The following is a 133,142-nucleotide window of genomic DNA, read 5'->3' on the forward strand; positions in this document are numbered from 1 at the left end:
TCACCCAGGGCAGCACATTATGAGTCAATGCGCAATGCTGCTTATGGTTTTTTATCACTATCTCTATGGAACAATCTACCCCAATCCGGACGTATCGGAACCCTACTCTACAGCATATTTATTTACTAATATTGACTTTACTACGGTTATCCTTGTATAGTATGTTATATATTTATATTAACACCTTATCATCCTGAGCAAATCACTTAACCCTCCAGTGCAAGGTTCTAAACTTTAGATTGTGAGCCTATATTAATGACAGAGAAAGTACATGCATATATTTAACAAAAATGTATTTAAAAACCCGCTTTGATTATATCACAGAAAGGTTATATCAAATCCATGCCCGCTTATTCTCTGGCCTCTGCGGTGGCTCGTAGTCGTTATTATTATCATCACAATCATAAAACAGATCAATTACTACAGCACAGTGGGTGGTGACGCCAGAATGAGGCTTGAAACGCACAAAGATTATTAGAGCGCCAGAATGAGGCATGGTATACATGGAAACAGGTTACTGGAGCACCAGAATGAGGTTTGGAGTGGCTAGAGCACCAGCTTGAGGCTTGAAACGCTCGTTAGTTGGACAGTGAATACCACCCAAAACACCGCGCACACGATAAGAAAGTAGCCTAAACACCTACAACTGCAACAAAAAACACCGCAACTGATCTTCAAAAAGTAACCTAACATGGCAGGAAAACCCGCAACTCTGCTGGGTTCAGCTTCAGACTGTAATGGGAGAAACTACTACTGTACTCTCATTGACCCTGGGGACCATCTGGAAGTTGAAGCCGGATGTGACGTTAAGAGGCGGTTTCGGTCGTGTGATGAAGAAAAGGGGTGAGCACAGGAGCGGAGGTGAGTAGGGGGCGCTGAGGTTCCTGTGGGAGAAGTTGAGGGTAACCGCGCGCGAAGGGACGGGTTATACAATTAGTCATCAAGGGGCGTGGAACAGCTCTTCTTGCACTGTGGGATTTTTAACCCTAGATTTGTATTTGGCTAGGGAAAGAAAAAAAAAAAAACTACAAGTCCCAGCATACAAGCACAAGTGTAAGGTTAAAACCATGTTCGAAGCGAGAGAGGGGTATACGGATTGCAGGTGCAGTCTGGGACTTGAATGGAAAGCCAAATTACAGCTTCCAGAGTGAACCATAAGACGCAAAGACGTGTGAGCTGTTCCCAGTGCATTATGGGACGTGTAGGCTTGTAATTAATGGGATAAATAGTTCCTGCATACCTTTTAAGATTAAAGGCTGAGCCAGACATAAGAAAATGAAAACTGGTGCATTTTGGGCCTACCAGCAATTATGTAAAGAATTACAATCCCCTCTAACCATTAAGGTTGACCCAGGGTTATGGGGTATTTACCTGCTTGTAATTGCATTCCCATTTTGACAAGGCAGCAGATAAGAAACCTAAGAATGTTTTGAGGGATTTAGATTAAATGTGAACTCATAGGATAGACATATGAGTATATCATCTTTCTAAGTTAAATCACATCAGGCTTTGTGCTTTATACATAGTTCCTAATGTGATATAGCCAAGGAAAATGAGAAACTATAACGCTGTAGGTGCAATGGAGATTATTAGACCAGGGCTGGTTTAATCTGCCCTTAATGGCATAGTACTGTGTATTTATATTGTTTTATGATTCCAGATCAGTTACCCCAATGGCGTAGAATGATAGCTATAGAATTGAAAATGCAATTATAAGAACATAAGAACTGCCATCTCCGGATCAGACCCATGGTCCATCGAGTCCGGCGATCCGCACACACGGAGGCCCAGTCAGGTATACACCTGATGTAGTTTTAATTACCCATTATCCCTCTATGCCTCTCGTAAGGAGATGTGCATCTAATTTGCCTTTGAATCCTAGCACAGTGGATTCCTTAATAACCTCCTTTGGAAGAGCATTCCAGGCGTTCACCACTCGCTGCGTGAAGCAGAACTTCCTGACATTTGTCATGGACTTGTCCTCCCTTAGCTTCAAACCATGTCCTCTTGTCCGTGTCTCACGTTGGACAATGTAAATAATTTGTTTTTGTGCTCTATTTTATCGATGTCTTTCAGTATTTTGAACGTCTCTATTATGTCCCCTCGCAGCCTCCTCTTCTCAAGGGAGAACAGTCCCAGTTTCTTGAGTCGTTCCTCATATTTCAAGTTCTCCATACCTCTTATTAGCTTCGTTGCTCGTCTCTGCACCCTCTCCAGCAGTTTTATATCCTTCTTTAGGTTGGGAGACCAATGTTGGACACAGTATTCCAAGTGTGGTCTGACCATTGCTCTATAAAGCGGCATTATGACTTTCTCCGATCTACTCGTGATTCCTTTCATTATCATGCCTAACATTCTGTTTGCTTTCTTTGCCGCTGCCGCACATTGTGCCGACGGCTTCAGGGTCCTTTCTATCAGTACACCCAGGTCCTTTTCTTGTTCGCTCTTACCCAGAGTTGCGCCTGACATTCTATACTCGTGTTCCTTATTCTTACTACCTAAATGCATTACTTTGCATTTCTCCACGTTGAACTTCATCTGCCATTGCTCTGCCCATTTCTCTAACTGATACAAGTCGCTCTGGAGTTCCTCGCTATCCTCCTGCGATCTGATTGCCCGGCATAGCTTTGTGTCGTCTGCAAACTTAATGATCTCACTGGATATTCCGTCTTCCAGGTCATTGATATAAATATTAAATAGGATCGGCCCAAGTACCGAGCCCTGGGGCACACCACTAGTCACTTTCTCCCAGTCTGAGAACTTCCCATTTATGCCCACTCTCTGCTTCCTGTTTTCCAGCCATTTGCCTATCCACCTTTGTATATCTCCCTCTATTCCATGGCTTTGTAGTTTCCTGAGCAGTCTTTCATGTGGAACTTTGTCGAATGCTTTCTGGAAGTCCAAATATATTATGTCCACCGGCATTCCACTATCAATTTGCTTGTTCACGGTCTCAAAAAATTGAAGTAAATTCATTAAACATGATTTCCCTTTCCTGAACCCATGTTGACTGGGTTTCAGCAAGTCGTGTGTATCTAAGTGCCGGACTATGCTATCCTTGATCAGTGCTTCAACCATCTTTCCAGGGACAGACGTAAGGCTCACAGGTCTGTAGTTGCCCGGTTCTCCTCTCGATCCTTTTTTGAAAATTGGCGTGACGTTCGCTATCTTCCAATCATCTGGTATCTGTCCAGTTCTGATTGTCAGATTGGTGAGTTTTTGCAATAACTCTCCGATTTCAACCTTCAATTCCTTTAAGACTCTCGGGTGAATTCCATCCGGTCCAGGGGATTTGTCAGTTTTAAGTTTGTCGATCTGGTAGTATATCTGGTCTAACTCCACTTCAACTGTGGTGAGGCTGTCTTCTATTACTCCATTAAACACTTTCACTGCTTCTGGTATTTTTGCGGTATCCTCCTCCGTAAAGAGGGACGCAAAGAAGGAATTTAGTTTGTCCGCAATTTATCTTCCTTAATGTACCCTTTTCTTCCCTGGTCATCCAGGGGTCCCACCGCCTCTTTTGCGGGTTTTTTCCCTTTCACGTATCTAAAGAAGGGCTTGAAGTTTTTGGCCTCTTGCGCTATTTTTTCCTCATAGTCTTTTTTGGCATCCCTCACCGCCTTGTGACATTTCTTCTGATCATCTTTATGTTTTTTCCATGCTTCGGTTGTTTTCATGTGTTTCCATTTTTTGAAAGAGTCCTTCTTTTCTTTTATGGCTTCCCTCACCTGTCTGGTAAGCCATGCCGGTTCTCCCTTACCTTTTGTTCTCCCTTCTTTGGAGATCCTCAGAATGTGGAGATTTTGTGCTTCTGTGATAGTATTTTTCAGTAGGGACCATGCCTGGTCTACTGTTTCAAGTTTGTCCACCTTTTTCTTGAGTCGTTGTTTCACCATGGCTCTCATGCGATCGTATTTGCCCTTTTTAAAGTTAAAGGTTTTGGTTAAGGTTTTGGCACTATTTCTATTCCCGATGTCAAGCTTAAAGTTGATCGCATTGTGATCGCTCGTCCCCAGCGGTACCGTAACTTCTACTTCTTTTGTCGGTCCCGTGAGGCCATTTAGCACCAAGTCCAGGGTGGCGTTGCCTCTTGTCGGCTCTTTTACCATTTGTTCCAGGAAGCTCGTCTGGTTAAAATAACTAAATACATATTTTAAAAGGAAGAAAATTACACATCTTATAATGTTCTGGGAGTAGCTTACACGATGAAAACCTGACTCGTTCATTCTAGGAACTGGTTTACCTTCTTATTGAAAGGCAGGACTTAGGTACCAGACTGCACTAACAATCTGTTACACTGCCTCCCCCACCCAAATCTGGTTTAATGCATAGTTCAATATGTGCTGGGAATGTTTAGACCAGGGGTGTCCAACCTTCTGGCTTCCCTGGGCTGCATTGGCTGAAAAAAAAGTTTCTGGGACTGCGCAAACGCTGCAGCAAGACAGAGGAAGGAGCCGGCAAGACGGTAAACACCCAGGGGAGCAGAGGAAAACACTGCAACGCCCTCGACCGGGGCCGCACAAAATACTTCACTGGGCCGTAGAGGACACCCCTGGTTTAGACCTTTGTACTCCACTCCAGAAATAGTCCATACTCCAAGTATTAAGTACAGTGGTACCTTGGTTTACAAGCATAATTTGTTCCAGAAGCATGCTCGTAATCCAAAGTACTCGTATATCAAAGCACATGTCCCCATAGGCCACAATGTAAATTGAAACAATTCGTTCCACAACCAAGGTTTACTATGGTGGCCAGGGGTGGGTACCTGCCTGTGGGTGCTGCAGCCCTTGCAGCGTGGTGATTTTCTTTCCCCGGGGTCCTCGTGCAGCTCTCCTCCCTCTTCGGCCTCTGCCATCCACCAGCGCCTCCCGGCTTCCAATTCAAGCCGGCCGCCATCCTCCAGACGCATATGCTGGACCTCTGAACTCCCCCGTCAAGCCAGTGCCACTCCAACAACATGCGCACCACGTACAAGCATGCAGGACGTCCTGCATGCTTGTACGTGGTGCGCATGTTGTTGGAGCGGCGCCGGCTTGAGGGGGGAGTTCAGAGGTCCTGTGCATGCGTCTGGAGGATGGCTGGCTTGAATCGGAAGCTGGGAGGAGCTAGTGGACGATGAGGGAGGAGTAGGGATGGGTGGGGATGGGGGATTCCTCGCGGGGACGGGTGGGGACGGAGGGATTCCTCGTGGGGACGGGTGGGATTCCTCACAGGGACGGGTGGGGACAGGTGGGACTTTGGCGGGGATGGGTGGGATTTCTGTCCCCGCGCAACTCTCTAGAAAGAACGAGGGGGAGTTGAGGATGACTTGTGCTTTGAGAGCCTGGACAGTGAGGACCGAGGCCCAGGGAGCCCGCCTCGGAGAGCCCCGGGAAGAAGACGGCCTGTCGACGAGGGAGGGAGGCGGGAGTCTTAGACCTCGGGGCTCCTCGGTCCGGGGACCAAGACAGCACAGGAGAGCGGAGAAGACTAGGGTCAGACAGTACGAGGTCTGACGGCTTGATGGAACCCATAGTGCGAGGGCCTGGTGACCTGCCCCGCTTCGGGAAAGAATCCCTGGGACACTTGGCAGACCTCCGCCTCGAGGAAGAAGTATGTCTCGATCGGCGCTTTGAACGAGGCCGGGCAGCGGGAGAAGTCTGCCTCGAGGGAACAGGCGAGAAGTCACTCGAGCCCTCCAAAACCCAATTGTATACCACATCAATAGCCCTTATGCCTGCAGCTGACATCTATATATGGGTACAGTGGGATTAAAATGGGGTTTGGAAGGCTCAAAAATTCCATCCTAAATGTAGTGGTTAGAGTGAAGTATGGACGTGAGTCCCTATCTCTATGGTTCACTATACCGCCCACCAGGCTACTTCAGCAACCTTCTTGCTGTGGTACTAGGACTGGCCATAATATCTGAAGCTGTCATACTGGCAGGTATCTTTGGGGGGATGGGAGAGGGTCAGTGACTTCTGGGGGAATGTGAGGGGGTCATGTTTACATACCTCCAGTGGTCATTGGTAGTTTGGGCACCTTTGTGGCACTTATTCATTGTTAAAACAGGTCAAGCCCCAGATGTCCAAATTACTACAGTACTACAAATTGTGCCCTGGACCTATTCTTAAATGTACAATTATGGCAGAAAAAAAAAGTCCAAGTCATAAGCCTGCCCTAATCTTGCCCATACCACACCTCTAATATGCCCCCTTGAGATTTAGATTAGATGAACAGCTTGAGAGAGAGAGAAATCTATCTAGAAAATAGGTTTTGAAAATAGCAAATCGGAAGGGTTTGGCAAGAAAAGCATCCATCTGCTTCATTATGCCACTTTTTGGGTGTTTTTCTTTTTTCTTCAGTGATCTAAGAACATGAGAGGGAGCATAGAGAATAATAAAATCAGAAAGATAAACTCATGTATCAGTATGTGCAAAGCTTTACATGCAACTGATGTTTCTTGTGATCTTGGGCAAGTCACTTAACCTTCCATTGCCTCAGCTACAAACATAAGAATGAAAGCCAGAGTTTCCCAAACTGTGAGACCAAATGGGGTCACAAAACCTGGTTTTGGGATCATGATATAGGTGAGCTCTCCATAAGTGCATCATTATTCTGCACTTCCAGGGGATTCACACAATTTTATTTGGCTGTAATCACAAGGTCACAGACAGAAAGATTGGGAAGCACTATTGTAAGCCATCCAGGGGACAGGAAAATACCTACACTGAGCTACCAATGAGGAATGCGAGACAATGTCTCTAAAATGCTAAGACATTTATAGTAACTGATCTTATTCTACCCGTCTTTCATTACCAGAAGGCCGTTCTCTGCATGTAAGGCAGGACCTTGGAGAAATGCAAATGTTTCATGGCAGCCCGAAGATCTCAGGGAAAGATGAAATCACAGACACAGCGTCACCAGAGGCAAAACAAGAGCCTGTGGAGTTTAAGATGAAGCAAGGAGAGAAAGAATTCTGCCAACTGGAATATATGCAGGTTAAAATCATTCCAGACCATGAGCGTGTACAGATCAAAGAAGAGCCTCTGTCAGATGAAGAATTCTATCCCTGCTTAGACAGCAGAACCCTGAGCCTGGGTGCTGAACTTCAAGGTGAGTCAATTGGAGCAGAGCTGTCAGATCACATCATTGCTTCACTGCAGGCCAGCTAACCTAGGAATTGCCATGCTGGGTCATACCACTGGTCCATCAAAGCCAGTATTCTGTCCTCACAGTGGCCAGTTCAGGTCACCTGGAGTGCTCCTGAGACCCCAGGTGGGAAAATCCATTCCTTGCTGTTTATTCCTGGAAGTGGAAGGTAGCTAGAAACTTCCAGCCCTTTTTGTACACTACTAAATCAGACCACATTTTCTGCTGTGTTCAATAATGTTCTAATCTAATGGAAGTGTAGCTTCATGGATAGAGTAACAGGCTGAGAATCAGGACAACCAGAGTTTAAATCCTGCTGATGCTGCTTGTGGACCTAGAATAAGCCACTCCATCCTCCAGTGCTTTAATTACAAACTTGGCAGATCGGTTGACCCCTAAGGATTGTAATCTAAACTATTCAGTTCCAGGAAGGGGACTTTTTGGCCAGTCCTGGTTGTAAACGTTAGCTTACTGTTCTGCACAAATGGATTATCCCTTCCTACCAGCAAGGGGAGGTGAAATTCAGTCTTTTCTCTACCTCCTCCTGTTGGTAGGAAGGGATAACTCATTTAAGCAGAACAGTTTTACTAATTAAAGAAAAGACAATTATCAGGTAAGGCATAATTTCTCCATATTAAAGCAGTATAATACTTGAGGACCTTGATTCTACTCATTGAAATCAGTGCTGCAGGTCCCATAATGTGTCAGGATGAGACATGCAGAAATCCGGGCAGGCTTAAAATCTCCTTCCTGGAACTGGGTAACTTGGCAGCTCTGTGACACAGACCTACTGAACCTGAATGTAATTAACCTTGAGCTACTAATGAAAAGAGTGATGTTAAAATCCCAAATAAATAATCTTCCTGCTCTCACTCTCCATATGATCATGGCACAAGTTACTGTATGACTCTGGGCCTCAGTTGTAATCATCAGCTCTGGTGTACATTCTCTGCATGCCCTTGAGCCAGTTGCTTTATTTCGCCATGTGGAAATCTGTAATCATGCTGTTGGCTTCATTTTATGTACTCTCCTGCTTGGAAACAGCTATGTATTCACAAAGTGAGAACATGAGTTGCCATACTGGGACAGAACAAAATCCAGCAAGCCCAGTTTCCTATTTCCAATAGTGACCAACCCAGGTCACAAGTACCTGGCAAGATCCCAAAGAGTAAAAAAGATTTTCTGCTATTTATCCTAGGAATAAGCAGTAGATTTCCCCAAGTCCCATCTTAATAATGGTTTATGGATTTTTTAAGGAAGTTATCCAAACCTTTTTTAAACCCTGATATGCTAACTGCTTTAAGCACTTTCTCTAGCAACAAATTCCAGAGTTTAGTTACATGTTGAGTGAAGAAATATTTTCTCTGGTTTGTTTTAAATCTACCACTTAGTAGCTTCATTCTATGCCCTCTAGTCCTAGTATTTTGGAAAGAGTAAACAAGTAATTCACATCTACCTATTCCACTCCACACAGTATTTTATAAACCTCTATCGTATCTCCCTTGAGCTGTCTCTTCTGCAGACTTAAGAGCCCTAGCTGCTTTAGCCTTTCGTCATAGGGAAGTTGTCCCATCCCTTTTAATCATTGTCACCCTTCTCTGTACTTTTTCTAATTCCGCTATATCTTTTTTGAGATGCAGTGACCAAAACTGCATACAGTATTCAAGGTGTGGTTGCACCATGGAGCAATATAAGGGCATTATAACATTTTCATCTTTTGTTTTCCATTCCTTTCCTGATAATTCCTAACATTCTATTTGCTCTCTTAGCCACCGTTGCACACTGAACTGAGGGTTTCAACATATCCTCAACCTAGATCCTTTTCCTGGGCAGTTAACTCCTAATGTGGAACCCTGCATCATGTAGCTATATTTTGGATTACCTTTTCCCACATGAATCACTTTGCACTTGCTCACATTAAATGTCATCTGCCATTTTGATGCCCAGTTTTCCTAGGTCCTCTTGCAATTTTTCACAAGTAACAAATTTGAACACTTAGCCAGACTATTCAACTCAGACAGCTGACTAACTAGCTCTCAATGCAGAATACTTTGAGATCCTGTTCAGAAGAAAAAGCACAGCAGATACTGTATTCTAATTACTGTATTAAAAACAGTGTATACTAAATGATCATCTTAAATTATAAGCTGAAATGAAATATAAAATGGTGAAAAAAGAACTCTCCTTAGAGGCTAATTATTTGATGCGTTGCCTTTTTAGGCCAGGTGCCCAGTTTATTACCGCTGGACGGGAGCCCCTCTCTCTCCTTTTCCTCCCCTGGGGACACTTCAGAAGAGGAGGAGGAAACGCATAGGAAAGAGAGCCATGAGGAGAAGCGCAAACCTAACTTCACGCCAGATGAGGTGGACCTGATAATCCGGGAGGTACGACGGAACTTAGGAGCTCTTTTTGGCCGTGGCAGAGAAAGACTGGGCAAGGAGGCCAAGATGAGGATCTGGGGGCGTATTGCAGGCAAGGTGCGGGGCCTGGGTCATAGCTGGCGTACTGGTGGTGATGTCCGCAAGAAGTGGTATGACCTGCAACGCTGGGCCCGAAAGAGGAGTGTACAGTGGCATGAGAAGCCTGGCAGAGGTCCAAGGTCCAACATACCCCTCTCTGTGGAGGAGAGGAGAGTGTCAGAGCTGCTAGAACCTTCCATTGAATCTCTCTCCTGCACTTGTAAGTCCTGTGGGAATGCCTTTGCACTATAGTGTAACTAACCTCCCCCCCCCTAATTCCCCCTAGTTGCATCACTGCAGTTATCAATTGATTGGTGCCCTGTTCCTCCCCATAGCATGCCTTTGTATTGCTTGCTGTCATATGTCCTGTAGTACTAGCACATTATAAATTGAAGGTTTAGTAGGTTGTGAAATAAGAACATAAGAATTGCCGCTGCTGGGTCAGACCAGTGGTCCACTCACGCGGCATCCCTTAAGTCAAAGACCAGTGCCCTATTTGAGTCTAGCCTTACCTGCATACATTCTGGTTCAGCAGGAACTTGTCTAACCTTGTCTTACCATGTCATGAATCCTTGGAGGGTGCTTTCCCCTATAAGAACTGACCAAATAAAATGTTGTGGTGCGATGTAGTGGCATAGTATCTGGGAATGCCTGGAGTAGGTGGTCGGCCCAGATTTTCCCACCCACCAAATGTTAAAAATTAGTATCTTGCCGTGCGGGAACCACATGCCCCACCAGTTGAAGACCTCCTTCACCAGAACTCTTGGATCCTCTAAACCAAGACTGTCCAAGTCCCGTCCTTGAGATCTACAGGCAAGCCAGATTTTCTGGATATCCAGAATGAATATGCATAAGAGAGATTTGCCTGCACTGCCTTCCTGATATGCAAATCTCTCATGCATGTTCATTGTGGATATCCAAAAAACCTGGCCTGCCAGTAGATCTTGAGGACCGGACTTGGGCAGCCCTGCTCTAAACATTTTACCAGTGCTCGCATCCCACAAATTCTCATTCTTGTATACAGTGGCTGGGAGTGTGTTCAGATGGCCCAGGAGGTGTCAGCTGGTGGGGCTTGAGGGATTCCTGTCAGCTGTATAGATAAATGTGGATTTCATCCCAGAGTAGGTAGGTCCTTGCCAAACCAGGCCCACTGGTGGCTACATTTATTTATGTTTCTATCCTGTTCTGCCAGAAGCTCAGAACATGTTACAAGTAGACAGTCACATGACTGGTGTGAGGGAATTTGAGACCTTGCAACTTCTGTGTTGACCATAAAAGGTATCAAAACCTCAATCCAGCAACTGAAGAAGAGATAGGCTTCTGATTTTAGGTTTTAATCCACTGTTCTTTGCAAAGTCTTGGGCCAATGGTGATCCCCAACAGCCATAGGTATGGTTCCCTGCTTCATCCCAACATGATGCCTAAACTTCTGAGTGAGCAGTGTGAGAGATTGGGCACTAGGCAACTCAAAGTTTCTGAGAGTCATGTGATGCCAAGAATAGCTGTTCAGGATTAAAAGAAAGAGTGAATCAGCTTGAAGGGGTCAGAAATGGAGACAGGATGGTGAAGGCTAATGGATAGGGACTGGGCCAAGCTGGGATGGAGTTGAACTGTAAGTTGAGGAGAGGAGCTAGGAAACAGGGATTGAAAATGTATGGGGTGGCGGAGGGGGGAATGAGCTTACAGAAAACATGTGCAGGGGTGGACTACTTTTAGTTACACAAATTACTGTGAGGGCACATGAGCAGCCAAGCTGACCATATCAGAAGGAAATGTCTCAGGACAGCTGTACCATAGCAGGAAGACACCCCCCCACCCCCCCAATGATGCCTGCATTATCTGGTAATGATTTTGACTTTATCATCAAAGTTGTTTTTGTCAACATAGCCCCCCTAGAAAAATAATTAAAAGTACTGTTTAATAAATACTTATACAAAATTAAAATAAACATTTATTACATAAATGTTGGAAGGCCATTTTCATCAGTTCTGCCCTGCCTTGGATCCTCCTGTCTGCTCAAGAATGACATGGGGACAAAGTTTGTCCCTATCATCGCAGGCTCTGTCCTCATTTGCACACGCCTCAAACACTTATGATTTTATATTTAAATCTTTTATTAAAAGTATAAAAAGGAACAATATTCTGTACAACTAATTAAATCACAAATAGAGCCTTCCATTTTCATAGAGTTTTGACACAACTTTCCCAAAGATTCAGTTGCCTATGTTTTTACATCATCTGAGAAGATAATTCAGACATGGGTGTAGAAGAGAGCCTAAACTATGTAGGGGTTGAACAGGAAAATAAGTGTCTATTAAATGTTGGAAATGCTCCTTGATGCTAACAATGATAGATGAATCTGTTGCAGTAAGATGCTTGAGCAACTGGGTACATGTTACACAATCAGCACCCACCACCTTAACTCTACCCTCCGGTGCGATGCTAAAAGTTGAAAAGACCTCCAAAGTGCTTGGAATCCTACTTGACTCCACACTGTCCTATGTACCCCAAATATACAAATCTCGGGGAAAAATTTCTGCAGCCCAAAGCAGCTGAGACTGATCAAACCATATTTCTACACCAACCACTTTGCAATCTTGGTTCAAATGCTGGTCCTAACTGAACCTGACTATTGTAACTCTCAGCAAATAACCCACCTGTTTTCCTTCTTCGCCTCAACCAGAATAAATAACTCCCACCAACTGATCATCCGTTCATCCAAGGGAATGAAGTACAAGCAAATCTTCAATACCCTGGAACTTCCTCCCACCTTCCATAAGAACAGAACCAATCAATCTCAACGTCCGGAAAAGACTGAAAGCTTACCTATTTCACAAATTCCTACCGACTTAAGTCTCTGCACTCTCGCCTTGACAGTGCAATAGTTCACTACAATGTAATTTAGTTGTTCCCTTCCCACAACTATGTAAACCTTGTAACATGTTGTATCTCTCCCTCTGAAACATTGCTTTTCTTCTCTGTCTTTGTAAGTACAGTGGAACCTTGGTTTGCGAGCATAATTTGTTCCAGAAGCATGCTTGTAAACCAAAGTGCTTGTATATCAAAGAGAGTTTCCTCATAGAAAGTAAGGGAAACTCGCTTGATTCGTTCCACATCCACCCCCCCCCTCATGAGGCCACCGGCGCTGCTCGCTTCCATCCCACCCCATCCCATCCCAAAAAGACCCCCCCCCCCGAGGCCACTGGCATGCTTCCACCCCATCTCCGAGAACTGGCATCACTCCCCACCCCGACAACCGACATCGTCCGCCCAAAACCTTACCGTGATTTAGCACCGGCATGCAGCACCAATCCACAGGACATGCTGGTGCCGGAAGAGCCTGCTGCTTATTTCTGCTGGGCTGGGCCTTGAGCATCCCCCGCTCTCCAAGAATCTGTGGGTTCGTGCCGGAGCCAGATCGCAGTTTGAGTTTGGGGAGGGGGGCTCGCAAATTGAGTCAACGCTCGATGTGCGAGGCACAATTTGCAAGAGTGTTTTGCTCATCTTGCAAAACACTCACAAATCGCATTACTCGCAAGGTTTGACTGTATTCTCCCATGCTACTACATGGGCCTCTTAACGTGTAAATCGCCTTGAACCTGTATTGTAAAAGTGTGATCAAGAAGTCCTGATTACATTAGATGATGGAAAGATGTTGTAGATGGTAGGAGTCTGGTCAGCAGACCAGACTCTTGTTGCCATATCAAAGGCAGACAATTCAGAAATGATGTCATTTAACAGTAGTTCATTTAAAACCAAAGCAACTTCAGTCCTGTCCATCTTATTCAATTGTCTCCCTCATGCACTAAATGCATTCCTTTCACCCAGGGCTACATGTCAATTATCAATTTTAATCACACAATTCAGTTGCCTCCCTCATGCACTAAATGCATTCCTTTCACCCAGGGCTACATGTCAATTATCAATTTTAATCACACAATTCAGTTGCCAATTGTCTTAAGATGTGTTAAATTTTTATATATTGATAATAGTTTAGAGAACAACATGGGGACAAAGTTTGTCCCTGTCACCATCCTGCGGTTAACTGTGGGTACCCATCCGCATGTCATTCGCTACTGTCTGCTTTGGGTCATTTTCTGTGTTGACAATTCTTTAGCTGCACAAATATATTTCACGGTACTGCGGTATATAAACTGTTATTCTTTAGCACTCTCCAGACCAGTAGAGGTTAACTTTACGAATGGGTATATATCTAATCATGACCAGCAGGTGGAGACTGAAAACAAAACTTTGGGACAGTATATACTATCCTCCCTTCTCTATTTCCCTCAGTCTTCTTTCAGTCTCCAGCAGGTGTTGAGTGATCTGTACCCATCTCTCTTGGTAGGGCTGTTGGAATTTGTTTAGGGGTTTATTGTCCCTGTTTTTGGCCGGACGGAGCTTGGTCGGGCCCTGTTTGGGGGTTCGTCCGACCTCGGGGGTGTCAAACCCGGCGGGTCACGAGCGGGGTCCCTCCCCCCACTTCCTCCACCTCCCCACATTTTTTTAGAGGAGCCTCAGCAGTAAGCCTTGCCCCCTAAGTCAAGCAAGGCATATTGCTTCGAGAGCCTGTGGAGTCTGTTCTGTAAAAAAAAAAAAAAAAAATCCTGAGGTAGTGCTGGTCTGAAGGGTTGTTTCCCTTTAAGAAAACTGTAGTTTACTGTATTTTTTCATGTAACCGGCACTTTTTTATAGCTAGGTCGCGTATGGAGCAATTGTGCTCTTCTCCGGGGGAGTAGGACACAATTGAGTCCAGCCGCGAGGCACTCGCGGCCGGCCTGAACTCGGCGGTTTGGGTCGGTGAGGTGGTGGAGCTCCGTCGGCAGCGGCTGCAGGCGCCCAGAGCTCCCCGCCGATGGTGCCTCGCGAGTCGGCTTGGAGCAGTGGGGAAGCCCGGTCTTCCACAACCGCCCACGGAGGGATTCCCCGAAGGATTCCCTCTCAGCTGATTTTTTGACAGCTGATGCCAACTTGCCTGTCTTAGCGGCTGAGACTGTTCAGTCTTCTCATCCGCTAAAGGCCATGGAGGGAGCATTTTTGGCGGGAACTTCGCCATTTTCTTTGTCTGGCCCCTCCATTTTGTCTGCAACCTCAGGTGACCTTCCCCCTGTATGGCGAACACAGGGGCAGGTTTCAGCATGGACCCCTGCTGGGGCAGGGAGTCCCTGGGGACCCCCAGGGGTTTTTTGCCCCCAATTTATTTTCTTTCTTTGTGCGGACTTTTGGGGGTCCCACGTGCGCCTGGGGGGTTTCGGGGGGGGGGGGGGGTTTCCCTCCACGCCCCCTATGGCTTTGCCTCCCTCTTTTCGTTTGGCGTCCCCTCTTCCTCCTCCCTCATCCAAGCGCCCGCGGGGGGGCTTGGATTGCGAATTGGTGGGCGGAGGAGCGTGTTGGCCTGGTTGAGGACCTGGCTGCTTTGGCGGGCTTCCAGGATCCTCTGGAGGGGACGCCTGTTGGCAGCGGGGCGGCGGGTTTCCCGTCTTCCAGAGCAGATGCGTCCGTGGTGCGCTTTTTATTCAGAGGGATGAGCTTTTAGACCTGTGTAGCAGGTCTCCTTGGTGCGGCATTTTTGCAGTGTCGCCGCCGGAGACCCCGCCCCGGGACCCCTCTGCTTCAGGGGGTCTGTCCTGTTTCCCGCTTTTTTCCTGTGCGTCAGGATTTGCGGGATTTTGTGTTGGCGCAGTGGCCTATGGGCGCAGTTTCGTTTGGTGTGCGCCTTGGCTCTTGGGTATCCCGTCCCGGAGGGAGGTAGGGCTACCTTAATTTCGCCAATGGGGAACGCGGTGGTCTCGGCACTTCCTAAGCGGCATACCGTGCTTGTTATGGACGGTTCTGCTCTTAGGGTCTCGGAGGAGCGTGCGTTAGAGACACTTCTTAAGTATGATTTTGATGTCTCTGCCTTTGGGGTCCAGGCGGCTATTTGTGGGGAGCTAGTCGCTCGCGCCGTGTTTCGGTGGGCTGAGCGTGTCCTGGATCGGGAGTCTGATGACTGGTCTAGTGGATCAGGAGGTAGCGAAGATTGCGATGGCTGCCTCGTTCCTCTCAGCTGCTCTTTATGACTTGGTGCGGATTTCGGCTAAGTCTATGGCGTGGCCGCGTGGCGTATTTTGTGGCTGCGCGCTTGGGCGGCGTATTCTGCGTCCAAAGCTAAGTTTACTAAAGTTCCCTTTAGGGGGTCTTTTTGTTTGGAGAGGAATTAGATGAGTTGATTCAGACTCTGACGGACTCGAAGGTGCCCCGTCTGCCTGAGGACCGTGCCCGCCCTGCGTCTAGGTGTGGGGCTGCCCGGGGGCGTTTGCGGGAATTTCGCAAGTAACGCCCGGGGCGTGGGGCTGCTTCTTTCCCAGCTCAGGGTTTTTCCCGGGGTCGGTTCTTCCAGCGCATGCAGCCCTTTCGGGGGGCCCGTCGGGGGGCAGGGAATCCCTCCGCCGGTTCCCCCGCTTCCCGTCCTGCGCAATGACTCCTTGCCGGCGCCCCCTTTGGTTCCGGTGGGGGCCCGGCTGCGCAATTTTTTCCCCAAATGGGCTGAGATCGCGTCCGATCAGTGGGTCCTTGAGGTGGTGCGGGACGGTTACGCTCTGGAGTTTACCCGCTCTCTGCCGGACCTTTTCCTCGCTTCTCCATGTCAGACTCCATGGAAGACGCAGGCTTTTCGTCAGACCCTTCAGCGTTTGCTAGATCTCGAGGCAGTGGTGCTGGTGCCCCCTACGGAGTGGGGCACCGGCAGGTACTCCATTTACTTTGTGGTGGCCATAAAGGAGGGGACCTTTCGGCCCATCCTGGATTTGAAAGGGGTCAACAGAGCTCTCAAGATTCCGTCTTTCCGCATGGAAACGCTGCGGTCGGTCTTTCTGGCGGTTCAGCCGGGGGAGTTTCTTACGTCTCTCGATCTGACGGAGGCCTACTTGCAGGTTCCAATTCGGGCCTCTCATCAGCGCTTCCTTCGCTTTGCGATCTTGGGGCGGCACTTTCAGTTCTGTGCGCTTCCCTTTGGTCTGGCCACGGCTCCTCGGACGCTCACCACGGTAATGGTGGTCGTTGCGGCAGCCTTGCGGTCGGTGGGCATCCTGGTTCACCCCTACCTGGACGACTGGTTGATTCGGGCAAAGTCGTTGCAGGAGAGCTCCCGGGTTACGGCTCGGGTGGTGGTGTTTCTCCGGTCGCTGGGCTGGGTGGTCAACCTTTCCAAGAGTCGGTTGGTCCCGGCTCAGCGTCTGGAGTGCCTTGGGGTTATGTTCGACACCTCCTTGGGGAAGGTCTTCCTTCCAGAGGCCCGGGTGAGCAAATTGCAATCTCAGATTCGCCTGCTTTTGGCGTCCCGGGGTTCTCGGGCGCGAGATTTCCTCCAAGTCCTGGGGTCAATGGCGGCGTCCCTGGACGTGGTGAGGTGGGCGCGGGCCCACATGCGTCCTCTTCAGTATGCTCTGCTCCGGCGGTGGTCTCCCCGGAGGCAAGATTTGGATGTTCCGGTTCCCCTGCGAGGCTTGGCGCGCTGCAGTCTGCGCTGGTGGCTCCGGACCCCTCACCTGGTTCAGGGGGTGGGTCTGGATCTCCCGCAGTGGACGGTGCTCCTTACGGATGCGAGTCTCCTCGGTTGGGGGGCTCAGTTTATGGGCCACTCAGCTCGGGGCACCTGGTCCGCGGAGGAGGCCTCCTGGTCGATCAACGTGTTGGAGACCAGAGCGGTCAGGCTGGCGCTGTTAGCTTTCCACTCCCTTTTGCTGGGCAAGTCGGTCAGAGTCCTGTCGGACATTGCCACGGCGGTGGCTTATGTCAATCGTCAGGGGGGCACCAAGAGCACTCCTGTGGCGCAGGAGGCGGCTCGGCTCATGGTTTGGGCGGAGTCCCATCTTCTGGACCTCTCGGCTTCTCATATAGCCGGGGTAGAAAATGTTCAGGCAGACTTCCTCAGTCGTCACTTCCTGGATCCAGGAGAGTGGTTTCTCGGCACCGGAGCGTTTCGGTTGATAGTGCAAGCTTGGGGGCAGCCCCTGATGGACCTGATGCCCACGAGTGGCAACGCCAAAGTGCCCCGCTTCTTCAGTCGTCGCAGGGACGGGCTGGCCGAGGGTCTGGATGCTCTGGTCCAGCCGTGGCCAACGGAGGGGCTGTTGTATGTGTTCCCTCCTTGGCCGCTGGTGGGCAGAGTGCTTCTTCGCATTGTTCACCATCCGGGTTTGGTGGTGCTGGTGGCTCCAGATTGGCCTCGACGTCCGTGGTATGCGGATCTGGGGAGGCACCTGGTGGCGGTTCCTCTTCCTCTGCCTCTCTCGGACGACCTTCTGATGCAGGGTCCCATTCCCATGTTCGACCCGTCTCCCTTCTGTCTTACGGCGTGGCTCTTGAAAGGGGTCGCCTTAGCAAGAAGGGATATTCAGACAAGGTGATCTCTACACTTTTGGGGTCCCGGAGGCTTTCTACCTCTCGGGCTTATGTGCGGGTTTGGTGTCTCTTTGAGGAATGGTGTCGGGCGCGGGGAGTGACCTCTTTTCGCGCTTCTCTGCCTAACATTCTAGAGTTCTTGCAGGATGGCCTGGATAGAGGCCTGGCTTGGTCTTCTCTCCGTGTTCATCTTGCGGCCCTGTCGGCCTTTCGAGGGTTGGTGTCAGGTCAGCGTTTATCGGCTCTTCCTGATGTGATTCGGTTTCTGCGGGCGGCCAAGTTGCTTAGGCCTCCCCTACGGCCCTCGGTTCCCTCTTGGGATCTTAATCGGGTTCTCTCTGTTTTGGTGCGCCCGCCTTTCGAGCCCTTGGACGACTGTTCTTTGAAGGACCTTACTTTGAAGGCGGTCTTTTTGGTGGCCATTACTTCTGCTAGGCGTGTTTCTGAGCTGCAGGCTTTCTCTTGTAGGGCTTCCTTCTTGGAGTTTTCTAGGGAGCGGGTCGTCTTGCGGCCTGTTCCTTCCTTTCTGCCGAAGGTTGTTTCTCCTTTTCATGTCAATCAATCGGTGGTTCTCCCGGTCTTGGGTGGTCGGGAGGGCTCTTCTGAGCAACGGCAGCTGCGCAAGTTGGATGTCGGTCGGGTCCTTCGCTCTTATGTGCAGCGGACCCAGGAATTCCGGAAGTCCGATCATCTCTTTGTCCTCCTGGCTGGTCCTCGTCGGGGAGCTGGCGCTTCTAAGGCTACTATTGCGCGCTGGATCAAGGAGACGATTGCTTCCGCTTATCTTCTGAAACAGCAGCCTGTTCCAGAGTTTCTCAAGGCTCATTCCACTCGGGGTCAGGCGGCTTCTTGGGCTGAGTCGTCGCTCGTGCCTCCGGTGGATATTTGTAAGGCTGCGGTTTGGTCCTCCTTGCATTCATTTGTTAGACATTATCGGGTAGATGTTCAGGTGCGTCGGGACGCGGTGTTCGGTGAGCGTGTTCTGGTATCGGCCCTTCGGGGGTCCCGCCCGTGAGAGGGACTGCTTTGGTACGTCCCATTCGTAAAGTTAACCTCTACTGGTCTGGAGAGTGCTAAAGAAGGAGAAATTAGGTTCTTACCTGCTAATTTACTTTCTTTTAGCTTCTCCAGACCAGTAGAGGTTTGTTGGGGCTGTTTTCGCGGGCAGTTTTTGTTTTTTGCTGCAGGTTCTAGTATTTTTCTAGGGCCGGGGAGAATTAAAGAACAGCGGCTGTGGCTCGGCTGGCGAGCTGTGGGGACATTTTCCTTCGGGTATTTCTCCTCTGCATTTTCCAACAGCATTTGGGTATGTTATTTGTTACTCCTGTTTGGAGTATTGTTTTCTTCCTGTTTTCCAGTTCTTGGTTCTGCTTGGCTATTCGGCAGACTGAGGGAAATAGAGAAGGGAGGATAGTATATACTGTCCCAAAGTTTTGTTTTCAGTCTCCACCTGCTGGTCATGATTAGATATATACCCATTCGTAAAGTTAACCTCTACTGGTCTGGAGAAGCTAAAAGAAAGTAAATTAGCAGGTAAGAACCTAATTTCTCCTTATTATTTGATTCTAACCAAAACGAAACACAACAACAACAGCAGTTATACTGTGAAAAACCCCTAATTTTTTTGTATTCTCAAACCTTAATGTAGCTGGAAAAAAATATTTATATTTCCAATTCATAAATCCAGAAACCCAAATCATACATGAATATGCAGCTAGAGTCCCAGTAGCTCATCTTACTGGAAAGAGGGTACTAACTGCCTTTCAGTGTTCCAAGATTCATGAATTGTCCACAATATCTGCTTTGTTCCAAACAAGACCTAACAACCCCCCCCCCCAACAAAAAACAAAAAAAAAAAAGCCAATCATCATTTTAAAAAGCTATTTTGTACTTCAGTAAGACCAGTACGGTCTTGTATTGGGATAGCTGTTGCTCAACAAGACTTTTTGGGATCAGTGGTTGGTCTCCATGTAATTCTTGGTTTTATATTGCTTTGTTACAGCTGTCTGTACAGATGCCGAGGATGATGAAGACAGCATAAAGCTGAAGATCCTTCAAAGTCACAGTAGGAGCAATCAGGAAACAGAAGTCAACAGCTTCCAGCAAACACCACTCTCACACCTGCAGCCACTGAACCCCCTCCAGGCCCACAGACAAAGTGCTGTTACAATGTCATACCTGGAGTCTCTGGTGGAGAGGTTGAGTAGCTCCATGGGGGTGGTTGAGCAGGCCCTGGGGGCACTGAACACACGTGTTCATGACATTGGCATATATGTGTCCCAGCTTGACCAGAGTGTGCAGAAGCTCAGCAACAGAGTGGGAGAGCTGGGCAGTGAGATGAGGTGCCTCAGTGCCCAGGCACTCCAACTACATCGGAACCAGCTGGCCGTCAACCAGAACATTGCTGCCACCCTCAGCTTGCTGGCTACCCGTGGACTGCCCAATGGGCTCATCTTACCACCATCATCCTCTGATGCTCCCTGCCATGCAGATTCTGCCTTCATATCATCACCCCTCTCGCATATGACACATTTCATGCACCTAGAGGTTCCCACAGCAGAACACCAGCCCAACCCAACCTTTTGCACCTCCTCCCTGGGACCTCAGGGATCCAAACAGTCCCAAAACAGCAAGTGAAGTGAGTGAGCAGTAGCCAGTGACTGAAAATGACATCAGACATGATAGATGCACATAAGACCATACTACTGCAGCTCTGCCTCAACCAATAACATTATTCCTCTTACACCAGCCAGCATGTCCTTCTTCATCCAGGAGAAAATGATTTCTCAGCAGGCTCCTGTGATTAGTAGTCCCAGTGCTACTGGAGCCGCTGGTCCCTCAGGCTGTTTTTCAATCCCTGAGACGTCACAGGGTCAGTAGACACTCACTAATAGGATAGATCCCACTCCTTAAATATTAAATTGCTTTTCCACAGGGCAAAGACTTTCTAAAAATAATATAAAGCAGCATCCCACCTCTACTCAGAGGAACGACAGAAAAGCTAAGAGTCTGCTCTGATATGTTTGCAGAATTCTTTTCATTTTCAGTCATGGTGGCAGGTGAGATTTCTAATAAAATGACTTTCACGCTGTCATTTGGTATTTATTTGTGCAATTAACCGATTATACGAATGTGGTACCCTGAGTAGGCTGATGTCCCAGTAGTGTATCTACATATTAAGGCAAAAATACATTAGTAGCACATTAAACATTCAACAGGTAGTTTAAACAAAAACATTTGATTCTGTGTTTCAAGAGAGTAAAAAATTTTAAAAAACAATTTTATGCTGCGCTTATGTGTCTAAGTAAAGTGGGGGTGTTGAAGATGGTATCTGATGACGACGACAAGAGCACACCTAGATTATGAATTATACTCTTATCTGTAAGATCTTTACGTGGCATTATTGTTCCCCTTCTACTGCATAGTATTAAATTACTATAGATCTCCTCTGCAGTGCTATGTCTATAGACTATCTAGATTGCTCTCTGTCTTGCCATGCATACGTCCATGCTATAGGTTTCCTCTGGCATGTTGTATGTAGTGTTCATGAAGCTCTGCCTCCTGGGGGAACTTTTCCCCACACTCCGTACACCTGTATTGCCCTTTGTCCACAAGCACTAGCTGACGCTTTGTGATACACTCATGAATTGCCTCTTCCATGTGAATCTGCCGATGCCGGCGGAAATCGGAAGACTGGACGAAGCAGGTCCCACATTGTGGGCACTGGTAGGGCCTTTTCCCCCAATCTGAGCATCTGAGTGGTCTCTTTCCCAAGTGCACTAGCTGATGCATCTGTAACCTGGCCAGCTGATGGAAGCCTCTGCCACACTGCTCACACTGGAAGTTGCTGCTCTTTGCCTTTGGCTCCTTCCTAGACTCTGCATGAGTGCGTTGATGTGCAGTAAGTAAGCTGGATGTGAGGAAGGACTTACTACACATGAAGCAGACAAATAGTGCCCCTCGCAGTTTCTCTTGCACAAAGTCTGTTGGGTGTTCCCGCTTCATGTGCCGCTCTTTGAACTTTGCATCAGGGAAAGTGATGAGGCAGTGGAAGCACTGAGTGGATTCCAAGGGATCTGATGAAGAAAGAAGTGAAAGAAGGGAACTAGGACTTTTAATTTTACATAATTTATTGTTCACACACGCTGCTTTAGCTTTTAATTTTTACTTCCATCTACATCTTCATATTTGCTGGTTTGGGCATGTATACAAAATTTAATGCCCTTCCTTAAAAACAAATGCTGTTTCTTTTACAATTTATATTTTCTGGTTTTCACCTTCTCTCCTTCAGTTCCACATTTAGTGTATCTATTTTTACCTGCTATTTCAATCCTGTCTGACATATGCAAGAATCCTTCATTTTGGGAACCCTAAACCTAACCGGGAAAAAAAGGTACAGTGATCACTGTTAACTCGCAAAGCCCCTTTTCATCATTTAAATGCTATACAATATACTAGCTTTATGAAAGAAACATTCTATATCAGCATTAAAAAATTTTTTATCCTTCTAAAATTTTCTGAGTAACAGACCTGTCCATCTTATTCAATTGTCTCTCTCATGCACTAAATGCATTCCTTTCACCCAGGGCTACATGTCAATTATAAATTTTAATCACACAATTAAAGAAAGGCATAGTCAGCAGTCCATGGGGGGAGGGCACATTTCTTCTCCCTCCTCCTCACATTAGATATCATACCTTTGCTAGTGCGGATACCAAAGCCCCACTAGTCAAAAGAAATCCAATGCCAAAGCCACCTCCTGCCTCCTTATGCTGCCTCAAGAGCGAGGAAGGCAGTGGGGTACCTCCAACCACCAATACCAGCACTCCCTAAGCATGCATGAATGAAATGAGCATGCTTGGGGAGTGCAAATGTTTGTTGCTGGAGGCATACCATTGACTTTCAAGCTCCTGGGGCAATATGAGGAGAAAGGGAGCAATTCAGGCAACAGATTTCTTTGGCTGACAGTGTTTCAGCTACCCCACGAAACACTGAAGAGGTACTATAGCTTTGGAGGGTACCTGAGCATACAGGAAGGGTGCCAGGCCTCAAGGCTCCCCTACATATCTTCCTTTCTCCTACACCCTAGGTCCATCTCTCCCCGCTCTCTTGCCCCCTTCCAGTTCCAATTTCTCCTCTCCCTCCCAGGTCCAACACTATCCTCCCTGCCCAGTCTAATTCTCTTCCCCCAGTCAAATTTTCCCCTCCCTTCAGGTCCAATTCTCTCCCCCTCCTTCCTCCTCCCTCCCAGGTGCAACCCTCTCTCTCCTCCCTTCTCACCCCAGGTTCAACTTTCTCCTTCTTCCTCTCGCCTAGGTCCAACTCTCCATCCCTCTTCCCCCCTAGGTCCAACTGTCCCTGCCCATCTCAAGCTATTAGGTCTAATTCTCCCCACCCCCCCTCAATCCAACATGGCTGCTGTCCCTTTCACACACACCCTGAGACCCAATTCGGCTGCTTTCCTCTCAACCCTTCACCCCAAACTCAACATGGCCATCTTCGTTTCACCCTCCCCAGACCCAACACTGCTGCCTCTTCTCCAAACCCCCCCCCCCCCCACTGAACTAACACTTGCCTCCCCCCCCCCCAAACACTGTTTGGTCTACCTTTAAATCTAGTGTTCATTCCTGCAGGCCAGCATAGTCTTACAGAAGTCCAAGTCAGAAATGGCTGTCATAAAGGAGGATGCAGCCATATTGCTCCCTTCAAAAATCTTGCTACATCAAGATGTGAAGCCAACAAAACTTTCTCCACTTAAGCCCTAAAGCAAGAGATGCCTGGCACCTGTAATTTGAGGGAACCAACTGACAGGCCCTTCTCTAGCCCCTCCTGAAAAAATACAAGTATAGTATGTCAGGTGCGACTGAGAAGAACCGAAAAGGAAAAGGACCTGGGCCTATTAATTGATAGGACCCTGAAGCCGTTGGTCAATGTGCAGCAGCAGCGAAGAATGCAAACAGAATGCTAGGCATGATAAAGAAGGGAATCACGAGTAGATCGGAAAAAGTAATAATGCTGCTTTATAGAGCAATGGTCAGACCACACTTGGAATACTGTGTCCAACATTGGTCTCCATACCTAAAGGATATAAAAATACTCGAGAGGGTGCAGAGACGAGCAACGAAGCTAATAAAGGGCATGGAGAACTTGAAATATGAGGAACGACTCAAGAGACTGGGATTGTTCTCCCTCGAGAAGAGGAGACTGCGAGGGGATATGATCGAGACTTTCAAAATACTTAAAGGAATCAACAAAATAGAGCAGGAAAAAAAATTATTTACAATGTCTAATGTGACACGGATAAGAGGACATGGACAGAAGCTAAGGGGGGGACAAGTTCAGGACAAATATCAAGAAGTTCTGCTTCACGCAACGAGTGGTGGACACCTGGAATGCTGTCCCATAAGAGGTAATTGCGGAATCCACCATTCTATGATTTAAGGGTAAGTTAGATGTGCATCTCTTTATGAGTGGCATAAAGTGACATGGGTAAGGGTAAGCTAGACACACATCTCCTTACGAAAAGCTTAGAGTGATATGAGGTCTAAAACTATGCCAGGGTACACCTGGCGGGGCCTCCGCATGTGCGGATCGCCAGACTTGATGGACCTAGGGTCTGTTCCGGAGATGGCACTTCTTATGTTCTTATGTGCTAAGGCTGCGCGCTCAAGAGCTATACTGTAAGCCCAAAGCATTTCAGATCCCCCAGGACTACTGAACCCTGTGAAGTGGCAGTTTGAGACATTGGTCCCTCTGTAGATGGAGCAGATCCTTGTATCATGGCCCATGTGGCCAATCTAGGGCAACTAAGATTACCAACCCTGGCTGGGTTGCTATTTTTCAAATGGCCCAGCCTATCATGGGCTAAGGGGGAAATACATACATCAGCCCCTTCTCTAGCCAAGATTGTACTACAGCGTCCATGCCGGCACTTCCTGGCTGGAATCTTCGGCTGAAGAAGCGAGAGACTTTTTTGTTAGCTCCTGACCCCCAAGCTATCTTAAGTGTTAGTACAGGCTAGCTAGGTAGGTGCCCCTGTAAAAGGAAAAATTGAGATGGGGACTGTCCACTGACACAAGGAGGAAGAGCCAGAAATTTGTGGGTAGAGGTGAATAACCCACTGGTCAAGATTCATACTCCTTTTGCACTGGAAATAGGAATATGCAAGTAAGCCTCAATCAAATCCAGCAAAGCTAGAAATTCCCCCAGTGCCACTGAAATAATGACCAAATGGTCTCCATCCAGAATGTCAACACAATAATTTGAGGAGTTACCATTAGATATTCTGTGATGATATATGATAAGTCTCTAATATCACGCTTTAAATAATTTAAATAAATAAATAAGTAAAGTGCTCAGACCCTACAACCAAATCTGTTCAGGATAAGCAACATTTATCCTTTTTGGATGTTGAAGTGTTTAAATCAGGTAGCTGCATCTCCACCAGTCTACACAGAAAGCTGTCAAGATAGAAATTCTCTGCTTCAGTATCAAAGTTTTCATCCCAGAGCGCTGAGAAACAGTATTCCCATTGGGTAATTCCTTCGTTTGAGACAGATCTGTTCAGACAAAAATGACTTTAACAATCAAGCTAGCATTATGAGTCAGAAATTCAGGGAAAGGGGTTATCTGAGAAAAATAATCAAGAGAGCTTGGAAGAGGGCCAGACACTGTCAACGTCAGTGGCTAATATATTCACAAACTCAACGTTCTATAGAAAGTTTAGCATGCGTTTTACCTTATACTAGTAACAGTAATCACATTAAAAAGATTATACAAAAGCAGTCCTAAATTTGCATTTTCAAGATCGCGTAATTTGGGCAAATTACTCAAACATAAAAATATACAGCAATCCAATGATAGGGCTGCGCCGCACACTGGCTGCGAGAGATGCAGTCAGTATCGGTATGTTTTACAGGAAAATTCACTGATAATTCCTTATAGTGGAGGGAAATGCTTTTACCTCACCACGAGAATGGATTGTAACTCATGTGGGGTGGTTTATTGTATAGTTTGTCTGTGTAGCCAATATTGTCCGTGTGTCCTCCTCTTTCCATATTATCAGCCAAATTTTTTTGGTAGTAATATTACATTGAAAATCAAAGATTAAATAAATAGGAGAAAAAAATCTTTTATAAATTAATTCACCTAATAAATAATATAACACTAAATGTGAATCAAAATATTTAAAGTATATATTAAATTATTTAAAAAAATAAATAATTTATAGAGTGCTCTATAAATTATTTATTTTTTTAAATAATTTAATATATACTTTAAATATTTTGATTCACATTTAGTAATATTACATTGCCACACTGTTAGGAAGATCAAAACTCGTATCACAGAACATCTCAGTAATATACGTAGGAGTCGAGTTACAGTGCCACTGGCGTCTCATTAGCTAGATAAGGAACATACCATTGATGCTTTATGGTATACGGTCCTGTTCCAAGCTTCAGATTTTTCAGGCGATGTAGCAAATTTTTTATCCCTAAGGGAACCCAAGTTTATTTTTAACTGGCACACTTTGGTTCCTTATGGACTAAATGCCGAAATAGATTGGTTCCAATTGTGATTCATATGGGTTGCTTTACCTTCAGGAAGTTTAGTGATGACGCTCCCAGTTGCCCAAGAGGAGGGATTTAAAAGGGCAGTTCTAGTAAGTGTTCTCAGTTTTGCCTGGCCCAGTTGCCTTCCGGGCGAGAATCAGCCAAGAGACAGTAGGCTAGCATTATATATTAAGTATTCATAACATATTTGAATGGCATGCATAAGTGTGTAATTCTGTTTTAGTGAGACAAAGACCATTTATATAGTTTTAAGGTTATGTTTTACAGAACACTATGTTCGTGTATTTTCTTATCAGTGACCCCTCCTGAGGAAGAGTGCAAAACTCGAGTCGGGGGGCCGGGTTTCACAAGAATGGCTTTTAACTGTTTTCATTTAGAGCACTAGCACTTTAATATTTTGGTTTATGGCTGCTGTTATTAAGACCAAGGAGCCTCCTGTCAGATATCAGATAAGTTGATCTTCTTTATATTTATTTTACATTTATGTTTAGTGTAAAACATTATGACAACAACAGGAAGAGATGGGACAGTAAAGGCAATGATTGTCCCAGTGGTAACCATAGTTTAGTGATTTCACTGAACAGATTTGTTGTAGGGTCTGAGCACTTTATTTATTTAAAGCTGTAATATTAGAGAATTCTCCATCCAGAATGACCACCAGTTGTCTTTCTTGAGCACAATAAAATAAATGGAGTACAGTACAGGGGTTCAAGGAAGGTTTAGATAGGTTCCTAAAAGATAAGGGGATTGAGGGGTACAGATAGAAGCAGAGGTAGGTTATAGAAATGGTCAGGAACCACTTCACAGGTCATGGACCTGATGGGCCGCTGCGGGAGCGGACCGCTGGGCGCGATGGACCTCTGGTCTGACCCAGTGGAGGCAACTTCTTATGTTCTTATCTTCCTCGGTTGAGATGGGTTCTACAGATTGAATATCCAGGAGCCATTTCACTGTTGCTTGGACACTTATCGTTTTTTCTGGCCATCCAGCCAGAGAATTCATAAATATAGAATTCCAACTTGTAGCCCTCTCAAGTGATCTGTGGTCCGTGCAAATCCTTGCCAAGTCTTCCCAATAAGCCAACAACCTCCCTCCTATCCATGGAAGTTCAATTACTGGCCTGGCGTCATTGTGACTTCTTAGAGGCCAATGCAGGATGTGAACCTGATGGTTGAGCTCGCTTGGAGCCTCTAAGCCTCTGTTGAGAATCCTGAAATGATCTATGAGCAGAGGACCCCCGCTAAGTACCAACAAAACCATCAAGAACCACAAAAAGCACCACAACCATCCCCCCCAAAGGCACGTGGTCTACTGTCTGGCAAAGATTTAGGGCGACGATCTGCCATACTGGTTATAAGATCATCCAACCCCTTGCCAAAGAGCACTTCTGGTCTTGTGCATCCTTTAGACTTACTCCACCTTCACTTCATAGAGAAATACGTTTGGTAACCTGAGCTATCAATGAATCCACTTTCGGTGGGACAAACAGCTCTTGGAAAATAGGAGCCAGCGGATACAACTTTAGTAATCCATAAGGGACCTTCTAGAGCCTCCCAGTGCTCCATTAACATCATTGTAATGTCTGGATGTGAAAGAAAAAAGATGGTCCGAGGCTTAGAGCTGCTCATGACAGAACACTGAGCAGCAGAGGTCTGTGGGGGTTCAAGCTTCAATACCCACAAGAATTCTATGATGGGCAGTACTCACAGTTCTGCTGGTGCTGTGCCTGCTTCAACTAAAACAGCAGCTGGAAAATGGGGAAGACTCCTGCCTCAGACAAGCATATAAAAATATTCCAGATGCTTGTTCCTTCAGGCTGCCAGTCAGCCTGTGTTAAAGCCTGAGACCCCAGACCCTCACAGCTCCTCGTGCATCTTCAAGGGGGTGGAGGGAGGGACAACACAGCTGGCACTGATAAAGTCCTCAGGAATGACATGGATGCCACACAGCCTGTGCTCAAGTATTGTGATATTGTGATAAGCGATTCATCAAATGCCAATAAACTTGAAACTTAATGACCAGGAACAAGCTTCGCTACCAGGGGCATGGTCCCTAAGTCACCAAAAGTATTACTGCACACTGGCTAGGTAGGTGCCCTGAAAAAAGGGTTTGCTTTCCCAGCTACAGACCTCCAACAGTGAGAATCTGTGCCTTCCCCCAGGGAACCTGGAGACCTTTGTAGCACCAATAAGCCTCTAAAAGTGAGGCCAAAAAGCCCATAAACAAACTGAAAGCAGAGCAGATCAGAAAGACATCTTCAACTTATGAGTAGAAGGAAAAACTAAGGAGCAAAAACATAGTGCATAAATAGGGGAGGCGGAGCCAAAAAATATAGATGATTCCTTCTACACAAACTTGCAAGTAGATATGAATAACCCACTGCTTTAAGACTCGTATGCCTTTTGCACTAGAAATGTCATTGTAACCCATCCTTCCCTGTAATGCCCAAAACCCCCTTCTGCAGCTTGTTTCTGAGCTAAACTTTCCAGCAACTACTTAATTGTAAAATAAATACCTCCTAGTATTACATGAACTCTTTGCTCCCCTCCATAACTCCCCATTTCTAAACAATACTCACACCCTGCAGGGCTGTGGAGTGTTTCATCCTTAACATGCAGACACTCTGATGTTGCAATATCTTCAGTACTACTGAATTTCTCATGCTCCTGCTGAGCATCTATAGTCTTTGCTGGTGAGACATCACCTCTCATGCAGCAGATATCTCTCTCCAACACCTTTTGCCCGGAACAGCCCAGTAGGTTGTATTCAGCATCTGCAATTTCAGACATTATCCCTGAAATGGTTAAAAAAAAATATGACTCGTGTCATCATGAAGCAGCAAGTTTGTTAATTAATTTAAGAGAGAAATCAATTTTTTATAAAGAAGTCAGCGATATAGTGGAACCCTGTCCTCCACTAGCCAACATTATGTAGAGACTCTTATCAGGAAACCAGAAATCATTTCTTCACAGCAGGCGCATAGCTAGAAGTCCATTTGTGGGGGGTTCCCAAAAAATGGGCTTGGGAGGTCCCGATAGTCTCACCCTGTCCTAAAACAGTAACACAGTACCTTTCCTGGCAGGTATGCTAAGACCTGTCAGTCAAAGACATCTTCCACAGTGGCACTTATTTCACTCTGGCACACTTTGGCAGTTAATGCCAGCTCAGACCTGAACTGAGTACAAGTGAGAAAGCCAGCATTGGCAGCCAAAGTGCACCTGAGTGAATTAAATGCCACTGCAGGCCTGATCCTTGTCAGCCATGAAAGTTGAGGGGTAAGTGGGTACTCTGCTCATGTGGCTACACCAGTGCTTCACAGAAGGGATGGTATCTGCATAAAGCAACCTCCCAAGTGGATAGGAGGAAGACAAAACTGTATCAGAACACAAAATATTGGAGGCAGGCACACAGAAGAGTGGGAGAGTGTGGAGCAGTGGTTAAAGTTAGAGCAGTGTCCTGCAAACTTTCTCAAGCTATGGCACAAGCTAGTGGCCACAGTTTGAGGCACCCGGAAATGTGCGGGCATTGCCATGATGACATCATGCGCATGTGCGACATCATCACGTTGATGTCCATGCATGTGCAAAGGTCCTTCAGATGGGCCCCGAGACACCAGTGGGGGTGCCAGCAGGGAAGAGGGCTGGAAAGGAGAGGCACTGACGCCTATTGACTGCCTACAGGACGTGCCTCTCACCGTGAGAGGCATGATTTGTAGTCAGTCAGTAGGCGTCAGCGCCTCTCCTCCCCAGTGTGCCGTGGCACACCTGAAATCTCAGGAGGCACAGTTTGCGATACACTGAGCTAGAGCCTCAACACCCTGAGGTTGTGGATTCAAACCCACACTGCTCCTTGTGACCCTGGGCAAGTCACTAACTCCCTCCATTGTCCCAGGTACATTACATCAATGTTTCTCAAGCAGTATGGCGCTGGTGCTATATGTCTCCCAACTTCCTTTGCATCTATGCAATGCTGTGTATCTCCTTTCCTCCTGTCGTCGCATATATGCAGCACCGGCGCTGTATATCTCCCTTCCTCCTACCATCGCATATCACCCTCCTTCCCCGAACAGTAGCAGTTCACTATGTGACCTTTGCTAGGCCAGCCCGCCTCCGATGAAAAAGAAAGTTGCATCATCGGAGGCGAGCTGGACTAGCAAAGGCCCTGAGGCTGCCTGATGGAATCGCTGGCTCAGCAGTACCTCTCCTCTCCCTAGCGGCCGCTCACTTTGTGCTTTTAACTTCCCAACACAGCTGCCGCTAGTGTTAGTTTAGCTGCGGTTCCATCAAGCAGCCTCAGGGCCTTTCCTAGGCTGGATCACCTCCGACAAAAGAGGAAGTTGCATCATTGGGGGCGAATCGGTCTAGCAAAGGCTAACTAATGTTAGCGGCAGCTGCGTAGGGAAGTTAAAAGCACACAGTAAGCTGTCACTAGGGAGGGGAGAGGTACTGCTGGACCTGGCAAAAGGGAAAGGTGCTGCTGGACTTAAAGGAGAAGAGAAAGGAAAGATGCTGCACGCTGGAGGGGAGGGTGTGATGGTGGGAGAGAGCATATTAGTTGTGAGTGAAAATGAGGGGGAGGGACAGAAGGAAGGAAAATTGTTGCAGGATGAGTGAGAGTGATGAGAGAGGAAGAAGTGGACATGGTGTGGAGGAGAGGAAGAAATGGGGCATAGAGAGAAAGCATGTTGGGAGTGGGGTTGGGGAGAGATGGACTTGGGGTGGAAAGGAGGGATGTCGCACTTGAGGGAAGGGGCGAGGAGAAAGAGAAAGTGTGCAGGAGGCAGAAAGTGTTGGTCTCGAGAGACTATGGGAACTCAAGGCAGCCATTTGCTATGAGTGATCTGCACAGGGCAGGAGCGTAGGAAGATCACTCCTGCCCCGAAAGGCCGCTATACCACCAGGTAAGGTCTGGGATGCCGGGAGGGAGGTGGGAAGGTCTGGAATGAGGCAGGGGTGGGTCAGAGCCAGCCGAAAACTTACTCACGATTTTTCACACTTCACGGTACAGCTCTGCACCCAACCCCTGTGAATACCAAGGGAGAAGTATACTTCCCATTTTACCAGGCGTAATCACTGAATATAAGTCTATCGATACCGGAAGATTGGGATAAATAAATATCGGGCAACACATGTAATCAGCTAGTAAGATTATATTGTGTGTATATGAAAAAAATGGATAGAAGAAATTGCATTACAACTATTATTATGGGGGTGGGGAGTACTCAGTTGATATTTGTTAGACTTAGGGGGTACTTGGCTTGAAGAAGTTGAGAAACACTGCATTAGACAGGTTGTGAGCTTGATGGGACAGACAGGAAAAAATGCTAGAGTACCTGAATAAATTCATGCACTGTAAACCGTTCTGAGCTCCCTGGATGAAATAAAAAAAACTAGATTAGATTAGATAGTCTGAGATTTTAACGGTGTTTTCCAGAGGTCCAGGAAAACCACAAATCCAGATTTTCCCCCCTCTGTCCATTTCTCGGTAGGTTAAAGTAAGTTTATTCAGGTCACAGGTGCAGCAGGAATTTTCCTGTTCTCCAAAGAGCTTACAATTTGAACCTATACACTTGAAACAATGAAGGATTTCAATGAGTTGCCCAAGATCACAAGGAGGTGCGGTGAAATCTGAACACTGGAAAGCCCAGCCTTAGAAGCTATGGTGACCAGTAGAGAAAGCCAGCAATAGGTGTAAGAAGTCAGCATGAAATCGCTGCCTTCAGACATATTGTCTTACGTTTCTTTGGGAAATGTGAATCACAGCTCTGTAGCACACCCTAGCCTGGTCTGTCGTTTACAGACGTACTAACTTGCCTCAGATGCCGAACACTCCTCTTCACACGCGTTGGGGGGTGATGGAGGGGAACCCCTCTCTACCACCTCGCGCTCTCCACGGTCCGGCATAGCCTCCCCTCCCCCAAGATCCTACCTCCAAACTTGCGTCGGAAGTAATCTGCAACTAGCCCCACAAGCTTTTCTTCTCCTGCACCCCGCCCCCCTCTTGCGTAACTTCCCTCCCTCGGCTATGTCCCGCCCCACCGAAAACAGGAAATAGCGTTAGAGGGGGCGGAGCATTGGAGAAAGAACGTTGTAGGAGCGGCAGTGGGCGGTCGTCTCAGACACGAGTTCGAAGTAGGAGGTGGGGCTTGGTATTGTGGGTGAGATGCCGGATTACGGAGACGGGCAGTGAGATGGTAGAAAGATTGAACGGTGGGATGCAGGAGCCAGGAGTTTGAAAGATGCTGGAGAAAGACGGAGGAGGAGGACGAGTGTCCGCTTTTTTCATTTATTTCTCACTGTACAAAGACGGGCGCAAAAGTGCATAACGTAAAAGGAATACAGGAACATAGTAAAGCGAAGTTCAAGAAGTCATATGCAAATTATTTGTGCGCCTAACGTGTGCTAACAAATGAAAATTGAAGGGAGGATAGTGCCTAGCCAGATGCGCACAAAGATTTTGGATAAGCAGAGCTCTTGTGCGGGTGCCCAGATAAATCTGTAAATCATTCAAAATTCTGCTCACAAAATGAGCAAATTCTGCAAGCTTGTCAAAAGCTAAACAATATTTTTGCCATTAACCATATTCCATTTAAAACATCCAAATAAAGGCCCTCTTATAAAAATGAGTAACAGGTAGGGATTTTTTTATTGCCAGCCACTGCAGTAAAAGCTCTGACACTCATAGAATTCCTCAGGGACTGTTTTCTTACTCTTTATGGCTTTGTACAGCGCTGCCTGGGTCTGGTAGCACTATATAAATAACTAGCTGATGCCCCGGCGTTGCACGGGTATTTAATTATAGCAATAACACTGTAAATGGATTCAAATAAAGATACTTTATAGTGGTGAATGAAAATATTTTTTTACAGCTTTATAAAAAGTACAATAATCAAATTATAATGTGAAATATTTGACAAAATGAATACAATACAACTAACACAAAACTTGATTATAAACAACATTTTTAGTTTCACCTCCAGGAGCAAGAACATATACATTCTTGGGTGAACCCACCCTTCCCACGTGTGCAGGTGGGCCGCGAGACCCCCAGAACATATCACCCCAGGTAGTGAGGGATCTGCATACCAAGTTTCGTTCAAATCGGTCCCTCAGCTTCTTACATTTTTTCCATTGACTTGAATGGGTGAAATCTGATGTTCTATTTGTAGCTCCGCCCACGTGTGCAGGTGGCCCGCAAGACCCCCAGAACATATCACCCCAGGTAGTAAGGGATCTGCATACCAAGTTTCGTTCAAATCGGTCCCACAGCTTTTTACATTTTTTCCATTGACTTGAATGGGTGAAATCTGATTTTCTGTTTGTAGCTCCGCCCACGTGTGCAGGTGGGCCGCGAGACCCCCAGAACATATCACCCCAGGTAGTGAGGGATCTGCATACCAATTTACGTTCAAAGCGGTCCCACAGCTTTTTACATTTTTTCCATTGACTTGAATGGGTGAAATCTGATTTTCTGTTTGCAGCTCCGCCCACGTGTGCAGGTGGGCCGCGAGACCCCCAGAACATATCACCCCAGGTAGTGAGGGATCTGCATACCAAGTTTCGTTCAAATCGGTCCCACAGCTTTTTACATTTTTTCCATTGACTTGAATGGGTGAAATCTGATGTTCTATTTGTAGCTCTGCCCACGTGTGCATGTGGGCCGCGAGACCCCCAGAACATATCACCCCAGGTAGTGAGGGATCTGCATACCAATTTTCGTTCAAATCGGTCCCACAGCTTTTTACATTTTTTCCATTGACATGAATGGGTGAAATCCGATTTTCTGTTTGTAGCTCCGCCCATGTGTGCAGGTGGGCCGCGAGACCCCCAGAACATATCACCCCAGGTAGTGAGGGATCTGCATACCAAGTTTCGTTCAAATCGGTCAAGCCGTTTTTGAATTACTGTGAGAATGGCAGCTTTTTACATTTTTTCCATTGACATGAATGGGTGAAATCTGATTTTCTGTTTGTAGCTCCGCCCATGTGTGCAGGTGGGCCGCGAGACCCCCAGAACATATCATCCCAGGTAGTGAGGGAACTGCATACCAAGTTTCGTTCAAATCGGGCAAGCCGTTTTTGCGTTGGCAGCTGTTTTACATTTTTTCCATTGACATGAATGGGTGAAATCTGATTTTATGTTTGTAGCTCCGCCCACATGTGCAGATGGGCCGTGAGACCCCCAGAACATATCACCCCAGGTAGTGAGGGATCGGCATACCAAGTTTCGTTCAAATCGGGCAAGCCGTTTTTGCGTTGGCAGCTCTTTACATTTTTTCCATTGACATGAATGGGTGAAATCCGATTATCTGTTTGTAGCTCCGCCCACGTGTGCAGGTGGGCCGCGAGACCCCCAGAACATATCATCCCGGGTAGTGAGGGATCTGCATACCAAGTTTCGTTCAAATCGGTCAAGCCGTTTTTGCGTGATCGCGGCACATACATACATACATCCGATTTTATATATATAGATTAGTAGTAATAGCTTTTACCTCAGTGGCAGGCAATAAAATGCCCTAACACAGTTTGATAAAAGGGGGTCGAAATGGTTTTATTCTGCATTTGTTGTCTAGATGTTTTATTTTTCCATCATCTTGCTTCAAGTTTCTCTTTTCTGCTTTCCTGTCTGCTGTCTATTAATTCACCTTCAAATAGTTGCTATCCATTTGTCTTTTCTTCTCTCTCCTGTTTCCTCACTACACCTGCCTCTGGTATATTGATTATTCCTTTTTAGCTCTTTTCAGCCTTCGCCTCTTTTTAGCTCTTTTACCCTTCTCTCTTTTTTTTTTTTTTAACTTTTCAGCTACCTATCTGAGGGGGCCTTTTATTAAGGTGCGCTAACCAATTTAGCATACGCTAAATACTAAGGCATCCATTATATCCTATGGGCATCTTAACACTTTAATAAAAGAACCCCCTAAGTTTCCATCTCCCATTCCCATAAGAACTGGCTACTGGGCTTGATGGACCATTGGTCTGACCCAGTAAGGCTATTCTTATGTTCTTATCTTATTCCTTCCTCAGCCTTCTATTCCTTTTCAACTTCAGCATATTCCCCATGTCCACATTTCTATGCTCTGTAATAACTATGTGCATCACTGCTTTAACCACATATAGTCATCTTTGGAGGAAGGGAGGGGGGGGAGACTGTCCCTGAGATACTTCATGTACTTTGTATTTTCACATGCTTTACAGCAGTGTTTTTCAACCTTTTTACACCCGTGGACTGGCAGAAATAAAAACACTGTCCACATTTATCATAAAAGGACCTTTTGTGATAAATATGGACAATGTTTTTATTCTTATCAAGAATTTATTAAATAAATTATAACTGAAGGTCTGATTGTTTGAGATAAGTTTAATAAGAGAATACTTATCACTGTTTCCATTTTTTTGAGAATATTGAAGATTGCACAAGAGAGGTATTTTTTGCAAGTCACTTAATCCCCTAGTGCCCCAGGTACATTAGATAGAGTGTAAGTCCGCCAGGACAGAAAGGGAAGAAAGTTTGAGTACCTGAACAATTTGTAATCCACATAGAATTGTAGGATATGAGGAATATAAGTAAATAAAATCTAGTGCCTTACACCCAAATCAGACTTGATTATGCTCCATGTATTCAAAGCACAAACTGTCTTTATTCAAAGAGCTTTATATGTAGTGGTGGCAGTATGATTCTATCTCATGCTACCAAAAGCTCATTGATTACATTTGTCCTCCAACCAGCATATATTCTCTCAGAGGCCAATCTTTTTTTGTCCAATGTTCATGTTTGGCTCTACAATCCCAAAGATATATCTACTATCCCATAAGCATATCTAAGAAACTAGAGCTGATGCAGTCTATCCTATGCAATTTTCTGAATCAGTACCCCAAATAACCCCAGGAACAGGTCAAAAACCCAAGGCACCGAGAATATTTTTTTTTTAGGCCTTTGTAATTCATTAAAGTACACCCGAATGACTACATTACAACAAGGTGGAATATCTGGAATCAAGGATAGTTTGATTATTCATTGGACTTTGGAGGAGTTGGAAAATCAATCTAGGGCCTGCAGTTTAAGGCTTCTGAATTTTCTGCAATGCCAATTGCTTTCTGCGGAGATACTTTTAAGAAAATATATCAAGGAAGTACTGTCTCTTTCTAACGTTGATTCTACATATTACTAAGTGTTATTATTTATCCTAGAAAGTTTTGAAGTGTGAACGGGGGTGGGGGGAGGAGTCGGTGGATATATTAACTGATAGAGAAAATGCTTAAAAAATTTGACAAGTATTTAGACTACTAAGGATGATATATCTTCTCTTTCCACTCTTTTGGTCTCCTTCTCTACTGAACAAGATAAAATGGCTATTTTGAAATGCTACTTGTCGTACCAATTTCCAGGTCGTTTATAAATACGTTGAAGAGCACGGGTCCAAGTAGTTTTACAACAGTAGTTCTTTGTTACAAATCAGACTATTCAATAAATAAAAAGATGTGCAGGTATTTTAAAAATATGATTAGCCACTCTCTTCCAAAAGCATTGCACTACATGACATGTCCTAAACTTACCCTGTTTTCTGCATATTTAAGACACTGACTAGTTTGGGCTATGCCTTTTTTTTCTGAAGGGGGGTACAAAGTGGGAAGATATATATATATATTAGTCTTATAGCCCGTTACATTAACGGGTGCTAGAATATATGTGTGTGTGTCTGTCTTTATTTTTTTCTCTCTCTCCTTAGCCGCTTTCTGTACTTCTATCTGTTTTTTTGGTTTTTTTTCCTTGGCTGTCCACTACCACCCCTTGCCTTCTCCCCCTGTCCATTCTCCCTTCCTTTTACCTCCCCTGTGTTCTCCACCACCCTATCACTGCTCACCTTATCCAGCAGAAGCCCTTCTCCCTTTGTTTTACCTCCCCCTGTCCATCATCACCTCCTTCCTGTTTCCCTTGTTCCCCTTCTTCATTTTTCTGCCCCCTCCCTGTTAATCAGCACCTGTTCCCCTGTCCATCAACCCCTTTTCTGCCCCTCCATTTCCGTGTGTTGCAGCATTTCCCTCCCACCCCACTTCCCTGTGCAGTATTTTCCTCCCCTCCCATACCTTCCTGCTGAACTCCATGGCCCACTTATGTTAACGGCCTGCAGCCGCCAGCAGCCGCGGCGGCCAACATCCGACTCAGGCCGCTGCGGTCGACATCCGCCTGGGGGGGAGGGGAGGAAGAGAGAGAGAGAGCTTCGGGCGGCCAGCAGCCACCGCGGCCGACAGCAACTTGTCTTGCCTTGTGAGGCCAGACCATAAGCCGCGCACGTGCACTTCCTATGTGTGCTACAGCTCACGGAAAACGGACGCACGCATAGGAAGTGCGCATGCGCGGCTTACCATTTTATTATATTAGATATATATATATATATATATATATAATTTTGTTCTTTGAGACCTACATTGATCAACCATGCAAGAAGCTTGACGATCAGTCTATCTGACATATTTGCCTTGATGTCTGGACCATCCCTCTGACAATGTGTTTAAGTCCAATGGAGAGAAATCTGCCTGCAGGATTTATCCACAAAACTCTCCATCTCTTATCACCCTCAAAAGAAAGATCTCTTTAAGCTGTTCCACCATATCTTCTGTGTGGAGTTGCACCAGTAGGGAATGGTGCAGATAGGCAAAATATGCCCAAGCTAAATAATATTTGTTTTTCAGCTGTTGATATTTAATGGGGATGGCAATTGTTAAAGTATGTCAGTCTAAGACCTTTTGAAACCCATAGCTCTCAAATTCTCATAAGACTATCTTTAGACTCATCAATGGAGTTTGTAAGAAAGCCCCTCCATTCACTTCTGGCCTCCCCCCCCCCCCCCCCTCCCAGTATTACATTTCTTTTTACCCAAGGTAGTCACTTCTGTTCATCTCAGTCAGGCAATGGGTTTGCCAGCTTTTGAGCAGAGCAATGATACTGATTAGAGAATGACACGGGGACAAATTTTTCCACGTCTCCACGGGAACTAATTTTCCTGTCCCATCCCAGCGAGTTCTTTTCCCATCCCTGCAAGCTCCATCCTCATCTGCATAAGCCTCAAACACTTTAAAATCATGTGTTCAAGGCTTGTGTAGTTAAGGTAGAGCTTACAGGAATGGGACAGGGACAGCGACAAAACTTACGGGGATAGGATGGGGAAATTGAGTTCTTGCGGGAACAGGGGCAAATTTGTTCCCATGTCATTCTCTAATCCTGACTCCTTCCACAAGGTTCATATGCGAGATGTGTGGAGGAGGGTATTAGGCTATTTGAAGGTGATCGATTCCTTTCAAAATTCCAACAAGCTCTTTTTCCTGTTTTAGGGGCTGTGCAAGGGAAAGGTGGCATCCAAGACCTCCACAGAGTGCTGAATTAAACTGGCCATTGAGGCAGGCTACACAGTGAGACATAAGGTTGTGTGGTGGGGCTGCAAGCTCACTTAACCTGAGCCCAGGCCATTCCACCAGAAGCTTTATGAAGGTTTGCAAGAAGATAGATGTCCTAGCCAAACAGGATGTGGTCTTTGTCAGAGCAGTCTTAAAAACATATTTTTATCCCAATATTTTGGTGATCTATGAGTATGGAATGATTCTGATGTCAAGTCAGAAGTTTTCTGATCTGATTTGTTTGAAGGGTATTGTGGAGACTGTTTATGTATTGTATGTGAGCAAAATTGAGGAAACACTGAGTTTTTCAAGATTGCACAACTTTATTCAACTATTGTTCCAGTTACTTATTTAATCATGCAATATATGACATGTATAAACATTCTTTGATTGTTTATAAACATTACTGGTAATGTTTGTGTAGTATTTTGTGGTTTTGTCCTTTCAAAGATAGATTACTGTAATGCCCTGTTCAAAGGTATAGCACAAAAGGAAATAAAACGCTTACAGATAATACAAAATACATCCATCAAACTTATCTATAAAGCAAAAAAATTTGATCACGTAACGCCGCTCCTTAAGGAAGCCCATTGGCTTCCGGTGGGTCATCGAATAATATATAAACTCTGCTTGCTCACCTTTAAATCACTTCTCTATAAAACTCCGGCTTTCATTCACAAACTGCTTATCCCTTATACAGCTAATAGAACTTTAAGATCTGCCGCACAGCATCTTCTAACGATTCCATCGCTAAAAATAATAAATACGCGTCGTCAGTTTATTTTTTCAGTCACTGCACCCCAGACATGGAATTCTCTACCGAGCTTTATAAGGGAAGAATCTAATTTAGGAAAATTTAAATGTAAACTAAAAACATTCCTGTTTAATGACGCATTCATAAACTAACTATGCTTCTAAGTGTCTTTTTAAATAATCATGAGAATCTCATAAAGTTTTCTTTCAAGTCTCATTTCCAATTTTACTCTCCTACTAAATTTTATCTTTTTAAAATTATTATCACTATCCCTCCCTTATGTGCTTTCCCTTTATGTTTATTCTTTTTTATTTAAAATGTAACTTCTTCCCCATATTTTCCTCTTGTCTCCAGTTTCGTCAAATTTGTTTTTTAACCTTGTTAGTATTATCTTCTATGATTCTGTTTTTACATTGTAATTTTATTATATTGTACATCGCTTCGAATTTAGATGAAGCGATTAATCAAAAACATATTAAACTTGAAACTTGAAAACTTTTAGTGATTTGACATCAAAAAGGTAAGCAATCGCAACCATTGTATGGCGGCAGTGTTCAAGCCCAGTTAAAAGCCCACCTCTTTTAGAGTGCTTTCAACTCGGGTTCTGCATCCCCCAACCCTATATGTCTGACCAAGTTAGATTGTAAGCTCTTCCGAGCAGGGACTGTTTATAAATGTCAAAATATGCAGTGCTGCATACACCTTTCAGCGTTTTATAAGTGACTAGTATTTTAGCCCGTTACATTAACGGGTGCTAGAATATATGTCTATGTGTCTTTATTTCTGTCTCTCTCTCCCTGGCCCCCTTTGTCTGTCTGTCTTTCTGTGTCGCTCCCTGCCCCTGTCTTTCTTCTTTTCTTTCTATCTATCTGTCTCTCTCCCTGCCTCCTATGCAGCAGTATTTCTCTCCCACCACTTCCCTGTGTAACAGCCACAGCAGCATAACAGAGCAACAGCCATAACCTTAAACAAAGAAGGCTATAGTTACTGAGATTGCAGCCAGAATTGGTCAAGGTGTGTCACTGGCTGGGATAAAGAAACTCTGCAAGCACTATGAAGACACCAGAAGCATCAAAAACAAGGCTGGAAGGTTGGAGAAAGGTTACAATACCTCAGACTGACAGAAGGATAGTGAGAATGGCTCTACAGAATCAGAAATTAACTGCCACCAACATCAAGAATTCACTGGCCAAAATAGGGGTGTTGGTGTCAGGCCAAACAGTTCACCGGAGACTGGTGAAAGCAGGCCTGCAAGCAAGAATTCCCAGGAAAAAAGCCCTTCCTCAACGCAGTTCAGCGTCATAAACATTTGAACTTGGCTGAAGAGCATGCCAGCTGAACCACAGAGCAGTGGAGGGTGATGTGTGGAGCGATGAGACCCAAATCTCCATATTTGGCAGTGATGGTGTTTGCCATGTTCATTGGCGACCAGGCAAGGACTGCTTGCCACAGTTGACTACTGCCACTATGAAGCGTCTTCTGAGTGTGATGGTGTGGGGCTTCAAGTCTAGAGATGATGTGGGTCGATTGCAGATGCTTGACGGAATGATAAATGCTGACAAATACATTAAGGAGGTCCTTCAGCCTTAGGTCCTGCCCTCAGCCAGAGACATCTTTGGTTCCAGTTGACCATTCATTTTTCAACAGGATAGCGCTCCATGCCACACAGCCAATAAATGCCTCACCTGGTTCAAACAGAACAAGGTTGAGTTACTGGTCTGGTCAGGAAACAGCCCAGATCTCAACCCCTTTAAGAACCTCTGGGCCAGCTTAAAGAGAGCAATAGTGGCAAAGCAACCGTCTGACAAACATGAGCTGATAAAAGCAATAATCAACTCCTGGTTCCACATAATAACACCTATTGATCTCCAAAGACTTGTGGACAGAATGCCAAGAAGGTGAGAGGCATTAATCAAGGCTAAGGGATATCAAACACGCTACTAGTGAGACTGATGTAGTCATCAGATAACTGGGCAAAATCATTATTAGCTTGAGTAGCTTATGAATGGCTTATTTTTGTGAAATGTGCCATATATTATGCTGGTCATTAAGTGATTACAGAGTTTCTGTTATTAGTTAAACATTTATGCATTAAAAGTTCTTGCTCATTTGGAATGCTTACTTGCAGTCCCTACCTCTGAGGGGACATAGCTTAATTTTGAATGTGTTAGGCCCCATGGGCCGCATGTGGCCCCCCCAGGGACTATTTTGCGGCCCGCAATCTGTCCTCTCCACTTCACAAGTTTTCCGATTGTGGAGAGGACAATCGCGTACAGACCGCGACTGCTGTAATTGGACTTGCAGAAGTCTCTCTGGAGGGAATGTCGGCAAATGGTTCGCGGCTCGCCTAAAGCAGGGGTCCCAAATCTGCTTCCCTTCCCGTCTCACTGCCCTCCCCCAAGCCACCGCAATCGGGGAACAGGCCAGCACCAAGGTTTTAGCTCTCCCTGCTTATCTTCCCCAGCTCGGAGCCGACCAATTCTCGCCACCTGACGTCAATTCTAATGTCGGGGAAGAAGTTCCGGGCCAGCCACTCGCTGCCTGGCTGGCCTGGAACTTCCTCTCCGACATTAGAATTGATGTCGGGTGGCGAAAATTGGTCGGTCCTGCGCTGGGGAAGATAAGCAGGGAGAGCTAAGACCTTGACGCTGGCCTGTTCCCCGATTGCGGCAGTGGCGGCCTGTTCCCCAGTGGTGGTGGCTTGGGGGAGGGCAGGGAGAAATAAAGAAAGAAAGTGGGGGGGACAGGGAGACGGGACACAAACAGAAAGGGGCATGGAGAGAGAAAGAAAAAAGAAAGGGGGCACGGAGAGAGAGAGAAAAATAGACATAGAAAGAAAGGGGGAATGGAGAGAAAGAAAAAGAAAGAAGGGGGCAAGGTGAAAGAAATAAAAAGTTGGGGGAGGGAAGGAGACAGATGCCAGACCAGGGGAAAGGAAGGAAGGAAGGAGGGAGGGAGAGAAAGGAAAGAAAGAGATGTCAAACCATGGAAATAGGGCCGGAAGAAGAGATAGAAGGGAAGGTAAGACATGGAAACGTAGATTTTGAAAAGCAGAAAAATTGAATATTAAGTTAATGCCAAAGATGGATGCAAGGTAGAAAGTGAAGACGGAGAGAAAAACAGTCAAAGGACAAGAAGGCCCTGGAAACATAGTTAAAAGCAGAGAAAAATAAAGTCACCAGCCAACAAAGATAGGGAAAATGATTTTATTTTCAATATAGTGATTGAAATGTCAGTTTGAGAAAGAAAAGATATTAAATTTTAAATGTGAAGGCTGCAGAAAAAATAGGGTACTTGGAGGGCCGCAGAAAAAATAGTTAATGACAATTTTGCATAAGGTAAAACTCTTTATAGTTTATAAATCTTTCCTTTAATTGTTAAAGGAAAGATTTATAAACTATAAAGAGTTTTACCTCATGCAAAGTTGTCATTTCTTTAATAAGCCATTAACTATTTTTTTTGTGGCCCTCCAAGTACCTACAAATCCAAAATGTGGCCCCAGTAAGGGTTTGAGACCACTGTGTTAGGCTGATATTTGTTGACTGGAGCTGAGTGCTTGCCTCAGTGTATATATTCTTCTCCAGGGCATGTGTGGGTGAGACATTTGTTGCTATCTGGGGGGGGAGAGCATAAGAGCTCAGGCCCTCTAGATTTATTCTTGGGACTATCAGTCTCAATGTGCCCGCCTATACTCTTCTGGATTGTTTTTTGAGTTGGGGGAGGGGGGATTGGAGAGAGGGAGGAGGGAGTTAGGGGATGGGCCTATTGGGGGAGGGGGGATTATACTGTGTTCTTATTCAAAAGATCGATGATTTGACTCGTTGGTTTTGATTTTTGTATCTGGCTATTGTTGCTGCTGTATACCAATTGTTGTTCTGATGTTGTCATCAATAAAAATTGTTTAAACATAAATAAAATTATGATGTTATAGCCATGGTTTTTTTAAACCATAATGCCTAAAATGCTAGGTGTTTCCACAATTTTGGCCACCAGTGAATGTTGTAATCCACTTAGAATATTTTAAATAATAAATTGCAGATGTGAGGACTTTGTTCTCAAGTACACAGTAGTGTATAGTATACAGGCAGTTTCTGGGGATGTGTACAAAATCGTTGCACGTCATTACATCCCTTTCTTCACCAAACTGATGGAAGACCTGATCAACACTGCCCTAACAAACTATCTGGATAAATTCTCTACACTACACGAATGCCAATTGGGATTCCACAAACACCACAGCACTGAAACTGCATTAGCCTCCATCATGGATCACATTTATCACATACTTAGTGCAGGGAGCCAAGCACTAATTCTCCAATTTGACCTGAGTAGTGCCTTTGACTTGGTGGACCATGAAAGCCTACTTAACTGTCTGGATGCTAGCGGAATTAGGGGCAAAGTTCTAAACTGGTTCGAGGGCTTCCTGAAAAACAGATCTTATCAAGTCATCAGTGACCAATCTTACTCACAATCATGGGTCAACACCTGTGGCATCCCACAAGGTTCCCCTCTCTCCTCCACTCTTCAACATATATATGTCCTCTCTAGGCCAAGCACTGTCAAAGCTGAACATCAAATCTTACATTTTTCACAAATGACATCACAATCATCATCCCCCATCTCTACCCTAACAACCGAAACCAGATCCTTCATCTCTTAAGTCATCAACCAGGTATCCCAATGGACAAAAAAACTTCGAACTTAAACCAAACCCAGATAAAACCATCGACTCTTCAATCAACCTAAATGGCAGCATCTTCCCAATCCATCCTACCATAAAAATCCTTGGTGTCACCATCAACCAACAACTCACCCTTGATGCCCATACCAACATCCTGATCAATAAATGCTTTGGCCTACTATGGAAATTATGCACGCTAAAACCTTACTTTGACTTCACTGCGTTTAGGCTACTAGTCCAATCTCTAATCCCAAGCTCACTGGACTACTGCAACATTATCTACTTAGGATCCCACGAAAAACCATTAAGAAACTAAGAGTGATCCAAAACACAGCAGTAATAGTGATCTTCGGCCTAAAAAAATCCAACCACATCTCTCCATACTTCAGAAAACTGCACTGGTTACCCCTTGAAGCCAGAATCATCTTCAACTTCGGCTGCCTCTGTTACAAGACACTTTTCAGCACCTCGCCCACCTACCTCATGAAGCACTTCATTTTCAGGACCATCCCACCCCTCCCGCAATACTCTTCTGTTCTCATTCCCTACCCCTCCAAGGGATGTCAATACAAAAAAATTCCTTGATAGGACACTATTCTTCCATGCAGGCATCTGGAACAACATATTAAGCGCTCTCCTCTTGAATTCTCCATCATACCAATCCTTCAAAAAAATCTCTGAAATCTCATTTATTCAACAAGTTTATCTGATCCTTTGAAACCCATCCATCCCACCTACATTCCCAATATGCACCCCCTCCTACCTGTGCACCCTCCCTACTTTCTCCCCCCCCCAAACCAATGCTGTAATCTTCATTTGCCACGATACCTGCGGTATCCATACTGTATTTATACTATACTGTATACCGTCTTGAACTGAATAGGTATGACGGGATATAAATAAAGCTATTATTATTAATATCCAACAAAGTTTATTGTAAAGGATAAAATAATAAAATCAACTTTTAATATTCTAATGTCTTCACCACATTCAACTCTAGTAAAAAAGACACTGCATCACAATATCCTTTATTTTCTATTAGTTCTAGCTATTGTCTGCTTAACCCCATCCTGCTCTCTAGCAATTCCTGTATTGCTGTTTATCACCCCTGTGCGCCCCTGCCTGATCTCTCTCCTAAATAGTTACTGTATCTACATTTTGTAGTGTTTCTATCTCAGCACGTTTTTGCCCCTGACTACAACTCCATGCATGCCACTGGCCAAAACCAGAACTGGATCCCCTATTTTCAAGGGGTGAGGTGACAACCCCAGCTGACTGTTAACAGTTTACCCCCATCTCTCTCAACAGTTGATAACTGAAAGGAATGAGATTTGCCTTTCTGTGGTTACAATCAAAATGGTTTAAATATTATATACAGGTTCTTATTTTCTGCCTGGGGCAATGGAAGGTTAAGTGACTTAGCCAAATTCATGAGGAGGTGCACTGGGAATCAAACCTAGTTTCCCTGGTTCTCAGAACCATTAATCTATTCCATCAGCCAGAAATGAATTAACCTTTTTTGGCATCTTTTTCTTCTACAAAATAATTTAGGCCCGACCTCCTTTATGCTTTGACAATGTGTTACTGAAATGCACAGAGAAGAGCATTAACAAAAGCTATTTGAGCCCTGCACTTCTAGCCCCATAATTCCTTCTTTTCTTAAGCGACAATGAATTACATGTCAACAGTCTAGACCTGGATCATTCTGCTATTGCTATCCTGGAGTCATCCAATTTCCCTTAGGAGCTGAAATCCCAGGAAGGTCCTGGCGAAGATATGTCAGATTGACTGAACATGACATATGGTTTTGTTGTTGCAGTTAAATGAGGCAACCACAAGAAGGATATGCTGGACAGAAATGGAAACAGGGCAACAATGACAACAGATATCTAGAACTCTGGAAAGAGGTGGTTTGTGTCAGGGTTAACAGTTGCAGCACGACAAACAGTGAAGCACATGCTAGAGAACACTGGATATGGCCTGCCATCTCCTACACAAACTACCACAAGAACAAAGGATCAAGCCAGCCAGGCAACAAATGTGGGTTCACAGGAGGTCTGGGTTTCTCTTCTCCAGCTCCCAATTTCACAATAGATGCTTTGGTAGTTTGATTTGGGAGAGGTTTAGTTCACTAAGGGATCCTTTTTCTTAGTTGCAACAAAAACTGGCCTTAGTGCACCCTTACACAGGTTTTTCCCATGCACTAGGACCATTTTTATCACTGCAATAAAATGGCTGATTTTCCATTTTTTAAAAATTAATAGCCATGTGCTGTTACCAATTGTACAGGGCCATTTTAAAAAAATTACCATGTGAGCATTTACAGATACCTATTTTGTAGGTGATAAGGACTCATGCTAATCCTGCTCTGAACAGTTAGCATGCGGTAATGTAGCTGCGCTGATTAAGCAGGGATATCTGTTTTCTTCCCCCCCCCCACTCCAATACACCCCTCCAACAAAAATTAAAATATATATTTTTAGTGCACACTGATTATGAAATTACCACAGGACAACTGCGTGTGTTCCACAATAAGCCTTTTTAAGTAAGGGCACCGTAGTGCTTACTGCAGCTTAGTGAAAGACAGGACATTTACCAGATAAGACAGTTTGGTAATTCATGTCCAAGTCATTCCATAAATTCACTCAGTCCACAGATGATTCATACTATTAGAATATAGTGTATTACGTTACAGCAGCTTCTGAAATGCAAGTCAAAATTACTATAGGAAAATGTCACATCACCAAGCTGAACACCCTACGAGATCATAAAGGGGATGTGCCACAGACCTCACTTAGCAGGACGGCTATGGTTTGGGTCTATATCAGTGAAATTGCCTCACTCTCACTCAGTGGTCTCCTTGTGCAAGTTCTCAGCATATGCCTTTAGCAGCACCCGCTCGGTATCCTCTGCCAGGTCCCACACTGCACCCTTCAGCAAACTGTAAGTGGCCTCAAAAGACATTTCAGGACTGTTGGACTGCCCCCAGTATGGAACATATGTCCAAACCAAGGCAGTGAGGGGTACAGATTTGCAAACTTGCTTCAAAACATCATCCTCCTTGATTTCCTTTGCCAGTGGACACTGGATCTCATTCTTCAGCTCCTCAACTGGTGTGCCAGTGGTTTCTGCTATCTGCTGAATGGACTCCTGATCCAAGCCAAGCTCTATGCAGTATGCGGAGAGGATGGAGGTCAGACTGCACACAGCTTCCTTGCAGTTGATCTCAATGGAGTGCAAACATGTCTGCAGGGCCTTACCATAGACATTCTTCATCAGCTCCTTCCTCCTCTTCCTCACAACAGTAGTGATGAGGGCTGGGATTGCTCTTAGCAAAGCTTCCTTCTTCAATCCTGGAACTTGCTGAGCCAGAGTTTTCCTGACTTCCTGCATGTCAAACTCTTCAGGTGCCAGGCTAGATACTAGGAAGACATTCGGCTGGGCTACACCCTCTTTCCTTAGAGCATCTATGCAGTCCTGTTTGATCCTGCTCTGGCGCTTTTCTGCCTCTATCAGGGGCAGAGGGGCTTCTTGTTTATGGCCAGTTCCCATGTCTGCATCAATCTTGTTTCGGATATAGAAGAACCGTTTTCCCAGTGCAACAATGGCTTTCACCAGCACACTGTGTGCATGCTTGTAGCGTTCAGATGCAATCACAATGAAGAAATCATAACGGTCCAGCTGCATGTTTTCAAGGTACTGCTCCATTGGCAGATCTGGAGCCCCAAACCCTGGCAGATCCCAAACATGGATGTTTGGTGCACCTAGGTATGGGAAGGCAGCTGCTATCTTTGTGGTGGCAGTTACACCTGTCTCAGCCTCCTCTCCCCCAAATGCTGTCACATTTCTCAGAGCATTTACAAAGGATGATTTGCCAGAGCCAGTCTCCCCTATGACAGCGATGTCCAGAAGTATGTTAATGGGTGCACTGAAGACAGAGCTGATAATGACAGGGAAGCATGCCAGTGGACTGGTCTCACAGACCTCACAGATCTGCTGCATCTTCTCCTGGCTCCTGCATTTTAAACCTTCTGCACTGGCCTCAAACTTCCTGAGAAAACACAGACAAAAGGGAAAAGTTTCAGCCTGTTATTCATTTGGATCTCTTATTTTTTTCTGCATTTACTATGTCTTTATTACCTTTTCTTTTGCCTCAGTTGTCATCTTTCTATTTCCTCTCTTTGCATTTTCTCTTCTCACCCATTACTGTAACTCAGTGGTTTTCATTAATTTTTTAAACAGGGGCCACTTTGGATTCTAAACAGCTGAAGGAGAACCACCAAATATTTTCCAGGGTAGGGCCTGACACTACTGACCAGTGTGTCCATTCTTACCAGCCCACCTTCAACCTTCATGGGAGGTATAGCCTCAAGGTTGATCTAGTGGCCTCTTTAGGGACAAGAACAACCCCACTCATTCCTATCTGAAGCTGCTGCTCAGTCAAATGGCTGCCAAGACTGCTGCTGGAAGACCCGGAAGCCATTTTGATCTGGAATTGGTCATTCACAGGCACGAGTGGGAACATTCCTGGGAATGTTCCTGTGCCCATTACCCACCAACAAGGTAGGCCCGGGGGTGGGGCAGGGGGCAAGGTTGTGGGGGCTATTGGGGGGAAAACTTCATTTTCATTTTCTGCTGAAATTGAGCGGCCGGTTTCAGTCATAGATTCAGTTTCAGCAGAAACAGAGGATCCTGTTCCAGTCAGGCTCTACTCTGAAGTTCTCCCTCTCCTCGCTGGTGATTAAGGGCACCAAAATCTCCATTCTATTTAGGCCCCCAGCTTCTTTCTTTCCCCCCACCACAGTTCATCTCCCCCCTCTCTCTATCTACCCTCCACAATCTAAATCAAACTCCAAGGGGGTGCTAATAGCAGCAGTGACTTACATATGCTATCTGCAGCCAGCACTAAGCCTTCCCTCTGCTATGTACAGCTCCGCTGGAACCAGGATGTTACAGCAGAGAGAAGGTTCTGGGCTGGCCCTAAGTAGCATATGTGACTCCTGACACTGCTGGTGCCCTCTAGAAATTTGAAGATAGATTGCTGAGGGGAGAATTTGTGAGAGAGGGTGGTTGTCAGACCATGGGTGGGGGAGGGAAGAGTGAGGAAGAAAGGCCAGATCATGGGGGCCTAGAGGGAACAGTGATTCTGGTACCCTTTATCACTGTGTCTCATCTTGTCTATAGGTTGAGCCAACCCCGACTATAGATCTAATTATGTGAAAGCCAGAACCCCCTCTCCCCCCCAACAAAAGAAAAATGCAGTTTCTAACCGTTTCAGGCTGAGGATATCTTTCTCCAGATTATCCTCTAGTTGGGTAAAGTCATATTTTGCAGGTTCCAGCCCAGACACCAGAAAGAATCGATCTGCATCGAGTCCCTCCTTGCTCAGTTTTTCTGTGCATCCCTTTTTCAGAGTCTGTAGATTGGTCTTTAGTGTGAAGAGGGATCCCAGGATCCTCTTGGATGTGTGTACCTCCAGATCCACCTTGGTGCAGACCACTTGAAATAACTTTTTCTTCTGTTTAATAGTTTTGAGTAGTTTGACATGGGTGTCTGTAAGGCAACCAACCACAACCAACACGAAGATATCATAGTTGAGGTCAATGCTCTTCAGGCACTGGGCCAGTGAAGCTTCAGCATCATAACCTGGAAGTTCCCACAGCATGACATTGGGGTATGTGGGGAATGGATAACTAATGGGCACCCTGGTCTTCTCTGTGTTTTTGAAGAACAAAGGGATGTGACTTTCATCATAGCATTCTTGGTGGCCACGCAGGGCATTAACCAATGTGGACTTCCCAGAGCTTTCTTCTCCAATAACTGCCACACTCAGCTTCAGAGATTTGACTGCATTCAGCAAAGCTTGGATCTTAGTAGCACAGGCCTTGTTGCCCGTCATCTCATACTGCTCTAGCACACCTTTCAGCACTTCATCAGTTGCTGTGGCATCTGCCATATTTCTTTTATAGTCTACAAGAAAACAAGAATATATGCATTTAGCAAACACACATCTGTCCTTCTGAATTTCAGGTGATTATTTACTGTCGATATGTCTCTTCCAGTTTTCTGTGCAATGAAAATAGATTGGAAAGATATGTTGTTCAGCTAGTAGAATGCTTGGTCACTGCTTGATGGACTTTTGGATTGAGAGGAGGGACAGGGGTCATTTATGTCATCATATGCCCTTGTGACCTTATTTATGTTGGACATGTCTCGCCGATTTAAGACGAGGCTTTTGGAGCACAAACCATGTTTAAATACCAGACGCTTGGGAGAGCCTCTGGTATCTCATTGTCTTGAGGCTAAACATGAGTTTGGATCCCTACGCTGTGCTGTATTAGAACACTGCTTCTATATTGCTAGACGTGGGGATTGGCACCGCCTTCTAAGACAGAAAGAACAAAGATAGATTTTTTGTTACGTCTGTCCACCCTGCTGGTCTGAATGCCCGTATTGAGTGGGCAGCATTTTACTAATTATGCCTTCTTCCTATTGGATGGCTAGAAAAGAGGGGCGGAGTCCATGTATGTTTAACGGTTGAACTGGGTCAGAGCTCTCAACGCTGTGATTTTCATCATTCAGTGCTATATACTCTAACTCTCCTACTTTATTTTTTAGGCTTCTAGCATTTGTATACAGATACTTCAAATTGTGGGTTTTTTCCTTGTAACTACAAGCTGCTGAGAAGACAGAGAAAATCTGAATCTTTTACTGTGCCTTCATCTTAAACCCTCCTGGCTCACTTTCACCATTATTGAAACCTTTCTACTGGGACTCCCTACATATCCTTTCACTAGTATCCTTCAAGGTTACTTCACATGAATGTCGAGAAGCGTTATTGGTGTCATGGCCAAAAGTAGGAACATATTTGTTAGCTCTCCTTCACCCCTTCTAGACCCAAAACAGCCCTCGCTTAAAAATTAGCAAAGACCACTGTATTAGTGGGTTGAGAGAAAGGTTACATCTCAAGCCCTCAGCATGACCTCTGTATTAGGGCTGGATGTACAATACAATAGGGGTACTTATTGTCAGTGGGGGGGAGGGGGCAGTCCACGGCCACACCTGTGTACCATTTCCCTTTCCTCATAACATTCCTGGCACAGCAGCAACCCCCAACCTGGTGTCGCGCCTGCATCAGCTCTACTTCTGACGTCACTTCCTAGGCCAAGGCCTCCAAAAACAGCAAAATCAGTGACCACTGCCGCCACTGCTGTTTTTAGAGGCCTCGGAGCTGTGGTATGTCAGTCTCACGGTGGGAGGATCGGTAGGGTTCTGCTTCACAAGGGGATGGGATGGAGGGATAGAAAGATGCTGTACAAAGGGGATGGGTGAGAGGGTCCCTGGGGTTCTGCTGCACAGGGGGATGTGAGGGAGGGAAGGAAAGATGCTGCACATGGGGGGGGGGGGAGTTGAAAGGAAAGAGGAAAAATTGGGGTGGAGACGATGAAGGGAGAGATGATTGTTATAGATGGAAAAAATGACATCCTCGAAAATAAGACGGTGTCATATTAATTTTGGCTCCAAAAAATGCACTAGGGCTTATTTTCGGGGAAACACGGTAAGCGGGAAATCTCAGAAAACCAACTTTCTTATACTCATGAGGGCGACAATAGCAGTCCCCTACAGGAGAGCCACAGTGTGGGGAGGGGACTAGAAAGCAAGGGTGGGCATATTAGGCCAGAGTGCACTTGGTGCTTTCAAACATTTGACAATCTACGCAGTTACCTATTTCTCCTCCTGGACCGCACCCTACCCAATGACCCTTCGAACTCATATGAAGACAACTCCCCCCCCCCCCTCAAATAAGGACAACTGTAATGATTCCCCCCCCCTTCCGACTGTTTTCCGAGGGTAGGCAAGAGGAATCATCTTGTCAGAGGAGGTTGGGGCAGAGGCACGCAGCAAAACACAACGGAACCGGCTGATTACCAATAAAACAGGATTTGCACCGGCGCTGTTTCCTCTCAGGCGCCTACCTGACTAGGCCCAAAGCCGGGCTCTGGCTGCTGTCTGTCTGTCCCGGGTGGGGAGGGCTCTGGCTGCGTTCTGGAGGAAGGATTGATGTTCAGGTCCTGCTTTTTGCAGACACCACAATGACATCCGAGAAACGAAACTCGGCAATCTTCAACCCCTAATCAGACTCCTCCTCCCGTCGCCGCTGCCTGTACACCGCACCGAGGGGAGCTACCGTGAAACGCCACCCTGATCTCCGGAGAGAGTGGATCCCGATCTCGGCACCGAGAGGGCAGACGCTTCGTCAATCCCGACCTGCGACCCTTTGCTCGGGTGGGGAGAGGTTATTTATCTCGATCTATCCCAGGTTCGCTCTGTCCTTCAGGTTCTTATGGCCGGGGCGGACTCTCGATCTGGGGCCGTTTATTTTCTTCTCTCATTTCTAGCATTGGCAGCTCAGCAGCCAATATTCAAATGGCGGACGCCAGTGTGTTTTCCAAACGCTGACCGCCCGGGTAGAATTTAGGCTCTCCAGGCCGCCACTCTTATGTGAATCCCGACGGCACCGCCTAAAGACACTGTGCACCCCGTCCCCCAACAATCTCTGTTCATTCTTCCCCCATCCCTATGTCCCCTGTGATCCTGTGGGGCAGTGGTGGCAGGAGCCAGTGGGGTTCCCTCCTGCCCCCCCTGAGCCACTAGGAACTAAAGTAGGTCCTAGGGGACCTGTTTTAAGTGGGAGGTGGGCGGCCTGCTGTGGTAGGGTATATATGAGATTATGTCCAGGTATTGCTTGTGTGGAGGGGAAATCTTCAATTCATAGAAACCAGACTCCACATGGTCATGTTTGGGCCTATGGACCTGCATCAGTGATTGCATGATTTACAGAGAAACCTTAACCTGGAATTGGTGGTCTGTAGATAACCAGAAAATGCAACATTCAATTTTGATGTGTCAAGGCGCACAAATGTAATCGGACACACTTTACACAAAAGATGTCACTACATAAAACGTGCATGTAAACAAAGCAAAGCTCCAGAGCAGTGTCACTGCCACCCATGGGAGGGAGTCACTGCTTGTGTCAGAGGGTTGTGAATAGGCTCAGTACTTCTGTGGAGTGGGAAGGGATCTGAGGTTGTGATGGGGAGGATGGGAGGGGGCAATTGCTTGTGCTGGGCAGTGAGAGTCTGAGACTAAGGAGGGAGTGGAAGACATGTAAAAGGATCTGCAAAAGTTAGAGGAATGGTGTAATTTCTGGCAACTAAAATTCAATGCAAAGAAGTGCAGAATAATGCATTTGGGGATTAGAAATCAGAAGAATCCTTATGTGTTGGGAGGTGAGATGCTGATATGCATGGATGGGGAGAGGGACCTTGGGGTGATAGTGCTGAAGGTCTAAAGGCAAAGAAACAATGTGACAAGGTGAGGGATATTGCCAGAAGGATGCTAGGCTGTATAGAGAGAGGCATAATCAGTAGAAGAAGGTGTTGATGCCCCTCTTTTCAAATACAGTCAAACCTCGGTTTACGAGTGCCGTGGTTGGCGAGTGTTTTGCAAGACAAACAAAACATTTACAAAATCTGCGCCTCGGAAACCAAGCTTGACTTGATTTACGAGCTCCCCCCCCCCCCCGCGATCCGGCATCCCCCACTCACCCATCCACCCACCCAAACACATTCTCTCCGAGAGAGCGAAAACTAGAAGGCCTTGAGCATGCACAGATGCTCAAGGCCCAGCACAAGGAAGAGGGAATATTTCCGAGCACCGGCATGTCCTGTGCGTTGGTGCCGGTGCCAGATAGGGGTAAGAGAAAGTGTGTGGGTGGGTGGGTGAGTGGGGGATGCCAGATTGCAGCGGAGGGGGGCTGCGATGCGAGCGGTGGGGATGTTGGATCACGGGGGGGGGGATGCCGGATCGCGGGGGGGGTTGTGGAGCAGCGCCGGTGGCCTCGGGGGGGGGGGGGGGGGGGTAAGGTGGAGCAGCGCCAGTGGCCACGGGAAGGGGGGAGGAGGTGGAACGAATCAAGCGAGTTTCCCTTACATCCTATGGGGAACTCGCTTTGATATACGAGTAAATTGGTTTACGAGCATGCTTCTGGAACAAATTATGCTCGTAAACCAAAGTTCCACTGTACTTGAAAGGTATTAATGTAGAACAAAATCTTTTCCATAGGACATAATTTGAGGTTGAGGGGTGGTAGACTCAAGAGTAATGTTAGGAAAATGGCTATTCATTTAAGGATGGGTGGGGGAGAATTTGACAGCTGGGATGGTTTAGATGGGCTGAAGTGAGCTTTGACGGAGACTCTCGTGGATGGAACCTAAGCACAGCATTTTATTTATTTCAGTTTTCTATTCTGGTCTCCCAGGGGAGCTCAGAAAGGGTTACATTATTATTTATTTATTTTTATTATATATAGTCAGGTAGTCAAGCATTTTTCCCTGTCTGTCTCAGCGGCAGAGCTCTGGGTTTCTGGCCTAGAAATATCTAAGAAAAAGAACAATTTAAATTAAATCATTAATTTATAGAGAGTGTATGGTTGGGCAGACTGTCTGCCATCATTTACTATGTTACTATATGTTACTGAGGTTGTTTGTGGGTGGGAGGTGATCAGAGCTTGTGTTGGAGATGGGGGGCAAGTTCTTGTGTCAGGGTTTGGATGGGGGGAGGGGTCAGTGATGAAAATTAGGAAGGATGCAAAGGGGGGAAATGCACATTCAATTTATACGGGTCCCAGCCAATATTCAACAGAGATCCACATAAATGTCTTATACAGGTCCCAGCTAAATGTTGGATGGGACCCGCATAAGAGCTGGTGGCCTGATAAGAGTTTGGTCAGATGCTAATATTCACAGTTGATGCCTAGACACAGCCTGGCATTGAATACTGGAGTCTAATTCTGCTTGAAACGGTCAGTGTTTTTTTAAAAAATAAAACATACAAACATTGACCGCCACCAGTTAAGTATTTATGCTCCTTAAAATGTTTCTAGGATGTTTACCAGCATGTTCCAGTGTCAAAAGGACTATTTCCTTTTGATATGAGACAAGCTGCAGATGTATTCTGGGAGTTCTCACTATCGTATGAACCTGAGATAGATGAGACCAAGACTCAAACATTCACCCCCATACTCAGTGGCATACCTAGGGTATGTGGCACCCGGGGCCCATCATTTTTTGACACCCCCCCCATGTAAAAAAATATTTTTTGTAATGACCATGAAACGGAATAAATGGTCAGAATAGAAACAGGCAGTGAAAATTTTCATATATTCCAGACATAATAAATTATGTCTGAATTGTCATGACATCAGAAGTACATATAGAGTAGTTGCAGGTGATACTTGGGACAGTTCTGATTGTGTTAGTTCGGTTTTATGTGTTTTTTGAATAGAAGTGTTTTTATTTCTTTTTTGAAGGTTTTGTAGTTTGTGGTCGAGGTCAATAGGTTGTAGAGTTGGGGGTCGAGTGTTGCAGCTCGAATGGCTAGGAGGTTGTTGAACTGTTTTTTTCTTTTGACGATTTTGGTTGGAGGGTGTGTGAATGGTGCGTGAGTTCTCCTATGTCTGGTTGAGGTGGATTGAATTATTTAGCTGAAGAAATTAGTTACCCCCCCCATTCCACACACATTAATTCTCTTCCATTTTTGTTCCCATTATAAAAAACACTGATAAGTTCTCAGAAAAAAAAAATACATTAAAATAAGAAGTGAAAACAAAGGCCCCTACAGATGAGAACATAACATAAGAATAGCCTAACTGGGTCAGACCAATGGTCCATCATGCCCAGTAGCCCATTCTCATGGTAGCCAATCCAGGATACTAATACCTGGTCAAAACCCAAAGAGTAGCAACATTCCATGCTACCGATCCAGGGCAAGCAGACACTTCCCCCATGTCTTAATAACAGATTATGGACTTTTCCTCCAGGAATTTGTCCAAATCTTTCTTAAAACCAGCTACACTATCTGCTTTTACCATAACTTCTGGCCACTTCATTTTTAAGTTTAGATCTTTCCTTTCAAACAGAGACCTTGCTAGATGTCAAATACAGCACAAGGTAACTTCACATGGACTTAGCTGTGCATGAAATGTGAATCTCCTCATACACCCACCATATAGTGCAAAAATGTGCAAAGGTCTGTTTTTTTTCTTTCGATCACTACATAGCCTAATGCCACACAAGCAGCGTTGTTACAAACATATTCTGTAGGTCAATGCTAAGGATAACAAAGTTTCCTTCCTTGGACCAGAAGGAGATACTGATAAACCACTGGAAGAGATCCCAAAACAACACCCAAAGACCAACTCAGTGTGTGAACCAGTTGAGTGGAGTGGACTAACTGGGGGGTGGAAATGGGCCCGGAGTTTGCTCAGCAGAATTTCCCAGACCACCTCTTCCTCTCAACACATTGACACGCTGCTGCCACCACCACCACTAGGAACACCTCACTGGGTAGGCCAGCTATGCTATAAACTTTATAAAACACATTATTATATTTTCTTATAAAGCACATATTTTAACTGAACTCTCTGACATCCTCAGCCTTTCCATTCACAAAAATAGAAGGAAGAAAAGTTCCCATTTCCTGCTGTCTCATGTCCCCGGCCTATACAATATTTTTTTTCTGCAGACCCTTCAAAAGTCTGACCAAATCCTCGTTTCACTTGCATTATAAAGTACTGAGGATGCCATCTCTCCCCAATCCCAGGTCCTAAAGTCTAAGACAGTAGCGCAAACTAATGCTGCCAGATTCAGGAAAAAAAAATTTCAATTCGATTCAGCCTATTGAATTGGTTTTTCAATTCGATTTCACTGCCCAGTTGGGCAGTGAAAATTCCTGGTGGGTTTTATAGCTTTTTCACCCCCTTTGGCTTCTCCTAACCACACTGGCGCTGTGGTGTAAATAAAATAAAGAAACAAAAAGGACTTTTCCTCTCTCTGTTAAATCCTAGCTCACGTTTGCAGTCCAACACCAGCTCTGGCAGTATACACATTTCAAATCTGACATATTATAATCACAAAACAGAAAATAAAATTAATTTTTCTACCTTTTGTTGTCTGGTTATATTTCAAATCTTGTTGGTCCAAGGCTCTGGTTTTCTTCTGATAACTTGCTTGCCAGGGTCTCCTTCTTTCTGCATGCTAACCATCCATCTGCCAACTCTGTCCTCCCTTTCCATTTCCCTTCCCTTCCCAGGAAGTCTGGTATCTTTCCTTTTTTTCATCTCCCTCCACAGATCCACCTTTTCTTAACTACCCTTTCATCCGGCATCTCTCCCTCTTTCCCCACCACCCCAGAGTCCACCATCTCTCCCTTTCTTTTCCCAATTACACTCCTATCCAGTATCTTTATCCCTCCTCCACACCATCCCTTGTATCCAATTTCTCTCCCTTTCTGTTCCTTCCCTCCCTCCCTAAATCCCATGGTCCATCATCTCTCTCCCTCTCCTCTATTTTCAGACCCATTATTTCTTCATCCCCCCCCCCAAAGTTTGGCATATGCACATCTCTTTGAACACCCCCTTCCCTCCGTGTACTTCTAAACCAGGGTCCCCCCCAAAGGCCTGTCCCCCCTTAAAGGTCTGCCTGTCCTCCCTTGAAGGCCTGTCCCACCCCCTTGTAGGCCTGTCCCCCCCCTTGTAGGCCTGTCCCCCCCTTGAAGGCCTGTCCCACCCCCTTGTAGGCCTGTCCCCCCTTGAAGGCCTGTCCCCCCCCCCTTGAAGGCCTGCACCCCCCCAAGGCCTGTCCCACCCCTTGAAGGCCTGCATCCCCCTTTGAAGGCCTGCCTGCCTGTCCCCCCCCTCCCCCTTGAAAGCCTGCCTGCCTGCCCACCCGCCCCACCCTGAAGGTCTGATGCCCCGACCCACCCCGAAGGACCGTTCACCCCCCTGGCCTCCCCGCACCACCTATGAAGCAGCTGCAGCAGGATCACGACGTCTGCGATCCCTGGGCTGCTTAGGCGTTGCTTCCTGCGCCGCGGTTCCACCCCTCCTCTGACGTCAGAGGAGGGGCGAGACCGCGGCGCAGGAAGCAGCGCCCAAGCAGCTCAGGGATCTCTGACGTTGCGATCCTGCTGCGAGTTGCTTCATAGGTGGTGCAGGAAGGTCAGTGGGGCGAGCGGTCCTTCGGGGGCGGGGGGGGACTGAACGGCAAGGCCGGGAGCACCCCCTTAGGGCTGACTTCCTGGAGCTTTTCAAAATCCTGCAGAGAGAACTGTCTTCCTGTTCCAGGTAACTATGATTTTCTCCTGACTCAGATCAAACATTTAAAGATGATGACTCTTAAAACTATAAAGCAAAAAAACAATTTTCTTGTTTGTTTTTAAAGGCCATGTCATTGGGGGAGGGGGAGCGGATAGGAGAATGGTATTAGGCACTGGCCAACCTTGAATTGGATTTCATGGGCTTACTCTTCCTAATCAGCAAATGTTTCTGGCCAGTTAAATATCAAGGGACAAGAATCAAAATAAATATGGGAAATACCAGAAAATATATCTGCACTGTCCTAGAGAGAACTCTCCTAGTAAAACGTGGTTTACATGCCCATCACTTGTATTTCTAGGGTATCCATATCTTTTGACAGCACACTTGAATTTCTAGCATTCTGTCACACATCCACCTGCTGTTTATCATCTCCTTTGCTTCTCTCCACACTTTTTCTCTGTCTTGCTCTTCAGAGCTCTTGGCAGTCTATATGGTGTGCATTATTCAGCATTCAAACTGTGACTGCATATCTGTTGATTAGAAACATCTTAATCTTTTGCACTGATAGAGCTATAGTTCATTCAGGGTTTCACGTTTTAAAAAAAATTTAATTGAATCAGGTTGGGCAGACTGGATGGACCATTCGGGTCTTTATCTGCCATCATCTACTATGTTACTATGTTATGGTGCTGATACTGTAAAAGTTTCCTTGTGTTGGTAGGATGGAGACGCCTGTGAGTACTGAGTCCAGCACCCCCTCTGGGGAGAAAGGTGATGTTTCTGTTATGGTTGCTGGAGAAGCTGGGGTTGGGAAGACTTCCTTCATAAATGCTCTCCTGGGTCTGACTGATGGAGAGCACAGAGAGACAGTGAAGCCCCAAATGTGCACTAAGGGCCCTGTCCTCCAAATGCAGCCTGCCCACCCTAACTTCTTCCTGTGGGAGCTGCATGTCGACAACAAAGATCCTACCAGCCATCCAGAGAACTGGATGGCCGAAGCAGACATCCTAGTATTAATTACTGCCAGCCACTTCTGCGAGTGGCATACAGCCCAAGCCAAGAGAGTCCAGGAATTGAGCAAGATAGTATATTTTGTCCGCAGCAAGGTGGACCTGGACCTTCATACTGTCAAACGTAAAATGAAGGCAAACTATGAGGAGCAAAAGATTCTGCAGGTGATGAAGAGCATCGAGATGGACTTTCTCCAGAGCCAGGGCCTGCAGAACTCCCAGATCTTTTTGGTGTCCAATTATGAACCCTATAAGCTGGATTGTCCACTGCTACAGCAAATCCTCAAGGAAGATGTGCGAACATATGAACGGTTTGTGTCTAATGCGATAAAAATTTTCACCCTATACAGGCAGTCCTAGGGTTAAGAACATCCAACTTATGTTGGATTCTTACTTATGAACTAAGCTCTGCTTTTCCCTTCCTGTGCCAACACACCCCTCTTCCTCCGTTCCTGTCCCAACATGACCCTCTTCCTCCCGTGTCCCAACACATCTCTCTTCATCCTTCCTCTGTGCTGTGTCCCAAATTTGTGCCTCCTTCACTCCTATGGGTGTTTACCTCTTCTGGCTGGCTTCCTCTTCCCAGCAACACTTGTCTTCACAAAGCCATGAGCAGCGGCTCCTGCACACTGCCCGCAGCTGACAGGAAAGACTTCTAGGTCAGCCACGGGCCTCATGCAGGAACCGCAGTTTTGTGATGACTAGTGTAGCTGGGAGGAGGGAGCTGGCCAGAAGAGGTAAACATCCATGGGAGGGAGGCATGAATTTGTTGGGGGGGTGCGTTGGGACATGGAAGGGAGGAATAGGGTCATGCTGGAACAGGAAGGAAGAAGCAGGGTCGTGTTGGGACATAGAAGAAAGGAAGTGAGCACAAACTTCGGACAAAGGATGGAAGGAAGAAAGGGAGGGAGCATGAACTTGAGACATAGGATGGATGAATGGAGGGAGTGAGGGAAAGAGATGCTGAGGTGGGGAGGGAGTAACATGGGAGAATTGTTGGACAAGGGTGTCTCAGTGAGAGCGAAAGAGATGGTGCACATGAGGGAATGAAAGAGAATTGTGGAGCATAAGGAGGGAGAGAGAAATATTGGACATGGTGGTGGGAGAGGCGTGAGATACAGATGGGGAAGAGAGAGATGAGTGGGAATAATGGGACAGATGAAGAACAAAAGTAAGTGTAAACCTCCTATCTTTTCTTTCTATTTAAACTACAGTACTTTATTTTGAGGACTGTTTCTTTAATGCTTAATGTTTTTATAGACTATGTACTGTACAGGATCTGAGTTAGATACAAATTCATCTTAAAAACCATTTAAAAAAATGGAACTCGTTCTTAACCCAGGGACTGCCTGTACTGATAAAGTCCTTATTTCCCCTTGAGAAACAGAAAAATTGAGGGACATTTTTGTTCTCTCAAGGAATTTTTACCAGAAATACCTTCCCTGGAGCTATGTGTACATAGTCATGCATACTGTTCTTGAGCTTGAGGTGTGCATGTTGGGTGAGATTGCCTTCTAAAAGAACAACCAACACCAAACAAGAACAAGTCACGCTCAGCCCAAGCAAACAACACTGGAGATGACGACCATAGCCCATAGCAGATAATTAAAAATCCTTTTATTGACTCATCACAGACTGTTTTGGCTAAGGTGCCTGCATCAGGAGTCTGAAGATGTCGTATCAAAATGAAAAATTGCAGGAAGATGTCATAAATTCCAATGGCTTATGTGCACAATCCTATTATTTGAGCCAAGTGAAATTGCGGTTAAAGCTTGCTGAAATATTATTTATTTATTTATGTTATTTATATCACTGGAGGCTGTCTAAGCATTCAGGTAATCAATTTTCCCTATCTACCCCAGCGGGCTCACAATCTATCTAATGTACCTGAGATAATGGAGGATTAAATGACTTACCCAGGGTCACAAGGAGCAGTGAGAAAGAGAGCAGAGTGTTATTGCCACAATATTTTGGCAAGCTTTAACTGTGATTTCACTTGGTTCAAATAATAGGATTGTGGATATAAGCCATTTCATTTCAACATGCCATATTCAGATTCCTGATGCAGGCACCTTAGCCGAAACACGACTCATGTCGAATCAATAAAGGATTTTTAGACATCTGTTGTGAGCTACTGTCATCGTAGCCACAGTGTTGTTTACTTCTAGAAGAACATATGTATACAGTGTATAGCACATTTCTTTACCACTGGTATAGCAGTGTGTGATAGAGCTGCTGAGTCATTTATATCTATCTATATGCATGATCATGATAAGTGCAAGCTGTTGGTTACTGTGGGATGCATCGCATGTGGGCACTGGTTTATTTATGTATTGGAGTTGCATATATGTCTATGCATCATTAAAGCATCATCTTATGTCTTCCCCCATAGTTCACACAAAGCCTCAAATCAGGAGTATTACATCATTGATGTGAAGGAGATTGAAGAAATCAGGGCAGCCTATGAAAGTGGAGGTGTGCCTGCAGTGGTAGCCCGTATCCAGCATAGCCTAGACATCATTCTCAACACCAAGTTGGACATTGCTATCACAGGAGAATCTGGCGCCGGAAAGTCTAGCTTTGTCAATGCGCTGCTGGGACTTAAAGATGATGATCCAGGGGCAGCAGAAGTTGGTGTTGTAGAATGTACCCGTGTTCCCCAAGAGTACATTCACTCCAAGTACTCCAATGTCAAGATCTGGGACCTTCCTGGTATTGGCACGCCAATGTTCAAAGCAGTGGATTACTTGGAGCGTGTGAACTTTCACATCTATGACTTCTTCATTCTCCTTGCCTCAGAGCGCTTCAAGGAGAACCACATCAAACTGGCAAAAGATATAGGCAAGCAGGGTAAAAACTTCTACTTTGTTCGCACCAAGGTGGACAATGATGTATTTTCAATGAAAAGAGGCAGAAGACAGCCTGTAGATGAGGAAGCCATTTTGGAAACAATCAGAGAGAATTGCCAGAAAAACCTAGAGCAAGAAGGTCTGGAGAATGTGAAGGTTTTTCTTTTGTCCAGCCATGAACTAGAGAAATATGACTTCCAGAAGTTTCAGGAGACCATGGAGCAGGAGCTCCCAGGACATAAGAAAAGAGCCTTCCTCCTGTCCCTCCCCAACCTCTCCGAGAACATCATCCAAAAGAAAAAGCAGCTCCTGGGCCAGGAAATCTTTAAATTAGCTATGATCTCATGCTTGGTGGCTGCAGTGCCTATCCCAGGTATTGCCTTTGTCTGTGACATTTCCATGTTGCTAGCAAGGTTGTCCACCTACCGTAAGGATTTTGACTTGGATGAAGAATCCCTGGCCAAATTGTCAGAAAAGTCTGGAAAGCCTGTGGAAGTACTGAAATCTGTGATCCAGAGTCCTCTGGGAAAAGCCATAAATCAAGACCTAGTGGTGCACATGCTTTCCAAGGCTACAGGCACAGGGCTTGTGGTAGCAAATCTCTTCTTCCACAGAATTCCTGTCTTTGGCTCGGTGGCATCAGGAGGCATTGCCTTCAGAGCTACTTATGCAATGCTGACCCAAGCCCTTGAAGATCTTGCTTCAGACTCCCAGAGAGTCTTGGTGAAGGCCTTTGAGGCAGAAGTCTAACGAGGCAGAATGAAGGATGTCCTGTGATAGCAGCAGTAACCATTGCAAGCACTTTAGATGATTCATAGTTTTGTAAAATATGTCAGTTCAGCTCTATCTCAGTCTAACAGTTGAAATCATTTTTCCACCAGTTAACAATTCCTACACCATCAATGATGACAGAATACAAAGCTCCAGCTTTGTTCCTTATATTTTATTGGATTGAAGGTGTCAAGTCTCATGCTTTTGCCTTGGTTGAATAGTACAGAGCAGCTTATGAGTTTATACTGAATGGCTGTGATCTGTGGGAAAGAGGCACAGGAGTTCATAGTTCAAAGTTCATAGTTTTCTTGTAAGACAAGCATGTTTCTACTTTCCCTGCATTTTCCCCACAAATCACATCCCAACTTTCAAAAGGAGAAAAGTTTGATATACAAAGATCTATCTCCACACAAACTTTGGTGTAGCCAAAGTTAAGTCATTCCAAAAATACAGAGGGACGGGAGAACACTTAAAAACATAAACTGCATCACACACAGGCTTATTTATTTATTAAAAAATATTTATTACCCATTCAATCCACAGTTCTAAGTAGGGTACAATAAAACATACATAATATATAAAAGCAAACATTAAACCAAAAATAAATAAATTTAGTATAACAATATACAAATAAACATCAACTAAATAAGCTGCATCAGTAATAAAAAAAATTAACCAAATACCTTCTGAAATAACAATTTTTTCACCTGCTTTTGAAGGGTATAATAATTCATCTGGGACCTGACCTCACTTGTAAGTTGGTTTCATTGAAAGAGTCCAGCAATAGAAAATGATCTATTACGAATTCAACTAACCAATAAGAATTTGAAACAAGTACTCATAAAAACATGTCATTACCAGAGTGAGGCTGCCTCATTGAACAATAAAATTTTATAGTACAGTAGAATCCTGATTATACGGTACTCAAGCAATCGGCACTCTTGCTCAACCGTCAAAAAAAAAAAAAGTTGTCCTCCTTCCAGCCCCTGAAGCAGCAGCGGTCCTGATCTGACAACCCCCCTCCAACCCCCACTCCATCCCGCCCTCTGGCAACAGCAGCGATCATGACCTGCCAACCACTCTCCCTCCCTCACCGATCTGAAATGACAGCCAATTAGCAGAGGCAGTGCTGTAAACAGGTTACTCAGGGCCAGCTGACTTTTTTTGCTGCATTGCTTCCGACGAGGCAGAGGAAAGGCCCTGCCGTGGCTGACCGCGAGCAGCCTTTTCTCAGTGCTATCTCTGCTATCTAGCTGCTGCATTGGGTAAGTGAGGGGAGTCCAAGAGGCCAGATCTGGGGGGGAAGGTACACTAGAAGTGTGGGTGGGGGAGAGTCCAAGGGTGAAGGGTAGGGACCCATAAGTGTGGTGCTGGAGGAGAGATAAAGTGACTCAGACCACAGCTGCTGGACCTACAAGAGGAGGTGGGGGGATGATAGAGGAAGAGGGTGGGAAGGGAGACAAAACTACAGTTATCTGGCATCTACCAATCCCCATGGGTACCAGATAACAGCATCTACTGTACTAGTAAAATAAAAAGGGGTTTCTCCTCCTAATGCCTTGAAAATCAAAGTACCTTAAACTTCACATGCTAGTCAACTAACAACCAATGTGAGACAAAGCAATAGTGTTTCATGATCTAAATGAGATATCCCTCAAGTAGCTGTGTTTCTGAATTCTGTACTGATTGTAAAACATTAAGTTTAGATAAAGAATTGCAACAATCCAGCTGAACAAGGATTAAAGGTTGAAGAACAGTTCAAAAATCTGTAACTGAGAAAGGGCCCCTTTTTCAAAGTTGTGGTAAGGATTCTCCTGCGACAAATACACCAAAGCCTAAAATTTAAACCCAAACTCTTAATTTGGTTGCAAAGAGGAATAAACCCTTGACCTACCTCTAATACTGCAGCAACTCTGATAAAGTTGCTCTGTCTTCACCAAATTAATCGCTAATCGATTAGAGATCATCCAGTTATGAATATGTAACTAGCACATGTAAATTATCTTTACTCAGAAAAAAGAAAAGGCCCTTAGTGCACAGTGGCAACATATTGATGTTAAACAAAATAGCTGAAAGGATCCTTGAGGCAACCTAGTCATGACAGAAATAAAGGGCTCCTTTTACTAAGGTGCGCTAGCATTTTTAGCACACGCAGCAGATTAGTACGCGCTAACCCCGTGCTACGCGGCTTGAACTAACGCCAGCTCAATCCGCCCCAAAACCACTAACGAACCAGGAAGCCCATGGCCGGATCACCCCAGCCCAGAGCTTTGCTAAAAAAGGAAAAAAAACGCCAAATGGCCTGAGAATGGCTCTCTTTTTTGTGTATGTGTCCCTCATAACATTGAGATGGGTGGATTTAGCTCTATCTGATATTGTGTAGACACAAGCCCTTGTAGAGAAACATCAGATCTTTCTACTTTTCATAGGAGAGGCATGGTTAGCCCCATGGTAAAAGAAATACAAGGGGTATTGAACTGAAGCTGTTCCTGTTTGGTATCAAGCTAGATTTTCTGACTGCTGTTCCTGCTTGGCTTTATACACAGAAAATTTGCAGATAATGCTGAACTGATAATAGCAATTTCATCCGCAAGAGAATAAGACAGAGAAAGGTGTACGACTATCACAATTCAACTCTGTATTACATTGTCACTATACTTAAATAGGTGTAGTAAACATATAATATATTACCTGCTTAGAATGAAGTACATTGGATGGTTGTCAAAGATATTTGTTTAGGTAATAAATGATTTATACCTGTAAGCTGGCTGAATGTAAATTTTTCTCCCATTTTTTTTAGTTACAGTTAGGAGAATTTTGGGTGTGATCAGTAAATAATAGGTATAGATTTTATTTTCATTTCTACACCCATTATTTTCCATAGCAGATTAGCCTGTTTAGAAATTTTGTGCAAGTTTCAGAATGAAAGTACACACATAGGGTCATATTCTATATATGGCACGGCGCCATTGTCAACTGTCACTTTAAAAATTTATTTATTTATTTAAAAATTTATATACCGCATTCAACTATGCGTTTTCCATATCACATACATAAAATCTTGTTTCCCTGTGATTACCACATATAACATAAACATGTCTAAACAACATCATTAATCGTCCCTGTTATAAACGGGGATAGAACACAAATTCAGTCAATTCAGAAATACAATCAAGCTTTAAATCATACATTGCTGTCAAAAGAGTTCTAAAAGGCCACCGATTGCGTGTCAATCATGTGACGGTGGCAGTTAGAGAATCGCGCTTCTGGCAAAAGTAGGCGTGAGAAATGTAGGCCAGGCTTTTCCAGGCCTATATTTCTGGTGCCAACCTATGATGTGAATTGCACCTCTGTAGGCGCTTTAGGCCGCCTAACTTCATTTCTGGCATTAGCCACGCCTACAGTGGCGTTAAGTGGCTTAAAGCACCTATGGAGGCGTGATTCTGGTGCTCATAGGTGCCTTGAAGCTCAATTAAAAACATTTAAATGGCATTTTTTTACTGAGCTTGGGTGCCTAAAAAACTGGCACTATTAGAATCCGAGCCAAGGTGAGCATATTTTTTATAGAATCGCATAACTTAGGCCTATATGCCTGCACCTAAGTTGTGCACTCATTGGGCGTATTCTATAACAATATGCCTAACGTTTAGGAATGCCCCCAATCTGCACCTGGCTTTGCCTCCTTTGCAAATTCACGCACTGCTACTGGCACGTACCTTTTACAGAATCATGCTTTCTGAGTTAATTGCCAATTATTGTCACCAGTTGGAGCAATTGATCAATTAAGTTGTGCACATACATAAGCTACACAACTTTAGGTACCATATATAGAATGGGGGGGGATAGGGAGTAATTCTGTCCCAGTGTGCCTATAATGTATGTGTCCAGAGACACTTATACATTATGTAATTGGCACATATTTTCTAAAGCAACATGATCAAGAAAAGAGAGCAACTACTCCATCAGCTAGTCAAAACTATATAAAAATTAACAGAGAAAGGTCTAGAGAAGAGCGACTAAGATGGTTAAGGGGTTGGAGGAGCAGTCGTAAAGCGAAAGATTAGAGAAACTGGGCCTCTTCCCCCTCGAACAGAGGAGACTGAGAGGGGACATGATCAAAACATTCAAGGTACTGAAGGGGATAGACTTAGTAGATAAGGACAGGTTATTCACACTCTCCAAGGTAGGGAGAACGAGAGGGCACTCTTTAAAGTTGAAAAGGGATAGATTCCGTACAAACGTAAGGAAGTTCTTCTTCACCCAGAGAGTGGTGGAAAACTGGAATGCTCTTCCGGAGTCTGTCATAGGGGAAAGCACCCTCAAGGGATTCAAGACAAAGTTAGACAAGTTCCTGCTGAACCGGAACGTACTCAGGTAGGGCTAGTCTCAGTTATGGTGCTGGTCTTTGACCAGAGGGCCGCCGCGTGAGCGGACTGCTGGGCATGATGGACCACTGGTCTGACCCAGCAGTGGCACTTCTTATGTTCTTAAAACATAGGAAACTCTGAAAAAGAAATAATGGTAGCCAAAGAGAGAAAAAAACAGGAAGACTATAAAGCACACACAGCAATTGCAGTACATTCAAATTGCTACCTCTATAAAAAAAACAACAACCATATGAGGTACACAGTTTTGATTCTCTCCCCTTCCCTTGGAAATTTCCATCTTTCAAGCTAAATAGGGTGCCATATCACTGCAGGGATGTGAAACTGCATTCCAGGAGGATCCCCAAATGAATATGTATAAAGTGTATTTGCCTGTACTGCCTCCACTGTATGCAAATATATCTCATGAATATGCATTAGGGATATTCTGAAAGCCTGAGTATTTTGCAGTCTTTCAAGACTGTCCCCTTTGTTTTGGATAGTAGACAATTTAAGAGTATCGGGGGCTGAGGAACTGTTAAACTCTTCTTCCTCACGGAGGTAAAAGATTTTGTAAATGCTAGCTGCTGAGGGTAAATAAGTCCTGATAATTCAGCGAGAGTATCTGGATTGTGGCAGCTGCTGAATTATATTTGAAGTTAGCACTGACTGGTTCTACTGTCTGGTTAGTGGGTATATTCAGATGCCTAACCAGATAAATATCTGGATAAAGAACAGCCCTTTTCTTTAGCACTCTCCTGACCGGTGTAGGTTAATCTTACAAGCAGGTATATAGCTCATCATGACCAGCAGGTGGAGACTGAAAGAAGACCTATACCAGTCTGGAGAAGCTACAAGAAAGTAAATTAGCAGGTAAGAACCTAATTTCTCCTTGCTCTGCCCATGGGCTGCCCTGACATTATCTGGGTAGCACCGAGGCGGTCAGAGAAAATATGCAGCAGCACTATTGGTTAGTGCTGAGGAATATCCTTACCAGCACTTATTCAAGTAGGAGCAGCTCCTATCGATTCCTTACTGCTTTTGCCTCCATTATCTGTGTCCAACAGGAGCCCGTTTCATGCATTGTCCACTTCTCACATCACCAACCTTTGATGCTCCAATGCAGTTTTACTTGTTTCTCACATCACCTCACCTTAGATACTGCAATACCGTCTCCCTTCTTTACATCACTGGCCTCAAGGAAGCACTCTGAGAACTGTCACAGATGCATTCAAAGGCTGTCTCCTGAGTCAACACCAACTCTGCTCACCTTGAAGAATGTAAGACCACATTTAGCCAGTTGCATGAGGGAACTCCGGGAGTGTCAGTTCCGGGTGTTACATCATGCTTATTTTCCGCGAGTCCAACTATTTCACTCGGGTTTAGCAGAGTCACCGCAATGTGAGAAATGTACCAGTGCTCCTAAGTCCTTTTTCCATGCTTTTTGGAGCTGTTCTGTGGTCTGGAGACGGGTGATTCGTTACTTGGAGCTTCTGTTGGGCCGTTCTATACCTCTTACTCCGGCGGGGTTTTTGTTAGATAAATATGAGGCGTTTTGTTTTCCCCCGGGTATAGGTCGGTTATTTTTGCGGAAGGCTGGCTTAGTGGCTAAGAAGATTATTTGGGGGGAATAGGTTTCAGATCGGGCTCCTTATTGGGCTTGGCGTAACCGTTTGCATGCTCTGATGCTGCTTGAGAGGGGTCGAGTGTGTCATTCTTTGCGTCAATTGAAGTTTTTTTTGCAGGTCTGGGGTCCTTATATTTACTCTGTCTCCTCAAGCCTGCAGTTTGATTCTTAATACTTTGCCTATTTGATTTTCCTGAGTGATGAGAGGTTTGCGGCCTTGGGGTGGCCTCTTCCCGGCTTTTCTCCGCTTTTTTTCTTTTTCTTTTTCTCCCCTTTTCATTTTTCTCTTTCTTCCTTGGGAGGTCCACTTTCTGATTTGGGGGGGCTTATCAGAGTCCAGGGCCCTGGGGGGGGAGGTTCTTCTTCTTTTGGTTATTGTTGTTTGGCGGTGGGAGTGGGGGGTTGGGTTCTGGGGCTTGGGATATAATTGCTGGATGGCTTTTGATGCACCTGTGTGTTCTTTGTTGTATTCCTTGCCTTTTTCTTTGCCTCTGCTGTGCTCAATAAAAAAAATTGTTTCTAGCCAGTTGCATGAGGAAACAGAGGCACTGTGAGTGTGTATATGTATGAGTAAGCTGATGTGAGTCTTTGTGTATGTGCGTATATGTTTATGTCTGGGGAGGGACAGGATGTTTCAGGTTTGTGGGATGCAAAAAGTATCATCATCATTATATCTAGCCTAGATGTATCTGATATTATGATACCTTCAGTAACCCAAATCCTAATTGTTTTGGGCAAGTTCCAACAAGCCTTGGTGGGAACTGGGTCTCACCCAGTTCAGCTTGTATTGGTCTGGTTTTGGGAATACTCTCAGTTACAGAGCAGGTTTCTTCATATTTGCTGCCAAACCAATTCCTGCAAAACCCGTCCATACCAGTGTTATACTCTTTATCTACCTTTGTTTCCCTCAACCTGGGCCAGTAGCATCTCTGCAGCAGTCAAAGCACGGGTGAACATAGGGAAGAAAGCTGCTTCTAGATCTGCCAGCTGCTAGACGATTCCTTCCAGAAAGATATAGGCAGAACAATAGCACCATGAAGACACTGATGGGAATGGTATTCATGTCCATCCTGTTGCCCTCAGGTAAGAAGTGAAAGAACACACACACAGCTTGATACACATAGAGATGGATTCACACACACACATAAGTGAAAGAACACACACAACTTGATACACTTAGAAATGGATTCACACACATAAGTGAAAGAACATACACAACTTGATACACATAGAGATGGATTCACACACACATAAGTGAAAGAACACACAGCTTGATACACATAGAGATGGATTCACACACACACATAAGTGAAAGAACACACAACTTGATACACATAGAAATGGATTCACACACACACATAAGTGAAAGAACACACACAACTTGATACACATAGAAATGGATTCACACACATAAGTGAAAGAACACACACAACTTGATACACATAGAAATGGATTCACACACACAAGTGAAAGAACACACACACACAACTTGATACACATTGAGATGGATTCACACACACAAGTGAAAGAACACACACACAACTGGATACACATAGAGATGGATTCACACACACATAAGTGAAAGAACACACACACACAGCTTGATACACATAGAGATGGATTCACACACACATTTATACATCATAAGAGCAACAGGTGAGATGTACTAATTCTGGGAGAATGGAAAATAGAGAGAAAATGAAATAATGACCAGCAGAATACTAGGGAACAGTGTGGAAGAAAGTGAATGAGAAAGAGAATCTTAGAATCATTTGAAATAAGTACAAAAAATGTAACATTATTTCTCCTTAAAATACATTTCAACATACAGCTGGGAAGCACTAATGCAGTCTCTCAGTCTGAACCATCTATTCGAAACTGGGAAAAAGAATTGATTAGGGACCTGGAATTTACCATGTTGGACTTCTGTGTTTTTTCCCAATAGGGTCAAATTGAAAAATGCTACAAATTCTATGCATGGAAAAATGTTTTAATTTTCCTGAGGTGTTTTTTTTTAACTACAAAGGGGGTACTATTTAACCCACGTGGTCAGTGTTTTTGCTAAACAAAGGGTCCCCAAACCCCTGCTTTGTTTTCAGAGTTTCTACAATGAATATTTAAGGAAAGGGATTTGATGATATACCACTCAATCAATGAAAGGGGTTTACATATAGTATATGCAGGTACTTTCTCTGTCCCTAGTGGGTTCACAATCTAGATTTTGTATCTGGGGCGATGGAGGGTTTGGTGACATACCCAGGGTCACATGAAACTGCAGTAGGACTCAAACTCAGTTTCCCTGGTTCTCATACCATTAGTCTGCACTCCATACTGCTTCCCTTGTATGCAAATGGATTTCATGAATTTTCATTGCAGAAATCTTGAAAATCTGAAAGGATGGGAGCTCTCGAGGACTGAGCTTGGGGACCCCTGTTCTAAGCGCTGACTGCCATAGGTACTTTATACCTGACTATTAAACACTGGGTGTTATTCGAATCTCAGCACCAAATATCCAGGTATTTGGTGCCAAGTGGAAGTTATCTGGGTACAATAGTTGTCCTAACTTGCCTGAATAACTATCCAGGTACCAGAGCAGAATATCAGCAATATCCAGACAACTTCTGGCTCCACCTAAGCTCTGTCCTAAACTAAACTAAACCTTAAGTTTGTATACCGCATCATCTCCATAAAGATAGAGCTCAGCATGGTTTACAGGTAAATTCAATAAATGAGGGAAGGACATAATAAGAAATTAGAGGTTATGAAGAGGATAGCTAGCTTTACATTTTAAATAGAGAGCTTTACTTTTTGGAGAAAAGCCAGGTTTTAAGATGCTTTCGGAATAATTGAAATAAGCCTAGGTTCAGCAGCAGGGCAGGGAGGTTATTTCAAAGCTCAGTGAATTTGAAGAAAAGGGATTTCCTTAATTTACCTGCATACATGACGCCTTTTAACATCCTGGCGGTGTTAAGGCGGTCAGACCTGGTATTCAGCTGCATTATCCAGGTAATGCCATTGAATATCACTGCCTGGCGAGCACTTGTTAACCAGCTAACAAGTGCTGATCCCAAAGTGTCTTGGGCTATTTGGACTGAGCCCACTGGAACTCACAGCTGACTGGCCTTACAACCCGCAATTGACTGATGTGGGAGATTGTACACACTGCACACAACCCTGAAGGAAAAGCAGGATTAGAAACAACTGAACCAAGCAATGAGAGAACAAAATAAGAGCTTGAAATTAAGGCCCAATTCTGTAACCGGCGCCTAAAGTTAGGCACCTAGTTCGGAGGCGCCCAACTAGTTAAGCGCCTATCTAAATTGAAGAACAAGCTCAATTAAGCTTTTTAATCAGCACTGATTGAAACATAGGCGCCTATCATTAAAGCGTGATTCTGTAATAAGGCGCCTCTAAAAATATAGGCGGCCTTCAAAAAAAATAGGCACTATGCATGTTAGGTGTGGGCGTGGCGACGTGTTAGGCTCTTAAGTGTGTTTAAGCGCTCGCATGGGCTCTTAACTTTTCATTGTGCCTAGATCCGGCCTATTTACTGGGCACCTCCAAAATAGCTGCCGCTCAGCGTGATTCACTAAACAGCACCCAATTGTGCTTGAATTGCGCTGAACGGTGCCTATATCGGCTTCTAACTTTTGGCCGCTTCATATAGAATTTGCCCCTAAGTGCTGGCGTGTCTTAAGAGCAATGGTTTTCCAGAACAAGAAATTACTGATCCAGGTCTACGTTTCTCATGATATTTCCACGAACAATGGATAGGCTTTGCTTTAGCAGCCATGACAGGTATGTTGCCTACATTAAAGATATTCAAAATTTGAAGATAGGGGGGCAATTCTATGAACTGGTGCTTCAGTCTAGGTGCCTGATGCTGTGCAGTTAGCGCCAATTCTAGAACAGCTTCTTGGCACCAAAATTCCATTCTAGAATACTAGCCTAAGGTTGGCACTGGCACACCCATGCATAGGTGCGCCTTCTAAAAGACTTCGTGATGTTATAAGCTGCTAAGCTGTGCAGCTGAGAGCCAGTTAAGAGAAAAAGAAACTGATAGGACTGTTTGCATTTTTCCTCGAAGATGCTGAAATATTTTTTTGTTCCTTTACAAACCTGACCTTGCTTACCATTTGTTTATGGAAGTTCTGAGACTATTTCAATTTAGAAAAAGTTACTGCTTTTTAGTTACCAAGTTAAGCTATCACAGAGCCTAGGAATTCTCAGTACTCACCTGCAGTGCAGGTAGCCATGATTTCCAGTTTCAAAGTGAAAAGGATTTGTTTGCTTGAAGAAGAAATCCCTATGCTTTTATGAAGTGCAAGGATCCACGAAACACTGCTCTGGTGAATTGTACTTACCCTGCTTGGTCTAAGAAGACCGGGGCAATAAAGCCTCAGTGTACATTGCATGAACCAACAGAAGGAAAAGTGTATTTTTGTTTGTACCATTGCTTTCTTGGAATTTAAACATCCTGAACAGAGTCCAGTTCAAAGACAGAATAAAAGTTGTTTTTTTCTGCTACCTGGTTTGATAATATTTTGTATCTAAATCCCAATGCCTTATCATTATTGTAGGACTATCAAATATATCAAAACCCAAATATACTAGAACATCCACAACAAATGGAGAAAAAAGTCCTAGGGTGTCACTGTAGAATGGGCATCGACATGGCAGATGAGGTTCAACGTGGATAAGTGTAAAGTGATGCGTGTCAGTAACAAAAATCTCATGCACGAATACAGGATGTCCAGGGCGGTACTTGGAGAGATCTCCCAGGAAAGGGACTTGGGAGTTCTGATCGACAAGTTGATGAGGCCGTTCACGCAATGTGCGGCAGCAGCGAAAAGGGCGAACAGAATGCTAGGAATGATAAAAAAGGGGATGACGAACAGATCGGAGAAGGTTATCATGCCGCTGTACCAGGCCAAGGTGCGCCCTCTGTTGGAGTACTGCGTCCAGCACTGGTCGCCATACATGAAGAAGGACACGGTACTACTCGAAAGGGTCCAGAGAAGAGCGACTAAGATGGTTAAGGGGTTGGAGGAGCTGTCGTACAGCGAAAGATTAGAGAAAATGGGCCTCTTCTCTCTCAAACAGAGGAGATTGAGAGGGGACATGATCGAAACATTCAAGGTACTGAAGGAGATAGACTTAGTAGATAAGGGCAAGTTGTTCACCCTCTCCAAGGTAAGGAGAACGAGAGGGCACTCTCTAAAGTTGAAAGGGGATAGATTCCGTACAAACGTAAGGAAGTTCTTCTTCACCCAGAGAGTCATAGAAAACGAACGCTCCAGGGATTCAAGACAAAGTTAGACAAGTTCCTGCTGAACCAGAACGTACGCAGGTAGGGCTAGTCTCAGGGCACTGGTCTTTGACCAGAGGGCCGCTGCGTGAGCGGACTGCTGGGCACGATGGACCACTGGTCTGACCCAGCAGCGGCAATTCTTATGTTCTTATTTTCTAACAGAGTGTGAGGAGCAGCAAAGTGAATATAATAAATAAGGGTGAAGAATTAATAATAACTGTGTATGAGAACCTCAGTGTGGATTGTGAAATCAAGTGAACGAATCAACGTTCAATATTACAATCCGTGTGAGGGCACCAGCTCAACACACCACACCATCATAGAGTCCTCAATTGCGTGAATAATTTAATAAAACAGTGTGTAACAAAAATAACTCGGTGTATATTCACCGAAGCTGCTCCAACACAGTCGGTGCGACAGGAGTACTGCACAAACATATAGTCACTTATCTCAATTGGGGCTTAGTAAAGGCATCAGGGCTCCCAAAGTTTAGTTTAGTTATTTTTGTATACTGCCACACCATCTGTTCTTGGCGGTTTGCACAATAAATTACAAAGTATTTAAAATACAGAGCCAGATAACAGTGTCTTATAAAAGGAAATAACACAATTCAATAAAAGATACTAACTAACAAAGTACGACCCTAACTCATATGTATAATTCAGATTATTTATACTAAAATAGATAAGCTTCTGTAAGCCTTATTCCATAAAAATAATAAAAATCCATTTATCAAATTGATATTGATATCTATTAAGTATTGGACAGGCAGAAAATGCCCGAAAAATAAGCTGCAAGTACAAACAAAACCGCTCCAAAATAAAGGGTTCAACTGAGCTTCAGTTTTGGATAAACATCCTTCTTCAGGAACCTTTGAATTTAGCGAGCTCAAAAGCAGCACAACAGCAAATAGGCAGGGATGCACAAACTCATACTGTTAATATATGACGTGCTCAGTGCGCCTCCACCATGGTCATATCTTAAAATAAATAGACCATGATTTGAAGGGAACCATCATTGCAGCATCCAGTTCCCACACCTATGGGTCAGCATAAGTGCAAGTCTGTTGGTTAACGATATTCAAATCCAAGCGACACCCATGTAAACAAATAAAAATGCACTTATCTGTCCCTCTTGAATCCACTGGATCACTGTGACATCCAAATCGGGTCCTCACCAATCACCCCTGGTCCCAAACGAAATGTGTGTTCAAAGTGTTGAAATCATAGTAAGCACAATCAATGAATCTCCACTTTTCAATTAACAGCGCTGCTCTCCAACTTAAACTGAGTTTCGAGTCCGTCAACAGAGAGAACAGAAAGATTTTTAGAGGAGTTGCTGAGAAAGACACTAATTAGCGTCCCTACAAATGTCCATTTTCATTCTTCACATACTCTATAGCAGGGGTGTCAAAGTCTCTCCTCGAGGGCCGGAATCCAGTCGGGTTTTCTGGATTTCCCCAATGAATATGCATTGAAAGCAGTGCATGCAAATAGATCTCATGCAGATTCATTGGGGAAATCCTGAAAACCCGACTGGATTCTGGCCCTCGAGGACCGACTTTGACACCTGTGCTCTATAGTATAGCTGCAAGCCCTCTCCAGGTTCATCAAAGGTATGGGCTGTCTAGGACGGACTCCTTCTTAACTGTGTTGCAAAAGTCACGTGTTTGCCTTTGATCCAATCAAAACTTTCCTGCTGATTATTATCAAATGATGTTATAGAAACCTTATGTAGCAGGCCATTCAGTTTCATGATTGAGTCCGAATGTAACTACAGTGTTCCATGAATATATATACTTTTGTTCTCTGTATAAAAGTGCTTGGGGGATATCTCCTCCATACCGGGGTTTATTTTCAACAGGACCACGACCGTGGTGGAGGCGCATTGAGCACATCACATATTGGCATTATGAGTTTGTGCATGTAAAGAAACTTGCAATAATAATAAGGCATTGGGATTTAGATACATTTAGTAGGTGAGTGCCTTTATATAGAATAATTCCCAATCATTTGGATTGATAACTGGTAACTGGTAACTCTAGGCTGTTGCCCAGACCAGGTGAACCTGAAGGGTTACCCCATTTGCAGGGGAACACGCCCATAATCTCTCAAAGGTCACAATTAGTGCCCTTTGCTGGCTTGAATAAGGGCCTAGATTGTGACAATGCACATGTGTAAGCTATTTGCATAATGCACAGTGGTTTACACTGGTGGCTTGTCAGACAGGAACTCATAGTTATTTGGCTGCTGCTCTGAAACCAAACCTGCTATCATTCAGTTAATTGATTTGTTGTCTGAAGACGAGTGGTTAGCTATCATTCACTAACAGGATTTGACTTTCTTTCTCAGCCTCCAGCATTCAGTGCTACCAGTACCAAGGAGAATCCCAGCTACCTCAGAAACAAAGCATAATTACGTGTCAGCCCAACGTGGCGTTCTGCACCTCCACTTTAATCAAATTCCAAGGTAAGGAATTAGAAGTTGTAACCCTTGCACTTATATGAAATATTGGAGATATATAACCACAATTAGACCCCAGGGAACAGCCATGCTCGGAAGTGTCACAGAAGTCATCACATGGAATAAAGGCATAAAAATAGCCATACTGGGTCAGACCAATGGTCCATCTAGCCCACTATCCTGTTTCCAAAAGTGGCCTCTCCAGGTCACAGTACCTAGCAGAATCCCAGATAGTAGCAAGATTCCATGCTACCAATCCCAGGGCAAACTATGGACTTAGATATACAGTATACAAAACAGAGGCGTAGCAAGGGTAAGAGGTGCCCAGGGTGGCAACGCCCCTCCGCCACCCTCTTATCTGCCCCATCACTTCTAGTTTAAAGTCCTCTTCAGTAGATTAGTCAGCCTGCTGCCAAATAAACTTCATCCCTTCTTTGCTAGATGTACACCATCCCTACTCAGCAGCCCTTGGAAAATCATCCCATGGTCCAGGCAGCCATAATGCTCTCAATGACATCACCCACGTAGCCATGCATTCATCTCCATGATGCAAACTTCTCTGTGCCAGCCTTTACCCTTGACAGGGAGGATTAACGAAAATACCATCTGCGCACCTGTCTGATTCACCTTCTCTCCCAGAGCCACAAAGTTGCTTTTGATATGTTCACAGGAGTACCTGGCAATATCGTTAGTACCAACGTGGATGAGCAGCATCGGATAATAGTCATCAGGCTTGATGAGTCTCAGCAAGCTCTCCGTAACATCTTGGATTTTGGCACCAGGCAGAGAGCATACTTCTTGTGACATCATGTCTAGTCTGCAGATGGATGCTTCTGTACCCCTCAGAAGGGAATCACCAACTACCACTACCTTTCGCCTCCTAGTGGTCACAGATCCAGTAATTTTGGGGATTTCAAGCTTTGGTTCTTCCTCTCCTTGGGATGCTCTCATCTCCTCTACTTTTAAGACAGCATACCAGTTCTTCAGTTCAAGGGCGGGGGAGTCACAGTACCAAACTTGCAGTGTTCTGTAATCTGAGTCCAGCTGTCTTCGCTCAGCACAGCCTCTTCTTCCCCATTGTTGGAAAACTTTGACGCCTCATGAACCATTTCAATGATGTACTTCTCATTCTCATGGATACTTCTCAGTCTTGTCACCTCCTCTCTCATTTCCTTTACTTCCTTCATGAGAGATTCAAGCTAAAGAAAGCTTGCACATGGAACCACTCCCTCTGCCTGGGTAACATTTTCTGTCTGCACAGAGACAGAAGTTGTAACCTGAGCAGCAGCTTTGGTGATATGATGTTTCCCAGTCAAACTGTGGTACAGAAGTACTTACACCTGGAAGAATAAAGAAAGGACAGAAAAATCTACCAAAGTAATGCCCTGTTCCTGGTTGGCTGAAGATCCTATAAATCAAAAAGCTGTTGCTTGGGGTGGGCAAGAGGGAATTAAATTAACACCAGAGCCTATCCTCAACAGCTATTTGTGCTCTAATCTGATATTATGCCCTGAAATGCAACCTAAAACACTAATCTAGGCTAAAATACTGTTTTGTATTAAACTGAAACAGAGACTCTAAAGGCTACACTATTGCCTAACTCAGTATTTCTCAACTTCTTCAAGTCAATTACCCCCTAAGTCTAACAAATATCAACTGAGTACCCCCACTCAGGCTCTGCCCCAGACTCGCCCAGGCTCCACTCCAGACCCCACTCCCAAAATAATAGAACTAATTATAATGCAATTTCTTCCATCCATTTTTCCTACCTTTGTTGTCTGGTGATTTCATGATTCTCTGGTTGCACTTCCTTCTGACTGTGCATCCAATATTTCTTTATTTTTGCCTCCTGCATGCTTCATCTACTCCAGACCTCATTCCCTTCCCCAACCAACAACTCTCTGTCTCTCCATGAGTCCAACTTTTCTTCCTCTCTCCTCCACCCCTATTGGCAACATGTCTCCCTCTCTCTCTCTCACTGTCCATCTGTTGAGAAATCCAGGCAACTCTCCCACCCCCTCTACTGCCACATCCAACATTTCTACCTCTCTCATCCCCAAGATCATGTGCAGCATTTTTCACCACTGCCCACCAGCCCCATGCCAATTTCTCCTTCTATCACCCCTCTCCAGCACAATGCCACTTCTCTTCCTCCATCACTATGTCCAACATTTCTCCCCCTTGCAGTTCCCGCTCCACCACCATATCCAACATTTCTTCCTTTCATCCTTCTCTCCATCATGCATCTCTACCTCTCCTCTCTCTAAGCCCAATTTTCCTCTTTCTTCCTTTCCCCATGTGCACCATGTCTTTCCCTCTCACTCCACACCTATATCCAACAATACTTTTTTGCTGTTCCCTCATCTACTAGCAGCAACTCTCTTTCCCTCCCTTCCTAACCCTGTAGCATCTGTCCTTCCCTTATTCCCAACTCCAGCCCCCACTCCTCTCAGCTGGATCTGACCTCTCCCCAGTTCCTGATTCCCCCACCTACCAGCTCCCCGTCACTGTATTTTAAAATTTTCAGGCAGCTGGAGGCATAACGAAGCCAGCCTCCCTCCATCTGCCTGCCTGCCTACCTCAGAAGTATTCTTTCTACAGCATTCTGCATAGGCCGAACTTTGCCAAAAGAACACTTCCAGGGCAGGCAAGTGGGAGAAGGCTAACTTCATTGTGCTGGTAGGTGAGGGAATCGGGAACGAAGCCTACCTCCCGCCATCTGCCACTGCCCCCAGAATTGTTCTTTCTGCAGTGTTCTGTGTAGGCTGCAGAAAGAACACTTCCGGGGCAGGCAGGCAGATAGCAGGAGACTGGTTTTGTTTCACTGCTGGCTGCCCGAAGTTTTTAAATTACAGTGCTAGGGAGCTGGTAGGTGGGGGAATTGGGAATTGGGGAGAGGTCGGATCCAGCTGAGAGGAGTGGAGACTGGGGTTGGCTTTGACGGAGGGGGTCGGGCAGGAAGGAGGGATCCCTGAAGGCAGAGGCGGCTTAGGCAGAGGCAGGCAATATCCGTGGTAGCGTGTACCCCCAACAAACGGCTCAAGTACCCTTAAGGGTATGCGTACCGCATGTTGAGAAACTGATTTTCTAAGCTAAAAAAGAGAACTACAATGATATAACCCACTGAAACCCAAGTTTACCTTTCCCAGTTTCCAGTTCACAGGTTGCTGTAAAATCTATCTTTAATGCTAAGCCTCTACAACCTCTCTCTTAGAACCAGGCTTACTGAGGGTTTGGCACTAGGCCAGCATTCCTCCCCTCAAGGGTCAACTGTGGAGTCTGATCCCTTAAGAAAGTCCTCAGAGTTGAGCGATAAAATATTTCCTTGAGTGATAAAATATTTTCTCCTATTTGTTTTAAAGGTATCTCCATGTAATTTCATTGAGTGTCCCCTAGTCTTTGTCATTTTTGAAATAGTAAAAACTCGATTCACTTTTACCTATTCTATACCACTTTTGTAGACCTTAATCATCTGCTCCCTCAGCCACCTCTTTTCCAAACTGAAGAGTCCAACCTCTTTAGCCTTTCCTCATATGAAAGTAGTTCCATCCCCTTTATCATTTTGATCACTCTTCTTTGAACCTTTTCTAACTCCACTATGGGGCTCAAAACAAATAAACATCCCAAAAATGGCATAAGGTGGCACTTGAATGGTTAAATTGCCAGAACATTCAAATCATCATTTTTGAAACCTATTTTCTAGATTGTTTCCTGTGCTGTTCATCTGTTGTTTGCCCAGCTTCTAAGGGGGCATGTTAGAGGTGTGGTTTGGGCAGGACTAAGGTGGACTTAGGATCTGGATGTTTTGCAGCGATAAACATTTTACAAAATATCCAATGTTTTAAAAATGAGTAAATGCCAAAAAGGTGCCCAAACTGACCAGATGACCACTGCGGGGTTATAAGCATGCCCCCACACTGCTCCAGTGGTCACTGACTCCCTCCCACCCCCCAATGAAGTGAAAGAAACAGTACAGAAAAACAAAAGGGTGGCAAACCACAAAAGTCAAATAAAAAATGTAATGGGTGGAAAAACTACAAATAACCAGAATGAAAGCAGGAGTCTAAAAAGAAGTCACTTTATTAAAACAACTATGGGCTCCTTTTACAAAGCGGCGCTAGGGCCTTAACGCGCGGAATAGCGCACGGTAAATTGCCACACGTGCTAGCCGCTACCGCCTCCTTTTGAGCAGGCAGTAGATTTCTGGCTAGCTTGTGGTGGAAAGTGTGAGCCCATCAAAACCTACCAAAACCCTACAGCTGATACCATAAGGGCCATTGGAGTGGTAGACGGATGGGTCCAGTAGGAGTTTTGGAGAGCTCCCTAAACGACATGATGGGATTATGATGAGATGTGTACCTTGGTCCCCTTATGTGAAGTTCACTGTGGTACCCCATAGGGTGCCCCACTGCTCTACTGGCATGTCTCTGTGGCCAGTCTACTAAAAATGCTGGCCCCTTCCTATATACAAATGACTTGTTTTATGTGGCTTTCATTTAGATGTTTTGTTTTTTGAAAATGGTCATAAAAGATAATCGCACTAAGGGCGAACAAATCTAGAAAGATCATTTTCATTGCAGTTATGAAAAAGACCATATTTTTCCTACCTGTTTTTTGGACAAACTTCAAAAACGTCCAGATTCGGACTTAGATGTTATATTGAAAATGGCCTTCCACCTCCGGGCCCGGCAGGGTTTTGGGTTTTTTCCCCCTTAGATGTTACTTTCTCTCTTTTCCTTGGTCCTGATTCGTTTTCTTCTCCCCCTGTGTCACAGCTCTTGGTTGACATGCCAGAAAGGGAGGCAGATTGATAATCCTTCTAGTTATGGAAGATGATTCCTATTCCTTGTTAAGCTGGGACAGAGGTGTGCAGCATATGCTAAACAGAAAAAAAAATGTGTGTGAACAAGAGTAGCGCCAGAGACCGGTCCAAACCATAGACTTTCATGTATGTTCATAATTTTGTTTTCTTTAAAAAACAATCTAACAATTAGAGGGAGTGCATGGACCTCCGGACCTGGCAGGGGTTTGTTTTTTTTTCCTTAACTTGAATCTTTCCCTTGGAGCTCATGGTTTTAACCAGCTTAAGCCCACGGGTTAAAACCAGGGCTTACACTGCGGGGAAGGGTGGGAGAGTCGGAGCAGGCTGGCGTGTTCGGGGCAGCAGGAGAGTCGGGGCTGCAGAAGGCATTGGGGCAGCAGGAGATCAGGGCTGACAAGGCAGAGAGCAGGGCGGCAGAAGGCAGGGCATTCGAAAAGTGCTTGAATGACTGGTCCTCAGCAGTCGCTTGGGAATGATCGGCCAGCCCAGTCGGTGTTACAGGGTTTTGGTTTGTGAATCGGGTCCCTGCCTACTTTGCATGCTGTTGCCCTCATTTGCCTGCGTGGTTCGGAGGATGGTCGGCAGAGAGGTAAGTGAATCGGGCCAGAGGGAAATTTGGTTGCTAAGGGGTCATAAACTGATCGGTATACGATCGGTTTGCTTAGTGAATCTAGCCCTAAGCCAGTAAGGTGTAACAAAATTGTGGCCTGTCAAAAATTAACTGACTGGAGACAGAAAAAAAAATTAGTTGACTGATGAAAATCCTGACTAAACAAAAAAACCTTCAAATGTTTTTTGAAACCTTGAGTATAATATTCTCAGATACATATACAGTAATGGTAAATGGTTCCACTCAACCGGGCCAACCTTACTCTCCTCAAAATGAATCTTCCTGAGTGACAAAATGGTTAAATACCTTTGAATGTCTGAGTGTATTTTAAGTTTCAAGTTTAATATTTATTTGATATACTGCCCATTGGCAACTACCATCTAAGTCAAGAGGTTCACAATAAAATGAATACAGAAAAGCTGGATAAAACCAACTTCTCTGGTGGTTAGTGGTGGAACTGAGTACATCCAAGCTGGTGGGAATAGATCCAGGGATGAGTTGCGATCAGGGCAGGGTGGAGAGCTGTAAACTTGCACAACACGACTGACCTGAATCCTGCAAAGCCGTCCACCCTCCTTCCTTTTTATCACTGATTACCTAACTCTGATGGAAGAGAGACTGACGGGCAGGTGTTTATTTTTAACCCAGTGAACCGGCAGCAACTTCCCCAAATCCTTCTTTTTCTTCCAGCAAGTATTTCCCAACTGCAGAGCTGTGTGACAGTCGCTACTATGCCAGAAGAATTTTATGAGGCAGTTATTGAAACTGATTAGTACATTTTAAACAGAAGGATTACAGATTTTTTTCTGTGTTTGGCATTTTCTTTCTCTCTCTGTTGCTCCATTTAAAATAGTTTGTTGCCTTTTGATCTATTGTTCTTTTTACATTCCTGAGCTTCTTTTACTCATCTTTCCCAAGAAAACCCTCTGTTTTTTCTTATCTTCTTTTTCCCATAATAATTCTATTCTCTGTCCTCTTTCACACTTCAAATTTCTTACTCTTGCTAATTTCGTTCTTCCTCCACTTTTCTGCAGTTTCCTATCTCTTACCTCTTCCTACCCTCTCACCCTCTGCAGCCTTCTCTCTCGCTCTTCGCATCCCACCCTTTGCAGCCTTCTCATCCTACCACACCCTCTATAGATTTCTCTTTCCCTCCCCAATCTCTGCAGCCTTGTCTCTCTCCTCATCCCTCCTCGCCCTCTGAAGTCTTCTTCCTCTCATCCCTCTCTGCAGCTTTCTCTCTTTCCTCATTCCTCTCCATCCTCTGCAGCCTTATCTCTCCTCTCAACCTTCCCCATCCTCTGCAATCTTCTCTCTCTATCCTCATCACTCCCCAGTCTCTGAAACCTCTTTCTCCTTCTACCCATCCCCACCCTCTACAGTTTTCCATCTCATCACTCACTACCCTCTGAAACCTTCTTTCTCCCTCTACTCCTCCCCTCCCTCTCTAGCCTTCTCTCTCTTCTCATATTTCCCCATGTTTCACAGCCTTCTCTCCCTTGCTTCACTCCAGCCTCTGCAATCTCTCTACTTGGCTATACTTGTCCTCTTCTAACCCCCTCCCAGTGCAGCCCTCTTTATCAGGTTCTCTGAGCTTGCTTCAACTTTTCCCAAGTCCCTCTAGCCTACCATGGCCTCTTCCCATCCTGTTTGTCTGATTGTCTCCTTTGGTAGTCCCATTTCACTGACTAGAAGCCCGGAAACCTTGCTTGTCATTCTGGTGGTTCAGGTTTTTATTCCTCTGGCAGCCTAGCCCAGGTCTTGCTCTTCCCATCTCCTCCCTTCAGTCTGGTTCATTGTGCTGGGAATCTTGGGTACTTTGTCTGTACCCACAGAGAGCTTCTGCACATGAAAACTGTTTCTCATGGTACTGGTGCCCTCTGCTGTGTGCAAAATTAATTCCTTCATTCATTTCCCCTATCCACAAAGAGTCAGTTACAGCCCCTCAGCAATGGAATTATATACCTATTCAACTTCGAGAAGAAACAGTATTAGAAAGATTCAAAAGTTCACTAAAAAGCTTCCTTTTCACTGACGCTTTCAGGAATTAGTTTAGCCCTTAACAACAGATATATACTGTTCCTTTATAAATACAATGTAGAGAACTTCAAGAATAAGCATTTCTAGCTACCAGCGACCCCATCCCTCAATGTTTTTTTCCCTTACGAAATTGTAGTTCCACCCTTTTACCCTGCCCTCTAGTTTGTGATGTCTAATGTTCGTCTATTGTATGTCTCTATTTGCATATTTTATTTATGTACATCGCTTTGAATTTATTATAAAAGCGTTTTATCAAATTTTAAATAAAACTTGGAAACTTGGACTGTTGTGTCGTTATTCATGCTATGTCAGCACAATATTAAAAAAAAAAAAAAGTTTACCTGGAAAACTTCATGTTGATGCTGCTGCAAGAGTTGGTTCACCTTGCTCAAGAGAATGTTTCGTAACAGCATCCTGATTGGATAGTATTGCCTGTGATGTGTTGAAAATACTTTTAGTTGCACCATTGAGACTTCAAATCAAGACTCCTGAGGCAGGTCTTTGTGGCCAAAACACATTTTGCATTGAGTCGTTTTTCTTTGTACCAATACAGCCATTGTCTTGAACATCATCGGAGCCTACTAATTTTCTGTCTTCTCGGCTGTTTGGTTTCTCATAGAAGAGGCAATAAGCTATGTACTGTAAGTAATGTTAAGGATTGCCTGCATAGGTTTCAAGGTTCATAGAAATGACTGAGAGAAAAGCACTAAGGCCCGGATTTTATAAATGGTGCCATCGTGATCAGATGCCTTACAAACGGCCGCCAATTGTATAGAATCGCACCCTTGGGAAATATAGGCACTAGAATTGTAGGCCAGGGTTTTAAAGACCTACATTTCCAGCACCTACCTTTTATGTAAATCATACCTACGGAGGTGCTTAATGCCACCTCCGGCGTTAGCCACATCTACAGTAGCATTAGGCATCATAAAGCACCTCTGTAGGTGCAATTCTGGTGCTATTTTATTAGGCGCTGGAAGGCGCCTTGAATTTTGTTTTAAGAACATAAGAATAGCCTTACTGGGTCAGACCAATGGTCCATCAAGCCCAGTATCCCAATCTCATGGTGGCCAATCCAGGTTACTAGTACCTGGCCAAAACCCAAGCAGTAGCAGGGCAAGCAGTGGCTTCCCCCATGTCTTTCTCAATAACAGACTATGGACTTTTCTTCCAGGAACTTGTCCAAACCTTTCGTAAAACCAGCTACGCTATCCGCTCTTACCACAACCTCTTCCAATGCGTTCCAGAACTTAACTATTCTCTGAGTGAAAAAAAATTTCCTCCTATTGGTTTTAAAAGTATTTCCCTGTAACTTCATCGAGTGTCCTCTAGTCTTTCTAATTTTTGAGGGAGTAAAAAATCGATCCACTTGTACCCATTCTAATCTAATCATAGTGCTTTTAAATGTTGTTTTGCATTTAACTTAGGCATCGGTTTATAGAATATGGGCGTAAGTTATTTGCATGTGATATTCTGAGGGCTATACTTGATTGAATTTTTTTTCCTTATTTGCTGACTTTGTTTTGTTGCTTGGAAATGGACATTGTCTGTTTGTGTGGTGTGGTATGCCTTCACACTGAGGAAAGCACTAAGCCATAAGCCTCAGGGGGAGGGATGATGTTGTTTGGCAGCAGGAGAGATTGAACATCTTTCCCGCTGTTGTGGGGTTTGGGGTTTTTTGCGTTTTTTTCTGCGCATGTGCCCATTGCTATCACTAGCGATGGGCACATGCAAATTTAGCGAGTCTTCGCTACTGTCCACCAACCTCATTTACATGAGCATTTTTGGGAGAATAACTCACTTTTTAAAATTTGCTACCAGAACGGCTGCAATAGCAGCCCGTCATTTTTTTACTTTTTTTTTTTTAAGAATCTAAGCCTAGGTTATTTGTGTGTGATATTCTGAAGGCTGTTTTTTTATATGTTTTGTGCATAAATAGTTAGAACTAAAATTATTGTCTGGATTAAAATATCACTGGTATTTAGCTGATGTTGGGCTTCTGTGTACAATCAGAACCCAGCATGCAAGTTGTATCTTTATTGATGTTCTTTCAACCAAAACAAAAGATAGAAACTATCCCACACACACACACACACACATTATAGGCTTATAATGTTTATTTGGGATGCTTTAGGCCCATAAAATTGCATAAAATCATCTTTCTGTTTTGAGCAGGGAAGAAAATTAAGTCTGTGGGGATGGGGAGGGGAGGGGGATGAAAAATGGGCTTCATTACAGGGATGGGGAGGGGGGCAGGGACAGTGAGGGAATAGGGATGAATCTATGTCCCCATGTCACTCTCTAAAGCTGTAAATTTAATCTTGGCACCTTTATTTAATAGTCCAACTTAAATGGGAGCCCTTATCAAGAAACTTAATTGGTGGAAAAATCACTTATTGATTCACCTGTGGCTCTCATATAGATAATTTCATGTAGCGGCTTAATTGATCCTCAGAAACACCACTTTGGACTCCTGTAATTCATAGTCCTAGGCTTTAAGTGTTAAATCCTCACTGGACCATAATCATTTCATAGTAATTCAATTTAATATGTATATATAAATAGTTTAGCTTTGGTTAATAATATAACTTATTTCAAATGTGGTCTTCCTTAATGGGATAACTTAGCCAACATGTTTCACAGTGTGGTCGAGTGGAGTAGCGCTGAGCTCATCTAAGGGATGAATGGCCTTGTGAAAACTTGGTTGTGAAACATGTTGGCTAAGTTATCCCATTAAAGAAGACCACATTTGAGATAAGTTATATTATTAACCAAAGCTAAACTATTTCTATATACATATTAAATTGAATTACTATGAAATTATTATGGTCCGGTGAGGATTTAATACTTAAAGCCTAGGACTATGAATTACAGGAGTCCGAGGTGGTATTTCTGAGGATCAATTAAACCGCTACATGAAATTATCTATATGAGAGCCACAGGTGAATCAAAAAGTGATTGTTCTATCAATTAAGACTCTCTAAAGCTGAGCATATAGTTTTGAATAGAGATCTTGCAGTTATTCAGACTATCAGGAAAAATAGTGCATGCTAAATGTTCTTCTGATTATTTTTGACTCTGACTCTTGAGTCTGCTGTTAATAGTTCCTTACACCAGTTTAGGTTCTAGGAGCCTGGCTATGTTGGCACATCTATTTCAACACAGGGCAGGACTTCTTGTAAGTATTTTTGCAGTACAGGACTTCTGTATGCCCAAATACATACATGGAAAAATCTGTTTGGGGGTTGCTCCCCCTTGCAATTCACCTTCCTCTGCTGCTGTTCGGAGGGTGGGAAGCAGGGGCTCACTCAGCAGCTCTGCTCCCTCCTACATGATCAAGTCCCTCCTGACTGCCCTGAGGTCTTCTAGCAGAAGGGAGATGTGGGCTGCTCCGGGCAGTGACTGAGAGGAAGCCTATCCTGTCTTCCCTCCTCTCTCACAGGCATCGCCTGGGGCAGCCCAGATCTCCCTACTGCTATAAGACCTCAGGACAGTCAAGAGGGAGTGAGCTAACCTGCAGGAGGCAGCAGAACTGTGAGAGGTGCTCCCAACATCCCTTAACATCCGCAGAGGGAGGTGAGTTATGGGGGCCCCCCCCCTTTCAAACAGCTGCAAGCAACTAAAATCTCCCTTCTGTTATAAGATGTTACGACAGTTGGGAGGGAGCAGAGCTGTGGAGGGATGCCCCCCCCCCCCCGAACAGACACGCAAGAAGGTGAGTTGACAGACTTCTCCTTGCAAGTATTTAGATGTACAGAAGTCTTGAATGCCAAAAATACTTGCAGGGAGAGTCTTGCGCTGTGCTGGCTGCACTGAAACAAACATGCCGACACAGCTGCAGTGACAGGTCCTGCTTCAAAGAAGCTACTGAAAACATTCAGAAATGTTCCTTCAACTCAGTCCAAAGGAGGAGATTAATTCAAAGCATAAGAACATATGTATTGATACACAGGGACAGACTAAAGGTCCATCAAGTCCAGTAACCTGCTTCCAACAGTGGCCAATCCAAGTCACAAGTACCTGTTAATCCCAAAAGAGTAAAATTGGTTTCTTGTTACTTATTCCTAGAATAAATAGTGGATTTTCTCTCAGTCTACTTTACTAATGGTATATGGACTTTTTTTTAGGAGCTTGTTCAAATCTTTTTTAAAATCTGCAACACTAACTAATCTTACCACATTTTCTGGGAACAAATTCCAGAGTTTAATCACACATGTTGGTGGGGAAATATTTTCTCCAGTTTGTTCTAAATGTACTATGTAGTGCAGTGGTTCTCTAACCTGTCCTGGAGGACCCCCATCCAGTCTAGTTTTCAGGATATCCACAATGAATATAACAGAGATTTGCATGCACTGCCTTCAATGCATGCAAATCTCTCTCATGAATATTCATTAAGGATCTCCTGAAAACCCAACTGACTGGGGGACCCCAAGCAGGTTTGAGAACCACTGACTTAGCAACTTCATTGCATACCCCTTTGTCCATGTACTTTTGGAAAGAGTAAATAAATGATTTATGTCTACTGGTTCCACTCCATTGAAAATTTTATAGACCTCTATCATATTCCCCCTCAGCCATATCTTCTCTAAGCTGACAAGCCCCAACAATTTAGCCTTTCCTTATAGGGAAGTCATTCAACCCCCTTTATCATTTTGGTTGCCACTCCTCTGTACCTTTGCTAATTCTGCTATACCTTTTTCGAGATACAGTGACCAAAATGGCATATAATTCCCCAAATTCTATAAAGGTTGTCCAAATGCGGCTGCCCCAAATCCCAGATTGGTGCCCAAAATAATTAGTTAATGGGTTACAAAGATTTAATTATTGGAGTTATCATGCTAACTATGATTTGAACTATGATCTGAATGTAACAATGGGTGCCTAAATTGGATTATTTGCAACTCAAAAGGGGGTGTGTCCCTGGGAGGGGCATGGATAGGTCGGGACATTCACAAAAGATGCATGCTGTGTTACAGAATAGTGGGGATCTGCACCCAATTTACATCAGGTTTCAGCTGGCAAAAGCCCTTGTGCCCAAAGCTGAGTGAAGAATTCAGCACTCAACATTATTTTATAAAGACCACTCATCCTGGAGTGCCCTTTATAGGATAGTACAGAGTGCTGAATTTTATTGGCGCCCAATTTTCCATGCCATTTATAGAATTTCATCTAATATTCAAAGTTGTACTATAGAGTGATACAAAGGCAGTATATTATTCTCACTTTTATTCTCCCTTCTTTTCCCAATAATTTCTAACATGCTACAGATATTTGCTTTCTTATCTGCTGCTGCACACGGAGCAGAGGGTTTCAACGTATCATCAATGATGACACCCTTTTGGGCATCACCATGAATCTTTCTGCAATATTGTTTGAACACTGCTTGCCCTGGATCAGTAGCATGGATTATCCCAGGACAAGCAGGCAGCATATTCTTTACGCATGGGTGACGTCACCGACGGAGCCCTCGGTACGGACCTTTTTAACTAGAAAGTTCTAGTTGGCCACACCGCGCATGCGCGAGTGCCTTCCCGCCCGACGGAGGAGAGCGTGGTCCCCAGTTTCTTCGTTTCCGCGGAGCGAAGAAGACGCATGTGTTTTTTCAACGGCCGTTGAACTCACTTTTTTGCCTTCCTGCTCGCAAAATTTCTTCCATTTTCTTTTCATTTTACCTTCGGGTTTCTTTTTCTTTGCTTTATTAAAAAAAAAAAAAAAAAACTTTATTATTTTTACCCTTTTTTCGTCTTTGCCCCGGCGGGGCCTGTTGCCATTATACAGGCCTCGGGGTTCGATTTTGCGGAGGCTGTTTTTCTCTTCATGCCCCCGCAAGCCGGTTTTAAGAAGTGCCAGCGGTGTGCACGCCCGATCTCCCTCACTGACCCACACAATTGGTGTTTGCAGTGTTTGGGGCCGGAGCATCGGGCGGACTCCTGCACCCGCTGTGCCACTCTTAAAAAGCGAACACTCAAGAATCGTCAAATCCAACAAAATCTTTTGTTCGGCACCGGGTCGGCGATGGACTCCTCGGCATCGACAGCGGTACCATCAAAATCGACACCGCCTACTTCGACACCGCCCGACCCCACATCGGCGCCGCTGGCGCCAGGTAAGCCGGCTAAGAAGCCTCCCCCTTCCCTCGAGCGTCCACCAGCCACAGTGGCGACACCGACCTTGCCGGCCTCGCGCCGACCCCGAAAACGCTCCGCCCCGATTTCGGTGAGTGCCTCGTCATCGGCCTCCTCATCGCCGGGGCGTGGAGCGGCACCTAAGGAACCGAAGCAAAAGAAAGCGGTTCCGGTGCCACCCCTGGATGACCGAATTGCGGCCATCCTCCAATCTCAACTACAGGAACAGCTGCAACACCAACTCCAGCACCTGTTACCTACTATCCTGGCACCGCTCCTTTCGGTACCAGACCGGCCCGAGCCCCGTACCGAGCCACCGGTATCCACCCCATCTGCAGTGTTCCCGCTAAGCTGCGCTGGCGTGCGCTGGCGCACAAAATGTTACATCGCAGCGCACAAGTTTCACGTCACAGCGCACACTCGAGCGGAGGTGAGAGGAAGCGGCGGCGGTCTGCCCTGATCGCCTAAGATGCAGCAGCGGCGGCATCCCCGTAATTTACGGGGATCATGAAAGGAGCCGCCGCTGCTGCATCTTAGGCGATCAGGGCAGACCGCCGCCGCTTCCTCTCACCTCCGCTCGAGTGTGCGCTGTGACGTGAAACTTGTGCGCTGCGATGTAACATTTTGTGCGCCAGCGCACACCAGCGCAGCTTAGCGGGAACACTGCCCATCAGCACCAATTAATACCTCCATGCCGATTCTTTCGGCTGAACAACTTCATGCCCATCCTGTGGTTCACTCCCATACCACTACGGATCCACCTCGGGACCGGGCGGGGCACCATTCTTCCCGGGACCGGGATCGGCGCCGGTCCTCTTCTCCCGGTACCGTTTCGGTGCGCTCTGGGAAATCTTTATCCAAGACTCACCATACCGAACCTTCCACCCCGGTGTCTCGGCATGCGCACCCAGAAGTCCGGGACCCAGACTTATGGGAAGAGTCCCCCCCCCGGTACCGAGGAGGATCTCTCCTCATCCGATGAGGATCCCTCAGCACCCGATACCACCTCTAAACCTGAGCAATCCTCCTTCTCAAAGTTCCTCAGGGAGATGTCAGCAGCTTTATCTCTCCCTCTGGAGTCAGACTCCAAAAAATCCCAAGCCTTTCTGGAGGCTCTGGATTTTGAACAACCTCCTAAGGAGTTTCTTAAGTTGCCCGTACACGACATCCTACGGGAGACTTTCTACAAAAATTGGGAGAACCCCCTTACAGTACCTGGGGCCCCCTGCAAATTGGATAACCTCTATCGTGTTATCCCAATTCCAGGGTTCGATAAGTCCCAATTGCCTCATGAGTCTCTTCTTGTTGAATCCACCTTAAAGAAGACTCAGGGCTCCAGTGTCTATGCCTCCACCCCTCCTGGCAGAGAGGGTAAAACCATGGACAAGTTTGGCAAGAGGCTCTATCAGAATGCCATGCTGGCCAACAGGGCGAACAATTATTCCTTCCATTTTTCATTTTACATGAAACACTTGGTTCAACAGCTGTCCGCCCTCCAGAAGTATCTTCCGGAGAGAAAGGTTCCACTTTTTCAACAGCATATCTCTGGTCTCCTTCAGTTGAGAAAATTTATGGTCCGCTCTATCTATGACTCCTTCGAGCTCACCTCCCGTGCCTCTGCCATGGCTGTAGCCATGCGCCGCCTGGCCTGGCTGAGAGTCTCAGATTTGGACATTAACCACCAAGATCGTCTGGCCAACGCCCCCTGTCTTGGAGATGAACTTTTTGGAGAGTCCCTGGATTCCACCACCCAGAAGCTCTCTGCACATGAAACCAGGTGGGACACCCTGATTAAACCCAAGAAAAAGGCTCCGCCTGCCCGACCTTACAGGCCTCAATCCTCCTATCAGCATAGGTTCTCAGCCAGGCCACTCAATCCGCCTTCCCAACAACCTCGGCGGCCCCGGCAGCACCAACATCAGGCACAGGCTCGTTCTCAGTCCAGTCAACCCAACAAGCCTCTTCCTCCTGCTAAACCTTCTCAGCCCTTTTGACTCTTCTCTCCAGGGCATAGCCAGTCTTCCACCTTCGCTACCTCTTCCACAACCAATCGGAGGTCGTCTCCTCATATTCTTCAGCCATTGGGAGGTCATCACATCGGACCAGTGGGTCCTCAACATCATCCACCACGGCTACTCTCTCAACTTCCAGACTCTTCCACTGGACAACCCTCCCGTAGAGTCTGCTTCTCACTCCTCCCAAGCCCCCCTCCTCCTGAGGGAGGTTCAATCCCTCCTTCTTCTCAATGCCATCGAAGAAGTACCTCCGGAACAAAGGGGTCAGGGATTCTACTCCCGCTACTTCCTGGTTCCCAAGAAGACGGGAGACCTCCGTCCCATTCTCGATCTCAGGGACCTCAACAAGTATCTCGTCAAGGAAAAATTCAGAATGCTCTCCCTTGCCACGCTTTATCCTCTTCTTTCTCAACACGACTGGCTATGTTCCCTGGACCTCAAGGAGGCCTACACTCACATCCCAATCAATCCGAATTCACGCCGCTACCTGCGGTTCCAGGTACAACACCGCCACTATCAGTACAAAGTGCTACCCTTTGGCCTCGCTTCATCACCCAGGGTATTCACCAAGTGCCTTATTGTGGTAGCGGCCTTCCTCAGGTCTCACAACCTCCAAGTGTTCCCCTACTTGGACGATTGGTTGGTGAAAGCACCTACGTCTCAACTTGTGCTACAAGCTACTCATCACACCATCTCTCTCCTCCACCTCCTGGGGTTCGAGATCAACTACCCCAAGTCGCAAATGCTTCCCACCCAGCGACTTCAATTCATCGGAGCAGTTCTGGACACCACACTAATGAGGGCATTTCTCCCCTCCGATCGTCAGCGGACCCTGCTCCATCTCTGTCGTCAGGTGCTCATGCATCCCTCCATTCCTGCCCGACAGATGATGATCCTCCTGGGTCACATGGCCTCGACAGTCCATGTCCTTCCTCTGGCACGTCTCCACCTCAGAACACCTCAATGGACTCTCGCCAACCAATGGTCACAGACTACAGATCTTCTTTCTCATCCCATCTCTGTGACATCGTCTCTTCAGCAATCTCTTCAATGGTGATTGAACTCCTCAAATCTTTCCAGGGGTCTACTCTTTCATCTACCCCCTCACTCCATGATCATCACCACGGATGCCTCCCCCTATGCGTGGGGAGCTCACCTAGGAGATCTACGCACCCAGGGACTTTGGACCCCACAGGAGCGTCAACATCATATCAATTTCCTGGAACTCAGAGCCATGTTCTACGCCCTCAAGGCTTTCCAGCATCTTCTCTGCCCTCAGATTCTTCTCCTGTGCACAGACAATCAAGTCGCCATGTACTACATAAACAAACAAGGCGGCACCGGATCTCGCCTCCTTTGTCTGGAGGCTCTACGCATCTGGACCTGGGCCATGGCCCGCAATCTCTTCCTCAAGGCTGTCTATATCCAGGGCGAACAGAACTCCCTGGCCGACAATCTCAGCCGCATCCTTCAACCTCACAAGTGGACGCTGGACCCTTCAACACTCCACTCCGTCTTTGCTCGCTGGGGCACTCCGCAGGTGGACCTCTTTGCAGCACCTCACAACCATCAGCTGCCCCAATTCTGTTCCAGACTCTTCTCTCCTCATCGCCTGGCCCCAGATGCATTCCTGCTCGACTGGAGAGATTGGTTCCTTTATGCCTTTCCTCCACTTCCTCTGATGTTGCGGACCTTGTCCAAACTCCGCAGGGACAGGGCCACCATGATTCTCATCGCTCCTCGGTGGCCTCGCCAACACTGGTTCTCCCTCCTGCTCCAGCTCAGCTCCAGGGAGCCCATTCCTCTTCCTGTATATCCTACTCTGCTTACACAGCAGCATCAGTCTCTACTACATCCCAATCTGTCTTCGCTCCACCTGACAGCTTGGTTTCTCTCGGGCTGACCTCTCCTGAGAATCTATCTCAGCCTGTCCGTCTCATTTTGGACGCCTCCAGGAAACCGGCCACCCTCCAATGTTACCATCAGAAGAGGACCAGGTTCTCCTCTTGGTGTCTACGACATCATCACAATCCCACCTCTTTAGCGGTGGAAACTGTACTGGAATATTTGCTCTCGCTGTCCAATGCTGGCCTCAAATCTACCTCCATCAGAGTCCACCTCAGTGCCATCACTGCGTTTCATGAGCCTATCCTCGGAAAACCTCTCACGGCTCATCCACTGGTTTCCCGGTTCATGAGAGGCCTCTTCAATGTCAAACCACCTCTGAAGCCTCCTCCTGTCATCTGGGACCTGAATGTGGTTTTATCGGCGCTCATGAAGCCTCCGTTTGAGCCTCTTGCCACAACTTCGCTCAAATTTCTTACCTGGAAGGTGCTTTTCCTCATTGCCATCACCTCTGCCAGGAGGGTTAGTGAGCTGCATGCACTGGTCGCCGATCCACCATTCACTGTTTTTCACCATGACAAGGTGGTTCTGCGTACCCATCCTAAATTCCTTCCCAAGATGGTCTCAGCTTTTCACCTTAACCAGTCCATTGTGTTGCCCGTCTTTTTCCCTAAACCCCATTCTCATCCTGGGGAACAGGCGTTGCACACGCTGGATTGTAAGCGTGCCCTTGCCTACTACCTTGACCGAACCAGGGCTCATCGCTCATCTCCTCAGCTCTTTTTGTCCTTCGACCCTAACCGTCTAGGTCGTCCTGTCTCCAAACGGACGCTTTCCAATTGGCTTGCTGCCTGTATTGCGTTCTGTTATGCTCGGGCCGGTCTCTCACTGGAAGGTGCTGTCACGGCCCACAGGGTCAGAGCTATGGCTGCTTCTGTAGCTTTCCTCCGTTCCACGCCCATCGAGGAAATCTGCAAGGCTGCCACTTGGTCCTCAGTTCACACGTTCACTACTCACTACTGTCTGGATGCCTTCTCCAGACGGGATGGACACTTCGGCCAATCTGTGTTACAAAATTTATTTTCCTAATGGCCAACCATCCCTCCTCCCTCTCTGTTAGCTTGGAGGTCACCCATGCGTAAAGAATATGCTGCCTGCTTGTCCTGGGATAAAGCACAGTTACTTACCGTAACAGGTGTTATCCAGGGACAGCAGGCAGATATTCTTACATCCCACCCTCCTCCCCGGGTTGGCTTCTTAGCTGGCTTATCCTAACTGGGGACCACGCTCTCCTCCGTCGGGCGGGAAGGCACTCGCGCACGCGCGGTGCGGCCAACTAGAACTTTCTAGTTAAAAAGGTCCGTACCGAGGGCTCCGTCGGTGACGTCACCCATGCGTAAAGAATATCTGCCTGCTGTCCCTGGATAACACCTGTTACGGTAAGTAACTGTGCTATATTGCTACTCCTTAGGTTTTGGCCAGGTACTAGTGACCTGGATTGGCCACCATGAGAATGGGCTACTGGGCTTGATGGATCATTGGTCTGACCCAGTAAGACTATTCTTATGTTCTTATGACATATCCAGTGGTGACTCTTCCCATAACTATCAGTCTTTCAAACTTACATCTACCTCTTCAAGATAGGATATTTAACATTGTAAACATTATCATCCTTTTTTTTTTTTTTCTTTCTTTCTTTTTTTGCTTCTAGGTAAACTGCATTTTGAAATCCTGGTCAAGGGTTGCTTGGCAGGAAATGAGACAACCTGTAACAAGACCACAACGACAGACAAGAAAATTGTACAGGTTTACGAAACTATTCAGTGCTGTAACAAGGAACTATGCAACTCAGACCTGATTCCTGGTAAGAATCGCTGTGCCTCATTGGATGCTTAATGATGTGAGGATTCTCTGCCTCCCTGAGCAGAATTTCCAGATGTCAGTATTTTCCCGGACATGTCCTCCTTTTGAGCAGGTCTAGGGGGTCTGGATTTTACAAATGTAAAATCTGGTAACCCTATCCCTGAGAGATAGTTGTGCACTTCTCCCTCTGAATCTGTGGTTTCAGTATCCGCGGATCCAGTTATCGCAATTTTTTATTTTTATTTTCTTTTTTTTAAAAAAGCTAATTCCGGACCTTCCCCACCTCCCTCCCAGCATCCCAGACCTTACCTGGTGGTCAAGCGGGCTTGTGGGACAGGAACAATCTTCCTATGCTCCTGCCTCGTGCAGATCACTCATAGAAAATGGCTGCCATGAGTTCCCGTCGTAGTCTGAGAACAATTTGTTCTGTTATCTTAGCCAATAAACAAAGATTTGAAATTGGTCGATAGTTCTCTACATTTGTAGTATCAAGCTTATCAGATTTCAGAATAGCCAAAATAAATTAACTTGACCATTTGTAAAACAAAAGGCAGTAAACAATGTTTATCCATACCCATCCATGATTTCGGCATTGGGTCATGTAAAGTACAAACTTTTGTAATGCCATTAAATATTTTGGAGAGTTGGAATAAAGAACAGGATTCAAATTTACTACATTTTGACTGTAATTGCAGATTTTCATTTCCAGAAACCAGCTGTGTCAGTGTTATTTGATACAATAGTAGTTCTCAAATTATTGACTTTAGCCTCAAAAATTATGCCAAAGACATAGCAGATGGTATAGCATTTAATGAAATACAATCTAAACTTGTGAAGGAATGATAGTTTAAATGATTGTTGAGGTTTATTATCACTTTTTAATAGCGTATTCTTAAGATGCTGCTTGCACCAGCGAACATTTCAAGAGGTATGCAGGGGGTTGACGAGGAGGAGAAGTGCCCGCGCCACGATGAATATGGTGCCTGTGGCAGTCCACTCCCTTCCCTTCACTATGCTACAGGTCTGTCCCTTTATGCCACTTTTTGGACATTTTTCTCTTTTGAAAATTAGCCCCATACTCTACTGGGAAAAATTGCCATCAGCTGCCAACATGTATAATCAGAGAATCTGTGCGTTGTGATGGACATTTCCTGAAGCAGGTTGTGGAAAATCAGGGGACTTTGTTTTGATCAATGATTATACTTGTGGAAAGTGGATGAGTTTTCATCCCCCCCCCCCCCCAATATAGTGCTGCCATTGCAGTCTGAAGTCTTTTTTCTCCATCTTTCAATTTTGATGAGATTCCAGAAAGTTCTCATACTGGGTGGGATTCATATGTAGGGTTACAAGATGTCTGGGAAAACCTGGATATGTCCTTTTTTTAGTGGACCGTGTATGTGCCCGGGGGATTGCCAAAACTCAGCAGTTTGTCCAGGTTTTGAAAGCCCTGAGCTTGGGGAAGAAGAGACAACATTTGTGTGAGGGTAGGGCTGAGGCAAAATGGAGCTGGGTCAGGTGTCCTCTTTTTTTTTTACAGATGAAATCTGGTAGCCCTGTTCATATTACACGACTACAAATTCTCATCTGTCTGTCTTTTCCTAACAGGAAATAGCATGAACTCATTAGAAAGAAGCTTTGAGGGGAGGATTGCACCCCTCTCCCTTTCAGGGCCTACACCCCAGGCAGTGGCCAACAGAAGCAGCAGCTTTGGCCACTCCACATTATTGCCTCTATCATTATTTTCTGCCCAAATTCATGTTCTTGTCTTTCTTCCATTTCAGATGGCAGTTCTACTAAGGACCATGGAATCCAGTGCTTCGTATGCAATGGAAACCCTGCCAGCTGCAATGGTGACCAGTTACCTACTGTGAGGTGCAATGGGGAGCAGACCCAGTGCATGGAGATCTCTATTGAGGGTGCTCTGACAGGAAGTATGCTTCTTCAGTATCCTCTAATTCTGTTCCAAGGGAGAAAAGGATACTGTCGCTCTGAATATCCTAATAAGCTTTATTATACTTTGACAGAGAGTTAGGGGGTGAGGGGGACTGAAACATTCCATTTGTGGGATAGTTGATGATGCAGTAAACATACCACCCTGATAGTACAAAAGATTTAGTAAGACAGCAGAGGCTCCTGCCCAGTTAAATCCAATCTGGCCACCTAAGCGCTAATATTAAGTGGCACTTAACTAGACAGTGCCACTGAATATCATCACAGACCACCTTTGCACTGTTTGAGTAATGCCGGGCCAGTCCATGGGCACTGCTTGAGTGGGCCTAGGACGAGCTGGGACTTAACCAGTTAGCAGCCACATTCAACAAAACAGCTGTCCTAACTTCAGCCACCAAGCTAACCTGGCAGTGGTCTGAATATTGGTTAGTGCCCAGTTAGCTAGTGGTAATAGCATTGGGGTTTCCCAATCCTACCCCCAGGTCCCAAATCTCCCCTCTCTCACTCTGAAGAAATAAAATGCCCCAAGTCCCCCAAACCACCCCACCCACATAGGCCTCTTCAGGCCTACCTCAAAGTCCACAGTGCCCACTTTTCCTGCCCATTGCAGGTCTGGTCACAAAATGGCCTAGCAGGGAATATTCAGGGCTAATTCTGCTCACAGCGGTCAGCATTAAAAAAAAAATGCTAATCATTATGGTCTGAATAGAAACAGCTATTTTGTAATCTGTCTTGTGTTTATGGATCTTCCACAAACATTCTGAGGTTGTAGTATCTCTTGGAGTCCTAACCTCCACAGGTTCCAGCGACCTTCAGGTTTCAGCCTAACTTGTAGGGAACATTCATGTCTTTTCTTCATTACACATTTCTTTGTAGACAGACCAAAGAAAGACAGAGACATAGGAACTATAGGAATTGCAAACTCTGGTTGAAAAGGGCCACAGACTAACCAAAATAGCACCAAGAAAATCTCACAAATTTTTCCTACATTCTGAAAACCCAATCTGAATGTGCAAGTCCAGAATCAGAGTCTGAGTAGGGTTACCATTCGTCCGGGTTTCCCAGGCATGCCTTCTTTTTAGAGGACTGTCCAGGTATCCGGGTGTTTTTGGTTTTTTTTAGTTAGGAGAATGTGCTTGTCTGTCCAGGTTTAAAAACATAAACTGCCCCCAAGCCCGCCCACCCACCCTTTGGGGTTAGCATAATATGTCCATCCTCCCCCCCCCACCCCAAAGTCTGTCTTGTTTCCTGTCCTCCCGGCACTTCCTCTGTAGTCTCTCTTTCCCTCCCTCCCCCCCACCCTGCTCCGCGGTCTTCCAAACCTCAGATTCATTGCTAGCAGGATCATTGATTGAGATACCCACTGCCAGGCGGCTTCTGAACTCTTCTTTCAGCCTCGTTCCACTTTCTGTGATGCAGTTTCCTGTTCTCATGCAGATAAGCTGCAGCAGAGAGAAGAGTTCAGGTGTCTCAATCACTGATGCTGCCAGCAATGTGTCTGAGGAGTGGAAGACCGCGTGGGAGGGACTAGTGAGAAATACTGGACCTGCAGGATAAGATGCTGCTCAGAGGGGGAGGAAGGAAGGAAACAGAACTAGTAGGGAGACTGGAGGAAAGGAGAGGGGAGGGGGCAGGGTGGAGTGATCAGATGAGGGAGAGAGAGAAACAAAGGCATGAGAGAGAGATTACTGTTTAGAAGGGGGTCAGCAGAGAAAGATGGAGAGAGGGGCAAAGAGAGATGCTGGGTTTGGTGTAGATGAAAGAAAAAAAGAGGGTGCTGCTGAGAGAAGGGATAGCAATGCACCAGGGTGATGGGGGCAAATAGTGCAGTTATTGAAGTGTGAGGAGAAAGAGATGCTAGATGGAGGGGGAGGGATGGAGAGAACAAAGATGCCAGAGAATGAGGGGGGAAATGACTGGTATGGAGAGGGAAAGAAAGATGCCAGACCATAGGTTGGAGTTGGAGGGAGAGATGGAAGGGAAGGAGATTGAGATACCAAACCTGGGGGTAGAAAGGAGAGGAGAGAGATGCCAAACTATTGGGGGGGGGGAGAGGAAGAAGGGAGGGGGAGATGGAAGGAAAGGGGACAGAGATGCCAGACCTTGGGATGGGGTGAAATGGGGAGGGAAGGAAAGGAGAAACATGCCAGAGCATGGGTGGAGGGGGAACAGAGAAAGGAGAGATAAAAATGAAGAGGGGTTGAAGTTGGAATGAATCATGTAAAAAGAAGAGAGGGGACACAGCTGGATGGAAGGGATGAGAAGGCAGACAGCGGATGGAAGAGAGAGAGAAGAGATTAGGAAAGCAGAAACCAGAGACAACAAAGGTAAAAAATATTTTATTTTTATTTTTTTAACTTTAGAATAAAATAGTATTGTAGCTGTTTTGATAAACACTCATATAGATAAGGGGGGTGTTAAAAAATCTACTGGCACGTGCATATGGCTCAGTTTGTGGGAGGCTGGGGGTAGGGTGGGGCCAAGGATATGGTCATGTGTCCTCGTTTTTTGTCTTCACAAATATGGTAACCCTAAGCCTGAGAACCCATACTATACATACATTTAACCTGTGTGGTCCCCTTTCACTTCCCTTTCCTGCAGATGAAAAGAAACGCATTATGCTGAAAGGCTGCGGGAATGTTACATCCTGTGGGGGGTTTGCAGCATTCAGCAATGGTCTCCAGCCACTCTCGTACTCTGCTGCCATGAGATGCTGTAAAGGATCTTCATGCAACTCTGGGACGTTTGCAGGTGAGTAGCTGCCCTTTATCTTCAGGATGGAAACCTTACAGAAAGCCATTCCAAATCTTATCTGTTACTGTCTTTGTTATCTTAGATAAAGCTGTCTGTAGGCTGGCGTGAGCAGTTTGACTGGAGGAAACTGAAAAAATGACACTGCCTTTCCCAAGCCAGTCCTCAAAGGGAGAAGTCGATCTTTAACCTGTATCTGCCACAGAAGCACTAGTGTGGTAGTCTGGTTGGGAGATCCAAGGCACAGGCAGCTTAGTGTGTGCGTCAAATCCTCCAAGAGTGCCTGCAGTTCTATACATTGGCCCCTAATCTAATCTAATGCTTGGCTTTATATACCAAGACTTCAAACCAGGAAAGCTCCACTCGGTTTACAATAGTTAGCTTAAGCAAATGAGGACTATAAGGGAGAAGATATCAAAGAAAGTTAATTTCCAAAGTGCTTAGTGAACAAAATGGTTTTCAAAGACTTGCGAAAGAATGAAAGGGAGCCGGAGCTTCTTAAAAGTAGTGGAAGATTATTCCAAAATTGGGAAAACTTAAAGATCAGAGATTGGCCAAAGATCTTAACTCCTTTGATACCTTTTCTGGAAGGAAAAGATAGTTTAAGTTGTTGGTCACCCCTTGCAAAAGAGAATCTATAAAGATTCAAAGGATAAAGGAACTAAGGGAGTGAAGATATCATAAAGAATTTTAAAAATGATGCAAGCACATTTAAACTGAACTCTAAAATACACAGGGAGCCAGTGAAGACTATGAAGCAACGGTGTCACGTAATCTATATAGAATGTGCCACAAGTTAAGCATCATTGAACACCTAACTTTAGGTGCTCAAGCAAGTGATTTTTCACTAGAGTTTGGTTATGGGTCTGAGCGTTCACGTAGAAACCTACTTTTGAAATTTACTGCCAATCAAGTGGAGCGGGCTTCATCTAAGGCTAGGCAGATCATAGGATGTATACGTAGGAGTTTCGTCAGCCGCAAGCCTGAAGTCATTATGCCGTTGTATAGATCCATGGTGAGGCCCCATCTGGAATACTGCATACAATTCTGGAGGCCTCATTACCGCAAGGATGTACTGAGGCTTGAGTCAGTCCAGCGAATGGCCGCCCGGATGGTCTCGGGACTCAAGGATCTCCCGTACGAGGAACGGCTGGATAAATTACGGCTATACTCACTCGAGGAACGCAGAGAGAGGGGCGACATGATCGAGACGTTCAAATACCTCACGGGCCGTATCGAGGTAGAAGAAGATATCTTCTTTTTCAAAGGTCCGACGGCGACAAGAGGACATCCATGGAAAATCAGGGGCGGGAAATTGCACAGCGACACCAGGAAATACTTTATCACTGAAAGAGTGGTTGATCGCTGGAATAGACTTCCACTTCAGGTGATCGAGGCAAGCAGCGTGCCTGATTTTAAGAAGAAATGGGATCGTCACGTGGGATCTCTTCACAGAGCTAAATAGGGGAGGGTCATTAGGGCCGCGACTAGATGGGCCGCGGCCCTTATCTGCCGTCTTTTTCTATGTTTCTATGTTTAGACATTAAGGTGATGTGAGTTGAAGATTTTATAAGTATCACCTTAGTTGAATGAAGCTCCCTGTATTATTTGTGTTTTAATTCTTTCAAACAACACCTCACCCATTGTTTCAAAACAACTGGATGTGTGAATTACGGATTAGTACTCAGCAATGGCGTAGCAAGGGCGGCAAGGGTATGGACTGCCCTGGACACCAACTTGGCGGGGATGCCGGCACCTCACCTCCTTTCCGCCCACCCACCTACTTCAAATGATCACAGGCAGAAAGCAGCATCTCTTACCTGCTGCTTGCACCATTTTCAGCTCTCCCTCTGACTTCACTTCCTGGTCACGGTAGGGGAAGAATACAGGGGGGAAGCTGTGGCGGGGAAGAGTGCAGAGGAACATGGCATTGTTATGCAGGGTGCCACCGCCCCTTGCTATGCTGCTGGTACCCAGACAAATAGCCAAAGACCTTCTACTACTAATTGTACCTATAGTGCTACTAGACATATATAGCACTATACACATCATAAGCAATGGAACGCTGCTTCGTTTGGAGGGGCCCAGGAGATCCCGAGTCTCCCACCCACCTCCTCCCGGCTTCATGCAGCTTCCACAAGCAGGCCTGCCCCCGGAAGTAAAATGAAGGGTTCCGGGGCAGGCCTGCTGTCTGACACTGTGCGGCGGCTGTGCAGTAGACTCCCAACAGGATTTAAACAAGTCACCCGGGAGAAGGGCGGGAGGGGAGGGCAAAAATGGAAGAAGAAAAAAACAAAAAACAACCGAGAATTTTTGGGGAGGCCATGGCCCCTGTGGCCTCCCCCATTCTGACGCCTATGATACACTTTATATGCAGGTACTTCCTCTGTCCCTAGTGGCTCATAATCCTGTTTGGTTTCTCGTGCCCGGGGCAATAGAGAGTTAAGTAACTTGCGCAGGGTCACAAGAAACTGTAGTGGGAATTGAACCCAGCTCCCCATGAACTCAGTCTATTATAATAACCATTAGGCTACTCCTCCTTCTCTCCCTTCCTACCTTGTTGGATGTTACTGTGGTCCTAGTCTCACTGTACCCGTTTGTCATCTCTGTTGTAGTTACTTGTTCCAGTCACTGTCCTTTGCTCTTTGAATTGTGTATCTTCTGAAGTGGCTCCCTCCTGCTCTGGGGATCCTTAATTTGAGCTTCTGCCACTAGAAGTGAATAAGTCCATCTCGTATCTTCTTAATATTATCTTCTCTCTGTTCTTTCCCACTGGCAGAATCTGAGCCCGGGAAGGAAAATGGTGTGGAGTGTTACAGCTGTACAGACACGAAGCAGGGGGGCTGCTCCCCAGGGCATGTGAAGAGGATGAAGTGCACTGGTGCTATGACTCAATGTTTGGATATCACAGGTATGACACTATAGCTTCACCCTGCCAATCAAGATCTTAGGACTCCAAAACCTATAACAGAGACTCCTGGGGATCTCACAGCCACTCAGGTTTTCAGAAAATCCACAGTGAGTATTCATAAGGTAAATCTGCATAAATCTGAGAGACAATGTATACACATTTAATTTAATTTAAAATTAGATTAATATCCTGCTTCTAATAATAAGTTTCAGAATCAGGTATAATAGATTAGGGACTATAACATGATATATGATTTTATTGCTTTTCAAATTACTTTAGTCTCAACACATATTTTATATATATGGGCCAGATACTGAATTGTGGGAGGCAGCTCAGCTGCCTCTCATGGTTGGTGGCGATCCCAGATATTCAGTGTCAGAGTCACCAGCATTGAATATCCAAGGCAAAGGTCAGTGGCTTGCATTTAGCCAGTCAAGCTGATTTTCATTGGCTGACCAGCTAAGGCTAATGGCAAAAGATAGACCAGACTTTTAGCCATGTGCTTTAGCTGACCAGGCAAAAATCGGCAGTGACCACTTATGTTACATGACATAGCCGATCACAGGGCTGGTCAGTGAGCCCAATATTCAGTGATTCAGTGGGAGAGAGCTATCTGTCTATCTCTCGCTGAATATTGGCAGATAGCTAGCCAAACAGGACTTAACCTGCCAGGTTCCTGGTTGGCTAAGTCTCGCTGAATATTGATTATATATATACAGTATATATATATAGGGGCTCATAATCGAAAGAGAAAAATGGCCAAAAACAGGCCTAAGTCAGCACTTGGACGAACATTGTCCAAATACGTCCAAGTGCCAATAATAAAAACGGGTTTTGGACGTATTTCTAAACGACCTAGGCCTTCATAATGCCGCTGAACAACCAAAGCTAAACGGGGCGTTTCAGGAGGAACACGAAGCGGACCAAACAACGTCGAAAAATGCAGTTTATTAAATTCAAGCACCCAACATAGCCACATTTCGACCTAAGGCTGCAACAGGGGTCAAGCTAAAAGGGGACTCCAACAAACTTTCTCCTAAATCAGATTTCACACACAAACACAATTAGACAGCAGTTCCACAGGGTGGCAGCATTTCCTCTCAATATGCTCATGCATGAATGTTCTGAATGTCGAGCTTCTATTTATGCACACAGGCCGAAATGCTATATTTTGCACCCCAAAAAATTGGCACCAATCAGCACGGCGCTCAAATTGATTCTATAAAAGGCTCACGCTATATATGGAATTGCGCTTAGTGGCCATACACAGCATAACTTTTAGGCCCACCCATTTAGGCCATGGAAAATCAGGCCTAAATGCCTGTGCCTAAATTGTGCATGGAACAGGTGACCATTTATTTTTTTCATCAAAAGGGGACATCTATTAATTGTCAGTCCCGCCCCTAATCCCGCCCTAGCTCCACCCCAATCCCACCCTAGCTCCGCCCCAATCCTGCCCTAGCCCCGCCCCCAATTTCTTCCATTCATTTTTCATGCACACATAATATCTTATTAATTCATAATGGTAACCATAAAATTTTTAAAAAACTACAAAGCAGACTATACACATAGAAAATGTTAATTATCATTTATATTTAAGGGGGTTTCAAAGATATCAAGGCAGATGACTTTAAAATATGCAATGTCCCCTTAGTAACTATAAAAAAAAAGTAGACAAATATAGTGCAAAATATAGACAGCAGATATAAATTCTCAAAACTGACACATTTTGATCACTAAATTGAAAATAAAATCATTTTTTCTACCTTTGCTGTCTGGTGATTTCATGAGTCTCTGGTTGCATTTCCTTCTGACTGTGCATCCTTTCTTTCATTTCTTTCTGCACTCAGGCCCAACAATTGTCCCTTTCTATTCCCTGCCTCCTTCCTTCCCATGTCCTTAGTGCCCCCAGTGCCTCCTTCCCATGTCCTTAGTGCCCCCCAGTGCCTTCTTCCCATGCCCTTAGTGCCCCCCAGTGCCTTCTTCCCATGTCCTTAATGCCCCTCAGTGCCTCCTTCCCATGTCCTTAGTGCCCCCAGTGCCTTCTTCCCATGTCCTTAGTGCCCCCCAGTGCCTCCTTCTCATGTCCCTAGTGCCCCCCAGTGCTTCCTTCCCATGATCCCCCCACACTGCCTTCCAGACTTTGTCCCACCCCCAAAGCTAACCTGCCTGCCTACCTACCTCCTTCCCTCCCTGCCGCTGTAAAAAAAAAAAAAAGCCTCCCTCCAGCGCCTGATTTAAACCCCCCACCCACCCACCCGCCGCCACCGCTACTCTCCTTACCTCCCTGCTGCTGCTAGCAATCGCTGGCCAGAAGCCTTCTTCCCGACGTCAATTCTGACGTCGGAAAGGACGTTCTGAGCCAGCCAATCGCTGCCTGGCTGGCCCGGAACGTCCTCTCCGACGTCAGAACTGACAGGAAGAAGGCTTCTGAGCAACGATTACCAGCAGCAGCAGGAAGGTAAGAAGGAGAACAGCGGCAGACAGGGTGGGGGGGTGGGTTTAAATTGGGCGCCCATCTTCTCAGCTGCATATCCAGCCCTGGTTCCTCCTCCCGCCCTAGCTATGAGTAGCAGAAGGAGCTGAGAGTGACACCTTCTTTTCTCTTCTCCCCCAATCAGAGCTAGAGGGCGGACCCTTCTATGACTCTCCCCGCCCCAGGAAATGTTCTGACCAACCAGCACTGAAAGGGATTGAAGACCATTCGTCACTCAGCCCTTATCTCTGCCCTTCTTTCCCTCCCTTCAGCACTGCAAGAGGCCAGAAAAAAAGAGGCTTTTTTTTTTTTGCGCGCAGGGAGGGACAGGAAGCGATCACCTGTCCCGTTGTCCATGCGCACACCTTCGGGATGCTGTCCCTGAAAACGGGACATTTTGGCATCCCAAAGCTGTGTGTGGGGACAACGGGACAGGGGGTCTGAAAATGGGACGGTCCCGTTCAAAACGGGACGTATGGTCACCTTAGGCATAATCTTTAACAGTGTGTCTTTTAGCAATGCCCACTATCTGCTCCTGTTCTCTCCTGGCCATGCCCCCTTTTGAGACTCGCACACAAGAATTGATATGCACCACTTTAGAGAACGTGCCTACCAAGATGTGCAAATAACTTCTATATAGTGCCAATTAGCATCAATTAGGTCTTAATTGCCAATTATCGATGCCAATTGTTGTTAAACAATTAAGTTACATGTGCAAATCAGCTGTGCACACCGATTTGCATGCACAACTTAGAATTTGCATGTAGAATTTAGGCCACAATGACTCATGTAGTGACACACACATTAACAAGGGGCGTAGCCAGCCCTCCAATTTATGGGGGGGCCAGGGATAGACTTTGGGGGAGGGCAAATACATTTCCTCCTCCCTCCACTGCGCGTGCTTAAAATACCTTTGCTGGCAGGGATATCAAAGCCTCGCCAATCAAAGAAATGAAGTGCCCTAGCCACTCCTCTCCACTTTGTGCTGCTGCTGTAATGCGGAAGTCAGCTGTGTGCCTTCAGCTGCCAATGATGGGATTTTTCCATCATGCATGCTCAGTTTGTGCAAGAACTGAGCATGCTCAGGAAGTCCTGACATCGGTGGCTGGAGGCACACTGCAGCAGCAGCACAAGCTGAAGAGGAGCAGCTCAGGCACTATAGGGGAAATTCTATACTGGCGCCGAAACATAGGCGCCAGTAACTGCCCTACCGGCTTCTAAACTAATTAACAAATGCCATTAAAATCAATGAAAAACCTTGATGTTCAAGCGCCAAAATTGCGCCTACATAGGCACTTTCCAGCACCTAACGCTACTATGGGCGTGGCTAACGCTGGAAGTGGTATTAGGTACCAGAAAGTGCCGATTTAGGTGCGATTCATGGCATGGACAGGCACTGGAAATGTAGGCCCAGAAACCCTGGCCTACATTTCCGGCACCTATCTTGCCCAGAGGTGTGATTCAGTATACGGTGCCGTCACATGACTGACATGTAATCGGTGGCTGCTTTTTAGGTGGTTGCTGATAGCAGCGCCTTATACAAAATCCAACCATAAAAGGGAAATTCTATAACCGGTTCCAAAACAGGCGCCTGTAGCCGCCCTAGCAACAACAAAGTTAATTAACAAATGCCATTAGCAATGGTGAAATCCCCCGACGTTCAAGCACCTGCCAGTGCCTCAATAAAAGGCGCTGGAAAGCACCTAAGTAGGCCCGATTCACAGCATAGATAGGTGCAGGAAATATAGGCCTGGAAAACCCTGGCCTACGTTTCCAGTGCCTATCTTACCTGGAGGCATGATTCTGTATTCAACGCCACCCCGTGATTAACACGCGATCGGCGGCCGCTTTTTAGGCAGCCATCGATAGCAGCACTATATACAGAATCCAGGCTGTAAATTTCTTTGGCTGGTGGGGCTTTGGCATCTGCTCCAGCCATTTAGAAGGGTGCTGCAGATTTGGAGGAGTCCTGACCATAAAGTACGGTGGTGGGGGGGTGCTCAGGCCCCTAAGGCCTTCCGTGGCTACGCCACTTGTATTAACATAAGTGTTTAACAAAATCTGCTTTCTCTCTTTGCCCAACCCCAGGCGACACACCCAACCAGATCATCATGAAAGGCTGTGCTACGGAGTCCTTCTGCCAGGAAGCATATCCAGACTTTCGGATTCCTGTGAAGAGTGGCACAAGCTGCTGCTCCGGATCGCTTTGCAACCAAGCGGGCATTAGTACCGAGGAGGCAAAAACCAAGAACTGACCATATTAACCTGTCCGCTAACCTACTACCCCCTCCTTACCCCCAAACACAGTTGCACACATCACTTAGAACTGAGCCAACAGAAGTTTTATATGGATGAAGAGTATCCTGTTGGAATAACCTCTCGCCCCACCCAGCCTCATGTTAGGATACTGCCTGGGATACTGGGGTATAGATATGATATGGGAAATGTCATGTTCTGTTGTTTGCCAGTAGTACTGAGAGCAAACAAAACAGAACTGCAGATCTGTACAAGACGTAGGCAAAATTTATTGTGACAAAATAATTATATGCAAACCCTTTTACCAATCAAGGGACCCGACAGGGTCTGTGTTTCGGACAAACCTTCGTCAGGGGTCCGTGGTAAAAAAAGGGGAATAACAAAAAAAGTCGCAAAAAATTGTGGAGTAGCAGCAAAGTATAAGCGACGTCGCAACGGCTTTTTGCAGTGGCGAATTTCGACGTCGCTTATACTTTGCTGCTACTCCACAATTTTTTGCGACTTTTTTTGTTATTCCCCTTTTTTTACCATGGACTCCTGACGAAGGTTTGTCCGAAACACGGACCGTGTCGGGTCCCTTGATTGGTAAAAGGGTTTGCATATAATTATTTTGTCACAATAAATTTTGCCTACGTCTTGTACAGATCTGCAGTTCTGTTTTGTTTGCTCTCGGTTGTTTCTTACTGCAGTTTAGGTTGGAACCTTTTCCCCTTTGTTTTGCCAGTAGTACTGCCCACTCTTTCAAAAGAGTGTGTCCTATTTGGAAAAAGGGCGCATTATTTTCAAAAGAATGCATGCGCTTTCCCCAACAATGCATCATTGTGCATGCGTGAACACAACACGCATATTATCAGGAAAAAAAGTGCACACTCAGTTGGAAAGAATGCTCAGCATGGGGTCATTTTACAAAGCTGCAGCAAGCACTAACTCGTGCTTATCATAGCATTAAAGGGCTTATCAGGGGGCAATTTTGAAATGAACGTGCACAGACTGTGCATTTTATATTCAATCAAAGATTTTTCAAACTATTGTTTAAATCTATATCATGCTTTATGAAGCAGCTTATAATACAGTGGTGCCTCACACAACGAACTTAATTGGTTCCAGGAGCAAGTTTGTTATGCGAAAAGTTCGTTATGTGAAACGCGTTTTCCCATAACAATACATGTTAAAAAAAATAATTCGTTCTGCAGCATAAAATATGCTAAGATGACATAAAAAAAGATAAATTTGTCAAAATGGTGAAAATGGTGGTCTTGCTGAGGCCAAACTCTTTGACGAGGTCACACTGTTTTACCCCACATTCACTCCTTCTAATTATTTCCCGTTTCATTTCAACAGAAATCACCTTCCTGCTTTTTTTAGAAGCCATGATATATAAAAAATATTGAGTTTATCTTAAAAGGACGACTGTATACAGTGAGAGAGGGCAGTTAAGCGCAGTGACTAACGACTGCCTGCGCGGAAGGATGCAATACATCGGCAGCTCGGGCGACTTCGTTGTGTGAAACAAAGTTCGTTGTGTGAAACGAAGTTCGTTGTGTGAAGTTCGTTGTGTGAAACGAAGTTCGTTGTGTGAATCAAGACATGAAGTTCGTTGTGTGCAGCGTTCGTTGTGTGAGGCGTTCGTTATGCGAGGCACCACTGTACTTTTAAAAGACACAAGGGGAATCTCAGAACGCCACTCGTCTGCTTGTTGGTTCCTGCAGTACAATGTGGCAGCACTGGTCACTGGCTCACCCAAATGTGCCCTCTATTCTATTCTAATCTCTTTTTTTCTTTTTTATAGTCTTCACAGTTTCTAATTCTAATTTTTCATACTGTTTCTGTGCTCTTTAATAAATAAATAAATATGCTAATATCTTTAAAGTCATTTCCAAAATCTCAGTTCATTGAATTTTTATCTCTTCCATATATTTTCTCAGTCATTTCAATAATTTATCATTCTTTATGATTCATTTTCAAGTAATATACTGAACATTTCTTATCCCCTAGATCAGTGTTTTTCAACCTTTTTACACCTATGGACCGGCAGAAATAAAAGAATTATTCTGTGGACCGGCATCGGTCCATGGACCGGCGGTTGAAGAACACGGGGCTAAGTTGTGGGCCAGACTCCGCCCCCATAATAGTACTAATTGCACCTTGCACGTCCCGTGCCTCATCTGAAAGCCTTCCCTTTGATGTTGCAATATCAGAGAGAAGGCTTCCGGTTCAGGCGCAGGATGCCCGTAGGAGCCACTGCCCGTGGCTTTGTGCACTGAATCAGTTAGGAAGAGGGAGCTGGCTCGAAGATAACGCCGCATCGATCGCACCGTGGACCGGCGGTTGAAGAACACTGTTTTGGGCCTGATGCACATGCTGGACCTGTGGACCGGCAGGAAATTTCTGTGGACCGGCACTGGTCCATGGACCGGTGGTTGAAGAACACTGCCCTAGATAACTTAGCTTTGTTAGTGCGATGTCGCTGTTACACTACGTCCCACCAACGCGTTTCGTATCTTCCTCAGGACAGGGGAAATGCCTTAACAACTACGTTTCATTCATTCGCTTTCTCACGCTGCTTACAATATGTCATTAGCCACCATGAGAATGGGCTACTGGGTTTGATGGACCCAGTAAGGCTATTCTTATGTTCTTATGTATGCAGCTATCAGGGGACTATACTGAAAAACCAAACAAAATTATTTTGAAAACTTTTCTTTCCTACTGAGGTAGATAAATTATTGAAGCCCCTCATAGCACATCAGAAGTGGCTGTCCTCTTTTAGCCACAGATTACATTATTTATGAACCAGAGGTCTTCATAAACTCATTCATGCCTTTGTGCTTTTTTTGTATTATTAAATTTGCATTTATAATTAAACTGTCACTTCTGTAGCCTGCTGTAAAATACCATCCAAACAAATAAAGGAACTCCTTTAGCTGTTGGTGCAAAGTACTTTAGAACCCATTTTGGTTCATTTTTCTTTGCATAAAATATTAATACACAGCTTTTGAAAGTTCCTCCTACTCCACCCCTTCCACCAAAAGAAAAAAACAGGAAATCAGGTTACAGCTTGCTCACTTCCTTACCGAGGCACATTTCTCTAAAATACAATTTAAGCAAGCCCACTGTTCCAGGTGAATTAACCCAAACTTCTCTTGTGCACACAACAAGCCACAACAGGATCCTATCTAGCTGCCTCTTCCCTCTACCACTGTATTCATCTACCTAGGGCAGTGTCTTGCAAACTTTTTGAAGCTGTGGCACACTAAACTCGGGGCTGGGGCTTCTGGAAATGTACGGAAGTCGATGTGATGACATCATGTGCATGCATGACATCATCGCGTAGACATCTGTGCATGCGTGGAGGCCCTCCTGACGGGGACCTTAGCCTACACCAGGGGGGAGGGGGTGCTTGAGGAAGAGAAGTATGATGATGAGAGACGCTGGCGAGAGGCATACCCTGTAAGCAGTCAGCGCCAGTGCATCTCCTCACCGACGTCTCACGGCACACCTGGGATCTTGCCGCAGCACATTTGCGATACACCGACCTTGAGATAATGCAGGGATCATTTACAAGGCTGCGGGCACAGCTGCAAACCCAACATGCAGCAAGTTCTTGCATGCCAGGCAGTCTAGAGTAAGGGAGGAGAGTGGCTTTGCCACTCTCTCTTGCCTGTAGCCACCCTGGGCTTCTTTGTTGAGCTCAGTTAGTGTAGGGTTACTAAATGTCCGGATTTACCCAGACATATCTTCTCTTTTTAGAGGACTGTCCAGGCGTCCATATGGGTTTTCAAAACCTGGCAGTTTATCCAGGTTTTGAAAATTTTCAAGCTCGGAGCCAATTCTTTTTTTTAAATTAATTTTATAAGATAAATGTACACATATTAATTAAAACAAGAAACAAATCATATGTACAAAACAATAAATACAAATATAGATATTAAATAAAACAAGAAATAGATCATATGTACAAGTCATTATGTATGTATATATCAGATGAATGTATATATCAGATGAATAAGGGGGACCAGTACATATATTGTTGGCATATGATCCACAGCAATCATATTAAAATATAAAGGAACTTTCAAGAGGCATCATCAGCTAGATCAATTAAGAATAGCAATATATTATGAAATTCTGTTTGTCAATGGTCTAAAGTGCAAAAAGTTTGAACAGGGCTCCATATTTTGAGGAATGTGCTTGTGGAACGATGTTTTCCTGCAATTACACTTTCATATTTGTTAGTAATACATACAGTGTTCCACCATGCCATGAACTCTACCTTGAATAGATTATTCCAACAGTGCAAAATGTTTTTGATGGCCAAGAACATTAGTATGTTAAGCAAGCAAGCATTGGGCTCCGAAAGGGGTTGCGTGAGGCCCTGTTGTCCTAAAGCAACAATTTTGAAATTTAGCGGCTCTTGGATCATTAATATCGAAGAAATGGTATTCCAAACTCTTTCCCAGTAAATCTTGCGCAGAGAACATTGAAATATCATATCAGGCAGTGTACCCACAGATTTCTCTCATGACCAACATAAAGCAGGGCCACTTCTGGAGGGCATCTGTGCATGCACGGATGTGACGACATCATATCGATGCGCGCATGCATATGACATCATCGCATTGAGATGAGGATTGGGTGGGGCCGGGGTTGGGTGGCAGAATGAGGTGGGGCTGTGGGTAGAACTGGTGGGGCTGTGGACGAAATGGGATGAGATCGAGGGCAGAACAGGGCAGGGCCACACATCCTCTTTTTTTTTTTTTTAGTAAAAATCTGGTAACCCTAAGTTAGGGACTTGAACTTGCTATGGACTGATTGCACATCAACTATATATTTATTGGATGATGAATTTATGCAAATGATGAACTTGGATTTTTTACTGATGCACTTGCACTTTCTAATTATTATGTGAATTAACTGGGACCTGGTAACACACGGACACCACTCTTTTCCAGTTGGTTAAGGACTTTTGGCACGTTTTCATCTATTTTTCTCCATTTTGGAGTACAACTGAAATATGGAACATCTGCTGATCTGTCTAAGATAAGTTATTTATGTTTTCAGATATGTCATATGTCTAAGAGATCATGTGTGGTTTTTTCATTATTGAATTAATGGAGACAAAAGTGCTGAATAGAATTTTTTTCGCCTTCCACTTGTTTTTAGAGTATATTCATATTATCCCAGGACAAGCAGGCAGCATATTCTCACATGTGGGTGACGTCATCCACAGAGCCCCTATGCAGACAGCCTCGCAAACAGACTTGTTGTAAAACTTTAGAAAGTTCGCAAGTGCCTTCCCGCCTGACGTAGGGCACGCGTCTCCTCAGTTCTCAGTTTTCTGCAGAGCCAACAAGCCACTCATTTTGATGCTCTGCGATAGACTTAGTTCTACTCGTGTCTTCTCTCACTGCGGCTCGTGTATTTTTCTTTACAGGGTGGTTGTGTTTTTTTGCATGTTTCATTTATTTTGTTAAAAATTTTTTTTTTTAATGTTTCCTTTTCTTTATGTACACAGCGCGGCCTACCCTGTGGCCTCAGCCTGCAGACTTCAATTTAGCTGCGGCTGTTTTCCATTCTATGTTATGACCGGTTACAGGCTTTAAGAAGTGTAGCCGGTGCCAGCGCGCGATCTCCCTCACTGACCCACACAAGTGGTGTGTACAGTGTTTAAGACCTGACCATTGTCCTAAGTCGTGTGCCCGCTGTGCTTCCCTTCAGCCTTGAGCCCTGAAATGTCGTCAAATTCAGGTAGACAAGCTCTTTGGCGGCATGGATAAGGCCTTGACCTCGATTCCAGCCCCGGCCTCAACCTCTAATCCGAACCCAGTGAAGTCTTCTACAGGCATATCGCTTTTTACCTCGACCTTAATCAAACCTTACTCGTTTGCAAAATCCTCGTCTTCAGGGAAATCACCTAAATCTTCTCCTGAGGAGCCGTTATCCTCACTGCCTCCTTCAGGTAAGGTAGCTAAGCCACCTCCATCAGATATGCCACCCTTGAAACCGGTGGTTTTGAAGCTGCCTAAGAAACATGTCTTCAAATCCAGACCTCTTTCTTCTTCGAGGTCATCTTCCTTGGAGACTATAGCCACACCAAATGTACCAGATTCAGTGGTCTCAGTGCTGCTTTTGCAGAATATGATAGAGACTATTCTGCATCAGGAGTTTGGTAACATGCTTGCCAAATTCACTCTTGTCTCGACTCTGCTTCCTGCAGTTCAGCCTGAGCACTCAGCAGTAGTACAAGGAGTCGAGTCCTTGGCAGTGCCTCAAGCTCAACTTAGTCACTCTATACAAGGAATCGAGTCTTTAAGAGTGCCTCGAGAGGAGTGTGCACATACTATACAAGGAGTCGAGTCCTTGGCAGTGCCTCGAGCTCAACCTAGTCACTCTGTACAAGGAGTTGAGTCCTTAAGAGTGCCTCGAGAGGAGTCTGCACACACTGTACAAAGAGTCGAGTCCTTTACAGTGCCTCGAGATACCTCATTACAAGGAGCGGAGTCCTTTTTGGTATCTCGTCCTCGAACTCTATCTACCAGTCCTTCCTCTTCACATAAGGCGCTGCCCTTTTCGAGGCATAGGATGAGGACTCCTTGACATTCATCTTCCAGACTGGATCTGACTCAATCACGGGACCATGATTCGAGACATCCTTTTCCACATCATCTGTCGAGGCATTCATCGAGACCTAGGTCTTCTTCTCGAGACAGGTCTTAATTTTCCAGGCATCGAGACTCATCGAGACCTAATACTCTTTTGTCAGTTGCAGAGCCTCACCACTCTCATCAGTCAAATTCTTCTCCTGCGAGGTTCTCTTCACATTCCACAAATGGGTCATCTTTGCCTCTTGACTCAGATATCAGGTATCAAAACTCCAGAGAGGCTTCACCTTCATTCTCTGCTATGAGAGGGTCCTCGAGAGGTTCTCGATCACCTCTTCAGACCCAGTATCCTTTACCAAGTTTCTCTCTAAAATGAGTAAAGATCTTAACATATCTTTAGAATCTGACTCAAAATACTCTAAGGAGTATCTGGAAGAGCTGGGAATGCCTCATCCTCCTAGAGAATCTCTCAAATTACCCATCAATGGCATTCTTTCTCAAACTTTCAAGAAAAATCTTGAGACACCATATTCCGTTCCTGCTGTGCCAGCAAAGTTGGAATCTCGATATAGAATGGTTCACTGTAAGGGATTTGATAAGTCTCAATTATTCCACCAGTCTCTTCTTGTGGAATCTTCTTTAAAAAGAACCAACTATGCCAAGGTTTATGCCACTGTCCCGCCTGGAAGAGAGGGCAGGACTATGGACAAGTTTGATCGTCGCCTGTATCAAAACTCACTCATGGCAAACCGAGTTTTGAACTACAACTTTGTTTTCACATCTTATCTCAAGCATTTTGTTAACACCATGCCTGATTTCTTTAAATATCTTCCTCAACATAGACTTCCAGAGTTTCAACAACTTCACAATACTCTGGGGCAACTTCATATGCATCTAGTTCAATATTCATATGATGCGTTTGAACTGTCCTCTAGAGTCACTGCTTTTCGGTGGCCATGCGTCGTCTTGCCTGGCTTTGCACCTTGGACATGGACCCGAATCTCCAAGATCGCCTGGCTAACATCACATGCCAGGGCAATGATTTGTTTGATGACTCTACTGAGGCAGCTACCAAGCGTTTATCTGAACATGAGAAGTCCTTTGCTTCCATCATCAGACCAAAGCCAAAGCCTTCCACTGCCAAAGGTTTTAGGCCTGTTCCATCCTACCAGAGGCGATTTCCTCAGAAGGCAACTCCTTATTCAAGGCCACCTCCTAAGAAACAACAGTAGCAAAAACGTCAGCAAAAACCTCAGACGCCTGCTGCACCAAGGCCTCCCAGACATTTTGACCATCTAACACAGAGCATAACCTCAATAGTTCTACCTCTGTCCTCTCCTCTTCCCATAGGGGGCCGTCTCCATCTCTATTACCATCGATGGGAACTCATTACATCTGACCTCTGGGTCCTCTCTATCATCAGGGAAGGATACTCTCTTCATTTCATCCAGGTCCCTCCAGATCTTCCTCCAAGAGAGTATCCTTCCAATCCTTCCCAGACTGCCCTTCTTCAGGAAGCTCAAGCTCTGCTCCGTCTCCGTGCCATCAAGAAAGTTCCTCTGGAACTACAGAATAGGGGGAAAGAGACGGGCGATCTGCGACCTATATTGGATCGCAGAGCACTCAACAAATTTTTGTCAGAGAAAAATTTTGGATGCTGTCTCTAGCATCCTTGTATCCCCTCCTAGATCAGAACAATTGGTTATGCTCTCTGTATCTCAAAGAGGCTTATACTCACATTCCCATTCATCCAGCCTCTCGCAAGTTCCTCAGATTTCGGGTGAGAAATCATCATTTTCAATACAGAGTGATACCCTTCAGCCTGGTATCATTTCCGAGTCTTCACCAAATGCCTAGTAGTGGTAGCAGCAGCTCCGCGAAACCATGGTCTTCAGGTTTTTCCGTACCTGGACGACTGGCTCATGTACCGTGTCCTTCATGTACGGCGACCCTCATCAATCTACATACTGTAGTAACATAGTAAATGACGGCAGATAAAGACCTGAACGGTCCATCCACTCTGCCCATTAGTTATTCTCATTAGACATACATGATTCCACCATGCGTTGATAAGTCTTTCCAACTGGATAGTTTAGTTTTCTAGTCTATCTGTAACAAAGATGACAATAATTTAGCCTGATATTTATCCAGATCTTCCTTAAGGGATAAAGCCCCAAATATTACAACATTGTAGGATGATTGAGATTTAATAAGAAGTATTGAACATATCAATGACCAAATCTCCGACCGATAAGATGCCAGATGAGGACAATGGAATAGCATGTGATCTAATGTTCCAATATATGACCAGCATATATTTGATGTCTTCTTCTAAAGCCATTGTTCAATAATGAATTGTTGAATGAACTTTCAAGGATTCAACATCTCAGGGGGTTATTGTAGTGACCCAATGGATGAATTGGTTCCTCCAAAGCTTGGGGTTCGAAATCAACTTCACAAAATCCCAACTACAGTCCTCTCAGACTCTACAGTTCATCTGAGCTGTATTGGATACTGTGCAACTCAGAGCATTCCTTCCTCAGCAGCATCAGGATGCTCTCATTCAACTTTTTCACAAAGTGTCATCCACTTCACTTTCAGCGAGACACATGATAGTTCTCCTAGGTCACATGGCCTCTACAGTTCAAGTGACTCCTTTTGCCAGACTTCACCTACGAATTCCTCAGTGGACCCTGGCATCTCAGTGGGCACATGCTTTAGACCCACTCTCTCAGCACATTACAGTGACTCCTTTGTTGAGACAGTCTCTCCACTTTTGGATGCTCTCTTCCAATCTCTCCAGAGGTTTACTGTTTCAAACACCCCCTCATCAGAAGGTCCTCACGACAGATTCCTCGACCTACGCCATACTTAAGGCCACTGGTCCAACACAGATCATCAGTGTCACATAAATCTGTTGGAACTCAGAGCGATCTTCAATGCTCTCAAAGCTTTTCAGCATCTTCTCCTCGATCAAGTAGTCCTCATTCGGACAGACAATCAAGTTCCCATGTACTACATCAACAAACAGGGAGGAACAGGATCTCTCCCTCTTTGCCAAGAAGCTCAGAAGGTTTGGATTTGGGCTATCCTTCACAACACCTTTCTGAAAGCAGTTTATATTCAAGGAAAGAAAAATTGTCTGGCAGACAAATTGAGTCATCTTTTACAACCACACAAATGGACACTCAATTCCTCACCTCTCCATCACATTTTTTCTCAATGGGGGACTCCTCAGATCTCTTTGCATCTCCCTACAACAACAAACTGCCTCAGTTCTGCTCCAGGATATACTCTCCTCATCATCTCGAGGCAGATGCTTTTCTTTTGGAATGGACAAATCAGTTTCTGTATGCATTTCCTCTCATTCTCAAGACACTTGTCAAACTCAAACAAGAACATGCCACCATGATTCTCATAGCTCCTTGGTGGCCCAGACAACCGTGGTTCTCCCTTCTACTTCAGCTCAGCAGCAGGGAGCCACTACTTCTACCAGTTTTTCCATCTCTGCTTACACAGTCAGGGGTCTCTGCTTCATCCCAACCTGCAGTCTCTACACCTGACAGCTTGGTACCTCTCAACCTAATTGCCACTCTACAGTTTTCTCAATCTGTAAAGGACATTTTAAAGGCTTCCAGGAAGCCTACCATTAGACATTGTTACCACCAGAAATGGACTAGATTTTCTGCTTGGTGCACCATTCATCACAAGGAGCCTCAATCTACCTCCTTGTCTTCAGTTTTGGATTACCTGTTGCATTTATCTCAATCAGGACTCAAATCCACATCCATTCGAGTCCATCTCAGTGCAATTGCTACTTTTCATCAGCCTATCGAAGGGAAACCTCTTTCTGCTCATCCTGTGGTTTCCAGATTTATGAAAGGACTTTTCAATGTCAAACCACCTCTCAAACCACCTCCAGTGGTTTGGGATCTCAATGTTGTTCTTCCTCAATTGATGAAGCCTCCCTTTGAACCAATGGCTTCGACTCATCTGAAATATCTCAGTTGGAATGTGGTATTTCTCATTGCTCTCACATCTGCTCGCAGAGTCAGTGAGCTTCAAGCTTTAGTAGCAGACCCACCTTTCACAGTATTCCACCATGACAAAATGGTTCTCCATACTCGTCCTAAATTCTTACCTAAAGTGGTTTCAGAATTTCATCTCAATCAATCCATTGTACTTCCAGTTTTTTTTCCAAAGCCTCATTCTTATCTTGGAGAAACAGCAATTCATACTCTGGACAATAAGCGTGCTTTGGCTTTCTACTTACAAAGAACTAAGCCACACAGATCTATACCTCAACTTTTTGTCTCCTTTGATCCAAACAAGTTGGGACATCCAATTTCCAAGCACACCATCTCCAACTGGTTAGCTGCTTGCATCTCTTTCTGCTATGCTCAGGCTGGACTGCATCTACAGAGTCGAGTCACAGCCCATAAAGTCAGAGCCATGGTGGCATCTGTTGCTTTCCTTAGATCTACTCCTATCGAGGAAATCTGCATGGCTGTCACTTGGTCCTTGGTTCATATCTTCACCTCTCATTATTGTCTGGATTCTTTTTCCAGACGGGATGGCCATTTTGGCCAGTCAGTTTTACTAAATTTATTCTCCTAAATTGCCAACACTCCCAGCATCCCATTCTGGCTAGCTTGGAGGTCACCCATATGTGAGAATAGGCTGCCTGCTTGTCCTGGGATAAAGCACAGTTACTTACCGTAACAGGTATTATCCAGGAACAGCAGGCAGATATTCTCACAACCCACCCACCTCCCCTGGTTGGCTTCTTAGCTAGCTAGCGGAACTGAGGAGACATGTACCCTACGTCGGGCGGGAAGGCACTCGCACATGTGCGGTGCGGCAGTCATGAACTTTCTAAAGTTTTACAAGCAAATCTGCTTGTGAGGCTGTCCGCATCGAGGCTCCATGGATAACGTCACCCACATGTGAGAATATCTGCCTGCTGTCCTTGGATAACATCTGTTACGGTAAGAAACTGTGCTTTATTGAGCACAATTAATTAAATTATCTGTATATTTATTTCTGTGTATTTGGATTCTCTTGTATTAACTAACCCTAAGTTAGTGGCACAGAGATAGTACTGGGGGGAAGAGAGGCAGCTGCCAGTCACAGAAACAGTAGTCTTAACAGTTTAAAATGGCAATCAAGCTTAATAGAGGTTAAAAACTCCTCTGCCCAGGCAAGCAGAAAAGAGACAGAAAGATTCAGACAAAACCAGACATCATCATCAACAGGCTATAGCTTTGGGAGTTTTTTTAAAATCCAGAAAATACTTTTTAGAAAATAAAGGAATATGGAAAAACCAAGACTAGAGACAAGCATTTAATCAAGTTGGACTCTGGCAGAGGTGTACCTCAGGAAATCACATTTAAGTTATAAAGACAATGCAAATAACAGGCGCCCATCCAGAGGTTGCTCGTATCACATTAGTTTACTTTGTAAAGGCCTAAAACTGCTATATATATTCTGCAATGGTTTTGTAGAAACATGGGTTCAAATCATAGTTCTTAACCTTGGTTAGTCATAAGCAAATAGCACTACAGAGACAGAACTCCCTCTTTTACTACAGCGTAGCGCTGGTTTCTGCGCCGGTAGTGGCGGTAACTGCTCGGGTGCTCATAGAATTCCTATGAGCGTCGGAGCAGTTCCCGCCACTGCTGGCGCTAAGACCCGCTCTATGTGTTAGTAACAGAGGGGGAGAGTTTCAATCTGCAATTTACTTACATACACACACACACACAGCTGTGGGAGATCACTTCAGGTGAAGTCCCAAAGTGCTCTGCCCTATAGCACAAAGGCATGCATATTTATACAGTTTTAACTCTTTGAAGTACAATTCTTCATTGTTATTTCTATAGCTTCAGTTATTTTTTTAATTTATTTATTTTATTTATTCCGCTACCCAGAATCCTATAAGAGTTAATCTAATCTAATCTAATCCTTAGGTTTGTATACCGCATCATCTCCACGTTCGTAGAGCTCGATGCGGTTTACAGTAGGAGAAATAGGAAGGAACTACAACAGAGGGTTAGAGGTAGAAGTGTGAAGAAAATTTAGAGGACTTGGGATGCCAAGATCTAAGAGTTTCCTTGATTCCTAAGTTGGAGGGAGACTTACATTTTTTGAGAAAAGCCAGGTTTTCAGATGTTTGCGGAAAACTTGGAGAGAGCTCAAGTTCCGAAGAGGGGAGGTAAGGTTGTTCCAGAGCTCAATGATTTTGAAGTGGAGGGAGGTCCCTAGCTTTCCTGTGTGGGAAATGCCTTTTAGCAAGGGGAAGGATAGTTTTAATTTTAGTTAATAAAAAGCTTTAACCGAAAATGAGTCTTCAACAACTTTTTAAAACTCAATTTATTACCACTCAATCTCAGGGAACCTGGCAAAGCATTCCACATTCGTGGCCCAGCCACTGAAATTGCTGGTGCCCAAGTTTTCATATGACGCACCCCATTCACATTTTTCCAACACTCCTTAGGCAAACTAGCTCTGCCCATTCTAACTCCCTCATTGTTCATACACTGTCAAATATTGAGTTCTCCCAAAGTGTTGTCCCAAGGATATACATAAAGGTCACTCTCATTCATCAGTTTTATCAACATGTCAGTAATCCAGTCACTTTAAGTATATAAATAACCGATCCCCTCCCTATATCCTTTTAAACTTAATACATTATATGTGAACTAAATTTGGAAGTGCTCAGAGCCCGTAGGTAGGGAAGCCGCAAACGGGGACATGCCCCAAAATGCAAACCCCTTTGGTCTGTCACTGCACTTCCTCCTACACTGAAAGTCTGTTTAAATAATCTTATTATATTATTTTATTGTGATTTTCTTCTTTATATAAAGTGCTTAGTGCTTGAAATTCATGCTTAAGATTTCAATCATTTCATATAAATGCTAAAAAAAAAGTCCATAGCCTGATGAAGACAATAAAGCTGACTGTGATGGTGCTATCAGGTTCTGACATGTTTCGCCCTCGAGGGCTGATGCAGAGAACCCACCACTGCTTGTGACAACCAAGAGGACTCCTGCTTCTCCTTCCATTCTTCAGTGCTGCATTTCCTGTCACTGCACAGATCAACAAATAAAAAGCATGAACACCAGGCAGCAATTTAAAATATTTTTCCCTCTCTTTGGGACATACCTGGACTCAGAATATATAAGGTAAAGAAGGTCTCCTTGGCTTTATAACATTGCTGTAGTAGTTGCTTAAAGGCTCTCCTAAGTCAGGGCAAGATAAAGTTTAACGCCGTCACTAAACTGTTTTCCGGGAGTTTAGCCTGTACGCAGTTTAGCGGTGCATTATCAAAAGGGATCATTTCCGTCTTTAGCGAGGTTTCTAGCAGTCTCCGATACTGACATGCAAATGGGCTCTTCAACATTGAAATAAGCCCTCTGGTGGATTCTTAAAAAATGCCAAGCCATTTTCAAAAAGCGACGTTGGCTTTTGGCAACAAAAAAAAGCAACTGGTCCAGTGTCAGAGACTGCTAGAAAGCCCTGTGTTGTGATGCAGTGGGAGAGATGCCAATTATCTCTGCTGCATCACAACACTCCTTCCCTAAAATCCTGGTCGTAACTTCCCCTGCAGCAGGAGAGATGCCCACTCTCTTCTGCACTAAACTACCTGCCACGATCCGACCCGACCGCTTCCCCACTTAGTAGTGACCCCCTTCCCCCGTCTCCGCTGCCCCCTTCCCTCAACAGATGAGCCAGAGGGACGAGGCAACCCTCCTCCCAGTTGCTGCTGCATTGTCTAAAATGTGAATTTCCCTCCCCGGTGCATCTTGGGATTCACCAGGGAGGGGCCTGAGGCTCTGATTGGCCCAGGTTGTTTAAGGCCCCTCCTATGGAGGCCTTAAACCTCCTATGGGGAGGTATTATATAACCTTAATTGTTATATATGTTTTAATTGAACAGTGTAGCTCCTGATACAGCCTTTGGAAGACAAAACATGGCCATACTTCAGGCATTTTTTAATAATAAACCCGTTTCTTCAGTTTCGTGGTCTGCCCTGTTTTGTTTGTGGATATTGAAAAGATATTTACATGTGTTTCATTGACCACAGCAAGGCTCTGGATCACGTTATGAAGCATGGATACCAGAACATCAAATGCACAACCTATACATTGATTAAAGAAGCAACAGTATGAACAGAACAAGGAGAAATGGAGTGATTTAAAATTGGCCAAGGTGTACAACAAAGCTATATACTTTCCTTTACTTATTCGATCTATATGCTGAACAAATTATAAAAGAAGCATGACGGTGTGAAGAAACCCAAGGTGTGAAAATTGGTAACAGCCTTTGCTATGTTGATAACTGAAAGTGAAGACGGCCTATAACACTGGCACACAAACAGGTGCCATTCTAATGTTCATCTGCATTTGAGCCATCTTTCAATAATTATAGTCTATATAAAGAGAATCTCACTCTTTACACCAAAACAGTTCACTCCAACTTAGATAGTATAATAGCGCTAGATAATATATCAATGCTTTATCAATCATTTCTTAGTCCAGCTTCTTTACAGCAGTACATCTTAGGAATTCAGATATCCACCCTTATCAATAGATACAGGTGGTGGGATTCTTCATGATTCCAAGTACTATTTCCCAACTATTTACTTATTTCAATTATTTTATATAAATATATAAATAATAGACTTAGCTTATTCAAAGTCCATTCCCCTTCCCGATGCGTTTCACCGAACTTTCTCAAGGTCGGGGGAACTGGACATTACAGCATAGCTTCTCCTAGTATGACCAGCCATTCATTTTTTTTTTTATTTTTTTTTTGAATGGCTGGTTATACTAGGAGAAGCTATGCTGTAATGTCCAGTTCCCCCGACCTTGAGAAAGTTTGGCGAAACGCGTCAGGAAGGGGAATGTCCCTCCTATACTAAAGTCAAGCTCTCCCTTTCAGGGCTGCCGGACTCCAGACATTCCCTGCACTGGAGTACTTCCGGGTTGGGGAGGAACCAGCCTAAGCTCGGTTTAACGAAGCCCGGCTCACTGCGCTGAGGTCGCCCGAAGATTCTGGGTTTTCCCCTGAAGTAATTCGGGTCACTTCACCCGACCGAGCAAAGACGCTCGTATGTGTCATCTGGACCAGCCGTTGAGGGGGGTGCACTGCTGGAGGGACAAGGCAGGGAACTCCCTTTCTCTTCCCCATATCGCTGCCAGGAAAGAGAATCTCAATGCGGCTCCAGGTAAAACGAGCAGCACAGCTAGTTCAGGCGTCCACTCCCGATGCCATCTTGATCCCCTTGAACCAGAAATTATCTGATCTCCCTGATCTTGCGTGGTAACTTGTTCCAAAAACTGGGGCCGCTTCCTATTAACAGTCCACCCTTGCAGTGTTACTTGCACCCTGACTCACCCACACTGCCTCAGGAAAATAAAACACATACACACATTCATATTTAGACCATAGGAGATCATCTGTAATCTTCTGTGATCTGCAGAGATACCAGAAATTCAATGTTGATGCCGTATCCAGTGACCGGCATTAAATTTCTGGTCTATTTTTGATTAGCCGAGAAATAGCCAGCTATGACAATATTCAGTGGCTAGCCAGCTAAGTCTCAATAGACAAAGATATACCATCCTTTCAGATGGTTATTTTTTGCCACCGATCTGCTGAATATAGGCGGCGACTAGCTATGGTGTGCCACATAACCGGTCACTGGCCAATAATCTAAGCTGGATATTCCCTGCTGATTTGGTTGGCCAATGTGCCAAAGGCCCCGCCCATGGGAGGGGACTTAGGCAACTGGGCCAATTCCTTTGGGCACCTAGGCCAATCAGGCCCTAGTTCCCTCACCGGTGCATCCCACAATGCACCGGGAAGGGGCAGACCCACCATTCGGAGCATGGCGGGCCTGCCGGCCGGAGGACCCATCCAGCCAGACATTTTTAAGGTTAGTGGGTGTGTGGGGGGGTCTGGTGGTACATTCATGGGTGGGGAGGTGCATCTTCGGCAGGAGGGCTTGGGATCCCTCCTGCTGGTATTCGCAGGGGTGGGGTGGGGGGTGATTGTCCTCCGGCAGGAGGGCTTGGGATCCCTCCTGCCGGTATTCGCGGTGGGGGGATGCCATTGCCTTCCGGCAGATGGCTTGGGATCCCTTCTGCCGATTCGGGGTTCTGGGGATGGGTGGGTGGGTGTTGTTGCCTTCCAGCAGGAAGGCTTGGGATTCCTCCTGGCGAGCATTGGTGGGGTTCAAGGGGGGAGCTTCACGATCCTGGCAGGAGAGATTAGGCATCTCTCCTGCCACGATCGTTGCCGGGGGTGGGGGGTGGGGGGAAACATTTACAGGATTCTGTAACCAGTGTTGTTTTTTGGCAGACGCTGGTTACAGAATCCTGCTTTTAGGTGAAGGACTGGCCCCTCCTTCGCCTAAAAGGTCTGGGTTTGGGCATTTGGGACTTAGGTGATTTTTTGGTCGGGAATGTGTTGCAGGGATAGACATGGTGGCAGTCTGGGTGAGTAGATTGCTGAACGTGGAGGTAGGCCATTCTAAGAAAAACTTTCATTTTGGACGTTTTTTTTAAAAAATTGACATTTCCCTGCTGCCAACTTCAGCATCTAGTGACTTAGGCCAAAAGGAGAGTTAGACTTCTTTTTATTATGCCCCTCCATGGATTTAAGATAAATAGAAGATTTATTGGGGGGGAGGGGAGGTTACAATCTATAACTTGTGCTCTGCATGTGTTAATGAGACCTCTGGGGATGTTTGTTATATGTGACCCTTTGCTGAATGTTTTAAAAAGTTTACAGTATTACAGAGCAAAGGCAGTCCTCTTATGTGGTTGATTTGTTCATGTGGGTCTGGGTTTGCTTAATTTAATATTGGGTCATAAACTATATTAAAATTTCTCTCCAAAATAATATGTAGATCTTATTGTAGAAGCAAAACTTCTAGTAGTCTTCAGCCTCTGGAAAATTTTGTCACATGTTTAGGCATGTACACATTCCACAACTGTAGGAGCTGGCTCTCTGTTGTTACTTTGATTAACACATATATATCCCTTTAAGGCCCTAAAAAACATTTTGTACTTAAACACTTTTGGAATAGAATGAGCATTCTTGCTTTGTGCTGTTCAACATGTCCTACCCACCACTTGTTAATTTTGTTTTATGCTCCTCAGACATCTCTTGCAAAAAAAAAGCATTATCCATTTTATGTCATTTTAATGTCATTTTATGTCATTTTAATGTAGGATAAAGTTTAGTTACTTACCTGTAACTTAGGTTCTCCGTGGACAGCAGGATAGTCAGCCACATATGGGAGTTGTCCCAACAGCTCCCAATAAGCGGATAAGCTCTCCAATAGCTCAGAGATTTTTTTTTTTCCTCTGAGCACGTGCCATGCTTGGGCCCCACTGGGCATGCCAGAACACTACCCATTTCCCCCTGCTTTCCCCTAATCCCCCGGATGTTCCTAGCTGTGGCCAGGTCGGCCGTATAAGGAGGCGGGTGGCTTGTGTGGCTGACTATCCTGCTGTCCACGGAGAACCTACCTTACAGGTAAGTAACTACACTTTCTCCTAGGACAAGCAGGATGAGTCAGCCACATATGGGTGACTCCCTAGCCGAGGGATGTACCGAATGGACCTGCGCCTTAGCACTCTGTGCATCCCTCGCCTGGCTGTGGAGGCTGAGCCGGGCAGGGTAATCAGGCAAAGCAGGCTAAGTTGTGCAAACAAGGTTTTTAATAAAGTGCTGTGTTAACTGGGCAATAATACTCGCAGAACAGTGCAACTGGTCAATAACAGTCAAAGAACAGTGAGAAAATCAACTGGTCAACAGTAACAATTCGTAATTGCATGTGACAATTAGTACTTGCATATTCAACCTTCAGTCTAGACATGTAGTACTGGAAGACCTACTTAATCAATATCTATGACACCCTACTTGATCAGTGTTTATCAAGGCTGTGCTAGTGGTTACTGTCCCTCCCGGGAGGGAAGGGCTGCTTGCAAGACTGTTTGGCATTCGGAGCATGGAATGCTACGTCGAGGCAGTAGTGCTTGGTAAAGGTGTGCATGGAGGACCAAGTGGTTGCATTGCAGATGTCCTCTATTGGTGTGTGGTGTAGATGAGCCAGAGTGGTGGCTACAGCTCTGAGCTAGTGGGCGTGGGCTCCCACCGGCGGTTCACGCTGCACTCTTCTGTAGGTGAAGGAGATGCACTGGGATACCCAGCACAAGAGCGTGCGTTTGGTGACCGGCAGTCCTGGTCTGTTTTGGTCGTAGGAGACGAATAGTTGTGAGGCCTGTCTGGTCTGATGTGTCCTGTTGATGTAGGTGGTGAGGGCCCACACACAGTCCCAGGGGTGTCGCTGAGGTGGCAGCGAGCCCCCCTGTGAGGGAATGTAGAGTGCAGGGAGGATGATAGACTGGTTGATGTGGAACGCTGAAACTACCATCGGCAAGAATCGGGGATGGGTTCTGAGCACCACCCTGTTCTCATGGAGGAGTGTGTAGGGGGGGTGATGGACCAGGGCCTGGATCTCGCTGATATGTCTGGCCGATGCGATGGAGGTCAGGAAGAGGGTTTTCCAGGCAAGGAATCTGGGATCTGCCTCCCCAAAGGTTCGAAGGGATCAAGGGTGAGCTGATGCAGCACCAAGTTCAGGTCCCATCCGGGCAGTGGTGGTCTGACCGGTGGGTGCAGGTTGGACAGTCCCTTCATGAATTTTGCGAATACTGGGTGTCTCGACACCGGTGAGTTGTCAAAGCTAGTGTGGTATGCCGCGATCGCACTTAGGTGAACTTTGATGGAAGTAGGTTTTAGGCCCATCTAAGATAGGCTCAGTAGGTACTGCAGGATGTCCCGTATGGGGCAGTTGTAGGGGTCTCGCTGCATCCTCGTGCGCTTGGTCCTCATGCGCCGGACCCAGGCAGCAGATGCACAGATCATGAGGATCCAGTGTACTCATCCTTTTCCTGCATCCCGGACATTTCTTTGATGTTTTTGGCATCTTCAAGATGGTAAGTAGAAAAAAGTCTTTATGGTAGAAAAAGTTGTGATGGAGAGCTGTATAAAATCCGACTGATAGGAACGGGCAGAAACTAAAGACTGGGGATTAGGGGGAAGCAGGGGGAAATGGGTAGTGCTCGGGCATGCCCAGTGGGGCCCGGGCACGGCACGTGCTCAGAGAAAAAAAAACAAAACCCTCTCTCTGAGCTATTGGAGAGCTTATCCGCAAATTGGGAGCTGTTGGGACAACACCCATATGTGGCTGACTCATCCTGCTTGTCGTAGCAGAACACAGCTTCCACAATCCAAGAAACTACTTTTAGGGATTCTACTGTCCCCTACACCAGGGGTAGGCAACTCCGGTCCTTGAGAGCTGGAGCCAGATCAGGTTTTCAGAATATCCACAATAAATATGCATGAGATCGATTTGCATCTCAAGGAGGCAGTGCATGCAAATCCATCTCATACATATTCATTGTGGATATCCTGAAAACCTGACCTGGTTCCGGCTCTCGAGGACCGGAATTGCCTACCCCTGTTCTAGGCGGTTTACAATAAGAAGTGCTGGACAATCAGAGAAATAGTCAATGTAAAATCATCACATACATGCATACAGAATAAAAGAAAGTAAAATTCTTAGGTTACCTGTTATTCACACCATCTTGCATGTCTACTCCATTGCAGATTTTGGGATCATCCGCAAAGAGGCAAATCTTACATAACAACCCTTCAGCAATATCGTTTATAAAAATGTTAAAAAGAACAGGCCCAAGAACAGAACCTTGAGGCACACCATTGGTAACATCCCTTTCCTCAGAGCGATCTCCATTGATCACTACCCTCTGTCGCCTTCCACTCAACCAGTTCCTGACCCAGCCCGACACTTTGAGATCTATCCCAAGGGCACTCAGTTTATTTATCAGATGTCTGTGTGGAACACTGTCAAAGGCTTTGTTAGTCTTTGCTAAAATCTAAATACACCACATCTAGCGCACATCCTCTATCCAATTTTCTGGTCACCCAGTCAAAGAAATTTATCAGATTTATCTGACAAGACCTATCTCTAGTGAATCCATGTTGCCTGCAGTCCTGTAAGCCATAGGATTCCAGAAACTTGACCATTCTCTGTTTTAAAAGTGTATCCATCAATTTGCTTACCACAGAAGTCAGACTTACTGGCCTGTAATTCCCTACTTCTTCCTTATTTCCACTTTTGTGGAGAGGTACCACATCCGCCCTTCTCCAGTCCTCCAGTACCACTCCCGACTCTAGAGATGCATTGAAAAGGTCAGTCAGTGGAGCTACCAAAACTTCCCTAAGTTCCTTCAGCACCCTCGGATGTACACCATCCAGCCCCATCACTTTATCTACCTTTATTTTAGCTAGCTCCTCACGAACACAACCCTTTGAAAATCGATCAGGGTCTCTTACTCCTCCATCCTTATTCACGTTTGTCTACTGCGGTCCCGCTCCCGGCGCTTCAGCCGTGAACACAGAACAGAAATATTTGTTAAGCAATTCGCCCTTTTCTTTATCAGCTTCTACATATTCCTCCCCTTCACCTTTGAGTCTCACAATGCCACTTTTGCACTTCTTCCTGTCACTAATATATCTAAACCTGTTTCTCCTGCACACAGGTTTTATGCCTTTCAGGCGGATTTCAGCTTGGATTTGCCATGTCCTTTATGCTATCCCACATTTGCATAAGGTTGCTTAAACAATATCTTGGATCCCTGAGGAAGGCGTGTTTTGCCGAAACATGGCCCATGCTGGGTCCTCCAATGACAAATGTGGACATAGTACCTTAAAGGATTTTATTGAATAAAGGAAGCGTCAAGAACATTGGATTTCCACAGCCTTTTTTGTTGGAAAAAATGGTATTACAATTAGTACTTATTATTATAGGGGTGGGGTCAGGGATGGAGCTCGGGTTGGGGTTGGGGCTTGGACAAAGCTTTTGGGCCCCCTCCAAACAAAAAAGCATTCCGCTGCCTATGGTTAGAACCATGACTGTGATAGTAGCCACCTGAGATCAGCCTCCAAAGAAGAGATTTTCAGAGCTGCAACAGTCATCAGTTTACACCAGTGGTCTCATACTCGCAGCCCGGGAGCCACATGCGGTCCACCAGGTACTATTTTGAGGCCCTCGGTATTATAAAGAATGGAGAGGGTGGTGGATGCCTGGAATGCGCTCCCGAGAGAGGTGTTGGAGAGTAAAACTGTGACTGAGTTCAAAGAAGCGTGGGATGAACACAGAAGATTTAGAATCAGAAAATAATATTAAATATTGAACTAGGCCAGCTATTGGGCAGACTTGCACGGTCTGTGTCTGTGTATGGCCGTTTGGTGGAGGATGGGCAGGGGAGGGCTTCAATGGCTGGGAGGGTGTAGATGGGCTGGAGTAAGTCTTAACAGAGATTTCGGCAGTTGGAACCCAAGCATAGTACCGGGTAAAGCTTTGGATTCTTGCCCAGAAATAGCTAATATCTGCCGTCATCTACTATGTTACTATGTTACTATGATTCTTTATGGAAAACTTATGTCTTAAGTGTCCATGGTAGTATCCAGCGGTCGCGCTCTGGAATGTTGCACCCCTCACTGCTGTAATCTCACGCACGCGCTTTCCTCGTCTGTATGCAATTGTCTCTACACTCCACCCCACAATTGCGTACAGATGCAGGAAAGCACTTGTGTGAGGTGGGAAACATTCCAGGACATAAGGTAACCATTGGAAGAAGTGCAGCTTGTGCGTGTGTCCAGTGCTGGAGGATGTGAGAGCTGAATGTGGTTGTGAATGCCACCACCGGACACTTAAGGCACAAGTTTTCCATAAAGAATCATTCTTTATAATACAGAGGGCCTCAAAATAGTTGACCCAAAATAGTTGATCCAAAATCTTTATCTCTTGCAGTTGATACTTTGATAGTTTTTCACTTTCTGCATGTTGCACTGCTTTCAGCTGTGTAAAATATAAGTATGTTTAATAAAAATCAAGTCAGCTTACAGGATATATGATCCCAAGAAAAGACAATGTCACAGCAGTTGAGCCTAACGGAGGGGAAAAACACTCAGAGTCTGAGATGCCCAATCCGTTATATCATACATAGGTTTCTTTGTTTTTTATGTCCTAGCCCTTAGCCTAGAAGGCTGGGGCTCTACATAGTTCGGGCCGCTGCTATTTAATATATTCATAAATGATCTAGAAAATGGGATGAAGTGTGAGATAATAAAATTTGCAGACGACACCAAACTATTTAGTGCAGCTCAGACTAAAGAGGACTGCGAAGAATTGCAAAGGGACTTGAACAAACTAGGGGAATGGGCAACGAGATGGCAGATGAAGTTCAACGTTGAGAAATGTAAAGTACTACATGTGGGAAGCAGAAACCCGAGGTACAGCTATACGATGGGAGGGAGGTTATTGAATGAGAGTACCCAAGAAAGGGACTTGGGGGTAATGGTGGACATGATAATGAAGCCGACGGCACAGTGCGCAGCGGCCGCTAAGAGAGCAAATAGAATGCTAGGTATAATCAAGAAGGGTATTACTACCAGAATGAAAGAAGTTATCCTCCCGTTGTATTGGGCAATGGTGCGTCCGCATCTGGAGTACTGCGTCCAATATTGGTCACCGTACCTTAAGAAGGACATGGCGTTACTCGAGAGGGTTCAGAGAAGAGCAAAGGCATCTGATAAAGGGGATGGAAAACCTTTCATACGCTGAGAGATTGGAGAAACTGGGTCTCTTTTCCCTGGAGAAGAGAAGACTTAGAGGGGATATGATAGAGACTTACAAGATCATGAAGGGCATAGATAGAGTAGAGAGGGACAGATTCTTCAAACTTTCGAATAATAAAAGAACAAGAGGGCATTCGGAAAAGTTGAAAGGGGACAGATTCAAAACGAATGCTAGGAAGTTCTTCTTTACCCAATGTGTGATGGACACCTGGAATACGCTTCCAGAGGACGTAATAGGGCAAAGTACGGTACTGGAGTTCAAGAAAGGAATGGACAATTTCCTGCTGAAAAAGGGAATAGAGGGTTATAGATAGAGGATTACTGCACAGGTCCTGGACCTGTTGGGCCGCCGCATGAGCGGACTGCTGGGCACGATGGACCTCAGGTCTGACCCAGCGGAGGCTTTGCTTATGTTCTTATGTTCACATTGCATAGCCATTGGTTACATAATTATATTATAATTATAATTTGCAATTCAATGGTTGGCTGTTGTACAAATAACTTTGAATTATTACAAGGCTACTTGGTGTCAACTATGACTTCTCTATTCCCCCTGACAATGCATTTTTATTACAAAGGTCAATGATCCCTGAGAGTGAGCAGGTCAATGATCCCTGAGAGTGAGCCCCCTCTCTACTCCACGGATCTGTCCTTCTTCTATTTAAGCTTGATTGTAGTTGTCAGAGATTTTATCTAGAGTTCATGTCATTGTCATCTTGACCTGTTATTGTGGCTTTCTTGTGACCCAAGCATTTCTTGGAAAGTTTCTTAATATGAGGGTCATTTCATAAATAATGCACACTATTTTTTTTTTTTTTTAAATTTACATGTTTTATTTTATTTTCAGGTATTTCTTTACAATCCTTCAATATGGTCTCCCTGCTTTGCAATGACCAAGTTCCAACGTCCGGGAAGCTTCATTATTCCATCCAAGACACCGTTTTTGTTCAGTTGCCGAATGGTTCGGGTAACGGCGGAAGAAAGCTCATCCAGAGATGCAAAACGATGTCCACGCATAGGTTGTTTCAACTTTGGAAAAAGGTCAAAGTCTGGTGGACTCATGTCTGGACTATGAGGAGCATGAGGTAACACCTCACAGCCGTATTCGTGTAGTTTTTTTAATGACGACATTCCCTATTTGACGGTGAGCATTATCGTGAAGAATGAGTGGACCAGCCAAGAGCAACTGAGGTCAGCTTTTGTGCATTTTTCTGCG

General features: G+C 45.2%; 5 protein-coding genes across 12 annotated transcripts; 3 read left to right on the forward strand and 2 right to left on the reverse strand.

Moving 5' to 3' along the window:
• The first annotated feature begins 597 nt into the window (after positions 1-597).
• On the forward strand, positions 598-21,066 carry LOC117345487. The gene is made up of 4 exons (XM_033914215.1): positions 598-861; positions 6,802-7,095; positions 9,352-9,810; positions 19,975-21,066. The coding sequence occupies exons 1-4, from the start codon at positions 738-740 to the stop codon at positions 20,607-20,609; spliced, it is 1,512 nt and encodes a 503-aa protein (XP_033770106.1). The 5' UTR covers positions 598-737; the 3' UTR covers positions 20,610-21,066.
• ZNF576 (zinc finger protein 576) lies at positions 21,059-32,523 on the reverse strand. Of its 5 annotated transcripts, none has more exons than XM_033914217.1 (3): positions 32,359-32,523; positions 29,124-29,318; positions 21,059-22,048 (listed from the first exon to the last, which is right to left on the reverse strand). In XM_033914217.1, exons 2-3 carry the CDS (start codon positions 29,254-29,256, stop codon positions 21,483-21,485), a joined length of 699 nt encoding a protein of 232 aa, XP_033770108.1. In that variant the 5' UTR covers positions 29,257-29,318; positions 32,359-32,523; the 3' UTR covers positions 21,059-21,482. The 5 variants fall into 5 exon arrangements, with proteins under 5 accessions (XP_033770108.1, XP_033770109.1, XP_033770107.1 ...); XM_033914218.1 differs by having other exon boundaries at positions 29,250-29,339; XM_033914216.1 differs by having other exon boundaries at positions 29,124-29,339.
• A 12,656-nt stretch (positions 32,524-45,179) lies between these two features.
• LOC117369250 (interferon-inducible GTPase 5-like) lies at positions 45,180-52,485 on the reverse strand. 2 transcript variants are annotated; one of them, XM_033963531.1, is made up of 3 exons: positions 52,348-52,485; positions 49,642-50,341; positions 45,180-48,422 (listed from the first exon to the last, which is right to left on the reverse strand). In XM_033963531.1, exons 2-3 carry the CDS (start codon positions 50,325-50,327, stop codon positions 47,216-47,218), a joined length of 1,893 nt encoding a protein of 630 aa, XP_033819422.1. In that variant the 5' UTR covers positions 50,328-50,341; positions 52,348-52,485; the 3' UTR covers positions 45,180-47,215. The 2 variants fall into 2 exon arrangements, with proteins under 2 accessions (XP_033819422.1, XP_033819423.1); XM_033963532.1 differs by having other exon boundaries at positions 52,301-52,439.
• Positions 51,553-65,922, forward strand: LOC117369251 (interferon-inducible GTPase 5-like). Of its 3 annotated transcripts, none has more exons than XM_033963534.1 (3): positions 51,553-51,607; positions 59,251-59,850; positions 61,932-65,922. In XM_033963534.1, the coding sequence occupies exons 2-3, from the start codon at positions 59,252-59,254 to the stop codon at positions 63,136-63,138; spliced, it is 1,806 nt and encodes a 601-aa protein (XP_033819425.1). In that variant the 5' UTR covers positions 51,553-51,607; position 59,251; the 3' UTR covers positions 63,139-65,922. The 3 variants fall into 3 exon arrangements, with proteins under 3 accessions (XP_033819425.1, XP_033819426.1, XP_033819424.1); XM_033963535.1 differs by lacking the exon at positions 51,553-51,607 and adding an exon at positions 52,536-52,657; XM_033963533.1 differs by lacking the exon at positions 51,553-51,607 and adding an exon at positions 52,560-52,691.
• A 4,172-nt stretch (positions 65,923-70,094) lies between these two features.
• Positions 70,095-108,825, forward strand: PLAUR (plasminogen activator, urokinase receptor). Its single transcript, XM_033962886.1, has 7 exons — positions 70,095-70,233; positions 76,813-76,929; positions 96,092-96,244; positions 98,025-98,174; positions 100,795-100,944; positions 103,724-103,855; positions 108,420-108,825. The coding sequence occupies exons 1-7, from the start codon at positions 70,185-70,187 to the stop codon at positions 108,584-108,586; spliced, it is 918 nt and encodes a 305-aa protein (XP_033818777.1). The 5' UTR covers positions 70,095-70,184; the 3' UTR covers positions 108,587-108,825.
• The last annotated feature ends 24,317 nt before the right edge of the window (positions 108,826-133,142 follow it).

This window comes from Geotrypetes seraphini, chromosome 11, assembly GCF_902459505.1.
Source record: "Geotrypetes seraphini chromosome 11, aGeoSer1.1, whole genome shotgun sequence".
Classification (NCBI taxonomy): Eukaryota; Metazoa; Chordata; class Amphibia; order Gymnophiona; family Dermophiidae; genus Geotrypetes; species Geotrypetes seraphini.

Coding starts and splice junctions, on each gene's coding strand:
- LOC117345487 (XM_033914215.1), top strand. CDS start 738: ATGGGAGAAACTACTACTGTACTCTCATTGACCCTGGGGACCATCTGG. Junction 7,096..9,351: donor CCTGGGTGCTGAACTTCAAG/GTGAGTCAATTG, acceptor TTGCCTTTTTAG/GCCAGGTGCCCAGTTTATTA. Junction 9,811..19,974: donor TGAATCTCTCTCCTGCACTT/GTAAGTCCTGTG, acceptor GCTTTGTTACAG/CTGTCTGTACAGATGCCGAG.
- ZNF576 (XM_033914216.1), bottom strand. CDS start 29,334: ATGTCTGAAATTGCAGATGCTGAATACAACCTACTGGGCTGTTCCGGG. Junction 22,049..29,123: donor ACTCCACAGCCCTGCAGGGT/GTGAGTATTGTT, acceptor TTTCTTCATCAG/ATCCCTTGGAATCCACTCAG.
- LOC117369250 (XM_033963531.1), bottom strand. CDS start 50,327: ATGGCAGATGCCACAGCAACTGATGAAGTGCTGAAAGGTGTGCTAGAG. Junction 48,423..49,641: donor GATATCCTCAGCCTGAAACG/GTTAGAAACTGC, acceptor GTGTTTTCTCAG/GAAGTTTGAGGCCAGTGCAG.
- LOC117369251 (XM_033963534.1), top strand. CDS start 59,252: ATGGAGACGCCTGTGAGTACTGAGTCCAGCACCCCCTCTGGGGAGAAA. Junction 59,851..61,931: donor GATGTGCGAACATATGAACG/GTTTGTGTCTAA, acceptor CTTCCCCCATAG/TTCACACAAAGCCTCAAATC.
- PLAUR (XM_033962886.1), top strand. CDS start 70,185: ATGAAGACACTGATGGGAATGGTATTCATGTCCATCCTGTTGCCCTCA. Junction 96,245..98,024: donor CAACTCAGACCTGATTCCTG/GTAAGAATCGCT, acceptor CTTCCATTTCAG/ATGGCAGTTCTACTAAGGAC. Junction 103,856..108,419: donor TCAATGTTTGGATATCACAG/GTATGACACTAT, acceptor GCCCAACCCCAG/GCGACACACCCAACCAGATC.